This window comes from Doryrhamphus excisus, chromosome 5, assembly GCF_030265055.1.
Source record: "Doryrhamphus excisus isolate RoL2022-K1 chromosome 5, RoL_Dexc_1.0, whole genome shotgun sequence".
Taxonomy (NCBI): domain Eukaryota; kingdom Metazoa; phylum Chordata; class Actinopteri; order Syngnathiformes; family Syngnathidae; genus Doryrhamphus; species Doryrhamphus excisus.
Window position 1 is genome coordinate 1,880,988 of NC_080470.1, and position 144,179 is coordinate 2,025,166.

The 144,179-nt window shown below is 34.8% G+C and overlaps 9 protein-coding genes across 58 annotated transcripts in view; 5 read left to right on the forward strand and 4 right to left on the reverse strand.

The window, feature by feature from the left end:
- The first annotated feature begins 721 nt into the window (after window positions 1-721).
- On the forward strand, window positions 722-8,650 carry ddx49 (DEAD (Asp-Glu-Ala-Asp) box polypeptide 49). The gene is made up of 13 exons (XM_058073440.1): window positions 722-997; window positions 1,088-1,211; window positions 1,486-1,571; window positions 1,654-1,775; window positions 3,309-3,496; window positions 3,578-3,718; window positions 4,991-5,066; window positions 5,144-5,220; window positions 5,295-5,392; window positions 5,504-5,578; window positions 5,685-5,773; window positions 7,361-7,432; window positions 7,681-8,650. Exons 1-13 carry the CDS (start codon window positions 883-885, stop codon window positions 7,855-7,857), a joined length of 1,440 nt encoding a protein of 479 aa, XP_057929423.1. The 5' UTR covers window positions 722-882; the 3' UTR covers window positions 7,858-8,650.
- Window positions 8,651-9,391: 741 nt separating this feature from the next.
- Window positions 9,392-35,549, reverse strand: LOC131129674 (regulator of nonsense transcripts 1-like). The gene is made up of 24 exons (XM_058073438.1): window positions 35,156-35,549; window positions 34,614-34,756; window positions 32,963-33,052; window positions 30,788-30,955; window positions 30,467-30,647; window positions 28,581-28,742; window positions 26,810-26,897; window positions 26,611-26,709; window positions 26,260-26,368; window positions 24,223-24,382; window positions 23,981-24,099; window positions 21,204-21,368; window positions 20,999-21,113; window positions 19,978-20,121; window positions 18,308-18,521; window positions 18,102-18,219; window positions 17,869-18,025; window positions 15,793-15,935; window positions 13,755-13,929; window positions 13,586-13,667; window positions 13,336-13,500; window positions 11,153-11,370; window positions 10,950-11,072; window positions 9,392-10,851 (listed from the first exon to the last, which is right to left on the reverse strand). The coding sequence occupies exons 1-23, from the start codon at window positions 35,324-35,326 to the stop codon at window positions 10,953-10,955; spliced, it is 3,306 nt and encodes a 1,101-aa protein (XP_057929421.1). The 5' UTR covers window positions 35,327-35,549; the 3' UTR covers window positions 9,392-10,851; window positions 10,950-10,952.
- Window positions 35,550-41,028: 5,479 nt separating this feature from the next.
- On the reverse strand, window positions 41,029-52,287 carry LOC131129501 (pyroglutamyl-peptidase 1-like). Its single transcript, XM_058073135.1, has 5 exons — window positions 52,146-52,287; window positions 50,485-50,537; window positions 47,679-47,795; window positions 44,029-44,261; window positions 41,029-42,368 (listed from the first exon to the last, which is right to left on the reverse strand). The coding sequence occupies exons 1-5, from the start codon at window positions 52,177-52,179 to the stop codon at window positions 42,173-42,175; spliced, it is 633 nt and encodes a 210-aa protein (XP_057929118.1). The 5' UTR covers window positions 52,180-52,287; the 3' UTR covers window positions 41,029-42,172.
- A 1,014-nt stretch (window positions 52,288-53,301) lies between these two features.
- lsm4 (LSM4 homolog, U6 small nuclear RNA and mRNA degradation associated) lies at window positions 53,302-68,638 on the forward strand. 2 transcript variants are annotated; one of them, XM_058072643.1, is made up of 6 exons: window positions 53,307-53,447; window positions 53,916-53,957; window positions 54,802-54,900; window positions 55,964-56,144; window positions 57,916-58,030; window positions 68,237-68,638. In XM_058072643.1, exons 1-5 carry the CDS (start codon window positions 53,445-53,447, stop codon window positions 58,017-58,019), a joined length of 429 nt encoding a protein of 142 aa, XP_057928626.1. In that variant the 5' UTR covers window positions 53,307-53,444; the 3' UTR covers window positions 58,020-58,030; window positions 68,237-68,638. The 2 variants fall into 2 exon arrangements, with proteins under 2 accessions (XP_057928625.1, XP_057928626.1); XM_058072642.1 differs by lacking the exon at window positions 68,237-68,638 and having other exon boundaries at window positions 53,302-53,447; window positions 57,916-58,533.
- On the forward strand, window positions 63,062-68,243 carry LOC131129261 (transcription factor JunD-like). The gene has a single exon (XM_058072637.1). It carries the CDS (start codon window positions 63,212-63,214, stop codon window positions 64,013-64,015), a length of 804 nt encoding a protein of 267 aa, XP_057928620.1. The 5' UTR covers window positions 63,062-63,211; the 3' UTR covers window positions 64,016-68,243.
- A 109-nt stretch (window positions 68,639-68,747) lies between the features above and the next one.
- Window positions 68,748-88,199, reverse strand: rab3ab (RAB3A, member RAS oncogene family, b). 5 transcript variants are annotated; one of them, XR_009129808.1, is made up of 6 exons: window positions 88,070-88,199; window positions 79,620-79,844; window positions 75,862-75,980; window positions 74,365-74,489; window positions 72,242-72,891; window positions 68,748-69,398 (listed from the first exon to the last, which is right to left on the reverse strand). XR_009129808.1 is itself a non-coding variant. In XM_058072640.1 (5 exons), exons 2-5 carry the CDS (start codon window positions 79,842-79,844, stop codon window positions 72,701-72,703), a joined length of 660 nt encoding a protein of 219 aa, XP_057928623.1. In that variant the 5' UTR covers window positions 88,070-88,199; the 3' UTR covers window positions 68,748-72,700. The 5 variants fall into 5 exon arrangements, 1 of the variants encoding a protein (XP_057928623.1); XR_009129807.1 differs by having other exon boundaries at window positions 68,748-69,910; XR_009129806.1 differs by having other exon boundaries at window positions 71,775-72,891.
- Window positions 88,200-88,719: 520 nt separating this feature from the next.
- Window positions 88,720-101,291, forward strand: mpv17l2 (MPV17 mitochondrial inner membrane protein like 2). 2 transcript variants are annotated; one of them, XM_058072639.1, is made up of 5 exons: window positions 88,720-89,121; window positions 91,905-92,066; window positions 95,314-95,390; window positions 96,954-97,082; window positions 99,288-101,291. In XM_058072639.1, the coding sequence occupies exons 1-5, from the start codon at window positions 88,932-88,934 to the stop codon at window positions 99,390-99,392; spliced, it is 663 nt and encodes a 220-aa protein (XP_057928622.1). In that variant the 5' UTR covers window positions 88,720-88,931; the 3' UTR covers window positions 99,393-101,291. The 2 variants fall into 2 exon arrangements, with proteins under 2 accessions (XP_057928622.1, XP_057928621.1); XM_058072638.1 differs by having other exon boundaries at window positions 88,728-89,121; window positions 99,285-101,289.
- Window positions 101,292-108,104: 6,813 nt separating this feature from the next.
- Window positions 108,105-144,179, reverse strand: part of LOC131129259 (uncharacterized) — a 90,509-nt gene continuing 54,434 nt past the window's right edge. For 41 of the 43 annotated variants that reach the window (XR_009129798.1, XM_058072606.1, XM_058072621.1 and 38 more), the window contains one exon: window positions 142,491-144,179. This exon is cut by the window's right edge. The gene's annotated coding sequence lies outside the window, so the exon portion shown is untranslated. Of the gene's footprint in view, window positions 108,806-127,921; window positions 133,275-142,490 lie in introns of those variants that run through there. The other 2 variants (XM_058072592.1, XM_058072590.1) reach the window with 2 other exon arrangements.
- LOC131129258 (cAMP-specific 3',5'-cyclic phosphodiesterase 4D-like) overlaps window positions 114,459-144,179 on the forward strand; it is a 116,128-nt gene continuing 86,407 nt past the window's right edge. The window contains exons 1-3 of one of the 2 annotated variants that reach the window (XM_058072584.1): window positions 114,459-114,641; window positions 127,378-127,426; window positions 137,900-138,102. In XM_058072584.1, coding sequence (XP_057928567.1) covers window positions 127,412-127,426; window positions 137,900-138,102 — 218 coding nt within the window. In that variant the 5' untranslated portion in view covers window positions 114,459-114,641; window positions 127,378-127,411. Of the gene's footprint in view, window positions 114,642-127,377; window positions 127,427-137,899; window positions 138,103-141,413; window positions 142,208-144,179 lie in introns of those variants that run through there. The other variant, XM_058072585.1, reaches the window with a different exon arrangement.

The window sequence follows — 144,179 nt, forward strand, 5'->3', positions numbered from 1 at the left end:
CCAAATTGTTCTTTCCACGATCCAAATTGTTCTTTCTATGATCCAAATTGTTCTTTCCATGATCCAAATTGTTCTTTCCACGATCCAAATTGTTCTTTCCATGATCCAAATAGTAAATGTGAAATCATCCATCAGTCAAATGAGTGAATTCCCCTCCCATGTGTGGACCTTGTTTTTCTGCTGGTATCCTGGAAAAGCGGTCAAAATGAGAATCCCCTGAAGCTTCCATGATGAGAAGAGGAGCTGGTTGTCATTGTGTTGGCTAATTGGACACTTATGATTTCAGTTGGGGCTCCAAATATTGCTTTATAGTCATATTATTAAAATTATTAAAACCGAGCCTAACAATACAGTGGTCATAATTTCAACCAGAACATTTTAAAATGTAGTAAAAATTATTTTTTTTTTGGTTTTATTTTGTTGAAATAGAGTTTCCTTGATGCAATAAACAAATGTTATGTGATTCTTATGTGATTCTTTTTATGCATTAAAATGTAAAAACACAAGAGGGTTAAATATATAAATATATATAATAAATATATAATAAATAATATATATAATATATATTATATAACGTACAAATGTATTTTTCTTGACTATTTTATTGTTGCACCAACACCAATGGCTGTAGCTCGTATGCGACTGCGATCTGTAATACTTCAATTTGGCCACTAGAGGAAACAATGAGTCTGCTCAAAATCCGTAGTGCTGTTATTTGACGACGAAGAAGAGCGCCCTCCATATTGTAAAACCAGGAAAAACACACGAGGGTCCTCTAAACCAACAATTCCAAAGGACGGTTCGCTTCTTAAGTGACAATTTAAATTTAATTCCGGGCGCTGTGTACTTATTTAGTAAATCGGGTGAAACGTTAAATTAAAAATGAGTGACTTTGCGTCACTCGGACTGTCAGAGTGGCTTATTAAACAATGTAAACAGTTGGGAATCAACAAACCCACCGCTGTACAGGAAAACTGCATGCCAGCTATCCTAGAAGGTAAGATAGCTAAAATACTAAATAATAACGTAATATATTGGACCATAAACAATACCAATAAAAGGTATTTTGTGCCCTTTTTTAACCCAGGTCGGGATTGTATGGGCTGTGCCAAAACCGGAAGTGGGAAGACGGCAGCGTTTGTGCTTCCTGTGCTGCAGAAACTATCAGAGGACCCTTATGGCATATTTTGTTTGGTCCTTACACCCACCAGGTCAGTACTGCACAACACTTTTGATGTTTTTTTCCCCAAATAAATACACAATTTTTCAAGATGGCTCCTTCTGTTTTCAATGTAAGAGTGCCATGTGTGAGTGACTAGAAGAAAAGCTCAGAGTCAGCTAGGGAGGGCTTGTTTGGGCACTGCCAATACATATTCAGACTTTTTCCTCATATTTTGGGGTTGTTAGTGCAAGCTAGCACATCCGCCATTTTCAGGTAAACAAAACCAAGTCTAAACTAAAACCAGTGTCTGTGATATCACGCAGGGAGTTGGCCTACCAGATCGCCGAGCAGTTTAGAGTCCTGGGGAAGCCGATGGGTCTGCGAGACTGCATCGTCGTCGGCGGAATGGGTGAGTGCCATCAAGTCGTCGTTAGACCGAGGCGCCGAACACGGAAGACGTGCGCGCTGACATCTTGTGTGTGCGCTAACAGACATGGTGAGTCAGGCCCAAGAGCTTTCCAACCAGCCTCACGTGGTCGTAGCTACGCCGGGCCGACTCGCCGATCACATACGGAGCTCCAACACCTTTAGCATGAAGAAGATCCAGTTTCTGGTGAGTCGTATCACAATACAAAATATGTCATGTGTATTAATTTTTTTAACATGCAATTTTACAGCGTGTTATATTCTTAGGCTGTGTTTATTAAGGCTACACAGAAAAAAGGAAAAATATAAAATTGTACCAATTAAAAAAATCATCACACAGCAACTTAACACTCAAAAGGTATGCTTAAGAATATTCTCAGGCTGTATTTATTAAGGCCACATACAAAAAAGGAAAAATATAAAATTGTACCAATTTAAAAAATCATCACACAGCAACTTAACACTCAAAAGGTATGCTTAAGACTATTCTTAGGCTGTGTTTATTAAGGCCACACCGAAAAAAAATATAAAATTGTACCAATAAAAAATCATCACACAGCAACTTAACACTCAAAAGGTATGCTTAAGAATATTCTTGGGCTGCGTTTAAGACCACACAGAAAATCGGAAAAATATAATATAAAATTGTACCAATAAAAAATCATCACACAGCAACTTAACACTCAAAAGGTATGCTTAAGAATATTCTTAGGCTGTGTTTATTAAGGCCACACAGAAAAAAATATAAAATTGTTCCAATAAAAAATCATCACACAGCACCTTAACACTTAAAAGGTATGCTTAAGACTATTCTTAGGCTGTGTTTATTAAGGCCACACCGAAAAAAAATATAAAATTGTACCAATAAAAAATCATCACACAGCAACTTAACACTCAAAAGGTATGCTTAAGAATATTCTTGGGCTGCGTTTAAGACCACACAGAAAATCGGAAAAATATAATATAAAATTGTACCAATAAAAAATCATCACACAGCAACTTAACACTCAAAAGGTATGCTTAAGAATATTCTTAGGCTGTGTTTATTAAGGCCACACAGAAAAAAAATATAAAATTGTACCAATAAAAAATCATCACACAGCAACTTAACACTCAAAAGGTATGCTTAAGAATATTCTTGGGCTGCGTTTAAGACCACACAGAAAATCGGAAAAATATAATATAAAATTGTACCAATAAAAAATCATCACACAGCAACTTAACACTCAAAAGGTATGCTTAAGAATATTCTTAGGCTGTGTTTATTAAGGCCACACAGAAAAAAATATAAAATTGTTCCAATAAAAAATCATCACACAGCACCTTAACACTCAAAAGGTATGCTTAAGACTATTCTTAGGCTGTGTTTATTAAGGCCACACAGAAAAAAGGAAAAATATAAATTTGTACCAATAAAAAAAATCATCACACAGCAACTTAACACTCAAAATGTATGCTTAAGAATATTCTGAGGCTGTGTTTATTAAAGCCATACCGGAAAAATATAATAAAATTGTACTAATAAAAAATCATCACACAGCAACTTAACACTGAAAAGGTATGCTTAAGAATATTCTTAGGCTGTGTTTATTAAAGCCACACAGAAAAAAATAAATAAAATTGTATCAATAAAAAATCATCACACAGCAACTTAACACTCAAAAGGTATGCCTAAGAAATATAAAAAAAATAATATGTATTATATGCTTGTGTGTGTCAGATCTTGGACGAGGCGGACCGCCTGTTGGAACAGGGCTGCACTGACTTCACCAAAGACCTGGAAGTCATCCTCGGGGTGTTACCAGCCAAGCGACAGACTCTGCTGTTCAGCGCCACGCTCACAGACACGCTCCAGGAGCTGAAAAACATCGCCATGAACAGACCCTTCTTCTGGGAGAGCACGTCCGAGTGAGCGACGCGTGGAATGGGTGTTGTTAGTGATACTTAAGCGCTGCTTAAGTGCCGAGTATGTCACTGTGTTGTTATCAGGACGCGTACGGTGGAGGAGTTGGATCAGCGGTACATTCTGACCCCAGAGAAGGTTAAAGATGCTTACCTGGTCCACCTGATCCAGACCTTCACAGACGAGCACGATGACTGGTCCGTCATCATCTTTACCAACACATGCAAGTAAGGCCTGCTACATCACGGTTAATTGGTTCCAGACCAATCTGTTATACATACATTTTTGCAAATATGATTCAATGTTAATACTTTAAATTGAATATATTCATACTCGCAGTAAAAAAGGAAAAATATAAAATTGTACCAATAAAAAAAATCATCACACAGCAACTTAACACTTAAAAGGTATGCTTAAGACTATTCTTAGGCTGTGTTTATTAAGGCCACACAGAAAAAAATGTACCCAAAAAAATTGTACCAATAAAAAAAAATCATCACACAGCAACTTAACACTCAAAAGGTATGCTTATGAATATTCTTAGGCTGTGTTTATTAAGGCCGCACAGAAAAAAGGAAAAATATAAAATTGTACCAATAAAAAAAATCATCACACAGCAACTTAACACTCAAAAGGTATGCTTATGAATATTCTTAGGCTGTGTTTATTAAGGCCACACAGAAATAAGGAAAAATATAAAATTGTACCAATAAAAAAAAAATCATCACACAGCAACTTAACACTCAGAAGGTATGCTTTTGACTATTTTTAGGCTGTGTTTAAGGCCACACAAAAAAAATGTACCAATAAAAAATCATCACACAGCAACTTAACACTCAAAAGGTATGCTTATGAATATTCTTAGGCTGTGTTTATTAAGGCCGCATAGAAAAAAAGGAAAAAATATAAAATTGTACCAATAAAAAAATCATCACACAGCAACTTAACACTCAAAAGGTATGCTTAAGACTATTCTTAGGCTGTGTTTATTAAGGCCACACAGAAATAAGGAAAAATATAAAATTGTACCAATAAAAAATCATCACGCAGCAACTTAACACTCAAAAGGTATGCTTAAGACTATTCTTAGGCTGTGTTTATTAAGGCCACACAGAAATAAGGAAAAATATAAAATTGTACCAATAAAAAAAAATCATCACACAGCAACTTAACACTCAAAAGGTATGCTTATGAATATTCCTAGGCTGTGTTAAGGCCGCACAGAAAAAAGGAAAAATATAAAATTGTACCAATAAAAAAAAATCATCACACAGCAACTTAACACTCAAAAGGTATGCTCAAGACTATTCTTAGGCTGTGTTTATGAAGGCAACACAGAAAAAAGGAAAAATATAAAATTATACCAATAAAAAAATCATCACACAGCAACTTAACACTCAAAAGGTATGCTTATGAATATTCTTAGGCTGTGTTTATTAAGGCCACACAGGAAAATAAATGTAAAATTGTACCAATAAAGTAGTTTTGGTTCGCCACAGGAGTTGCCAAATCCTCACCATGATGCTTCGGCAATTCAACTTTCCCGCCATCTCCCTTCACTCCATGATGAAACAGGTGAGGTGTAAAGCGGTTGCACAACATGCACACAAACGTAAACAATGACACCGACCCCTTCAATTTGGGTTTTCCAGAGACAACGATTTGCAAACCTCTCCAAATTTAAGGCCAGCGTCTATAAAATCCTGATTGCCACAGACGTCGCTGCGAGGTGAGCGTTTCTCGTCTTCGATCATATACGCTGAAATAATTCATCATTCATACCTGTCATTGACTTCCCAACAGGGGCTTGGATATTCCTACTGTTCAGGTCGTCATCAATCATAACACCCCCGGTCTACCCAAAATCTACATACACAGAGTGGGACGGACGGCGAGAGCAGGTACTATTGGATATCAGACACACGCCTGTGGAGAATATGGACCACAAGTGCGTCATTAGTTATTAGTTATATAAAGTGAGAGTCTGACCGTGGGGGATTGTTCCTCTACAGGCAGGAACGGGGTGTCCATCACACTCGTGACGCAGTACGACATCCACCTGGTCCACGCCATCGAAGAGCAGATTCGTAAGCATAAGCACTCCCTAAAACACTCATAACCTCAATTTGGTGTATTAGTTTCATAAAAATTGGACTAAAAAAAACACACTAAAATTCAACTTCTCGCCCTCAGAAACCAAGTTGAAGGAGTTTCCTGTGGAGGAGAAAGAAGTCCTGAAGATTCTAACGCAGGTCAATGTGACCAAACGGGAGTGTGAAATTGTAAGTTCTTCTCATTTCGTTTAGCTTTGCTGATCTTGACACTCAAAATGTATACTTAAGAATATTCTTAGGCTGTGTTTATTAAGGCCACACAGAAAAAAATATAATATAAAATTGTACCAATAAAAAATCATCACACAGCAACTTAACACTCAAAAGGTATGCTTAAGACTATTCTTTGGCTGTGTTTATTAAGGCCACACAGAAAAAAAATATATATAAAATCATCACACAGCAACTTAACACTCATAAGGTATGCTTAAGACTATTCTTAGGCTGTGTTTATTAAGGCCACACAGAAAAAAATATATATATAAATTCATCACACAGCAACTTAACACTCAAAAGGTATGCTTTTGACTATTCTTAGGCTGTGTTTAAGGCCACACAGAAAAAAATATAAAAGTGTACCAATAAAAAATCATCACACAGCAGCTAACACTCAAAAGGTATGGTTAAGACTATTCTTAGGCTGTGTTTAAGGCCACACAGAAAAAAAATAAATAAAATTGTACCAATGAAAAATCACCACACAGCAACTTAACACTCAAAAGGTATGCTTAAGACTATTCTTAGGCTGTGTTTATTAAGGCCACACAGAAAAAAGGAAAAATATAGAATTGTACCAATAAAAATAATCATCACACAGCAACTTAACACTCAAAAGGTATGCTTAAGACTATTCTTAGGCTGTGTTTATTAAGGCCCCACAGAAAAAAATATAAAATTGTACCAATAAAAATCATCACACAGCAACTTAACACTCAAAAGGTATGCTTAAGACTATTCTTAGGCTGTGTTTAAGGCCACACAGAAAAAAATATATATAAAAAATCATCACACAGCAACTTAACACTCAAAAGGTATGCTTAAGACTATTCTTAGGCTGTGTTTAAGGCCACGCAGAAAAAAAAATATATAAAAAATCATCACACAGCAACTTAACACTCAAAAGGTATGCTTAAGACTATTCTTAGGCTGTGTTTAAGGCCACACAAAAAAAATATATATATATAAAATTGTACCAATAAAAAATCATCACACAGCAACTTAACACTCAAGGTATGCTTAAGACTATTCTTAGGCTGTGTTTATTAAGGCCACACAGAAAAAAAATAAAATAAAATCATCACACAGCAACTTAACACTCAAAAGGTATGCTTAATGCTATTCTTAGGCTGTGTTTATTAAGGCCACACAGACAAAAGGAAAAATTGCGCCAATAAAAAATCATCACACAGCAACTTAACGCTCAAAAAGGCATGCTTAAGACTATTCTTAGGCTGTGTTTATTAAGGCCACACAGAAAAAAAATATTAAAAATCACCACACAGCAACTTAACACTCAAAAAGGCATGCTTAAGACTATTCTTAGGCTGTGTTTATTAAGGCCACACCGAAAAAAAAAATATATATCTAATTGTACCAATAAAAAAATCATCACACAGCAACTTAACACTCAAAAGGTATGCTTAAGAAATATACAAACATGTATGTATTATATGCTTGTGTGTGATCTTGTTTGTTCTAAATGAATGCACACTTTTCAATGAAATGTTGTTTTTTTAATCAAACTCTGCATTGTAGAGACTGGAGTCGACAGACTTTGACGAGAAAAAGGAGATCAATAAGAGGAAAGAGCTGATCTTGGAAGGAAAGGTAAGTTAAGAACTTTATGCGGTGCACCATAATCATCGGCGCCGTCATAACCCAGAAATCAGAACGTGTTCATAACAAGAGTAAATACGTGTTAATGTTCGCCATACATTCATTTGTGATGACCTGCCACAAATACATTAAGTACTACCTCTTTGGGTAATATTACTTTTTAACCACGACTCATACATAGCTATAGCATTTATAAATGCTATCTTCAAGCTATTAAGTTAATTTTTGTTGTTGGTCAGGATCCAGACGTGGAAGCAAAGAGGAAAGCGGAGCTGGAGAAGATCAAGACCCAGAAGAAGAAGTTCAAAGAGCGAATACGGGAGAATATCGACAAACAGAAACAAGGACAACTCAAAAGGAAAGTAAAAAGTAAACACGTGAAGACGAAGAAAGGAGGCAACAATGTGACGGCGTAGTATGTTTTCATGTTTTATTAGTCTGCAATATCCAATATGCATTTCGTTTTTTTTTTTTTTTCGTTTTTTTGTGACAAATCTCCAAATCAACATAGATTTTTCTACCATAATAAACTTTGAATTGGAATACTTAAGACTCCATATTTACATCCCATTGAAATAATCCAATCACTAACTTAAGCGTTGCATTTTATTTTTTTTTTACATGTTAGCAAGTCAACGGAAAAAGGTAGCAAAAAAAAAAAAGTTCACCGCACGGAACACAAAACATGTCGGTTCTGATGATCGGGGGCGAAGGAACTCCAGGGGGGGTGGTCTTAAAGCTAGTAGTACGTGTTTAAAAAGGTGAAACGTGTGTCACATCTAAATCACAAAAACGAGAATCACAAGAATTAATCGGAAGCGCAAACGTTCCTGCTGCCAACATGTTGCTAGATACAAAAATTTTTTTTTTCACTTTTAAGTCACGTGCGCTGATTTAGGACCCAAATAAGCTCAGAGAAAGTCGACAAGAAATGCACAACACAGGAAAAAAATATTTTGCACTAATGCAAAAAAAAAATAAAAATAAAAAAAATTCCGTTCATGTCACTTTTCACTCCGCAGAGAAGGAAGGTGGCTTCCAACTTCCATCTCAACTAAATTTGGCCTCATTGGTTCAGTAGAAAAATAAAAAGCTGAGCCCCATTTTGTGTCAAAAGGGCTTATAAATGCTGGTTGGTTTTTTTTTTTGTTGTTTTTTTTTTTAGAACTACATTCATTCTTGTGCTGCAGCCATTTTTTTTCATATATATATAGGCACTGATTTAGGCTCGCTCTAAACCAGGGGTGGGCAAACTATAACAAAATTCCGGGGGGGGGGCAGACTATATATTTTACACGTAACAATCCACCTGGTATTATTGTATCTGTAAAATTGTCATGCAATCTATTATTATTTATTATTTTATATTTAAATATTTAAAAATAATAAAATATTATAATAATTAAAATAAAATTAAAATAATAATTATTATATTATTATTATGTAAAATATGCAAATAATTTACAATAATTACAAATAATAATTAAAATAAAATTAAAATAATAATTATTATATTATTATGTAAAATATGCAAATAATTTACAATAATTACAAATAATAATTAAAATAAAATTATAATAATTATATTATTATGTAAAATATGCAAATATAACATTATATATAATTAATATAATAATTAGCATTAATATAATAAATATAATAATCATAATAATATAATAATTATTGTTTTAATTTTTATTATTATTATGTGCTTGTGTCTCTTTTTTCAGGAGCACTTTGTAAACAACAGACCATGTCAAACAACGAAATTGATACAACCATCAAAAGGTTGGCTCAGGCCATGATGCCAGGTTGTATGTTGACTTTAAATTCAATACTTTGGAAAAAATCGGGCGGGCCGTATTCAAACACTTGGCGGGCCGCATGTGGCCCCCGGGCCGTAGTTTGCCCACCCCTGCTCTAAACCAACCATCGTACACTCGTTGATGGATTTTAAAATGCACTCGAAAAAAAAAAAAAAAAAAAGGTCCCTTACTGATTTTTTTTTTTTAGGATGATTTGAGAATGGCTTTGTTTTGTTTTACAAACCCTGACAAGATTTTGGTCTAAGTTTGTTACGTCTCGGATCTGAACGACTCCAAGACAAGATCCGGTAACCCGTTTTCTTTCTGAGCCACCTTCCTTTTCTCCCGCTCATATATATATATATATATGTGTGTGTATGTATGTGATTACCATAATCTCCGTGCTGGGTCTACGTAGTCCTCCTTCACCTCCAGATGGGGGTTTTTGTGGACTCTTCCAAGTTTTCAACCCCCTCCGCCAGGGTTCGGCAAACAAGTCAAATTTTCCAGACACGACTCCCCATCAGACACTGTTGATATTCATTGCTGGTCGTGTGGAATTAATTAATTAATCACTTTTTTTTTTTTTTTTTTTTGCAATTTTGTGCTCCGGTTGATTAAAAAAAAAAAAAAGGTACTTCAGAGAAGAAAAAGGTCTCGTAAAAATGAGTGCGACACAAGTAGGGGGGTTTGCACGTCATTACAAGTCTGTCATCCCCTCGCCGCTGACATGTCTCCATTTTGAAGACCTTGTAAAAAAAAAAAAAAAAAAAAAACCCAGAGTTTCCCCACGGGAAAGGGAATTTTTTTTTCCCCGATTCAAGGCTCTGGAACGTCAGTCTCAAGCACGGAAACAGTATTTCGTTTCCTCTCACGGAGAGAGAGAGCGAGAGAGTCGACTGCCACTTCCTTCGGAGGCCCGGATGGTTTTATTTAGCGCCTGGTATGGCGGCGGCGGCGGCGGCGGCGGCGGCGGCGGGCGATTGTCGTCCTCCCATCAAATTTAACATCAGTCCAGGACATCACGTGTTTTTTTTTTTTTTTTTGGACGACCAGCTGACAATTGAGGATGATTTCTAGATCTTATCGAAAAGATCTTGTCTCCTTCAGTAATTCTTGCGAAAATCTCAGCTGGGGGGGGGAAAAAAAAGCCTCGGTTGTCATCCGACGGCGTTCCCGGGAGGCTGCAAGGTGAAAGGGTGTTCTCGTTTTGGGGGCGTTTGGGGTTGGGGATGTGAGCCTCATTTGCGTCCCCCCCCCCGTTGGCGTCTCCACTCGTTAACCCCCCCTTGACATCACTTCATCGCCGTCTTTTCTCGACTCCTCGCACATCGGGGGGCACGTCTCTTTGCTCGTTCGCCGGGCCTCTCTCTCGCCTTTCTTCTTCCCTCCGCCTGTGTCTCTTCTTCGCGCTCGCTTCTTCTGCCATCTTTATTTTCGCTCGCTGGTCGTTGCTTTGCTATCCCGTCGCTTTCACTCGGTGGTGCTTCGGTTTGTAGCAGAGGAAAACAGGTATCCATTTTATGATTTTAATATTTCCCAGATTTAAAAAGCCGGTGAACTAAAAGCTCAGCTCAAGCCTAGCTCACTTCCTTCAAAAGCACCCTGGAAAAGACGGAAAAAACGGTGCGTTTAAATACAATCACGTAAAAAAAAAGTCATTGCAGCCTGTTGTGCGCGTGGCGTCCCGTGGCGGAACTTACACTCTAATACTGTGACAGGCCGGTCACCCCACCATGCTGGTAAGCACGTTCACCCTGGTACGTGGAGTCCTGGGACAAAGCCACGTCAATTTGGGACTTGAACTCGTCTCCCAAGTAACTGTCCTGTGGAATCAGTTAAAAAAAAAAAACATGTTAGTTGCTCGGGTTGAGTTCAAATAAACCACAAAAACCGAGACAAGTACCTGGGACAGTTCCGGCTGGGACAAACCAGGTTGGCTCATCTGGGAAGGTTGGCTCATCGAGATGTAGCCTTGAGTCAGGGGCCCCTGCGAGAAGGACTGCGAGGCCCCGTCCTGGCTGGCTTGGCTGTGGGGTCCGTGACCGGCGCCTTGGACCGCTGAGCCGCGGGGCCTCTGTCGCCCGCCGCGACCAAGCTTGCTACCCTTCATGGCTCCACGACCTTTCACCAAAACAGACCACGCACGGTCATGCATTGGAAAGTTGGACAGCAGGGGTCTCAAACACGTGGCCCGCAGGACACTAGTTTGAGGCCCCCGCCTTGATATGAAAGTTTAATGTTAAGTTTGATATGGATGCTGTATGGTATCATGTACCCAGAAAAAATTATTACGTTTGATTCATGTTCATGTTAAAGGTTAAATAACTGTTAATAGTTATCCTCCCTATCCGTGTGGAAGTGGTAAGTTTTTGGCTATTTAAGTTGAAAGGAAATAACTTGGAGGCTACCGTTCAGGTCGCTAGCTCTCTAGTTTGCGAGTTAGCATGTGTCTCGAGACCCCGCAGTTGCGCAATATGTTGTAAATAAAAAGAGTATAAATGTGACTATAGTCGTGTTTTGTCATGTCTATAAAAAAGATTAAAAAAAAAGATTAAAAAAAAAGATAAAGAATTATCTCTTAGAAAATACTTAGCAAAATATGTAAAAATCAGGGGTCTCAAACACGCGGCCCGCGGGCCAAATGTGGCCCGCAGGACACTACTTTGAGGCCCCCGCCTTGATATGAAAGTTTAATGTTAGTGCGGCCCCGCGCAAGTTTGATATGGATGCTGTATGGTATCATGTACCCAGAAAAAATTATTACGTTTGATTCATGTTCATGTTAAAGGTTAAATAACTGTTAATAGTTATCCTCCCTATCTGTGTGGAAGTGGTAAGTTTTTGGCTATTTAAGTTGAAAGGAAATAACTTGGAGGCTACCGTTTAGGTCGCTAGCTCTCTAGTTTGCGAGTTAGCATGTGTCTCGAGACCCCGCAGTTGCGCAATATGTTGTAAATAAAAAGAGTATAAATGTGACTATAGTCGTGTTTTGTCATGTCTATAAAAACAAAAAAAGATAAAAAAAAAGATAAAGAATTATCTCTCAGAAAATACTTAGCAAAATATGTAAAAATCAGGGGTCTCAAACACGCGGCCCGCGGGCCAAATGTGGCCCGCATGACACCAGTTTGAGGCCCCCGCCTTGATATGAAAGTTTAATGTTAGTGCGGCCCGCGCAAGTTTGATATGGATGCTGTATGGTATCATGTACCCAGAAAAAATTATTACGTTTGATTCATGTTCATGTTAAAGGTTAAATAACTGTTAATAGTTATCCTCCCTATCCGTGTGGAAGTGGTAAGTTTTTGGCTATTTAAGTTGAAAGGAAATAACTTGGAGGCTACCGTTTAGGTCGCTAGCTCTCTAGTTTGCGAGTTAGCATGTGTCTCGAGACCCCGCAGTTGCGCAATATGTTGTAAATAAAAAGAGTATAAATGTGACTATAGTCGTGTTTTGTCATGTCTATAAAAAATAGATAAAGAATTATCTCTCAGAAAATACTTAGCAAAATATGTATACATCAGGGGTCTCAAACACGCGGCCCGCGGGCCAAATGTGGTCCGCAGGACACTACTTTGAGGCCCCCGCCTTGATATGAAAGTCTAATGTTAGCGCGGCCCCGCGCAAGTTTGATATGGATGCTGTATGGTATCATGTACCCAGAAAAAATTATTACGTTTGATTCATGTTCATGTTAAAGGTTAAATAACTGTTAATAGTTATCCTCCCTATCCGTGTGGAAGTGGTAATTTTTTTGGCTTTTTTAAGTTTAAAGGAAATAACTTGGAGGCTACCGTTTAGGTCAGGGGTCTCAAACACACGGCCCGTGGGCCAAATGTGGCCCACAGGACACTAGTTTGAGGCCCCCGCCTTGATATGAAAGTTTAATGTTAGTGCGGCCCCGCGCAAGTTTGATATGGATGCTGTATGGTATCATGTACCCAGAAAAAATTATTACGTTTGATTCATGTTCATGTTAAAGGTTAAATAACTGTTAATAGTTATCCTCCCTATCCGTGTGGAAGTGGTAAGTTTTTGGCTGTATCGGCCACAAATATCGGCCATCGGTGAAGTGATGTACGATACCTGCAGCGGGTCCGTTAGTCTGGCCGAGATAGCTGGGCGGCGGCATGGGCGGCATGACCAGGTTGAAAGGTATCGGTAGATTCATTGCGGCCATGTGACCAGGACCGGCGCCGATCATGCCAATCTGGTCGTGGGTTTGGAAGTACATGTTGGATGGACGACCGACTGTGGAAAAAGATTTCAAGGTTCAAGGTCAACGGGTCTCGGAAAGTCACTCATTTGGATTAAAAAAATAAATAAATAAAATCACCGGTACTGCTGCGATCGTAGGCGGAGCCAGGAATGAGAGCTTCACGGGCATCGTACATGGCGGTGCTCATGAAACGACCGCCCTACAAAAAAAAACACACATACAAAAAGTTGAATGTACTAATTAATTTTTTTTTTTTTTCAAGAGTGTCATCATCGCAGCCACTTACGGGATTGATGGTGTTGACGAGTTTGCGTGGTTTGCTGAACTGCATCAGGCTCTCCCTCAGGTTGTTGAGGGGTCCCTCCACAAGGACCTTCTGCTCCTTGTAGTTGTTCAGCAGGTTGTTCCACAGCGGTTGCTTAGATAGAGCCTTGGGGTTCCCCACAATGATCACTCCATATCTAAAAAAAAAAAAACAAAAAAACACAAAAACACTGTGATTATATACAACAGGGGTCTCAAACTCAATTTACCTGGGGGCCACCAGAGCTAGGTTCTGGGTGAAGCCGGGGCCGCATCAGGTTTAAAAAAAAAAAGCCAAAAAATTACCACTTCCACACGGATAGGGAGGATAACTATTAACAGTTATTTAACCTTTAACATGAACATGAATCAAACGTAATAATTTTTTCTGGGTACATGATACCATACAGCATCCATATCAAACTTGCGCGGGGCCGCAGTAACATTAAACTTTCGTATCAAGGCGGGGGCCTCAAACTAGTGTCCTGTGGGCCACATTTGGCCCACGGGCCGCGTGTTTGAGACCCCTGACCTAAACGGTAGCCTCCAAGTTATTTTCTTTCAACTTAAAAAAGCCCAAAAATTACCACTTCCACACGGATAGAGAGGGTAACTATTAACAGTTATTTAACCTTTAACATGAACATTAATGAAATTTAATAATTTTTACGCAATTAGCAAGTTAGCAACAAAACACGACTATAGTCACATTTATACTCTTTTTATTTACAACATATTGCGCAACTGCAGGGTCTTGAGACACATGCTAACTCGCAAACTAGAGAGCTAGCGACCTAAACGGTAGCCTTCAAGTTATTTCCTTTCAACTTAAATAGCCAAAAAATTACCACTTCCACACGGATAGGGAGGATAACTATTAACAGTTATTTAACCTTTAACATGAACATTAATGAAATTTAATAATTTTACCCAATTAGCAAGTTAGCAACAAAAACGACTATAGTCACATTTATACTCTTTCTATTTACAACATATTGCGCAACTGCAGGGTCTCGAGACACATGCTAACTCGCAAACTAGAGAGCTAGCGACCTAAACGGTAGCCTTCAAGTTATTTCCTTTCAACTTAAATAGCCAAAAAATTACCACTTCCACACGGATAGAGAGGATAACTATTAACAGTTATTTAACCTTTAACATGAACATGAATCAAACGTAATAATAATTTTTTCTGGGTACATGATACCATACAGCATCCATATCAAACTTGCGCGGGGTCGCACTAACATTAAACTTTCATATCAAGGCGGGGGCCTCAAACTAGTGTCCTGCGGGCCATATTTGGCCCGCGGGCCGTGTGTTTCCGGTGTGCACACAGCTTTAAGCTGTCATTTCAACATTAAACTTTGGTATCAAGGTGGGGGGGGGCCCTCAAACTAGCGTCTCGCGGGCCACATTTGGCATTTAGTCACATGTATACTCTTTATTTACAACATATTGCGCAACTGCAGGGTCTTGAGACACATGCTAACTCGCAAACTAGAGAGCTAGCAACCTAAACGGTAGCCTCCAAGTTATTTCCTTTCAACTTAAAAAAGCCAAAAAATTACCACTTCCACACGGATAGAGAGGATAACTATTAACAGTTATTTAACCTTTAACATGAACATTAATCAAACGTAATAATATTTTTTTCTGGGTACATGATACCATACAGCATCCATATCAAACTTGCGCGGGCCGCACTAACATTAAACTTTTGTATCAAGGCGGGGGCCTCAAACTAGTGTCCTGTGGGCCACATTTGGCCCGCAGGCCGTGTGTTTGAGACCCCTGACCTAAACGGTAGCCTTCAAGTTATTTCCTTTCAACTTAAAAAAGCCAAAAAATTACCACTTCCACACGGATAGAGAGGATAACTATTAACAGTTATTTAACCTTTAACATGAACATTAATCAAACGTAATCATTTTTTCTGGCCGTGGCTCAAAAAAGGATGAAAAACACTGCCCCAAGTAAGTAAATATGCGGTGTGTAATTATTCAAAAAAATGTCCTTACTTGGCTCTGGTCAAAGCCACATTAAGTCGACGAGGATCGTTTAAGAACCCGATGCCCTGGTGCTCGTTGGCACGGACGCAGGACAGGATGATGAAGTCTTTCTCTCTGCCCTGGAAGGCGTCCACACTGGCGATTTCCACTTGCTGTCGTAGGAAAGGATAATACAATAATTATGCAGTTTTTATGCCAGTTATTCATGTTTCCTCAACATTGTCCGGTGAAAGCGGCGCAGTCAAACCCGTTTAAGTCTGCCCTGACATCCCATAATATGTTATGCGAATTTGACATTCAAGGATGAAGAGTCTTGAACCAGTCATGATGTGCTATATATATCACTATATTGACACTTACTATGGTACCCATTATGGCATTGGATGCTCATATCACCGAGTACTTCGGTACGTGACAAAAAGAAAAAAAAATACTTAATAGTCTAAAAAAGAAAACTTAAATATGAGTCTAAAAAATAATAAAAATACTGAGAAGTTAAAACGACAAAAGTCTAAAAAAAGATAAATTAAAAAAACACAAATTTAGATATAATTCAAAAATCAAAATGACTTAAAAGTCTTATAAATCATAACAAAAATATTCCAAAATAAAAATGAATGAAATTAAAGTCTACAACAATTATATAAATAATGCAAAAAATAATTCAAAAACAAAAATCACTTAAATAAATGTCAAAAAACACAAATAATTCAAAAGCAAAAATGACTTAAATAAAAGTCTAAAAAAAATAATACAAATAATTCCAAAATAAGAAAGACTTAAATAAAAGTCGTAAATAAAATAATACAAATAATTGTAAAATAAAATTAAAAAAAAAAAAAAAACTAGGATGACTTAAATAAAAAATAATAACTATTGGAACATTTTTATCCTATAGTTTGAGACCATTTGTCAATTTGGTTTGGCTTCAATAAAAACAAAAAAAAAATAAAAATGAAGGAATAAATACATACATAGATAAAATATTACTTTAAAAAAAAAAGCAGTTGATGTTTGCTAAATACAAGGATGAAGAGTCTTGAACCAGTCATGATGTGCTATATATATCACTATATTGACACTTACTATGGTACCCATTATGGCATTGGATGCTCATATCACCGAGTACTTTGGTACGGGACAAAAAGAAAAAAAAATACTTAATAGTCTAAAAAAGAAAACTTATAATAAAAAAGATTAAAAAAAAGAAAAAAATACAAATTTAGATATAGTTCAAAAATCAAAATGACTTAAAAGTCTTATAAATCATAACGAAAATATTCCAAAATAAAAATGAATGAAATAAAAGTCTACAACAATTATATAAATAATTCAAAAAATAATTCAAAAACAAAAATCACTTAAATAAATGTCAAAAAACACAAATAATTCAAAAGCAAAAATGACTTAAATAAAAGTCATAAATAAAATAATACAATTAATTGTAAATTAAAATTCTAAAAAAAAAAAAACTAGGATGACTTAAATAAAAAATAATAGCTATTGGAAAATTTTTAAATCCATTTGTCAATTTGGCTTCAATAAAAACAGAAAAAATAAAAATTTTACTTAAAAAAAGCAGTTGATGTTTGCTAAATTCAAGGATGAAGAGTCTTGAACCAGTCATGATGTGCTATATATATCACTATATTGACACTTACTATGGTACCCATTATGGCATTGGATGCTCATATCACCGAGTACTTCGGTACGGGACAAAAAAAATTAAAATAAATTAATAAAAAAAATGTACAAAATTTTATTTAAAAAAATTTTAATTAAAAAATATTTCAAAAAATTAAAAAAATTAAAATATATATATTAGAAAGCAGGAAGTGAACAAATGTAACAGTTACTGATTGTAAAAGTACCAGATGGAGGGGTAGGATTTAATAAGCTTTGCTTCTTCCTACTCCTTTTGGACTCCTTTTGGAACTGTGATCTGATTATGTGATGCATTCAATTGTAATCTGATGCACGTTCAAATGAAATTAAACCATTACCATAAAGTATAAACGTCGACTTAAGCGGGTTTGACCGTATAATTATGAAATAAGTTTGTTTATCCAGAGCTGTGAGATGTACCTGGTACAGTTTGGTGTGCAAGGAGCCACTGAACTGCATGTACTGGACCAGATAGGAACGCTGACCCTCGTAAGGGGTAATGATCCCGATCTGGTCCGGCTTGGCTCCAGCCTTCAGGAGCCTGGTGGTGATTTTCTCCACATTTGCAGCTTCGGTCCTACGAGGAAATGTCACCATGTTGTGTCACATGTATGCAAGGTCAAAGGTTAAAAAGAAGTATTCAGTGACGTTACCTGTTCAGGTAAGATGTTCCAGAGCTGGCAATCTCCTCCTGGCCTTGAGTCACGTAGAAGAACATGGGTTTGTCCGGCTGCGGCCACTGGAAGTCAAAGCCCTTCTTGATGCGATCGGCTATGACGAATGGATAGAGAAGATTCTTTGAAATCTCTAAGATCTTTTTCGCTGAGGTTCCAGGAGAAGAAATCGAATTGTGTCAAACCTGCTGTGACGCCATTCTGCAGGGAGCCCTCGTAGAAAATGTTGGATGGGAAGGCACTGAGAGCCGGGTGCATTCGGTACTGGACCTGCAGGCGAATTGGTCGGATGCCCAGAACCACCAGGCGCTCAAACAGAGACTGTGACAACCCTGCCTTGGCTGCCTTCTTGCATGTCACAACAGGACCCAGCTGGCAGTGGTCACCCACCAGGATGAGCTACAGTTTGGGAAAAAAGGTGGTTATGAAAATACCAGTAGATTTTTTTTAAATACATGAACCACATACTAAATATTATTCTCATTTTAATAATACCTCTTTTCTTTATTTCTAACATTTTTGACAAAACATGTATGCCCAGTTACACTTAAGTGAGTTTGAAAATGTACTGCAAAAAAGGCCAGTAAGGATAATTCATTATGCCGCCGACAGAGAACATTAGCAAATACAAATAGACGGTGTAGACATTAAAAATGTGAAGGAAAATTAATTTATAGGGATCACAATAGATGAAAAAAAAACAAATTTAGATATAATTCAAAAATCAAAATGACTTAAGTCTTATAAATCATAACAAAAATATTCCAAAATAAAAATGAATGAAATAAAAGTCTACAACAATTATATAAATAATTCAAAAACAAAAATCACTTAAATAAATGTCAAAAAACACAAATAATTCAAAAGCAAAAATGACTTAAATAAAAGTCTAAAAAAAAATTATACAAATAATTCCAAAATAAGAAAGACTTAAATAAGTCATAAATAAAATAATACAAATAATTGTAAAATAAAATTCTAAAAAAAAAAAAAAACTAGGATGACTTAAATAAAAAATAATAACTATTGGAACATTTTTATCCTATAGTTTGAGACCATTTGTCAATTTGGTTTGGCTTTAAAAGCAATCTTCACTGGCTAAATGTACTGCAAAAAAGGCCAGTAAGGATAATTCAGAGAACATACTAACTCCTTATTTCTAAAATGACAAATACTTCAACTTGCTGATATAGTTCACCTTCAAACAGCTAAAATAATGCATAAGGCTAAAAATAAGCAATTAGCTAAAAATGTCATCCAATACTTCTCTACAAGAGAGGAGAAATATGATCTCAGGGAAGAAGTACATTTGAAACACTTCTATGCTAGGACTACGTTATGCTAGCCATAGCATTTCAGTATGTGGAATCAAACTATGGAATGGATTGAGTAAGGAAATCAAACAATGCACAACGATGAGCCAATTCAAGAAACAATACAAGCAGTTGATGTTTGCTAAATACAAGGATGAAGAGATATCACCTCGTACTTCGGTACATGACATAAAAAAAATTATAAAAAAAATTGAAAAAAAATGTAATTTATTTTTTTAATGAAATTAAATTTAATGATGTTTTTATTAAAAATATTTCAAAACATTAAAAAAATTTAAATATATATATTAGAAAGCAGGAAGTGAACAAATAACAGTATATTATATCACCTCGTACTTCGATACGGGCCAAAAAAAATTTTTTTAATGTAAAAAATTTAGAAATTTTTAAAAATTTTATAATTAAAAACTAAAATAAATAAATAAATAAATAAAAACTTAAACTAGATTAGGAAAGCAGGAAGTGAACAAATGTAACAGTTACTGATTGTAAAAGTACCAGATGGAGGGGTAGGATAATACCTGCTTTGCTCCAAGCACAACGGGCACCATGCACTCCGGTTCGGTGGCTTGGGTGCTCTCGTCAATCAGGATGGAGCGGAACTGCATCTTGGCCAGGCGAGGGTCCCCCGCGCCGACGCAGGTGCAGCAGATCACATCCGCATTCTGAGCAGCAGAGGAGGACGCATTTATTAAAAACAGAAAAATGAATAAACTTTGCTTTGGTTCCAATTTTCTACAATAAAAGCTCTGATAAAACATTCCACTGTTCTCAAATATCTTAATTTTTATTTTTCTACACAAAATAAGATGAAAAATAAATAAACAAATCAAGAATTAAAAAAATCAGTAATAAATAAATATAATAATAATAATAAAAGGGCAAATAATAAAAACTTAAGAAACCACATATAGTTGGTGGGTAGACAAATTATTTTTTTCAGATTAAAATGAACAAAGCATTATTAGAGCCCTGTAGACATGACAAAACACGACTATAGTCACATTTATACTCTTTTTTTATTTACAACATATTGCGCAACTGCAGGGTCTTGAGACACATGCTAACTCGCAAACTAGAGAGCTAGCGACCTAAACGGTAGCCTTCAAGTTATTTCCTTTCAACTTAAATAGCCAAAAACTTACCACTTCCACACGGATAGGGAGGATAACTATTAACAGTTATTTAACCTTTAACATGAACATGAATCAAACGTAATAATTTTTTCTGGGTACATGATACCATACAGCATCCATATCAAACTTGCGCGGGCCGCACTAACATTAAACTTTCATATCAAGGCGGGGGCCTCAAACTAGTGTCCTGCGGGCCACATTTGGCCCGCGGGCCGCGTGTTTGAGACCCCTGACCATGTTGGCAGGGACGCCATGATAGATGTTTTCCTAGTCAAACCAATCGCTGATTGGTTGATCGCGAACAAGAACGGGTGTGGGTAAAACGCAGACTGTGGACTACGGACCGCGGTCTAAATAAAGGATTCTGATTGGTCCATTTCAAGAGAATCGAAAATTTGCTCCTCACCATGAGCAGCTCCCTCTCAGCCGTGCGTTTCAAGGCTCTGTAGCGCTTCTCGTCGGCAGAGGAAAGTTCGCCAGTCTCATCCTTTAGCTGCTGGAGTTTCTGAAGTTCTTGCATGCTACAATGAAAAAAAAAAACCCAAAAAAACACTGGTCAGGTCTCGAGGAACTCAAGGTCTTTTTCTGGGTCTCAACGGCCGTACACTGACCTGTCCATATTGCTGATCTGGTTATGCAGCGCCAGGAAGGACACTGGAGACTCGATAGCCTCACGGCTCTTGGCACACAGTCTGACCACCTTCAGCCCAGTCTTGTCGATCTTCTCAGTTAACTGGTCCACTGCAATGTTACTGGGAGCGCACACCAGGACCGGCCTACAAAAGGAACACACCGAGAACCCCATCATAAGGACTAGGATAGGATAGACTTTCTTTATTGTCATTGCAAAATATCACAGTAGTGAAATTGCCAATGAAATGTTGTTGCCTGGCTACCGCATATTAATAAATAATAATAATAATAATAATAATGTGGAGAATAAATAGATGACATCAAATATGAACAACAATGTACAGCGTAAACAGTAATTTGTACAAATAATTAAGAATGAGTAATACATACATGATGGATGGCATCAACTACAGCAGGGGTCTCAAACTTGCGGCCCACAAGATGCTAGTTTGAGGCCCCCCACCTTGATACCAAAGTTTAATGTTGAAATGACAGCTTAAAGCTGTGTGCACACCGGACACAATTAACATGATTTTACCCCGCCCATACTGTTACCCCGCCCTGTTTTGCTTTGGATTAGCAATGAAGCTAAAGGCTTATGACGCTGGGTACAAATAAATGCGGGAAATGATTTGGAATAAAACGGAAAATACGCGTCAAGATAAAGCATCTCATCAAACATGTTAGGGCAGGGGTCTCAAACACGCGGCCCGCACAATTTGAGGCCCCCACCTTGATATGAAAGTTTAATGTTAGTGCGGCCCGCGCAAGTTTGATATGGATGCTGTATGGTATCATGTACCCAGAAAAAATTATTACGTTTGATTCATGTTCATGTTAAAGGTTAAATAACTGTTAATAGTTATCCTCCCTATCCGTGTGGAAGTGGTAAGTTTTTGGCTATTTAAGTTGAAAGGAAATAACTTGGAGGCTACCGTTTAGGTCGCTAGCTCTCTAGTTTGCGAGTTAGCATGTGTCTCAAGACGCTGCAGTTGCGCAATATGTTGTAAATAAAAAGAGTATAAATGTGACTATAGTCGTGTTTTGTCATGTCTATAAAAACAAAAAAAGATAAAAAAAGGATAAAAAATTATCTCTCAGAAAATACTTAGCAAAATATGTATAACTCAGGGGTCTCAAACACGCGGCCCGCGGGCCAAATGTGGTCCGCAGGACACTAGTTTGAGGCCCCCGCCTTGATATGAAAGTTTAATGTTAGTGCGGCCCGCGCAAGTTTGATATGGATGCTGTATGGTATCATGTACCCAGAAAAAATTATTACCTTTGATTCATGTTCATGTTAAAGGTTAAATAACTGTTAATAGTTATCCTCCCTATCCGTGTGGAAGTGGTAATTTTTGGCTATTTAAGTTGAAAGGAAATAACTTGGAGGCTACTGTTTAGGTCGCTTAGCTCTCTAGTTTGCGAGTTAGCATGTGTCTCAAGACCCTGCAGTTGCGCAATATGTTGTAAATCAGGGGTCTCAAACATGCAGCCCGCGGGCCAAATGTGGTCCGCAGGACACTAGTTTGAGGCCCCCGCCTTGATATGAAAGTTTAATGTTAGTGCGTCCCGCGCAAGTTTGATATGGATGCTGTATGGTATCATGTACCCAGAAAAAATTATTACGTTTGATTCATGTTCATGTTAAAGGTTAAATAACTGTTAATAGTTATCCTCCCTATCCGTGTGGAAGTGGTACGTTTTTGGCTTTTTAAGTTTAAAGGAAATAACTTGGAGGCTACCGTTTAGGTCGCTAGCTCTCTCGTTTGCGAGTTAGCATTTGTCTCAAGACGCTGCAGTTGCGCAATATGTTGTAAATATAAAGAGTATAAATGTGACTATAGTCGTGTTTTGTCATGTCTATAAAAACAAAAAAAGATAAAAAAAAAAGATAAAGAATTATCTCTCAGAAAATACTTAGCAAAATATGTATAACTCAGGGGTCTCAAACACGCGGCCCGCGGGCCAAATGTGGTCCGCAGGACACTAGTTTGAGGCCCCCGCCTTGATATGAAAGTTTAATGTTAGTGCGGCCCCGCGCAAGTTTGATATGGATGCTGTATGGTATCATGTACCCAGAAAAAATTATTACGTTTGATTCATGTTCATGTTAAAGGTTAAATAACTGTTAATAGTTATCCTCCCTATCCGTGTGGAAGTGGTATGTTTTTGGCTATTTAAGTTTAAAGGAAATAACTTGGAGGCTACCGTTTAGGTGGCTAGCTCTCTAGTTTGCGAATTAGCATGTGTCTCAAGACCCTGCAGTTGCGCAATATGTTGTAAATAAAAAGAGTATAAATGTGACTATAGTCGTGTTTTGTCATGTCTACAGGGCTCTAATAATGCTTTGTTCATTTTAATCTGAAAAAAATCATTTGTCTACCCACCAACTATATGTGGTTTCTTAAGTTTTTATTATTTACCGTTTTATTATTATTATATTTATTTATCACTGATTGATTGATTTTATTTATTCTTGATTTGTTTATTTATTTTTCATCTTATTTTGTGTAGAAAAATAAAAATTAAGATATTTGAGAACAGTGGAATGTTTTATCAGAGCTTTTATTGTAGAAAATTGGAACCAAAGTGAAGTTTTAATAAATTTTTTGTTTTTAATAAATGCGTTTTTGTTTTGTTTTTTTTTGGAAAACCTGATGCGGCCCGGCTTCACCCAGAACCTAGCTCCAGTAACCCCCAGGTAAATTGAGTTTGAGACCCCTGAACTACAGCATACAGCAGAATATTTTACCCGTTGCCCTGACGAGACAGGTGGTAAACAATAGTGGCAGAGGTGACGGTCTTCCCGGTACCAGGAGGACCCTGGATCAGACTTAGAGGTCTCTGCAGCACAGTCTTTACAGCATAGACCTACATACACATGCAAATAAACAGAATTAAAACCCCAAAAGAACACAAAAAATGCTTTAAAAAATGACAATTCCATCCACCCCACCTCAGAGAGGTTTAAAGTGACTAACGGAGAAGTCTGACCTGGGAGTGATTGAGATCGGGAAGGCCCTGAGCAGTGAAGCGTTTCGGCAGCTGACACTTGATGGTCACGTCTTCCACTTCGTGACCCAGCAGCTTGTGGTAAATGTACCCGGACACCGAGGTCTCGTCCACAGCAAAGGTCTTCAGAGCGCTCTGCATCCTGGAGTGGGACATACAAGAGCGGTTACAGTCACTGACGTTATCCATTAGTGGTAATAATGATTAATTAAACACCACAATTAAACAGTAATTTACATAAACATCGGTTGTGACTTGCAAAACCTGTTATGTAAAAAAAATAAATTTAGCAGTGATTGTTTATTCCTGGCTCGGGGGCGTCCAAAGTGTGGTGCGGGGGCCACTTGCAGCTTGTTTTTATTGTCCCGAGGGTCATTGTACAAATTGAATTTATACATTTATTATCAACTCCTATACCCATTATATTAGAAAGAATTACTGTTTACGCTGTACATTGTTCATATTTGATGTCTATTTATTCTCCACATTATTGTTTATTATAATACGGGAGCTAGGTAACGACATTTTGTTGGCAATTTCACTGCTGTGTTATTGTGCAATGACAATAAAATAATCTATCTATAAATCAAATCAGACGGTTTTGGCAACAGAGAAACTTATTACAACTCGTAAATGAAAAGCCGGCACTTTACAGGGGATAGATTTGAAGAAAATAAGCAAGAAGGCTTCGCTACACATCTTAAATCTTATGTCCTAGAACTTAAATAAAACTAAAATCATGCTGTTTGCTAACAGCAGAAAGGACACGCACCAGCAAATACAAATAGACGGGGTAGACATTGAAAATGTGAAGGAAAATTAATTTCTTTGGGATCACAATAGATGAAAATATGAGCTGGAAACCTCATATTAAAAAAATATACAACATAAGGTGGCCAGAAATATTTCAATATTGAATAAAGCAAAAAAATTGTTCTCAATCAGAAATCACTCCACACTCTTTATTGCTCTCTGGTTCTACCATATCTTACTTATTGTGTGGAAATATGGGCAAATAACTATAAAAAAAAATCTTCACTCGCTAAATGTACTGCAAAAAAGGCCAGTAAGGATAATTCATAATGCCGCCTACAGAGAACATACTAAGTCCTTATTTCTAAAATGACAAATACTTCAACTTGCTGATATAGTTCATCTTCAAACAGCTAAAATAATGCATAAGGCTAAAAATAATCCATAAGTGGGTCAGGTTGTTTTCTTGAAATATCTTCTTAATTAAAAATTTTCATCATTTCATATTCCAGGTATTCCTAAAAAAACATGTTTTTAATCTCATGACGTTCACATTTTTAACTTATTTTTTATACATTTTAAGAATTTTGGCTTCAACAAAAAAAATAAAAATGAAGGATTAAATACATATATAGATGAAATATTACTTATATATTACTAAAAAAAGCAGTTGATGTTTGCTAAATACAAGGATGAAGAGTCTTGAACCAGTCATGATGTGCTATATATATCACTATATTGACACTTACTATGGTACCCATTATGGCATTGGATGCTCATATCACCGAGTACTTCAGTATGTGACAAAAAAATTAAATTAAAAAAAATTTAAAATAAAAAAAAAAATTATAAAAAAAATAACAATATTTCAAAAAATTTAAATATATATATTAGAAACCAGGAAGTGTATTTCTAAAATCACAAATACTTCAACTTGTTGATATAGTTCATCTTCAAACAGCTAACATAATGCATAAGAATAAAAATAACCAATAACCAATTACATGGCAGGAAGCACAAAACAAATACAGCAGGAATAGGTACATATTCTGGAAGATCTAGAAGGTTTCCGTGTGTAGCTGCTCTATGGGAGTCCTCAACTCAATATAATGGTACAGTCCCCTATAATCACTACGAGTCTCCCACAGTGTTATTGTACATTGTTGATTACAATTTAAAGCTGTACAACTTGGTATCAGCTATGAAAAGCAATAAAAAAAATAGACTATATGCAAAAAAATTGGGGTAGTAAAAGTGTAAGCCTACCTGTCAAAGGAGGTGGCTTTCCACACAAAGTCAACCTGGAAGTTATGTGGAATTTCCACAGGGGCTCCAACACTGCTCCGCAATTCAATAGCAATTTCATCCCCGTAGTCTTTGAAAGCAAGTTGTTAAGGACCGCAGGGGCTGGTTTGGAAGTCGTTGAAAAAAGACGATAAACAGAAGCAAACATTAAAAAAAATTGAGACTGGTTGGTAACGATGAGCCAGTTAGCTTCCAGAGCAAAACATTATTTCCTTCATGTGTGTTTACTGGATGCTGTTGGGCTTGTAAATTACCCATCAGGAGGGGGGGGGGGGAATGAAGGACAGTTCTGATCGATGAAAAAAAGGATACTGTCCGGGACCTTGATGACATGGCCGATCCCTTTCCAGAGCGGGGCCAGATCGCCTTTGTACCGCAGGCAGATCTCATCACCTTGCATCAAACGCATATCTGAAATCGGAAAGGCAGAAAAAAATGTAAATATTTTTTTAGAAATATTCAGAAATACACATATGGTGATAAACGCAAAGGGGTGAAAGGTGATGGTTACCATCGGAATCCGTCTTGGGCAGAGTGAAATACGCAATCCGCTTCTTATTCAGGCCCAAGTCCCACCTGACTGTTATGTTGTCTTGGGTCTACGAGGAAACACATTACAAAGATAAAGGATTCAAACAGTTATGATAAGACCTTCCAGCAATGGATCCCAAGAGGTATAATAGCATGGTGTACGATAACGATAGTAAATAAGGGGAAATTCAGGAGCTTTCAAGAACCACCTGGGTGAAAACCATTATTTTAGATATATACAAATGAGAAATTTATGTTAGTGCGGCCCGCGCAAGTTTGATATGTTCATGTTAAAGGTTAAATAACTGTTAATAGTTATCCTCCCTATCCGTGTGGAAGTGGTAAGTTTTTGGCTATTTAAGTTTAAAGGAAATAACTTGAAGGCGACCGTTTAGGTCGCTAGCTCTCTCGTTTGCGAGTTAGCATGTGTCTCAAGACCCTGCAATATGTTGTAAATCAGGGGTCTCAAACACGCGTCCCGCGGGCCAAATGTGGCCCGCAGGACACTAGTATGAAAGTTTAATGTTAGTGCGGCCCGCGCAAGTTTGATATGGATACTGTATGGTATCATGTACCCAGAAAAAATTATTACGTTTGATTCATGTTAAAGGTTAAATAACTGTTAATAGTTATCCTCCCTATCCGTGTGGAAGTGGTAAGTTTTTGGGTTATTTAAGTTTAAAGGAAATAACTTGAAGGCTACCGTTTAGGTCGCTAGATCTCTACTTTGCGAGTTAGCATGTGTCTCAAGACCCTGCAGTTGCGGGTCTCAAACACGTGGCCCACACTAGTTTGAGGCCCCCGCCTTGATATGAAAGTTTAATGTCAGTGCGGCCCCGCTCAAGTTTGATATGGATGCTGTATGGTATCATGTACCCAGAAAAAATTATTATGTTTGATTCATGTTCATGTTAAAGGTTAAATAACTGTTAATAGTTATCCTCCCTATCCGTGTGGAAGTGGTAAGTTTTTGGCTATTTAAGTTTAAAGGAAATAAGTTGAAGGCTACCGTTTAGGTCGCTAGCTCTCTCATTTGCGAGTTAGCATGTGTCTCAAGACCCTGCAATATGTTGTAAATCAGGGGTCTCAAACACGCGTCCCGCGGGCCAATTGTGGCCCGCAGGAGACTAGTTTGAGGCCCCCGCCTTGATATGAAAGTTTAATGTTAGTGCGGCCCGCGCAAGTTTGATATGGATGCTGTATGGTATCATGTACCCAGAAAAAATTATTACGTTTGATTAATGTTCATGTTAAAGGTTAAATAACTGTTAATAGTTATCCTCCCTATCCGTGTGGAAGTGGTAAGTTTTTGGCGGTTTAAGTTTAACGGAAATAACTTGAAGGCTACCGTTTAGGTCGCTAGCTCTCTAGTTTGCGAGTTAGCATGTGTCTCAAGACCCTGCAGTTGCGCAATATGTCGTAAATCAGGGGTCTCAAACACGCGGCCCGTGGGCCAAATGTGGCCCGCAGGACACTAGTATGAAAGTTTAATGTTAGTGCGGCCCGCGCAAGTTTGATATGGATGCTGTATGGTATCATGTACCCAGAAAAAATTATTACGTTTGATTCATGTTCATGTTAAAGGTTAAATAACTGTTAATAGTTATCCTCCCTATCCGTGTGGAAGTGGTAAGTTTTTGGGCTTTTTTTAAGAGACCCCTGGTATGAATCAAATAAACTACCAATAAAATCCACTCAATGATAAATAAGCATGAGTTCTTGTGTGATTCCAAACAGGTGCTTAGACGTACCTGAGACTCTTTTAGCTTCTTGTCATAGTCTGCCTCCAGTTTGACCAAAGGACCAAAGATATTTTGATACTGGTAAGCGTCCTCGTAGCGCAGCAGCACATGCTGGGGCTCCTCATCCACGCCGGGTTTCTCCAAGTCCTCCAAGGTAGCACCGGGGTTGTCCTGGAGCAAAGACAAAAACCAGACGGAACAGAAGTGTCAAATTAGCTTTAAAAAAAAGTTGTGCCATATATGGACTAAGGATCGACCGATACGTCGACCGGCCGATATATCGGGCCGATATTTGCGTTCTTTACTTGAATCGGTATCGGCCGATACGGGCGTGAGTTCGCCGATGTATTTTTCCGCCGCATGATTTAAGCGAAAAGTTTGTCCCAGATCATCATGACTTTATTCCATATCATTATGACTTTATTCCCATCATATGATGTTATTCCCATATCGTCATGACTTTATTCCATATCATTATGACTTTATTCACATCATATGTTATTCCTACATCGTCATGACTTTTCCATATCATTATGACTTTATTCCCATCATATGATGTTATTCCCATATTGTCATGACTTTATTCCATATCATTATGACTTTATTCACGTCATATGATGTTATTCCCATATCGTCATGACTTTATTCCATATCATTATGACTTTATTCACGTCATATGATGTTATTCCCATATCGTCATGACTTTATTCCATATCATTATGACTTTATTCCCATCATATGATGTTATTCCCATATTGTCATGACTTTATTCCATATCATTATGACTTTATTCACGTCATATGATGTTATTCCCATATCGTCATGACTTTATTCCATATCATTATGACTTTATTCACGTCATATGATGTTATTCCCATATTGTCATGACTTTATTCCATATCATTATGACTTTATTCACATCATATGATGTTATTCCCATATTGTCATGACTTTATTCCATATCATTATGACTTTATTCACGTCATATGATGTTATTCCCATACCGTCATGACTTTATTCCATATCATTATGACTTTATTCACGTCATATGATGTTATTCCCATATCGTCATGACTTTATTCCATATCATTATGACTTTATTCACATCATATGATGTTATTCCCATATCGTCATGACTTTATTCCATATCATTGTGACTTTATTCACATCATATGATGTTATTCCCACATCGCCATGACTTTATTCCATATCATTATGACTTTATTCCCACCATATGTTATTCCCATATTGTCATTACTTTATTCCATATCGTTATGACTTTATTCACGTCATATGATTTTATTCCCATATCGTCATGACTTTATTCCATATGATTATGACTTTATTCACATCATATGATGTTATTCCCATATCGTCATGACTTTATTCACATCATATGATGTTATTCCCATATTGTCATGACTTTATTCCATATGATTATGACTTTATTCACATCATATGATGTTATTCCCATATCGTCATGACTTTATTCCATATGATTATGACTTTATTCACGTCATATGATGTTATTCCCATATTGTCATGACTTTATTCCATATCATTATGACTTTATTCCCATATCGTCATGACTTTATTCCATATCATTATGACTTGCATTACTACAGCTAATTAACCTAGCATGTTTTTGGAATGTGGGAGGAAACCGGAGTACCCGGAGAAAACCCACGCATGCACGGGGAGAACATGCAAACTCCACACAGAGATGGCCGAGGGTGGAATTGAACTTGGGTTTCCTAGCTGTGAAGCCTGTGTGCTAACCACCCGTCCACTGTGCAGCCCTGGTTCAGTATATTTTTCATCAAAATAGTAGTCATGCCAAAATGTTGTGTTGCTGCTGGATGTTCACCATGCTTTCAGACGCATTCGGTGCCTACCTTCCAGAGTTCCTCCAGTTTGTTGATCTGCTGGGCGGTGATCTGACGGGCACGCAGCTGCTCCTGCTCCGATGGGATCTTCACCAGCCAGGACAGGAAACAGCGGTCTTGGATGAGTGGCTGCCACTGGGAGCTATCCCAGTTGATGTCCTTCAGGCTACTCTGGCTGGCGCACGGCTGTCTGTAAGGAAATTGAGTATTATTATAATAATAATAATAATAATATTCAACATGATAATGTATCAAAAATACACTTTGGAACAAAACTATGGATATTTATGTTTCCAAAGGTGATCTGCTCATTGTGTCTTCGTCACTTACCGACAGAGGAGCACCACGACGGAATCAGCCTTGGCTGGGATGAAACCCAGGAGGAAGACGTTGCGACATCCGCAGTTGTAACACTCCAGCACCGTCTCGCCCAAAGGTCCATCCTTGTGAAGGGTCACCTCTTTGCATTTGGCTCGCACCAAGTGGTTTACGATGTGGCTACAAGGTCAGGGGTGGGTCAAGTACGGTCGGTTACAAACTGGGGGTGTTGTTTGTTTTGGTCTTTGGTGAGACAGTGGAACCCTCAGATTTTGGAGTTGGATGGTCACGTTACGGAAGGCGCGTGTCAAACTCGGGCCAGAGAGAGTGCAGGTTTTCACTAAAAGCAGGTGATTTTCATGATATATACGTATATATATATATATATATATATATATATATATATATATATACACACACACACACACACACACACATATATATGGCTAGTGTAATAAAAAAGTGAGCATTTTTTTATTTTTAATGTTTTATGGTTGCACGTTTCTAAAGCCTGCATGTAAACTATGTATAATAGCCATAAACCATAAAAAGATTACAAATAAAAAATGCTCACTTTTTATTACACTGGCCATATATATATATATATATATATATATATATATATATATATATATATATATATATATATATATATATATATATATATATATATATATATATATATATATATATATATATATACACACACAATAAAACGCGAGCATTTTTTAATATAAAAAGTATAATATAATATAAAAAGTATAATATAAAAAGTAATATATATATAATAAAAAGCGTAAAAAAGTGTAATAAAAAGCAAGCATTTTTTATATAAAAAGTATAATATAATATAAAAAGTATAATATAAAAAGTAATATATATATAATAAAAAAGCGTAAAAAAGTGTAATAAAAAGCCAGCATTTTTTATATAAAAAGTATAATATAATATAAAAAGTAATGTGTATATATATATATTATACACAATAAAAAGCGAGCATTTTTTTATATAAAAAGTATAATATAAAAAGTAGTATATATATATATATAATAAAAAGCGTAAAAAAGTGTAATAAAAAGCAAGCATTTTTATATAAAAAGTATAATATAATATAAAAAGTAATATATATATAATAAAAAGCGTAAAAAAGTGTAATAAAAGCGAGCATTTTTTATATAAAAAGTATAATATATATATATATATATATATATACACAATAAAAAGCGAGCATTTTTTATATAAAAAGTATAATATAAAAAGTAATATATATATAATAAAAAGCGTAAAAAAGTGTAATAAAAAGCGAGCATTTTTTTATATAAAAAGTATAATATAATATAAAAAGTAATATATATATATATATATATATATATATACACAATAAAAAGCGTAAAAAAGTGTAATAAAAAGCGAGCATTTTTTAATACAAAAAGTATAATATAAAAAGTTTTTTTTAATCTGGTTATGGTTGCAAGTTTCTAAAGTCTGCATATAAACTATGTATAAATAAACTATGTATAATCGCCATAAACCATTAAAAAAAATGCTCACTTTTTATTAAACTTATTTTTATTACACTAGCCATATACATCAGTGTAATAAAAAGTGAGCATTTTTTTTTATTTTTAATCTTTTTATGGTTGCAAGTTTCTAAAGTCTGCATATAAACTATGTATAACAAGAGTTCAATAACTGAGTCAATGTGTACGTTTTGCTGATAACGCCACATACTGTAGCCTTACTACTGTGTATTATGTATATAATAGGTATTACAGTAGTGTCATATCCACCTGACAATAATATACAGCACTGACAAGCAGGACACTGAATATTGGCTTTGTGTACAAATTATTATTTGGGAATTATTATTCCCTCTGTTCACCTGCCAAGCGAATAATTCCCCAATTGTGTTTGATTTTTCTTTGGCTTTTTTTTATTTTTATTTTTTTTGCAATGCCACTACAGTAGGGTACTGTTGGCGGCAAAGAGGGGAAAAGTGTGACGATGACCACCGGTTAACTTATTTTTACACTTAAAAAGTGACAAGAATCCAACTTAAAACCATAATAGCTGCGGTTGTTTCAGTTACTCCCTCAAGGAAAAGTTATTTGAAAGTATAAAAATGTAAGGTTCCACTGTACTGTACCGATTGTGCGTATGTACGATACGGATAAGGCGCCTACACACCTGCCAGATGTGTTCCCACGACCGTTACAGAACCACTTCTTGCTGGTATTGCAGTACACCACACAGGCTGGATCATGAATACCACAGTAGCTGAAAAAAGGAGAAGTGTTTTAGAGGATTAGCGTTTCGGTGAACGTCGCTGAAAGCTAAGTGAGACATCCGTGTTCAAGACTAGTTTCCCCTATTATGATGGAACCACTAGTGCAGGGGTCTCAAACTCAATTTACTTGGGGGGCCACTGGAGCTCGGGTCTGGGTGAGACTGGGCCGCATCAGGTTTTCCAAAAAAAAACAAAAAAACGCATTTATTAAAAACAAAAAAAAATTAAAAAACTTTGGTTCCAATTTTCTACAATAAAAGCTCTGATAAAACATTCCACTGTTCTCAAATATCTTATTTTTTATTTTTCTACACAAAATAAGACATATTGCGCAACTGCAGGGTCTTGAGACACATGCTAACTCGCAAACTAGAGAGCTGGCGACCTAAACGGTAGCCTTCAAGTTATTTCCTTTCAACTTAAATAGCCAAAAACGTACCACTTCCACACGGATAGGGAGGATAACTATTAACAGTTATTTAACCTTTAACATGAACATGAATCAAACGTAATAATTTTTTCTGGGTACATGATACCATACAGCATCCATATCAAACTTGCACGGGCCGCACTAACATTAAACTTACCACTTCCACACGGATAGGGAGGATAACTATTAACAGTTATTTAACCTTTAACATGAACATGAATCAAACGTAATAATTTTTTCTGGGTACATGATACCATACAGCATCCATATCAAACTTGCGCGGGGCCGCACTAACATCGAACTTTCATATCAAGGCGGGTCACAGTTGGCACGCGGGCCGCGTGTTTGAGACCCCTGATTTACAACATATTGCGCAACCGCAGGGTCTTGAGACATATGCTAACTCGCAAACTAGAGAGCTGGCGACGTAAACGGTAGCCTTCAAGTTATTTCCTTTCAACTTAAACAGCCAAAAACGTACCACTTCCACACGGATAGGGAGGATAACTATTAACAGTTATTTAACCTTTAACATGAACATTAATCAAACGTAATAATTTTTTCTGGGTACATGATACCATACAGCATCCATATCAAACTTGCGCGGGGCCGCACTAACATTAAACTTTCATATCAAGGCGGGGGCCTCAAACTAGTGTCCTGCGGGCCACAGTTGGCACGCGGGCCGCGTGTTTGAGACCCCTGATTTACAACATATTGCGCAACCGCAGGGTCTTGAGACACATGCTAACTCGCAAACTAGAGAGCTGGCGACGTAAACGGTAGCCTTCAAGTTATTTCCTTTCAACTTAAACAGCCAAAAACTTACCACTTCCACACAGATAGGGAGGATAACTATTAACAGTTATTTAACCTTTAACATGAACATATCAAACTAACATAAATTTCTCATTTGTATATATCTAAAATAATGGTTTTTCGCCCAGGTGGACATTCCAGGCTGCTAGACAGGAAATATTCCAAGGACTAAGACTCATTCTAGTTGGAAGCGAACGTGTCATTTTTGTTGTTGTTTCACATTAATATAAAAAAAAAAACACTGTGGACTGCACTTAAGGGGTGTATTCATTCAGTGCATGCATGCATCTTTGTCCGCGTACCTGCAAGCGTGCACCGGCAGGTCCTTCGTATAGTAGGCGTCTTCTTCGTCTTCCTCAAAATTGAGTTCGGCTAACAGCTGACTGGCTTTGGCCACAGAGTCATCGATACCGCCGTTGTGGAGCCCCTCGTCCGGACCGTTAACCTGCGACACCGTGCAAGCGTTAGCATCAACATGTTATGCTAACGGCGATAAGCTATTATTAGCAGCGAGAAATCACATTACGTTACATGCTAACAAAAGTTTTGAGGTCGTCGCGTTATTTTGTTTTTAAGTCAGTGTACGTGTACATGTACGGATTACTTTCAAGGTGTAGTTTAGAATAAATAAATAAACACACAAATACTTTTTGGGGTTAGTTTGAAGGGTGGCTCGTCGTGAAGCTAACAGCTACAGCTAGCTATAGTTAAGCTAGGTGGCGGTACGTCCAATAATAGCGGGTTAGCTAGCTAGCTAGCTTCAGCAGCTAGCTAACCCACAGCTAACGCAGCTAGCCCGCGCGGTTGTTGATTCTACCCCCCCTGCAAAGTGAGAGCACCAAACCTGACTGTCCAACTGGCTCTGAGTCTGGCCCTGGGTCTGTGTTTGGCTCGGGAGGGTAAAGTCGGTGAAGTCGTATTCGGAGCCCTGGGTGTCCGCTCCGAGCAACTCCGCTTCCTCGGTGTCCAAGAAGGTGAGGGTCTGGGAGCTTGGCCCGTACGCCTCCACACTCATCTCGACTCAACTTTCGTTTGACAGAAATGTTTCCGGCGTGCGTCCAAAATTGATTAAAATCCACACAGTCACTCGCTATCTGGAAACGGGCTCCAAAAGTACGAGCATAAAGCCCAAGGTAGTCAAATTGTACCGAAGGGAACCTCGATGGCTTTCGGGAGGTCCAATAGCGATGGAACGTTCTTGCGCCGCTCGCCGTGTGACGTCCCACTACGTTTACAGTGTGTGGCGTAGAGATAGGCGAAGGCAAAGAAGAGCTCTCACTCAGGGTCTATTTCCGGAGATCCAAAGAGACACGCAAAAGCTTCGGGAGTGAAACATCAAAAGGCTGCAGCGTTGCTGTGGTTACATCACAGCAGGCCGGAACGTACAAGTGCATATAATATTAGTTTTGTTCATTTTTACAGTTCCTTATGTATTTTAGATCTAAAAAATTATACAAGTATAATTATACACATATTAGTATACGGAATACTTTATTATCTGGAATTTCATGTTCATAATAATAAAATGTACATATAACATTTACATAGCAAAAATGTTATTCAAGAATATGGAACTGTATTTGTTAATTGTTTGTAAATTATATATATATATAATATTTTAAATATATAAAAAATATATAAGATATATATAATAATTTATTTTATATAAATATATATAAAAATATATATCAGATTAAAAATAAAAATGCTCATTTTTTATTACACTGGCCATATATCTATAAACTTGCAACCATAAAAAGATTAAAAATAAAAAAATGCTCATTTTTTATTACACTGGCCATATATATATTTTAAAATATTGTTTTATTAATTTGTAATCATTTTATGGTTTAACTATGGTATATATATATATATAGTGAGCATTTTTTATTTTTAATCTGATATAGATTTTTATATATATTTATATAAAATCTATATTATATATATTATATATTTATTATATATATATTTTTAAATCTTGTATATATATATATATAAAATTTACAAACAAACAAAGTTTACAAACAATTTACAAAAAAATTGTTTGTAAATTTTATATATATATATATATATATATATATATATATATATATAATTTACAAACAAACAAAATTTACAAAAAATGCTCATATTTTAAATAAAAAAACTACTCACTTGTGTAATAAAAAGTGAGCATTTTTTATGTTTTATGGTTGCAAGTTTCTAAAGCCTGCATATAAACTATGTATAATAGCCATAAACCATAAAAAAGATGACAAATAAAAAATGCTCACTTTTTATTAGACTTATTTTTATTACACTGGCCATATATATATGCATGTATATATTAATAAAAAATATATAATAATAAAATAAATAATAAAATAAATATACAATAATAAATATAACAATATATAACAATAAATAATAAAATAAATGATACATAATAAAAATATATATAATAAATATATAATTTTTTATATAAATATATATGAAAAATATATAATATTAAAAATAAAAAATGCTCATTTTTTATTACACTGGCCATATATATATATATATATATATATATATATATATATATATATATATATATATATATATATATATATATATATATATATATATATATATATATATATATATATATATATATATATATATATATATATATATATATATATATATATATATAAACTTGCAACCATAAAAAGATTAAAAATAAAAAAATGCTCACTTTTTATTACACTGGCCATATATATATATTTTAAAATATTACTGTTTTATTAATTTGTAATCGTTTTATGGTTTAAATATTGTGTGTGTGTATATATATATATATATGGCCAGTGTAATAAAAAGTGAACATTTTTTATTTTTTGTATTTATTTTTATACATAGTTTATATGCAGACTTTAGAAACTTGCAACCATAAAAACATTCAAAATAAAAAAATGCTCATATTTTAAATAAAAAAACTACTCACTTTATATATATATATATATAATGTGGCCAGTGTAATAAAAAGTGAGCATTTTTTTAAAATTTTTAATCTTTTTATGGTTGCAAGTTTCTAAAGTCTGCATATAAACTATGTATAACAAGAGTTCAATAACTGAGTCAATGTGTACGTTTTGCTGATAACGCCACATACTGTAGCCTTACTACTGTGTATTATGTATATAATAGGTATTACAGTATCATATCCACCTGACAATAATATACAGCACTGACAAGCAGGACACTGAATATTGGCTTTGTGTCCAAATTACTTCCAATTTACTGAGTAAAAAAATAAAGACAAATCAATTTAACATCTGAATTCTTTATTTCTGAATTCTCTTATTTTCAAAGCCTTTCCATTTATAAAGCCAATATCACCTCTTATGGTATAACAGTGCTTTAAAAATGTCAGAAGCAGAGAACACACCTTTTTTTTGAGAGGATGCCCGCTGACCAGGAGGTACAGTACTTACAATAATATCACAGTCATAATGTTAATGTTAAGTCCACATTGAGATTTTTTAAAAAATATTTTTTTTTGAGGTAGCCACACACATATAGTATATCTGCCTGGAATATATCTCCATATATATATCTTTGAACTGACCTGCCACCTAACCATTTAAGGCCTTGATAATTGACACAAATAATAAATAACAGCAAGGCACAGGAAGAGTTAAAGGGGATGGAGGTCACTTGAAAACATCAACTAGCTACATATGACGGGGAGGGGGGACAAGGGGGGGTCACATTTCACATTTGTGAGGAGTAGGTGCGGCGCGACTCGTTCACATCCTCGTAGTCATGCCGCCAGTCCACCCCGCCCGCGCCCCATTCCTAGAAAACATCAGCACCTCAAAAACTCGGAAAATTTGTTTTAAGTGGAACCTTAAAAGCATCCATGAGTGACTAATTTTAAACGTCGGTTCTACCGGTTGCTACTTTTGTAAGAAGATCTGTTTAAAAATCCACTCGGCCGTGTTAAAAATAAAAATTTCAAAAAAAAAAAAAAAAAAAGCCAGGAGACTACGACATTCCGTAAAAACAAAAGCAGTATTCCGAGATAAGACAATCCCGAGCTTCCATCTTTTTTTCCACACAGATGGCGGTTCAGAGGTTGCAAAAATGACAATTTCAAGTCATGCGGGACCGCTAAAAAAAAGTCTGGCCGTCGTTAACACAACAAAATAACACAATAAAAAGCCAAATAAAACATACCTGTCGACATTTGCATTTCAAAATAAAAGACAGAAAAAAAGAGAAAAATTAGCGTATTCCCGGGAAAAAAAGGAGAAAAATATTAGAGTTTACCAGGAAAAATAAGAAGCATCGACAGGTATGAAAAAAAAAAAAAAAAAAAATCACATTCACACAGGTAGCCTGGAAAAACATTGCTACAATTATACATGTATAGCGAATCAACATAGCTTGGAATAAGAGCATAAGTCAAGTATATAGCAAAATAATAAAAATAAAAAAAATACAACATAAATGGAAATTTATAACAATTATTTGTAAAAGTTACATATTAGGAGTCAAAAAAAAAAAAGTGCTACAGAAATAAAACTCCAGGCCCAAATCTGACATAAAAGACAATCACGTGGATTCTTATAGAACTTGAGCAGCCATAAAAAACTTTAAAAAAAAATAAAAAAAAAAGACGGGGTACACAAGAACTTTTTGAAAGATCCATTGAGTAAGTCTAGTTTGACGTTAAATTCATAGCTTTTCCCACCGGATTGCAACCGAAATGTGGATCCCTCTTGCTACATCTTCTTATTCTGCAGAAGACCGGAGATCTGTTAAATCACATTACGCAACCTGGGGGTTCAGATCTTAAATTGACTGGAGTATTATAGTCTTCGTGTCAGAAATGGGCCGACAAATGAAAAGGGGGCGGGGCAAGGCAGGGCGGGGCGGGGCCAGGGGAATGTGAGCTGGAACCAACCCGTTCCCGATTTTAAAATCACCTTTGTAAAAGAAGGCAAACGTACAACTTCTTATAAAGAAAAAAAGACTCCGGAAACAATTGGATATCAAATGTGAAATAGCAAAGAATTGAGAGGAAAAATATGAAAAATATGGAAAATATAGAAAAGAAACAGGCGTTTTATGCTAAAGGATTTCTACATGAATATACTCATTTCATCATGTATAAAATGTCTACACCAGTGATTTTCAACCAAACTAGTGTACCTTGAGAAACTGTCAGGTGTGCCGTGAGGAATTATCCAATTTTTATAATTAACATTTATTAATCGTTATTTGCAAATATTATGTCAATAGCCATGAATATATGGACCCAAATATTCCAATTACATTTGGTATATTTGCTCAAACGGAAAGAATTGAACAAGGATGGAATATTCCTTTCCCCAATCCCGCTCAAACACGCGGCCCGCGGGCCAAATGTGGCCCGCAGGACACTAGTTTGAGGCCCCCCCGCCTTGATATGAAAGTTTAATGTTTGATATGGATGCTGTATGGTATCATGTACCCAGAAAAAATTATTACGTTTGATTCATGTTCATGTTAAAGGTTAAATAACTGTTAATAGTTATCCTCCCTATCCGTGTGGAAGTGGTGAGTTTTTTGGCTATTTAAGTTGAAAGGAAATAACTTGAAGGCTACCGTTTAGGTCGCTAGCGCTCTAGTTTGCGAGTTAGCATGTGTCTCGAGACCCTGCAGCAATATGTTGTAAATCAGGGGTCTCAAACACGCGGCCCGCGGGCCAAATGTGGCCCGCAGGACACTAGTTTGAGGCCCCCCGCCTTGATATGAAAGTTTAATGTTAGTGCGGCCCCGCGCAAGTTTGATATGGATGCTGTATGGTATCATGTACCCAGAAAAAATTATTACGTTTGATTCATGTTCATGTTAAAGGTTAAATAACTGTTAATAGTTATCCTCCCTATCCGTGTGGAAGTGGTAAGTTTTTTGGCTATTTAAGTTGAAAGGAAATAACTTGAAGGCTACCGTTTAGGTCGCTAGCGCTCTAGTTTGCGAGTTAGCATGTGTCTCGAGACCCTGCAGTTGCGCAATATGTTGTAAATCAGGGGTCTCAAACACGCGGCCCGCGGGCCACATCCGGCCCGCCAAGTGTTTCAATATGGCCCGCCTGTTTTTTTCCAAATATTTCATTTGAACTCAACATACAACCTGGCTTCCACTTTTTGATGGTTGAGGTAGCTGCTTTATCAATTTCGTTATTTGATGTGGTTTGTTACAAAATGCTCCTGTAAAAAGGGACACAAGCACATAATAATAATAATAATAATAATAATAATAATAATGTTGTCAATAATGATAATAATACTACTATTATATTAATATTGTTGTTAATAATATTAATATAATAATGGTAGTAATATTACAAAATACTCCTGGAAAAAGGAGCACAAGCACAATAATAGTAATACAAATAATAATAATAATAATAATGTTGTCAATAATGATAATAATACTACTATTATATTAATATTGTTGTTAATAATATTAATATAATAATGGTAGTAATATTATTATTAACAAAATAATAATAACAATATAATATTACTATAACTAATTCATAATTCATGTTTATAAATAAAATAAAAATAATAATATATATAATATAATATAATAATATAATAATAAAATAATAATATAATAATAATAATAATAATATAATAATAATAATAATAATAATACAATAAAAATAACAATGATAACAATAATAATAATAATGTTGTCAATAATGATAATAATACTACTATTATATTAATATTGTTGTTAATAATATTAATATAATAATGGTAGTAATATTACAAAATACTCCTGGAAAAAGGAGCACAAGCACAATAATAGTAATACAAATAATGATAATAATACTACTATTATATTAATATTGTTGTTAATAATATTAATATAATAATGGTAGTAATATTATTATTTTAACAAAATAATAATAATAATAATATAATAACATTACAGATTTCGCCTATTTCGGACAAAATCTCCAGTCCCGTTCCAATGCATTTCCATGAAATTTCCCTGGCATATATCGGATGGCCGCATCGTGGCGCTCCGATTCGCCGAATCGTGACAGGCCGCTATACGACGTCATTTGCAGCGTTGCCTGCGCGTCCAGGTACATTGGAAACATAGTCAAGGAAGTGCCTTTTTATAACGGATAAAATCCCATTTACGCATATACCGGATATAAATCCGATATATGCGTAAAACGGACATTTTCCGGTATACGCATATAACGGATTTTGCTTATATCGGACAAAACCAGTGGGAACAATTGAATCCGATATATGCGATGTTTACTGTAATATTGGTCCGTGTGGCAACACCTGCCTTGTTCCTCAGATAGACTTCGAGGTTGTATGACATAGTGATGTACCACAAGATTTTTCCAATGTAAAAAAAAAAAAAAAAAAACGTGCCGTGGGGGTTGAAAAACACTGGTCTAAACTACCGTTAGTGATGAATTCATCGAGAACTTTGCGGCTTTGGTAACACAATAATACGATAAAAAAAAGCTCGACATGTAAGAATGAAGCATTACAAATTGAACCAATGTCGGGGTTTGCCAAATGTGACTTCTGTAACCATGTCAGTAAACCCTAACGCTATAAGGTGCAATACATTTGGAGTAATGCTGTGTATAAATCGACACTGTACGCAGTAACTGTAACGGGAACTCTCACATCATAACCGAGGGGGGGGGGCACGTCGTGATAACGCCCCTGCACATTTGCAACTTTCATTACATCCAACAGGATGAGAAAAAAGAAAGAACTTGGCTACTTGTTGTCGAGTGCAATTTGTCTTGCGTGGCTGGAGAGGCAGGCTGGCTGGCTGGTTGGTTGGTTGGTTTTCGGGAGGTCACTTAGTGGAAGTGCTGCTGGCAGTGAATCTTTTCCTTGGCGTGATCCAGAAGCTCCAGCATCTCCCGGACAATGGCCTGCAACGCGCGGCCCAGGTCTTCGCCGCTGTACGGCTTCCCGAGAGGAGGCACATGGACGAAGGCAGAGCGACCGTGGCTCATGTAGAGGGATGTGTAATAGGTGAAATCGCATAGATATCTGTGATATGGGACAAATAAAATGGAGTTACAGTATATCCAAAAAAAACATGCTAGGTTAATTAGCGACTCCAAATTTGTCTATATGTGCCCTGTGATTGGCTGGCTGGCCACCAGTCCAGGGTGTACCCCGCCTCTCTCACTCGAAGACAGCTGAGATAGGCTCCAGCACCCCCACGACAGTATCACTCGGATACTGTGAACATCCAGCAGCAACACAACATTTTGGCATGACTACTATTTTGATGAAAAATATACTGAACCAGGGCTGCACAGAGGACGAGTGGTTAGCACACAGGCTTCACAGCTAGGAGACCCGAGTTCAATTCCATCCATAGGTATGAATGTGAGTGTGAATGGTTGTTTGTCTATATGTGCCCTGTGATTGGCTGGTTGGCCACCAGTCCAGGGTGTACACCGTCTCTCACCCGAAGACTGCTGGGATAGGCTCCAGCACCCCCCACGACCCTCGTGAGGATAAGCGGTAGAAAATGAATTAATGAATAATAATATGAGGCTGCACGGTGGTCGAGTAGTTAGCACACAGGCCTCACAGCTAGGAGACCTGAGTTCAATTCCACCAATTACATGTTCTCCCCGTGCATGCGTGGGTTTTCTCCGGGTACTCCGGTTTCCTCCCACATTCCAAAAAAACATGCTAGGTTAATTAGCCACTCCAAATTGTCCATAGGTATGAATGTGAGTGTGAATGGTTGTTTGTCTATATGTGCCCTGTGATTGGCTGGCTGGCCACCAGTCCAGGGTGTACCCCGCCTCTCGGCAAAAGACAGCTGGGATAGGCTCCAGCACCCCTGCAAGGATAAGCGGTAGAAAATGAATGAATAATATTAATATGAGGCTGCACGGTGTACAAGTGGTTAGCACACAGGCCAAACAGCTAGGAGACCCGAGTTCAATTCCACCAATTGCATGTTCTCCCCGTGCATGCGTGGGTTTTCTCCGGGTACTCCGGTTTCCTCCCACATTCCAAAAACATGCTAGGTTAATTAGCGACTCCAAATTATCCATAGGTATGAATGTGAGTGTGAATGGTTGTTTGTCTATATGTGCCCTGTGATTGGCTGGCTGGCCACCAGTCCAGGGTGTACCCCGCCTCTCGGCAAAAGACAGCTGTGATAGGCTCCAGCACCTCCGCGACTCCTTATGAGGATGAGCGGTAGAAAATAAATGAATGAATGTTTGTTTTGTGGGGTTAGCGCGCAGGACTCGCAGCTAGGAGACCCGAGTTCGATTCCACCAGCACCCCTGTGACCCTTTTGAGGAAAAGCGGTAGAAAATCAATGAATATATTTTTTTTGGCTAAGCTGCACCTCCACATTGGGGTTGTAGCACTCGGTTTAGAAACAGTCGCTTTTGTGCCTTCATTCACATTAGCGTTTATGTGCTAACCTGCTGCTAGCGCTTTGTTTATGTGCTCACTAGTACCCCCGCCTCCGTGTATGTTGACAAAGAGGCTGAATGGCTGACAAGCGGGTTCTCTCTCTGGTTATTCCACTATAGAACCAATGCGGACGACACAATCAGAGTGAACCCTCTTGTCATCCAGCATGTGTGGAAAAGATAGACGAGGAAAAAAAAACACGCATACATGCACATGTTAAGTTAATGTTTTTTTTAAAAGACAAACAAACTTTCAATACCTTCCAGCATCTTTGGAGACAGACACGGCGACTCCCAGTCCAGAGGCAGTCACTCTCTTGCAGACTGATTCCATGTCAATAACAGAGTCAATACAGTCTGGGCCTCCCACAATGCAACACTGTGAATCAGGACAGAAGCTGCTGTTGTCCAGGCCCTTGTAGCCATGATTTCTGCCGCACTTCTCTAACGTGACGGTGGTGGCCATGCCTGACACGCCGACATGAACAACCAACTGAAAAACAGAAAATGAAACACAAAAGCACAAGTCAATTACGGGGCGGGTGCAGGGTGGGTTCCCGTGGGAGGGGGGGGCAATGAATCAAGGCATCAAGGCTTTTTGACTTTTGTCAGGAAACTCTATTTCAACAAAATAAAACCAAAAAAAATATTTTTTTTAACTAAATTTTAAAATGGTCTGGTTGAAATTATGACCACTGTATTGTTAGGGTCGGTTTCGACCCGGTTATAATAATAATAATATGACTATAAAGCAATATTTGGAGCCCCAACTGAAATCATAAGTGTCCAATTAGCCAACACAATGACAACCAGCTCCTCTTCTCATCATGGAAGCTTCAGGGGATTCTCATTTTGACCGCTTTTCCAGGATACCAGCAGAAAAACAAGGTCCACACATGGGAGGGGAATTCACTCATTTGACTGATGGATGATTTCACATTTACTATTTGGATCATGGAAAGAACAATTTGGATCATGTAAACAACAATTTGGATCATGTAAACAACAATTTGGATCATGTAAACAACAATTTGGATCATGTCAAGAACAATTTGGATCATGTCAAGAACAATTTGGATCATGGAAAGAACAATTTGGATCATGGAAAGAACAATTTGGATCATGGAAAGAACAATTTGGATCATGGAAAGAACAATTTGGATCATGGAAAGAACAATTTGGATCATGGAAAGAACAATTTGGATCGTGTAAAGAACAATTTGGATCGTGTAAAGAACAATTTGGATCATGTAAAAAACAATTTGGATCATGGAAAGAACAATTTGGATCAGGAAAAGAACAATTTGGATCAGGAAAAGAACAATTTGGATCACGTAAAAAACAATTTGGATCATGGCAAGAACAATTTGGATCATGTCAAGAACAATTTGGATCATGGAAAGAACAATTTGGATCAGGAAAAGAACAATTTGGATCACGTAAAGAACAATTTGGATCACGTAAAGAACAATTTGGATCACGTAAAGAACAATTTGGATCGTGTAAAGAACAATTTGGATCGTGTAAAGAACAATTTGGATCGTGTAAAGAACAATTTGGATCGTGTAAAGAACGATTTGGATCGTGTAAAGAACAATTTGGATCATTTAAAGAACAATTTGGATCACGGAAAGAACAATTTGGATCACGTAAAGAACAATTTGGATCACGTAAAGAACAATTTGGATCACGTAAAGAACAATTTGGATCGCTTAAAGAACCATTTGGATCATGGAAAGAACCATTTGGATCACGGAAAGAACAATTTGGATCACGTAAAGAACAATTTGGATCACGTAAAGAACAATTTGGATCACGTAAAGAACAATTTGGATCGCGTAAAGAACAATTTGGATCGCGTAAAGAACAATTTGGATCGCGTAAAGAACAATTTGGATCGCGTAAAAACAATTTGGATCACGTAAAAAACAAAACAATTTGGATCACGTAAAAAACAATTTGGATCACAGAAAGAACAATTTGGATCACGGAAAGAACAATTTGGATCACGGAAAGAACAATTTGGATCATGGAAAGAACAATTTGGATCACAGAAAGAACAATTTGGATCACGGAAAGAACAATTTGGATCACGGAAAGAACAATTTGGATCACGGAAAGAACGATTTGGATCACGGAAAGAACGATTTGGATCGTGTATAGAACGATTTGGATCGTGTATAGAACGATTTGGATCGTGTAAAGAACAATTTGGATCGTGTAAAGAACAATTTGGATCGTGTAAAGAACAATTTGGATCGTGTAAAGAACAATTTAGATCGTGGAAAGAACAATTTGGATCGTGTAAAGAACAATTTGGATCGTGTAAAGAACAATTTGGATCGTGTAAAGAACAATTTAGATCGTGGAAAGAACAATTTGGATCGTGTAAAGAACAATTTGGATCGTGGAAAGAACAATTTAGATCGTGTAAAGAACAATCTGGATCACAAAAAAAACAATTTGGATCACGGAAAGAACAATTTGGATCACGTAAAAAAAACAAAAAAAACAAAAGCAAAAAAAAAAAAAAGCGCCAATCATACTGTAGTGCAAAAAAAAAAAAATGTCATGAGACTTACAGTTCAACACAAAGCCCTTATACATATACATATACATATAAGTATATGTATACGTATACACCCTGCAGGCTGGTTCACAATGTGCAGACTGGAGGTCTGTAGAGTTCCCATGCAATAAGCGCCGACATGACAGAAATAACATTCTCATTCATTGGCCCCATTTCCGCCCGTTTTTTGTTTCGCAGGATACCAAAAATGACCATCTCGATTGTCATTGGCCGCTCCTTGGTGCCCTTCGCTTGTGGCGTTAACCACAGCGCTATAGCTATAGCATGACAAACGCAAGTGATTCATGTTATTTACATAACATTGTGTCATTTCTGTTAACACGGGTGTGCCTTTACAATTCTCCTCTGGTCGCTGAATCATGGACTGAAGACATTTAGTGACTCGGCAATATTACGAAAAAGGAGACAGCGTTTTAGAGGCGTATTATGTACTTTTATTATTAAAAAGTCTTGAGTTATGGTACATTACTGACCAGAAGCCATCACATTTCAACTGCATTGATGCTATGACAACAATTAATTACATATTCTATGCCTTTCGGGCACGGCGGTCGAGTGGTTGGCGCGCAGACCAGGGTTCAATTCCACCCTCGGCCATCTCCATGTTCCAAAAACATGCTAGGTTAATTATTTTTTTAAATAGTTTTTTTTTAAATAATTATTTTTTAAATTATTTTTTAAAATAGTTTGACTGATCCTGGGGCAGCACGGTGGTCGAGTGGTTAGCGCGCAATTTTAATTTTAATTTTAATTTTAATTTTAATTTTAATTTTAATTTTAATTTTAATTTTAATTTTAATTTTAATTTTAATTTTAATTTTAATCCAAAAACATGCTAGGTTAATTGGCCACTCCAAATTGTCCAAAGGTATGAATGTGAGTGTGAATGGTTGTTTGTCTATATGTGCCCTGTGATTGGCTGGCCACCAGTCCAGGGTGTACCCCGCCTCTCGCCCAAAGACAGCTGGGATAGGCTCCAGCACCCCTGAGACCCTCGTGAGGAAAAGCGGTAGAAAATGAATTTTAATTTTAATTTTTTCATTCCAAAAACATGCTAGGTTAATTAGCGACTCCAAATTGTCCATAGGTATGAATGTGAGTGTGAATGGTTGTTTGTCTATATGTGCCCTGTGATTGGCTGGCCACCAGTCCAGGGTGTACCCCGCCTCTCGCTCAAAGACAGCTGGGATAGGCTCCAGCACCCCCACGACAGTATCACTCGGATACTGTGAACATCCAGCAGCAACACAACATTTTGGCATGACTACTATTTTGATGAAAAATATACTGAACTGTGTTTTATAAACATCTCTCTCTTACCATGGGGTGATACTTCTTCCATAGTGACGGAACTAAACTCTGCACAGTCTGGTACTCCACAGGAACCTCGTAGACATGCAAGTCTACTTCTGTGCCAAGTCCAAGCTTCTTCATCTCCTGAGGACCACAAACAGATTTTCAAGTTCATGCGCTTTGCTATCAATTATCCTTCATGTAAGTAAATATAGGCTAAATATTTCACACATTCATACCGGCACAATCAATATGTAAAAAACAATTTGGATCGCGTAACGAACGATTTGGATCGTGTAACGAACGATTTGGATCGTGTAACGAACGATTTGGATCGTGTAACGAACGATTTGGATCGTGTAACGAACGATTTGGATCGTGTAACGAACGATTTGGATCGTGTAACGAACGATTTGGATCATGTAAAGAACGATTTGGATCGCGTAAAGAACGATTTGGATCGCGTAAAGAACAACTTGGATCGCGTAAAGAACAACTTGGATCGCGTGAAGAACAACTTGGATCGCGTAAAGAACGATTTGGATCGCGTAAAGAACAATTTGGATCGTGTAAAGAACAATTTGGATCGCGTAAAGAACAATTTGGATCGCGTAAAGAACAATTTGGATCGCGTAAAGAACAATTTTGATCGCGTAAAGAACAATTTTGATCGCGTAAAGAACAACTTGGATCGCGTAAAGAACGATTTGGATCGTGTAAAGAACGATTTGGATCGCGGAAAGAACAATTTGGATCGTGGAAAGAACAATTTGGATCGTGTAAAGAACAATTTGGATCATGTAAAGAACAATTTGGATCGTGTAAAGAACAATTTGGATCGTGTAAAGAACAATTTGGATCATGTAAAGAACAATTTGGATCGTGTAAAGAACAATTTGGATCGTGTAAAGAACAATTTGGATCGTGGAAAGAACAATTTGGATCGTGTAAAGAACAATTTGGATCGTGGAAAGAACAATTTGGATCATGGAAAGAACGATTTGGATCATGGAAAGAACTATTTGGATCACAAAAGAACGATTTGGATCACGGAAAGAACGATTTGGATCACGGAAAGAACAATTTGGATCACGGAAAGAACAATTTGGATCACGGAAAGAACAATTTGGATTTGAAAAAAAAAGTGCCAATTATACTGTAGTGCAAAAAAAACAGATTCATACCGGCACAATCAATATGTAAAATAAAACAGCAATTATGCAAAAATAACAAGATAAATGCGTGTCGAATTCACACCCAGAGGGGCCAACTCCTCCCCCCCGTCTACTTGCAGGACAAATAGCCCCGGACACTGACCCCCGCTGTCACTGAAAGGCTCGTTTGACCACGTCTGCGACCCCGCCACAAAGCTTCCTTTTGTTTGCCTTTAATATCCTTATCAAGTTTGTCTAGACACCCTGACAACCAATGTGCGTCCCCCCACCCCACACCCCCCCGCTGGTAGTATCTCCAGCAGGGCCCTGAGACCCCGGTAGTACACTGCTGCATAGTGAGAAGCAGGCATCATGCAAGTACACTAGACAACATTTTGAAAATATTATTAAATATTATAATATTATTTATAATATAATAATAATATTATTAAAATATATTTGTAAAAATATTAATTATTACAAATTAATTTTGTTTTATTTTAATTTTATTTGGACAAATATATGAAACATTACAGTGCATTTCTTACATCAATCAAAATATAACTTTCCATTGTTTACATTTGTATTCAACTATCTGATCACAAGCCGAAAAGGAGTAGGATGAAGCAAAAGCTTATAAACGCCTACCCCTTTTTGCAAGATATAATCATGTTCATGCCACAGTCTTGTTTTCCCCTGTTATTATTATCATTGTAATATTATTATTGTTATTATCATTATTTTTATAATCTTTATCATTATTACCATTATTATTGTTATTATTATCACCATTATTATAATCATCATTAATATTACCATTTTCATCATTATAGTTGTAACAATTTTTGGATTTTTCTATTTTTATTATTTTTTTAATTATTTAATTTTACAGACTTCAGTCTGATTCACTGTGTCATGTTACAAATAAGTCTAAAATCATCACACAGCAACTTAACACTCAAAGGGTATGCCGAATAAACATACAAACGTACCAATACGAGTAAAAAAAAATTTCCATAATGAATTTCGGCATAGGTTATGCACGCCTCGGCGCTGCAATGATTCATTTGTCCATAATGAGTAGCGATTCTAGAACATAGCCATAAAATAAAATTAGCGTCTAATACATCGGAAATTACGGTACACAACATTATGTTTGACACTGACTCTTTCCCTATCATAGTCTGATTCACGGTGTCATGTTACAAATAAGTCTAAAATCATCACACAGCAACTTAACACTCAAAAGGTATGCCGAATAAACATACAAACATGTACCAATACAAGTAAAAAAAATTATTCCATAATGAGTAGCGATTCTAGAACATAGCCATAAAAAAATTGAGTGCCTTATACATCGGAAATTACGGTACACACATTATGTTTGATACTGATGTTTGATTTCCAGACGGTGTGTGATGCAGTCAGTAACAATTTTTGGATTTTTTTATTTAAATTATTTAATTTTACAGACTTCATTACTTCTTGTAGAGTCCTGTATCATTACATATGTTGTTTTCTGAAATACGCAGTATTTGTGCTTTTATTGTCAATTTGTTAGCCCACTTTTTCCCCCCCTAAGTGTAATATTTACATATCATTTTCTGGATTGCATGTGTCTAATCTTGTGCATTAATAAACAAGAAAAAAAAAACTGAAAAAACAGTGATAAAACTCACCTGTACTGCAACCCAGCTGGCATTAACTGTGTGTTCTCCAAACGGCCCAAAACCTAAGAAACATGGCTGTTATTTCAAGTGATTGTACAAATAGAAAATATTACCCCTTTAGATTACGTTTTTACAAATTGTTTCACGTTGCTTTGAGTTCAAGTTGTGTCTTTTGAAGACCGATTTAGCATGGCTGCCTGTTTAGGCGGTTTAAGATGACTCTCTCCTTGAATGAGCAAAAATAAGATCAATCACTACCACCAAACAACCCCTCCCTGCGTCAATCCATATGACCTGTAAAACCGGCAACGGCGGCGTTGGACGACAGCTATTCCCTCACACAGCCTTGTTTATGTTAGGATCTATAGCCGAGCCCCCTCCACCTTCTCCCCGCAAGGGTCAGCGGGTCCCTGGGGGTTGGGCGGAGGGAGGATCAGTCTGTCTGACAGGCTGCTGAATAGAAGCAGAGTGAGGGGTCGCTAGTTGCCAGCCGGCGCGCTATTGTGAGGAAGCCGTTCCCAGGCAGCCTACACATCTATACCATCAGCTGGGACTCAGCGCCCCTGCACGCCTTTGTGTCTGGAAAAAACAACCAAGTACTCACTGACTGTGTATTTTATGTTGTATTACAATTACTAAATACCGAAATTTTCATTCATTTCGCTTTGGGAATGCGGTTATCACACTCAAATTTACATTTTTTTCCTATAAAAAGAGTTGCAAAGAAGTCACACAGGTTCAAAACCCGTAGTTCTGATTATGAACCCCCCCCCCCACCGCCCTAGCCTTTTTGTGCCCCACAGACCAGTTCTGTTCCGGCAAACCTAATCCTATTATAATTTAAGGTCTTCAATGCGGAACATCCTGGATAGTTCCTTTTAACTTTGAACCCGAAAATGACAAAACATGCCAAACAAACACCAGCATGGAAGCCGTTATACTATATTTTGCAAAGCTTGTGAAAACATGAATATTTTCTACTAGTACAGCTCAAATTTGTCACAGTAGAACAAATGTCGTTTTCGATTACTTTTCAAATTTCCCTAATTTGCTAAATGTATATGAGTTATCAATAAATTTGACAGTTGTCTTCATTGTTTCTGAAAGTTTTCTCCATTATTTTTCATAATGGGAACAAATGTAAGCAGACATTTTGCTAGTTAATGGCAATTGTGCTAGTCAGAAGTACTTATTTTTTAAGTATATATATCATTATAAATGTTTTAAGTAGTCCCAGATTAAGCTGCTGTATAAATAATAAGTCAAGTTACTAAAATATTCAAAACAAATGATAGTGAAAATCTGAATCAGACTTTTGAAGGTTGTGGAAAAAAGGTGCATCATGCTAAAAACAAAGTATATTAGCATAAAAGTTTTTTTCGTGTCTTATCAATGATTGTTGGATACCAAATAACCTTCAAAATGGCATTATTATTATTTTTTAACAAATTACAAAAAAGGGTTTTCTGTTTACAAAGTAGCTAAACATAACTACGTCGAACGGCTTCTTTCTGCTAGCTACAAAAGGCCGCAGAGTGGAGCACAAACAGGCTGACGCCATTAGCCTCCGAGCAGCTGTCATCAACCCAACTTTTCCACTACTTCTTACCCAAAGAACTAGCCCGCCGGGAGGCTCCAATGAAAGGCAACTAAGCAAACAAAATACACACCTGTAACGACCACAGTCCGTTTACTGTTGTCCATTTCCCGTCGTGACACGTCGAGTGTTTCGGTGCTTTATCGGGTCTTTGTTGTGTAGCAGGACCATAAAGTCGCCCTGTTGTCCCCCCCTCAGCTGAAGGCGCCCGACTGCCGAGCTCCAGCCAGCGTCCGAACGCCAAAGTCCTCGACGTAATGACGTCACGCGTGACGTAACGACGTGTATGAGGCGAAAACGTGCCATATCGTTACCCAAAACATTTGCTCCATTGGAATGGCATTGTAATATTCTCATGTCCATAAAAGTGTAAATTTGTGTGAAAGTTATTGATCTTTATAAGTTATTCATTGGAACATACCTAATTATATTACATGGTTTGTTGAAAAAAACATATTAAAAATACTGTAGCGACCCTGATGTGTTCATGTTGGCATGTTGCGCTCTTGAGTGTCTGACTGTTCCGAGTGACTGTGAATGCACCAGGTGTGGGGGGTTGTTGGTGAGGAAGCGCTGTTGAATTAAAGATTATAATAAAAATAAAAATAAAAATAAAAATAAAAATAAAAATAAAAATAAAAATAAAAATAAAAATAAAAATAAAAATAAAAATAAAAATAAAAATAAAAATAAAAATAAAAATAAAAATAAAAATAAAAATAAAAATAAAAATAAAAATAAAAATAAAAATAAAAATTAAAAATTAAAAATTTAAAATGCTGGCTGTGGTTTTAGCGGCGACAGTAGTCATTATTTTTGTGCAATAAAAAGCTTGTTATCGACCACAGTCGTGTCATTTCCATAGCGTTGGCAACAACATTACATACATTATATTTATCTGTAAACAGTCTTTTAAAAAAAAAAAAAACAATCGCATTGCCATTGACATTGATTGATCTTTTTTGCATTTTAAATCTTAATCTGTTACTGAGTCGAAACATTTCAACAAAAAATGCATTAATACACTGTGGCGAAACTGGCCGTAAAAAACTTCCTCCTTCTTTAAAAGTAACCACACCAGTAACTTGTATTCTGAGTACAACTTAAATCAGTTATTTTTTTAAATATCACTCGAGTACATTTTTATATCGGTATTATAATGTAATAATTTCACATGAAAATAATTACTTCAGTAGTCTTTTCCACCTCAAATGCAGTGTTGATGTCATACCTGTTATCACCTGTAGATGGCGGCAGCTAACGACGTAGCCACAATTCGTCTTAACATTATCTGAAGAAGAAGTGAAGGACCGAAAGCAGTAATTTCTAGGCACAGAGGATTCTAAATATTTAAAAAAACTTCTCTATCAAAATGGTACGTAGCTTACTGTGGTGTTTAAATACTTGTATATTGTGGCTCGCGTAAAGATAAACCGTTTGTTTGGCATTTGGAGTTGCTAACTGGGATGTGAGCATTAGCAGTAATGAATACCGCTCAGTGGCTAGCTAGCTAGCTAGCTAGCTAGCTAGGTAAGTTAGCTCTAAGCACATAACGTTCTATTAACATTTATAGTTATGTACTTATGATAGCCAGTCACCTGTATGAAAGTGTACATGATACAGCAAACCTTCGTCCTTCTGCACAGCTTATATATTTTATGTATCTCATACGTACAAAAGTTTGGAGACACTTTCTCGTACAATAGCATAGCAAAGTGTCTCCAGACTTTCGACTCGCTGGTGTTAGACTCATGCACCTTCTTGCTGTGTGAAAGCGAAATACTCGAAATACTTTTACATTTTATTTGTCACATAATGTTAAGTCTGTCCGTGTATTTTACAGCTTCCTTTGTCTCTGCTGAAGACCGCCCAGAACCATCCAATGGTGAGACTATATTGAATCTTAATAAGTACAGTGATTCCTAACTACAGTACTGCGGTATACACTGGGAAATGATGCAGTTTCACTGCTCTGGAAGTGATGTATTTACTACAAATAATATATCTTTTGTTTATCTATCTCAACGACGCATTGTGACAGGCAAACAATGAAATGCTCTTTTACAAGATGGCAGAAAGCACATGATGGATCTGGAATGGAATGGCCATTTATTGTCATTATACAAGATGTACAAGAGATTGGAGAGCTTCTCCTTTCTGTGCAGTAGTCAAGTTAAAAAAAAAGTATATAAAAGTAGAGTAAAAAATGCAATTTAACAAGATATATACAAGATATCCAAAATATACACATAGTATTGCACAGGAGCATATGCAGGAGCAGACATATTGCAGATATATTAATTTTAGTGCAATGGTAAATGGGTCATAGTGCAAAATAATGATAATAATCTGCGCATCCATGTTCTCCCATTTATACAAGGGAGCAATCCATGTCAAATATGTGCCTTGGCTCAAGAAAGGTTGGGAAACACGAGAATAATCGGTGTTTGTGCAGCAGTACAATGGCAAGTTTAGGTTTAAAAAGTCAGATATTATATACACGCTAATTAAAATAATGAGTACCACCATTGGGGCTTTTTTTGGAGTTGATGTGGCCTGATTTTCCTAAAAAAATGCAGTGTTATTTAGTGTTTTTGTTGTTATAAAATATCAGGAGAAAGGTACAATTATATGAAATTAGTCAAAGTTTGCTTAAATAACAACATGGTTAAATCCTTTTGTCCATGGTCATGTTTTTTATTGTTGTTTTTTTTTTTTTTTTTTTACAGCTGGTGGAGCTGAAGAATGGAGAAACGTATAACGGTCACCTGGTCAGCTGTGACAACTGGATGAACATCAACTTAAGAGAAGTCATTTGTACCTCGCGGGTACGACTCAGATTACGACTTATTATCTCACTTCATTTCCTTCCTTGATTTAAGATGATGATGATAACATTTCGTTATTATTGTTACATAACAATAATAATAATAATAATTTAAGGGTGTCCAAACTTTTCCCCCCCCAAGGGGGGGCCACATACTGACAAATGAAAATGATATTTTGTAAAGCTAAGAAGTTCTATATGTTTATTTCAAGAACAAAAAAACAGCATCTCAGCTTTGACATATACTGTACGTAGATCATTTTAACTTCCTTCTAAAATAATAATTGGAATTTTTTTTCTTGCGATATATTTTTTTTTACATTATTTTTATATTTTTTATTTCATTATTTTCATAGTAAAGGTTTTTCCCCAACGTAGTTTTCCAAATTAAATTCAATTTAGACTTTGCGGTGGTGCCCCACTTTGGACACCCATGTATTAGAGCAATAAATAAACTAAATTTGAAACACTTCTATGCTAGGATTAGATTAAATTAAATTACATTTAATTAAATTTAATTTAATTTAATTTAATTTAATCTAATCCTAGCATAGAAGTGTTTAATTAAATTTAATTACATTTAATTACATTTAATTAAATTTAATTTAATCTAATCCTAGCATAGAAGTGTTTCAAATTTAGTTTATTTATTGCTTAAATTATTAAATTAAATTAATTTAATTTAAAATTTAATTAAATTTTTAAGATTTAATTTAATTATTAAATTAATTTAATTTAATTAAGAAAGCAGGAAGTGATCAAATGTAACAGTTACTGATTGTAAAAGTACCAGATGGAGGGGTAGGATTTAATAAGTTTTGCTTCTTCCTACTCCTTTTGGACATGTGGAACTGGGAACTGATTATGTGATGCGTTCAATTGTAATCTGATGCATGTTCAAATGAAATAAAACCTTTACCATAAATCACTCCTCACTGCACTTTCTCATAGGATTGAAGATTGTTTTAAAGTAGTGCCTGATCGTTGGTGCCAGGAAGTTCTTTTGAGTCCAGCAATGTGACTCCTCACTTCTCTCTTTTTTTCTCTCTCTCTCTCTCTCACAGGATGGTGACAAGTTCTGGAGAATGCCCGAGTGCTACATCCGAGGAAGCACCATCAAGTATCTGCGAATCCCAGACGAGATCATCGACATGGTGAAGGAGGAGGTAGTGTCGAAGGGTCGAGGACGGGGAGGCGCCCAGCAGAACAAACAGCAGGGCAAAGGGAGAGGAGGAGCAGGCCGAGGTCATGTTTTTTTCTGCTCCCACTTTTCATCCACTAGAACGGACGTTGCATTCTCTTTATTATTTATTTGCTAACTCGCAAACTAGAGAGCTAGCGACCTAAACGGTAGCCTTCAAGTTATTTCCTTTCAACTTAAATAGCCAAAAACTTACCACTTCCACACGGATAGGGAGGATAACTATTAACAGTTATTTAACCTTTAACATGAACATGAATCAAACGTAATAATTTTTTCTGGGTACATGATACCATACAGCATCCATATCAAACTTGCGCGGGGCCGCGCTAACATTAAACTTTCATATCAAGGCGGTGGCCTCAAACTGGTGTCCTGCGGGCCACATTTGGCCGGCGGGTCGCATGTTTGAGGCCCCTTATTTATAAATATTTTGCTAAGTATTTTCTGAGAGATAATTCTTTATCTTTTTTTTATAGACATGACAAAACACGACTATAGTCACATTTATACTCTTTTTATTTACAACATATTGCGCAACTGCAGGGTCTTGAGACACATGCTAACACGCAAACTAGAGAGCTAGCGACCTCAACGGTAGCCTTCAAGTTATTTCCTTTCAACTTAAATAGCCCAAAAACTTACCACTTCCACACGGATAGGGAGGATAACTATTAACAGTTATTTAACCTTTAACATGAACATGAATCAAACGTAATAATTTTTTCTGGGTACATGATACCATACAGCATCCATATCAAACTTGCGCGGGGCCGCACTAACATTAAACTTTCATATTAAGGCGGGGGCCTCAAACTAGTGGCCTGCGGGCCACATGTTTGAGACCCCTGATTTATACATATTTTGCTAAGTATTTTCTGAGAGATAATTATTTATCTTTTTTTATAGACATGACAAAACACGACTATAGTCACATTTATACTCTTTTTATTTACAACATATTGCGCAACCGCAGGGTCTTGAGACACATGCTAACTTGCAAACTAGAGAGCTAGCCACCTAAACGGTAGCCTCCGAGTTATTTCCTTTCAACTTAAATAGCCAAAAACTTACCACTTCCACACGGATAGGGAGGATAACTATTAACAGTTATTTAACCTTTAACATGAACATGAATCAAACGTAATAATTTTTTCTGGGTACATGATACCATACAGCATCCATATCAAACTTGCGCGGGCCGCACTAACATTAAACTTTCATATCAAGGCGGTGGCCTCAAACTAGTGTCCTGCGGGCCACATTTGGGCCGCGTGTTTGAGACCCCTGATTAATACATATTTTGCTAAGTATTTTCTGAGAGATAATTCTTTATCTTTTTTTATTGACATGACAAAACACGACTATAGTCACATTTATACTCTTTTTATTTACAACATATTGCGCAACCGCAGGGTCTTGAGACACATGCTAACTCGCAAACTAGAGAGCTAGCCACCTAAACGGTAGCCTTCGAGTTATTTCCTTTAAACTTAAAAAAGCCAAAAACTTACCACTTCCACACGGATAGGGAGGATAACTATTAACAGTTATTTAACCTTTAACATGAACATGAATCAAACGTAATAATTTTTTCTGGGTACATGATACCATACAGCATCCATATCAAACTTGCACGGGCCGCAATAACATTAAACTTTCATATCAAGGCGGGGGTCTCAAACACGCGGCCCGCGGGCCAAATGTGGCTCGCAGGACGCTAGTTTGAACTAGGACAACCAATGGCTACTTTTCAGCTGAGACGTCACATCGTTGTGTTTCTCCAGCTGACGTTCCTCCTCTCGGTTCCCGTAGGTGTGTTTGGGGGTCGGGGTCGAGGGATGAGCGGCGCCGGACGAGGTCAGCAGCAGCAGGATAAGAAACCAGGCAAACCACAGGGGATGAAGAACCAGCACTAACCTGTTGGGATGTAAGAAAAAAAAAAAACACGCATATACACAACATCTTCCTCAGCACTCACGTACAAAGATGCCTGTTTTTAGCTTCTTCCAGATTAATGGTATTTGTATTTTTTTTTTAATTATTACAATAACCTTATCCCAGTATATTACATCTAGCTGGCAGGCTGTTTATTATTAAAATATATTGTTTAAAAAAGTGTTATTTCTCCAAACACAAGACGTTTTGTCATGTGATACACTGGAATAAGGTTTTTAGTTTCTGTTTGCCGACCGTTCTATTTTGTGGTTAGCAGCCCCTTTAGTGGAGGTACAGCAGTAGTCTTTATGTCATAACACTTTTTTTTTTTTTTTAAGTATTTGTGTGACAAAAGTAAAGGAAATAAGAGCTCTTATTAGCGTGCAAGGCCAACATAATGTGGTTATGATGGTTTGGTTCTGTTTTTTTTATGACTAGAGATGCTGTAATTTATGTACATGAGCACACATGGGAATAAACGAGCTTTTGTTTAAAGTGGAAGTACATCTATCCATACATATTCTATACCAGGGGTCTCAAACTCAATTTACTTGGGGGCAACTGGAGCTCGGGTCTGGGTGAGACTGGGCTGCGTCAGGTTTTCCAAAAAAAAAAAAAAAAAAAAAAAACGCATTTATTAAAAACAGAAAAATATACACACTTTTTCAGTGCGAATTAAAAAAAACTTTGCTTTGGTTCCAATTTTCTACAATAAAAGCTCTGATAAAACATTCCACTGTTCTCAAATATCTTACTTTTTATTTTTCTACACAAAATAAGATGAAAAATAAATAAATCAAGAATAAAGAAAATCAATCAGTAATAAATAAATAAATAAATATAATAATAATAATAAAACGGCAAATAATAAAAACTTAAGAAACCACATATAGTTGGTGGGTAGACAAATATTATTATTATTTTCATATTAAAATGAACAAAGCATTATTAGAGCCCTGTAGACATGACAAAACACGACTATAGTCACATTTATACTCTTTTTATTTACAACATATTGCGCAACTGCAGGGTCTTGAGACACATGCTAACTCGCAAACTAGAGAGCTAGCGACCTAAACGGTAGCCTTCAAGTTATTTCCTTTCAACTTAAATAGCCAAAAACTTACCACTTCCACACGGATAGGGAGGATAACTATTAACAGTTATTTAACCTTTAACATGAACATGAATCAAACGTAATAATTTTTTCTGGGTACATGATACCATACAGCATCCATATCAAACTAACATTAAACTTTCATATCAAGGCGGGAGCCTCAAACTAGTGTCCTGCGGGCCACATTTGGCCCACGGGCCGCATGTTTGAGGCCCCTGATTTATAAATATTTTGCTAAGTATTTTCTGAGGGATAATTCTTTATCTTTTTTTTAATTGACATGACAAAACACGACTATAGTCACATTTATACTCTTTTTACTTACAACATATTGCGCAACTGCAGGGTCTTGAGACACATGCTAACTCGCAAACTAGAGAGCTTAGCGACCTAAACGGTAGCCTTCAAGTTATTTCCTTTCAACTTAAATAGCCAAAAACTTACCACTTCCACACGGATAGGGAGGATAACTATTAACAGTTATTTAACCTTTAACATGAACATGAATCAAACGTAATAATTTTTTCTGGGTACATGATACCATACAGCATCCATATCAAACTTGCGCGGGGCCGCACTAACATTAAACTTTCATGTCAAGGCGGGGGCCTCAAACCAGTGTCCTGCGGGCCACATTTGGCCCGCGGGCCGCGTGTTTGAGACCCCTGATTTACAACATATTGCGCAACTGCAGGGTCTTGAGACACATGCTAACTCGCAAACTAGAGAGCTAGCGACCTAAACGGTAGCCTTCAAGTTATTTCCTTTCAACTTAAATAGCCCAAAACTTACCACTTCCACACGGATAGGGAGGATAACTATTAACAGTTATTTAACCTTTAACATGAACATGAATCAAACGTAATAATTTTTTCTGGGTACATGATACCATACAGCATCCATATCAAACTAACATTAAACTTTCATATCAAGGCGGGGGCCTCAAAGTAGTGTCGGCCGCGTGTTTGAGACCCTAGTTTTACTTAAGTTCAGGGACAATCTCTTATCAAAGCATCTTTTTAGTGTGACCATTTCTATATATAAATATAGAAATTTTTAATTTCTACAACTCGGGTTGTTTATTTTAATATCATTTGAAGAATCTATACCGGTATAGAAAAAAAAAATAGTGCTCGACGCTGGTATACATGGAGCCCCCATAAGATTTCTGACTGCAAGCCTAGAACTGGTCCCGCACCAACCATTACCATATATGTGCATATGCCACAGTGAGAGTCCAAGTCCAAGCATGTCAAAAATGTGCGATACCATGTGAGCGTGTCTGCATAGTCCCCATTTTTCTCCCTTGGCTACCCAAAAATGTCTTCCACACACACAAATGTATGCAGTTGCCAACCAATCACCACCTCCCTAGCCTTCCCCTGCTCTTACCTGCGTCACCCTGCTTGTGTTGCCATGGTAACCCCCGATGCTCCCTCCCATCTTCCCACATACACACACACACACACACACGTTTGTCTCCCATCCTCTACCAGTATGAGCATGAAGGCGACTCGCCGTTGCTGCTGATGCAGGCAGGCTGCACACGTCATCACTTCCTGCGGGGATAAAGGCTAAATTTATAAGGATATTAAGATGCACAAACATATTTATAGAAGTCACTGGAATCTCTTGTCTTCCAGAACGATTCCGATAACTCCGAGGACGGTTTAAGGCTAAAAAAAATATGCATGCACTAAGACTCATAAATGGACACGCTTCATTTTTACCACTGTTAGATTTCACATCTCAAGCACCTCCATGTGATCCACCCACGCTTGGCTTTGCAGTAATCAATGGAGCCCACCTGTGATGGACCAAAGACATAGTGATGATTGACATACGTTCTATATGTTCCACATGCATTTTTTAAACTAATAAGCCGTATGTCATGAAACAATACATATAATACATAATACTTTTTATTAAAAGTCAATGAAAAAATATTTTTAAAAAAAATATGACAGAATATTGCAATATTGATTTCTACCACGTTACAGTCTTCTTGTACCCTGTGTGTGTATGCTACCGGCCCCGCCTCTACCCACAAAGAGACAAAGAGATGGTATGACTGGCAAAAGGGCTCACTCCGTTCATGCCGTTGTTCTATGGAACAAATGTGCCAAGGTGCGGAAACCAATGAACTCTTGTTCTATCTATTGTTCTATCTATCGTTCCATCTATCGTTCCATCGTTCTATTGTTCCATCGTTCTATCGATCCATTGTTCCATTGATATATCTATTGTTCCATCTATCTATCGTTCCATCGTCCTATCGTTCCATCTATCTATCGTTCCATCTATCTATCGTTCCATCGTTCTATCGTTCCATCGTTCTATCGTTCCATCGTTCTATCGTTCCATCGTTCTATCGTTCTATCGTTCCATCTATCTATCGTTCCATCCATCTATCGATTGTTCTATTGTTCCATCTATCTATTGTTCCATCTATCGTTCCATCGATCCATCTATCGATTGTTCTATCGTTCCATCTATCTATTGTTCCATCTATCTATCGTTCCATCGATCCATCGTTCTATCGATCCATCTATCGTTCCATCGTTCTATCGTTCTATCATTCCATCGTTCTATCGTTCCATCTATCGTTCTATCGTTCCATCGATCTATTGTTCCATCGATCTATCGTTCTATCGTTCCATCGATCCATCATCTATCAATCGTTCCATCGATCCATCATCTATCAATCGTTCTATCGTTCCATCCATCTATCGATTGTTCTATTGTTCCATCTATCTATTGTTCCATCTATCTATCGTTCCATCGATCCATCGTTCTATCGATCCATCTATCGTTCCATCTATCATTCTATCATTCCATCTATCTATCGTTCCATCGTTCTATCGATCCATCTATCGTTCTATTGATCCATCTATCGTTCTATCGATCCATCTATGGTTCTATCGATCCATCTATGGTTCTATCGATCCATCTATCGTTCTATCGATCCATCGTTCTATCGTTCCATCTATCGTTCCATCGATCCATCCATCTATCAATCGTTCTATCGTTCTATCGTTCCATCTATCTATTGTTCCATCTATCTATTGTTCCATCTATCTATCGTTCCATCTATCTATCGTTCCATCTATCTATCGTTCCATCTATCTATCGTTCCATCTATCTATCGTTCCATCTATCTATCGTTCCATCTATCTATCGTTCTATCATTCCATCTATCTATCGTTCCATCTATCTATCGTTCCATCTATCTATCGTTCCATCTATCTATCGTTCTATCATTCCATCTATCTATCGTTCCATCTATCTATCGTTCCATCTATCTATCGTTCCATCTATCTATCGTTCCATCTATCTATCGTTCTATCGTTCCATCGTTCCGTCTCTCTCTGTCTCTCTCCGTCTCTATCTCTCTCTGTCTCTCTCTCTCTCTCCGCTGCTCAAGCTCTGCCAACCATTCTGTCCAGTGGACAGTGATCTATTATATAATAATCATTATTATATTATTAATTAGCCTATTATTATTACTATCATCATTATTCTTTTTCTGATTATTACTACTAGTAGTAGGCTAGTATTAGCCTGCTTATTAGCCTGCTTATTAGCCTGCTTATTAGCCTGCTTATTAGCCTGCTTATTAGCCTGCTTATTAGCCTGCTTATGCCCTATAATGTGAAATTTGTCAAAAAAATAAATCAATAAAAAATAAATTATTTCGGGGAACTTCACATTTGTGTACATTGAAATGGTTTTGGAGTAGATTGATTGGCGATTTGCGAAGAAGAGTGAGACATCTTACTTTTAATCCACGTCTCTGTGTCGTCATCAACAATCAAAGAGCATCCGGTCTCATACGCGGTTTGTCGCCAATGCGCATGCGCTGCTGTGACATAACACAAAATCCAGCGCCTTAGAAAGGCTCGAGGCGCTTTTACCAGCGCGTGCATTTGCTTCGAAGCAGCCGCCAATAGCGGAAGCAAACGAAAGGGGACCACAAAGTCAGTTCGCCCCGCGGCTTGTCTGACAGGTTATGGGCAGGGCGCCGCTGTTAAAGTCGCAGCATTAAGAGAAAGAATAATGAAGGACATTAACTTGAGTCTGACGGACTCGACCATGAAGCCGCACCTGCGAGACACAGACGGACTTCTGAGCTCCCCGGATCTGGGTCTGCTGAAACTGTCTTCGCCGGAACTGGAGAGACTGATCATTCAGTCGAACGGGATGGTCACCACCACGCCGGCCAGCACCCACTTCCTGTACCCGAAAACCGCCACGGACGAGCAGGAATTCGCAGAGGGCTTCGTGAAGGCGTTGGAGGATCTCCACAAGCAGAACCAGTCCACAAGCGGGGGTCTGGATCTGGGCGCTAACATCAACGTCGCGACGCAGCTGGACCGACCCGTGTATACGAACCTGAGCAGTTACGATACCGGACCCCTCGGAACCACCGTGAACTACTCAACGGACACGGTCCCATTTCCGCCCCCGCCGCTGTCTAACCATTTCGGGGCTGCGCCGTCCATAGAACCGGATCTTCCCCGCGTCCACCCCCCCAAAGAGGAGCCTCAGACGGTCCCGGACGTGCAGACCTTCGGCGGGGAGAGTCCGCCGCTGTCTCCCGTCGACATGGACTCACAGGAGCGCATCAAAGCCGACCGGAAGAGGCTCAGAAACCGCATCGCGGCTTCCAAGTGTCGGAGACGCAAGCTGGAGCGCATCTCCAGGTTGGAGGACAAAGTGAAGACGCTGAAGAACCAGAACACCGACCTGGCCTCCACGGCCAGCGTCCTCAGGGAGCAAGTGGCCCTGCTGAAGGAGAAAGTCCTCACCCACGTCAACAGTGGATGTCAGCTGCTTCCGCATGAGGTTCCGGTGCACTAGACGGGACACGTGACATGTCTTCATCCATCATCACAAGGCAGCTTCAGCACTGGATTTTGGAGCAATTATTATTTATTTTTGTTTTGTTTTTGTTCTTTCATAAGTGGGTCAAAAATGACCCATACTAGAATGACAATTTTGCTATTTTGGTTCGTAATAATCACTTGTATGATATTTAGTATTATATTTAGGACCACACAAGAATGATTTCATGTTAGAAACATCTTCATTTTTCACTTTTTTTTTACCTCGAATACCTGGAATATGAAATAATGAATTTTTTTCATTATGAAGATATTTCAAGAAAACAACCTGACCGGGTCATTTTTGACCCACTTATGGAAGGTTGGGGTAGTAACACAAAAACTAAAATTTCTTAAAATCTATAAAAATAAGTTAAAAATATGAACTGCATGATATCAAAAACATGTTTTTGAGGAATACCTGGAATATGAAATGATAATTTTTTTTTCATTATGAAACAACCTGACCAGGTAATTTTTGACCCACTTTTGGAAGGTTGGGGTAGTAAAAATTTCTTAAAATGTGTAAAAATAAGTTAAAAATGTGAATGGCACGATATCAAAAACATGTTTTTGAGGAATACCTGGAATATGAAATGATAATTTTTTTTCATTATGACAATATTTTAAAAAAAAAACGTGACTGGGTCATTTTTGACCCACTTTTGGAAGGTTGGAGTAGTAAAAATCTCTTAAAATGTATAAAAATAAGTTAAAAATGTGAATGGCATGATATCAAAAACATGTTTTTTTAGGAATACCTGGAATATGAAATGATAAAATTTTTTCATTATGAAGATATTTCAAGAAAACAACCTGACCGGGTCATTTTTGACCCACTTATGGAAGGTTGGGGTAGTAACACAAAAACTAAAATTTCTTAAAATTTATAAAAATAAGTTAAAAATGTGAATGGCACGATATCAAAAATATGTTTTTTAGGAATACCTGGAATATGAAATGATAAATTTTTTTTTCATTATGAAACAACCTGACCAGGTAATTTTTGACCCACTTTTGGAAGGTTGGGGTAGTAAAAATTTCTTAAAATGTGTAAAAATAAGTTAAAAATGTGAATGGCACGATATCAAAAACATGTTTTTTTAGGAATACCTGGAATATGAAATGATAAAAGTTTTTCATTATGACAATATTTAAAAAAAACAACATGACTGGGTCATTTTTGACCCACTTTTGGAAGGTTGGGGTAGTAAAAATTTCTTAAAATGTATAAAAATAAGTTAAAAATGTGAATGGCATGATATCAAAAACATGTTTTTTGAGGAATACCTGGAATATGAAATTATAAAAATTTTCATTATGAAAATATTTCAAGAAAACAACCTGACCGGGTCATTTTTGACCCACTTATGGAAGGTTGGGGTAGTAACACAAAAACTAAAATTTCTTAAAATGTATAAAAATAAGTTAAAAATGTGAATGGCATGACATCAAAAACATGTTTTTTGAGGAATACCTGGAATATGAAATGATAAAATTTTTTCATTATGACAATATTAAAAAAAAACAACGTGACTGGGTCATTTTTGACCCACTTTTGGAAGGTTGGGGTAGTAAAAATTTCTTAAAATGTATAAAAATAAGTTAAAAATGTGAATGGCATGATATCAAAAACGTATTTTTTGAGGAATACCTGGAATATGAAATGATAAAAAAATTTTATTACAAAGATATTTAAGAAAACAACCTGACCGGGTCATTTTTGACCCACTTATGGAAGGTTGGGGTAGTAACACAAAAACAAAAAATTCTTAAAATGTATAAAAATAAGTTAAAAATGTGAACAGAATGATATCAAAAACATGTTTTTTGAGGAATACCTGGAATATGAAATGATAATTTTTTTTCATTATGACAATATTTTAAAAAAAACAACGTGACTGGGTCATTTTTGACCCACTTTTGGAAGGTTGGGGTAGTAAACATTTCTTAAAATGTATAAAAATAAGTTAAAAATGTGAATGGCATAATATCAAAAACATGTTTTTTTTAGGAATACCTGGAATATGAGATAACAATTTTTCATTACAAAGATATTTCAAGAAAACAACCTGACCGGGTCATTTTTGACCCACTTATGGAAGGTTGGGGTAGTAACACAAAAACTAAAATTTCTTAAAATGTATAAAAAGTCAGTTAAAAATGTGAACGGAATGATATCAAAAACATGTTTTTTGAGGAATACCTGGAATATGAAATGATAAAATTTTTTCATTATGAAGATATTTCAAGAAAACAACCTGACCGGGTCATTTTTGACCCACTTATGGAAGGTTGGGGTAGTAACACAAAAACTAAAATTTCTTAAAATGTATAAAAATAAGTTAAAAATATGAACTGCATGATATCAAAAACATGTTTTTGAGGAATACCTGGAATATGAAATGATAAATTTTTTTTCATTATGAAACAACCTGACCAGGTAATTTTTGACCCACTTTTGGAAGGTTGGGGTAGTAAAAATTTCTTAAAATGTGTAAAAATAAGTTAAAAATGTGAATGGCACGATATCAAAAACATGTTTTTTTAGGAATACCTGAAATATGAAATGATAAAAGTTTTTCATTATGACAATATTTAAAAAAAAAAACGTGACTGGGTCATTTTTGACCCACTTTTGGAAGGTTGGGGTAGTAAAAATTTCTTAAAATGTATAAAAATAAGTTAAAAATGTGAACAGCATAATATCAAAAACATGTTTTTTTTAGGAATACCTGGAATATGAAATGATAAAATTTATTCATTTATGAAGATATTTCAAGAAAACATCCTGACCGGGTCATTTTTGACCCACTTATGGAAGGTTGGGGTAGTAACACAAAAACTAAAATTTCTTAAAATGTATAAAAATAAGTTAAAAATGTGAATGGCATGATATCAAAAACATGTTTTTTGAGGAATACCTGGAATATGAAATGATAAATTTTTTTTCATTATGACAATATTTAAAAAAAACAACGTGACTGGGTCATTTTTGACCCACTTTTGGAAGGTTGGGGTAGTAAAAATTTCTTAAAATGTATAAAAATAAGTTAAAAATGTGAACGGCATAATATCAAAAACATGTTTTTTTTAGGAATACCTGGAATATGAAATGATAAATTTTTTTTCATTATGAAGATATTTCAAGAAAACAACCTGACCGGGTCATTTTTGACCCACTTATGGAAGGTTGGGGTAGTAACACAAAAACAAAAAATTCTTAAAATGTATAAAAATAAGTTAAAAATGTGAATGGCATGATGTCAAAAACATGTTTTTTTAGGAATACCTGGAATATGAAATGATAAATTTTTTTCATTTTGATGATATTTCAAGAAAACAACCTGACCGGGTCATTTTTGACCCACTTATGGAAGGTTGGGGTAGTAACACAAAAACTAAAATTTCTTAAAATGTATAAAAATAAGTTAAAAATGTGAATGGCATGATATTAAAAACATGTTTTTTTTTTTAGGAATACCCGGAATATGAAATGATGAAAAATGTTCATTATGAAGATATTTCAAGAAAACAACCTGACCGGGTCATTTTTGACCCACTTATGGAAGGTTGGGTAGTAACACAAAAACTAAAATGTCTTAAAATGTATAAATATAAATTAAAAATATAAAATGTAATACTGCTAAACTGCAGTTGTACTTCTATGTATTTGACTACTCTGCTGTACCTACTGGTTGTTTGCATGTTGTTTACAAACTGGAATGTAGCCCACAGCGGAGTGAGTGTCTTATGGTGCAATCAGTCAATTACATCACAATGTATTATTTATTGATTTATTTATTCCCGTGTTCCCTTTTCACTGTTGTATTGACATCTATTGTGATCCTCTATTGTATCAATTACAAATGATCAAAATGGCTCTTTCATTTTTTTTCAAAACTTCAGCCACATCCTGATTGAGATTGTGGAATTTTGTTCGACTCTGTGAGGAATTCCCCGGAATAAACCCACACAAAATCCTTACCCAAATAAGAATACACTGTTTGTTAGCAATACTTTTATTGTTTTACAACAAAGTACAGAAAAAAACAAAGACACGGTTATATTATTTCACCTTATTGGCCCAAACTGAAGATGTTTTTTTTTTTTTACGAGGCAGTGACACAAAAAGCATGTTGTTCAATTCCCGTACAAGATCTCAAATCCGAACCCCCCCTTATTTGTGTTCTTGTAGGTACTTATTGCTTTGGAGTTGGAACCGAGTGACGCATTCATTCACAAGCAGACCCCGGCATTGAACATTTTTTTTTTGCAAGCCTGAATCAGTCAACACTAAGGTACGGTTCATATAGAGAGGAAGACATTAACCGAGGGAGCCATTTTAACAGTCATCACCACGCAGGATGCTAAATTAATCCCCAACGGTTCGACTTGATGATTGGCGTAAAAAAAAATCATCGCTGGCGAGTTGACGTGTTTACAACGCCCATGTTAGAACCCCGAAATAGCATGGAAGCGGTTATATATATATATATATTAAAAAAAATTTTTTTTGCATGCTTTGCCCTCATTTAAGTCTGTTCTTGTGGAAATTTAGAGGGAAAAATATAATACTTAAATAAATACAGGTGCATGTCATACTGATTAATTGTTCTCTTAATCTGAATTAATCTCCTGAAATGGTCATGTTCCGTTACTTTGTTTCTATTTTTCATGTTCATGTTTTTTTTTTTCATGTTTTGCTAAAATTTGCGAGGACATGGACACTTAAGTGCGATTAAGTGTTTATTTTAACAAAATAAAAGCCCACACGGAAACGACACAATACACAAAAAGTTGCAAAATAAAGAAGGCGAGAAGGTACGGCAAAATGGGAGGTGGAAACAGGAAACTCGAAATAAAGTGTCAGGTAAAATTTGTAGGTTAAATAAAACGCAAATAAAGTAAAGTAAAGTAAGTTTTTATTTTGAAAAAGTACTTATAATGTTCTGTTTCATTCATTTATTCATTTTCTACCGCTTAGAAGCGGGGTACACTCTGGACTGGCCGGCCAGCCAATCACAGGGCACATATAGACAAACAACCATTCACACTCACATTCATACCTATGGACAATTTGGAGTTGCTAATTAACCTAGCATGTTTTTGGAATGTGGGAGGAAACCGGAATACCCGGAGAAAACCCACGCATGCACGGGGAGAACATGCAAACTCCACACAGAGATGGCCGAGGATGGAATTGAACTCGGGTCTCCTAGCTGTGAAGCCTGTGTGCTAACCACTCGACCCCTGTGCAGCCCTGGTTCAGTATATTTTTCATCAAAATAGTAGTCATGCCAAAATGTTGTGTTGCTGCTGGATGTTCACAGTATCCGAGTGATACTGTCGTGGGGGTGCTGGAGCCTATCCCAGCTGTCTTAGAGTGAGGGAGGCGGGGTAGAACCCTGGACTGGTGGCCAGCCAATCACAGGGCACATATAGACAAACAACCATTCACACTCACATTCATACCTATGGACAAAAAAGTCGCTACATTTTTAAAAATGTTTTTTTTTTTTAATTTTCCAAATATTTCAATTTTCTTCAAAAATTTCTTTTAGTAATATTATGATTTTATTCACATAATATTAGAACTTTTTCCCCAACCTAATTTTCAAAAAATTACAAATCTATTTCATAATTTTACAACTTTGAAGAATATTCTTTAATATTTCCAGTCATTTCTTCGAAAATATTTTTTTTCATAATATTACAAATTTATTCTCATCAAATTGCCAAAAAAAATTTTCTCAATATTTTGACTTTATTTTTGCAAAATTCCAGCTGATTTTCCAGTTCTGTTAACTATTTCAACTTTCTTCTTGGAAGTTTCTATGCCGCTTATCCTCACTAGGATTGTGGGGGTATGCTGGAGCCTATCCCAGCTGTCTTCAGGCAAAAGGCGGGGTTCACCCTGGACTGGTGGCCAGCCAGCCAATCACAGGGCACATATAGACAAACAACCATTCACACTCACATTCATAACTATGGAAAATTTAGAGTCGCTAATGAACCTAGCATGTTTTTGGAACCAAAACAAAACAAAAAAAACAATAACTTTATAAAGAAACAAAGCAAAATTGCATTATATGTAATTTTATTTGACTTTATTTGACTTTTATTTAACCTACAAATGTATGCTCTCCAGTTCCCTCTAACCAAAGTAAAGTAAACCAGCATTCAGTCCAAACAGGAAATAGGCATACCAAAATAAAAGCACCAAACAGGACATCATTGCATAAATATACATAACCCAACCAAACTGTCATACAGAACATGACTGAAATACAACAACTTTTTCACAATATTAATTTTTTTTAGATGCACCTGTATATTATCTCTTAAATTGTAAATATATTAAGTATTTTTTTAAAATAAAAAGTGACCTACAATGTCACAGTTAAATGTTAAATTATGATAATATTTCTGTATAATATTTATCATCCACCAACAGCAACCTTCTATTAATATCAGACCATTTCATAATAATGAATAATTAATAATAATAAATGACAATTCTCGCTTCTTGCACACAAACCAAATATCCAAACAAATCTCACAAAGACATAATCAATATATATATATAAATATAATATATATATATATCCTCATATGCACACCTGCATAATAAATATATTATCATGTATTGCACAATATTCATATATACATAATCAATTCAATGAAATGATATTTTTTTCCACCCCCGTGCTCCATGCAGAACGCAAATAAAAGCAATATCAGAATACAAAAAAAAATATATTAAAAAATATTAATATACTAATATCTGGAACTGAAAATAAGTTATCCTCCTATCATGTGTGGAAGTGGTACATTTGTGTCTTCTTTCTTTGTCTTATTTGAGGCTGGGGGCGGCACGGTGCACGAGTGGTTAGCGCACAGCTAGGGTTCGCACAGGGTTCGATTCCATGTGTGGAGTTTGCATGGGTTTTCTCCGGGTACTCTCACATTCCAAAAACATGCTAGGTTAATTGGCGACTCCAAATTTGTCCATAGGTATGAATGTGAGTGTGAATGGTTGTTTGTCTATATCTATATATTGTCTTCAATTGGGCGAAGACAGCTGGGATAGGCTCCAGCCCCACGGCGGTAGAAAATGAATGAATGAATGAATGAATATTTGAGGCTAACTGGTTAGCTCAACGACCAGTCCAGGGTGTACCCCGTCTCTCGCCCAAATACAGCTGGGATAGGCTCCAGCATACCTGGAGCGGCATAGAAAAGGGATATATATATATGTATATATATATATATATGTATATATATATATATATGTATATATATAAGGAATAATAATGAATAACTGTAGTGTAATGATAACTATAGGGGTGTTAGTTCATGTCCACGGGGCTCTAATAATGTTAAAAAATTGTATTTAGAAAGTCCTAATCAGTTTTTCTATGCGCTAACTCATGCGCTAGCTCACCGACCAGTCCGGGGTGTACCCCGTCTCTCGCCTAAAGACAGCTGGGATGGGCTCCAGCACCCACGTGACCCTCGTGAGGAAAAGCGGTAGAAAATGAATGAATGAATGTTGTGTAACGATAACTATAGGGGTGTTAGTTCATGTCCACAGGGCTCTAATAATTGCAAAAAATGTATTTAGAAAGTCCTAATCAGTTTTTCTATGCGCTAACTCATGCGCTAGCTCACCGACCAGTCCAGGGTGTACCCCGTCACTCGCCCAAAGACAGCTGGGATAGGCTCCAGCATACCTGGAGCGGCATAGAAAAGAGATATATACATATATATATGTATATATAAGGAATAATAATGAATAACTGTAGTGTAATGATAACTATAGGGGTGTTAGTTCATGTCCACAGGGCTCTAATAATGGCAAAAATTGTATTTAGAAAGTCCTAATCAGGTTTTTTATGCGCTAACTCATGCGCTAGCTCACCAACCAGTCCAGGGTGTACCCCGTCTCTCGCCCAAAGACAGCTGGGATAGGCTCCAGCATACCTGGAGCGGCATTAAGGAATAATAATGAATAATTGTAGTGTAACGATAACTATAGGGGTGTTAGTTCATGTCCACAGGGCTCTAATAATGTTAAAAAAATGTATTTAGAAAGTCCTAATCAGGTTTTTTATGCGCTAACTCATGCGCTAGCTCACCGACCAGTCCAGGGTGTACCCCGTCTCTCGCCTAAACACAGCTGGGATAGGCTCCAGCATACCTGGAGCGGCATAGAAAAGGGATATATACATATATATATGTATATATAAGGAATAATAATGAATAATAGTGTAACGATAACTATAGGGGTGTTAGTTCATGTCCACGGGGCTCTAATAATGTTAAAAATTGTTGGCCAGATCCAAACCAAATTAAAAAAAGAAGCTACTGTAAACATTAGAAGGACTCAAAATGGCCGTCCAATCCTTCTTTTAAGTACATACAGAAGAAGAATAAAATACAGGACGGAAACCAAAGAACGAGTACACGTCAAGAACTGGTCTTAGCGAACCTCCTACCCTTTTACAGGCTGGTTCTCGGAAAAATGGGAAGCTGGACTGTGAATGAAGGAGGTGACTTGTGGAGAATGACCCCCCCCGCCCCCCCCACTACTCCCCACACACACTCGGAGGGCGTAGGAGGAGAAGGAAGGAGGTGAGCTTTGAGGAACAGTCATCTTTTAACATGCGCAGTCCTGGTGTGGGGGGGCGGGCTGCTCTGTCAGCTGGGGCCCCTGCTTGGCCCCCGTGACGGCGGGGTCGCCGGCATCCAGGCTCTCGGACATCTTTTCGCATATAATATCGACCAGACGCTCAAAGGTCTGCTTCACGTTGATGTTGTCCTTGGCGCTGGCCTCGAAGAACTCGAAACCTGGAGGGAGGAGAGCATAACTGGTGGTGGTTCACCCTTTAGGTTGCTGTTGGCGCTTCGGAAAGGAACACAGGAAGTTAAGTCACCGATTATACAGTAGTGAATAAATGATGCACGGTGGTCGAGTGGTTAGCGTGGAGACCTCGCAGCTAGGAGACCAGCGTTCGATTCCGCCCTCGGCCATCTCTGTGTGGAGTTTGCATGTTCTCACCGTGCATGCATGGGTTTTCTCCGGGTACTCCGGTTTCCTCCCAAAACTTCCAAAAAAACATGCTAGGTTAATTAGCAACTCCATGAATGTGAGTGTGAATGGTTGTTTGTCTATATGTGCCCTGTGATTAGCTGGCTGGCGACCAGTCCAGGGTGTACCCCGCCCGAAAACAGCTGGGATAGGCTCCAGCACCCCCCACGACAGTATCACTCGGATACTGTGAACATCCAGCAGCAACACAACATTTTGGCATGACTACTATTTTGATTAAAAATATACTGAACCAGGGCTGCACAGAGGCCGGGTGGTTAGCACACAGGCTTCACAGCTAGGAGACCCGAGTTCAATTCCATCCTCAAATTGTCCATAGGTATGAATGTGAGTGTGAATGGTTGTTTGTCTATATGTGCCCTGTGATTGGCTGGCCACCAGTCTAGGGTGTACCCCTCCTCTCTCACCCGAAAACAGCTGGGATAGGCTCCAGCACCCTCCACGACCCTCGTGAGGATAAGCGGTAGAAAATGAATGAATAATACTAATATCATGCTGCACGGTGGACAAGTGGTTAGCACGCAGGGCTCGCAGCTAGGACACCCAAGTTCAATTCCACCAATTGCATGTTCTCCCCGTGCATGCGTGGGTTTTCTCCGGGTACTCCGGTTTCCTCCCACATTCCAAAAACATGCTAGGTTAATTAGCGACTCCAAATTGTCCATAGGTATGAATGTGAGTGTGAATGGTTGTTTGTCTATATGTGCCCTGGGATTGGCTGGCCACCAGTCCAGGGTGTACCCCGCCTCTCCAGCACCCTCCACGACCCTCATGAGGATAAGCGGTAGAAAATGAATGAATAATATTAATATGAGGCTGCACGGTGGACGAGTGGTTAGTAAGCATGCCTCGCAGCTAGGACACCCAAGTTCAATTCCACCAATTGCATGTTCTCCCCGTGCAAGCGTGGGTTTTCTCCGGGTACTCCGGTTTCCTCCCACATTCCAAAAAAACATGCTAGGTTAATTAGCGACTCCAAATTGTCCATAGGTATGAATGTGAGTGTGAATGGTTGTTTGTCTATATGTGCCCTGTGATTGGCTCTCGCCTCTTGCCCCAAGACAGCTGGGATAGGCTCCAGCACCCCCCGCGAACCTTGTGAGGAAAAGCGGTAGAAAATACTACTTCCTGCTAATTCCCATGCTTCATGTTTTTACACTTACCACCGCACAATAAGGAATCGCACATGCAAAGCGTTGTCGTATACTCACCGAGGTGTTCAGAAAGCTGGCGTCCTCGGTCTCCACTCACCGTGCGCTCATCGTCCATGTCACACTTATTGCCTACCAGCAGGACCTGGGCATTGTCCCATGAGTAGGTCTTAATCTGCGTGGACCTGATAACAAATATTATGGAATATTAAGGAATATACAACATAGAAGGGGTTTGTATTAAAACCAGTTCATCAATAAAGGCTATATTTTGCATACAAAAAACATCATCATGTATCATATTATCATATTGATGAGTCTGCATCACAAAACCAACTCCTGCAGAATTCCTGCAACCACTAGGTGTCGACAAAAACAACAAAGTCCCACCTGACTTGTAATCACAGGATCAGTCATTCAATTAAAATTAAAATTAAAATTAAAATTAAAATTAAAATTAAAATTAAAATTAAAATTAAAATTAAAATTAAAATTAAAATTAAAATTAAAATTAAAATTAAAATTAAAATTAAAATTGTCTTTGGGCGAGAGGCGGGGTACACCCTGGACTGGTGGCCAGCCAATCACAGGGCACATATAGACAAACAACCATTCACACTCACATTCATACCTATGGACAATTTGGAGTTGCCAATTAACCTAGCATGTTTTTGGATAAATAAAAATAAAAATAAAAATAAAAATAAAAATAAAAATAAAAATAAAAATAAAAATAAAAATAAAAATAAAAATAAAAATAAAAATAAAAATAAAAATAAAAATAAAAATAAAAATAAAAATAAAAATAAAAATAAAAAAATGCCAAAATGTTGTGTTGCTGCTGGATGTTCACAGTATCCGAGTGATACTGTTGTGGGGGTGCTGGAGCCTATCCCAGCTGTTTTCGGGCGAGAGGCGGGGTACACCCTGGACTGGTGGCCAGCCAGCCAATCACAGGGCACATATAGACAAACAACCATTCACACTCACATTCATACCTATGGACAATTTGGAGTCACTAATTAACCTAGCATGTTTTTGGAATGAAATTAAAATTAAAATTAAAATTAAAATTAAAATTAAAATTAAAATTAAAATTAAAATTAAAATTAAAATTAAAATTAAAATTAAAATTAAAATTAAAATTAAAATTAAAATTAAAATTAAAATTCATTTTCTACCGCTTTTCCTCACGAGGGTCTCAGGGGTGCTGGAGCCTATCCCAGCTGTCTTTGGGCGAGAGGCGGGGTACACTCTGGACTGGTGGCCAGCCAATCACAGGGCACATATAGACAAACAACCATTCACACTCACATTCATACCTATGGACAATTTGGAGTGGCCAATTAACCTAGCATGTTTTAAAATTAAAATTAAAATTAAAATTAAAATTAAAATTAAAATTAAAATTAAAATTAAAATTAAAATTAAAATTAAAATTAAAATTAAAATTAAAATTAAAATTAAAATTAAAATTAAAATTAAAATTAAAATTTACTCCCCTTGTTTTTAATTGGCTCAAGTTTGCCTCTAAACCAACAGTTCCTTGTTACATACCAGTCCTGGACGGCATTGAAGGAATCCTCGTTGGTGATGTCATACATGAGTATGAAGCCCATGGCTCCTCGGTAGTACGCTGTAGTGATGGTGCGATAGCGCTCCTGCCCCGCCGTGTCCTTGAAAACAACAACACAGGAAATATACACATGAAAAAGTCCAAAATAACCGATGAGGAAATTTGGCATAGCCAAATGCTAACAAATAAACTCAGCATGGGAGGTGGAAACGAGGAGAACGGAGACGAAGGGAAACGGAAAAAACACCTAAATGCAAGATCTAACTCGCAAACTAGAGAGCTAGCAACCTAAACGGTAGCCTTCAAGTTATTTCCTTTCAACTTAAATAGCCAAAAACTTACCACTTCCACACGGATAGGGAGGATAACTATTAACAGTTATTTAACCTTTAACATGAACATGAATCAAACGTAATAATTTTTTCTGGGTACATGATACCATACAGCATCCATATCAAACTTGCGCGGGCCGCACTAACATTAAACTTTCATATCAAGGCGGGGGCCTCAATATAGTGTCTGCGGGCCACATTTGGCCCGCGGGCCGCATGTTTGAGACCCCTGATTTATACATATTTTGCTTAGTATTTTCTGAGAGATAATTCTTTATCTTTTTTTAAATCTTTTTTTATAGGCATGACAAAACACGACTATAGTCACATTTATACTCTTTTTATTTACAACATATTGCGCAACTGCAGGGTCTTGACACACATGCTAACTTGCAAACTAGAGAGCTAGCGACATAAACGGTAGCCTTCAAGTTATTTCCTTTCAACTTAAATAGCCAAAAACGTACCACTTCCACACGGATAGGGAGGATAACTATTAACAGTTATTTAACCTTTAACATGAACATGAATCAAACGTAATAATTTTTTCTGGGTACATGATACCATACAGCATCCATATCAAACTTGCGCGGGGCCGCACTAACATTAAACTTTCATATCAAGGCGGGGGCCTCAAACTGGTGCCCTGCGGGCCACATTTGGGCCGCGTGTTTGAGACCCCTGCTTTAAAGCATCTTTTTAAGATAACGATAAACGAATGAAGCCACTATGACGCTGTGTATGATATTCCTGAGGGAATCTGACAGTTGCTTTTGTGTCAAATATGCAGTTACTTTACACCAGGGGTCTCAAACACGCGGCCCGCGGGCCAAATGTGGCCCGCAGGACACTAGTTTGAGGCCCCCGCCTTGATATGAAAGTTTAATGTTAGTGTGGCCCGCGCAAGTTTGATATGGATGCTGTATGGTATCATGTACCCAGAAAAAATTATTACGTTTGATTCATGTTCATGTTAAAGGTTAAATAACTGTTAATAGTTATCCTCCCTATCCGTGTGGAAGTGGTAAGTTTTTGGCTATTTAAGTTGAAAGGAAATAACTTGAAGGCTACCGTTTAGGTCAGGGGTCTCAAACATGCGGCCCGTGGGCCAAATGTGGCCCACAGGACACTAGTTTGAGGCCCCCGCCTTGATATGAAAGTTTAATGCTAGTGCTAGTGCTAATGCTAAGTTTGATATGGATGCTGTATGGTATCATGTACCCAGAAAAAATTATTACGTTTGATTCATGTTCATGTTAAAGGTTAAATAACTGTTAATAGTTATCCTCCCTATCCGTGTGGAAGTGGTAAGTTTTTAATGTTAGCTCCAGTGCCCCCCCCCCCAAGTAAATTGAGTTTGAGACCCCTGCTTTACACATTTCCACTACACTGCTGTTTCATGGTAATATACCGGTTTGATATTTTGCTAAAAAAGATTAAAAATGTATATATTTTCACTAAAAATGTGTTTTGAAAAACAGGAGTTGTATCATATTCAGGGTTTTCTGATATTATGGGATGTATTATGAAGTAAATAAAGTGAAATTCTGAAAGAAATGACATGTTAGTCACTAAGCAGAACATAAATGCCTCCAGCTGGTGTGTCAGAAGGATCCTGGCTTTGCTTCTGTTGGCTGGAAATGTCGCTTCAAAAATCAGCCAATCAAAAAAGAGAGAGCTGGATGACCGATGCTGCTCTCCCCTTCCCCCATTACTAGACATCTCCAAGAAAATAGCCTCACTCGTGCAAAATCCCCACCCCCCCATCATTTCATCACCACGATCTTACTGAAAATGTTTAGAGCTCAAGTGCATCATTTTTTCCACGTGTCATACATTTGCATATATTATAATTATAATTATCTACACAATGCATCTCCATGCGTCTTACATAACAACACCTACACTGATATTTCAGTAGTACAAATAGAGTGGATGTAAAGTCCTTCAGCGCTGCAGCTCGCTATAAATAGATGTTTTAATATTCTGTTTTATTCGCACGTATGAATTGTTTTGATCGTGTTAACTCTGTCGTGTTTCGCTATGATTTGGTGTCGCCTCACCCAAAGGATGCACGGACATGGTGGCAGGTTGACACAACGCACAAAAAGTCAAATTATTAAATCATTAAGAAGACAAGGCAAACATAAAAGTCACTATGAGAGGCAGAAACAGGGAAATCTAATAAAATCTTTTTTTAATTTAATATAATTTAATTTTTTATTATTATATTTTATTTTTATTATTTTATTTTCATTATTTTTAATAATGTTTTTATTTTTTTTATTTTATTTTTCATTATTTGTATTATTTTTTTATTATTTTTATTATTTGTATTATTTTTATTATTTGTATTATTTTTTTAAGAAATCTAATAAAATGTTTTTATTTCATTTTATATTTTCTATTTTTTATTATTATATTTTTTAAATTATTTTTTATTTTTTATTATTTTCATTATTTTTATTATTTTTTTAAGAAATGTAATAAAATGTTTTTATTTCACTTTATATTTTCTATTTTTTATTATTATATTTTTTAATTATTTTTTATTTTTTATTATTTTCATTATTTTATTATTTGTATTATTTGTATTATTTTTTTTAAAGAAATCTAATAAAGTTTTTTTATTTCATTTTATATTTCTATTTTTTATTATTATATTTTTTAAATTATTTTTATTTTATTATTCTATTATTTTCATTAATTTTATTAATTTTATTAATTTCATTAATTTTATTATTTTTATTATTTTTATTATTTTTATTATTTTTTATTATTTTTATTATTTTTTTAAAAGAAATCTAATAAAATCCTCAACTAATAATCCTACAACGAGCAATAAGCCCTAGAACTAAACTAAATAGAATTCATTCATTTTCTACGGGTCGCGGGGGTGCTGGAGCCTATCCCAGCTGTCTTCAGGCGAGAGAGGCGGGGTACACCCTGGACTGGTGGCCAGCCAATCACAGGGCACATATAGACAAACAACCATTCACACTCACATTCATACTTATGGACAATTTGGAGTCGCTAATTAACCTAGCATGTTTTTGGAATGTGGGAGGAAACCGGAGTACCCGGAGAAAACCCACGCATGCACGGGGAGAACATGCAAACTCCACACAGAGATGGGTGGAATCGAACTCGGGTCTCCTAGCTGTGAGGCCTGCGTGCTAACCACTCGGATGTAGTGGCTATTAAACTAAAAAAAGAGTGTGCATATTTTAGTTGCGATGGTAAAAAAGCTTATTTTGCACTGAACAGGAAGTCACTGTGTGCATGTTTTAGTTGCTATCGTACAAAAGCTTATTTTACACTGAACAGGAAGTCACTGTGTGCATGTACTAATGCTGCGTAACTAGACAGTAGTTACAATAGTAGTTATTCCCCTTTGTAAGCCTTACCCAGATCTGTAGTTTGATCCGTTTATCGTTCCTGTAAATGGTCTTCACCTTGAAGTCGATGCCCACCGTACTGACGAAGGCGGGTGTGAAGGAGTCGTCGGCGTAACGAAACAAGAAGGACGTTTTACCCACGCTGCTGTTGCCAATGATGAGGATCTTAAACATGTAGTCAAAGTTCTGGTCCGAGGACTCCTTCTGTCCGTAGGTTGCTGTTGCTGAGGCCATCTGTGGACAGAAATGGGAAAAAAAAAATATTTTTATTATAGGTATTATAGGTATTAACTTAACACTTAATACTATCATGCTAGGTGTTAGCATGGTAATGTTAGCATTGCATGTTAACATAAGCGTAGTAGCATTTTTTGCTAAGTAGACACTATTATGCTAGGTGTTAGTATGTTAATGTTAGCATGTTAGCATTACATGAGCCTACTAGCATTTTATGCGATTTTCATAGATATTAACTTAACACTTAATACTACCATGCTAGGTGTTAGCATGTTAATGTTAGCATTGCATGTTAACATAAGCGTAGTAGCATTTCTTGCTAAGTAGACACTATTATGCTAAGTGTTAGCATGTTAATGTTAGCATGTTAGCATTATATGAGCCTACTAGCATTTTATGCGATGTTCATAGATATTAACTTAATACTTAATACTATCATGCTAGGTGTTAGCATGCTTATGTTAGAATTGCGTGTTAACATGAGCATAGTAGCATTTTTTGTCTCAGTAGACACTATTATGCTAGGTGTTAGCATGTTAATGTTAGCATGTTAACATTACATGAGCCTACTAGCATTTTATGCTAATGTTAGCATTGCATGTTAACATGAGCATAGTAGCATTTTTTGCTAAGTAGACACTATTATGCTAGGTGTTAACATGTTAATGTTAGCATGTTAGCATTACATGAGCCTACTAGCATTTTATGCGATTTTCATTGATATTAACTTAACACTTAATACTACCATGCTAGGTGTTAGCATGGTGATGTTAGCATTGCATGTTAACATGAGCATAGTAGCATTTTTGCTAAGTAGACACTATTATGCTAGGTGTTAGCATGTTAATGTTAGCATGTTAGCATTACATGAGCCTACTAGCATTTTATGCGATTTTCATAGATATTAACACTTAATGCTATCATGCTAGGTGTTAGCATACTAATGTTAGCATAGCATGTTAACATGAGCACAGTAGCATTTTTTGCTAAGTAGACACTATTATGCTAGGTGTTAGCATGTTAATGTTAGCATGTTAGCATTACATTAGCCTACTAGCATTTTATGCGATTTTCATAGATATTAACTTAATACTATCATGCTAGGTGTTAGCATGCTAATGTTAGCATTGCATGTTAACATGTTGACTTCAGCCTGAGATTCAGACTCCCGTCGGCGTTCCTTCCAGAGGCCTGCTCTATACTTAGAATGTTATCTTAACATGCTGCAGCGGAACACTAGAATGTCGAGAGACAAAAGCACAAAGCAAAACAACTGCACCCTCCTATCAGTTTACATGAAGAAACACAGAGGTGCTGCATAAATCATGAAGAAGCTCAACCCCAAAAGGGAAAGAACGAAGGTTCGAGTCCGCTACTCTTTTGTTGTGGTTACTTTGACCTAAGACTTCATTTACACTGCAGGTCTTATTCAGGGCTAGGTTTATTTTCTTGTTCTTACTATAGGCATCTTGCTATTACGTTAATTTTTACCACAACTGATTGGTCCCACAATGCAACACCAAAAAGTTAAAATAATTTCCATAAAATCAATTATTTGGAATTTGTGCATACATCTCCACAAAAGAAAAGCATCAGAGCACACAGCCTTCCCAGTACATTGTTTGGTGTTAGCATGCTGACATTGCTAGCACGCTAATGTTGGGACTACAATTTTTTTTGCTATTTTCATGGGTAGACCCATCTCAAAAACCCTTACTACTATCATGCTAGCTGTTAGCATGTTAGCAATCATAGCGCGCTAATATTAGCATAGCATTTGTTGTTTTCATGGGTAGACACACATAGCACTATCTCTCATATAAGTGTTAGCATGCTAATGTTAGCATTGCATGTTAACATAAGCATAGTAGCATTTTTATGCTATTTTCATAAGTAGACACTATTATGCTAGGTGTTAGCATGCTAATGTTAGCATTACATGAGCCTACTAGCATTGTATGCGATTTTCATTGATATTAACCTAACACTTAATACTATCATGCTCGGTGTTAGCATGCTAATGTTAGCATTGCATGTTAACATGAGCATAGTAGCATTTTTTGCTAAGTAGACACTATTATGCCAGGTGTTAGCATGTTAGCATTACATGAGCCTACTAGCATGTTATGCAATTTTCATAGATATTAACTTAACACTTAATACTATCATGCTAGGTGTTAGCATGCTAATGTTAGCATTGCATGTTAACATGAGCATAGTAGCATTTTTTGCTAAGTAGACACTATTATGCTAGGTGTTAGCATGTTAATGTTTGCATGTTAGCATTACATGAGCCTACTAGTGTTTTATGCAATTTTCCTAGATATTAACTTAACACTTAATACTATCATGCTAGGTGTTAGCATGCTAATATTAGCATTGCATGTTAACATGAGTGTAGAAGCATTTTTTTGCTAAGTAGACACTATTATGCTAGGTGTTAGCATGTTAATGTTAGCATGTTAGCATTACATGAGCCTACTAGCATTTTATACGATTTTCCTAGATATTAACTTAACACTTAATACTATCATGCTAGGTGTTAGCATGCTAATGTCAGCATTGCATGTTAACATGAGCATAGTAGCATTTTCTTTGCTAAGTAGACACTATTATGCTTGGTGTTAGCATGTTAATGTTTGCATGTTAGCATTACATGAGCCTACTAGTGTTTTATGCAATTTTCCTAGATATTAACTTAACACTTAATACTATCATGCTAGGTGTTAGCATGCTAATGTTAGCATTGCATGTTAACATGAGTATAGAAGCATTTTTTTGCTAAGTAGACACTATTATGCTAGGTGTTAGCATGTTAATGTTAGCATGTTAGCATTACATGAGCCTACTAGCATTTTATACGATTTTCCTAGATATTAACTTAACACTTAATACTATCATGCTAGGTGTTAGCATGCTAATGTCAGCATTGCATGTTAACATGAGCATAGTAGCATTTTCTTTGCTAAGTAGACACTATTATGGTTGGTGTTAGCATGTTAATGTTTGCATGTTAGCATTACATGAGCCTACTACGTAGTGTTTTATGCAATTTTCCTAGATATTAACTTAACACTTAATACTATCATGCTAGGTGTTAGCATGCTAATGTTAGCATTGCATGTTAACATGAGTATAGAAGCATTTTTTTGCTAAGTAGACACTATTATGCTAGGTGTTAGCATGTTAATGTTTGCATGTTAGCATTACATGAGCCTACTAGTGTTTTATGCAATTTTCCTAGATATTAACTTAACACTTAATACTATCATGCTAGGTGTTAGCATGCTAATGTTAGCATTGCATGTTAACATGAGTATAGAAGCATTTTTTGCTAAGTAGACACTATTATGCTAGGTGTTAGCATGTTAATGTTAGCATGTTAGCATTACATGAGCCTACTAGCATTTTATACAATTTTCATAGATATTAACTTAACACTTATCATGCTAGGTGTTAGCATGCTAATGTTAGCATATTAGCATTCTTTAAGTCATTCAAACCCTTCCATGGTATGCTTTCATGGTCAAGGAATCAAAATATGTACATAAAATAAATGACAGAATCACACTCCTGTCATTTTAGCAAAAAGGCTAAAACTGGTGGACAAAAATAACATTGAAAATCCAAATTGCAGCCTTTAGTATACTATAGACCATAGTTTCAATGACACAGCAGGAATTCGGGTCACACTTGAACACAGCCAAAGTTGAGTGAGGCCAGGCTTATTAAATATGTATCTGCTCATGTTACTGTTGCACAAACTGCTGACTCGGCTCAAGAGGGACCGAAACTCGTGCTTGGAATCCTTGACCCTTTTCCACACAGTGGCCAAGTGGTTAGCATGTCAACTTCTCGGGTAGGACACGGACGGGGGTTGAATCTCTGAGCTTGCTTGCGCCTATTATCCTTTGTTTACATCCACATTGCTCAACTGTAATGACAGCCATGGCTTTCACCATTAACAAGCTAGCAAGCTAACTTGTTAACCTCCATTTTTTTTATTCTAAATTTAAAAATGGGTGCAAATCGGAGTGGGGAAGATGGACAACAAAGCCAGAAATGTACCACTTCCACACTGAATGGGAGGATAACGTCGTCATTTAACGTTATGTCTCAATAATAAAACATTACTGACACCTGGTGGCCAACATACAACATATATTTTTGTCTTTCAATATGTTTTGACTAATATAGCAAGTTAGCAACACAAAAGCGACCAAAATCCTGGATATTTTTTTTGTCATAGTCATGCTTTTCAAACCAGTCATGAATACAGTGTCTGTTCTGGATGATGACATCATAAGGAACGCCTTTAAAGCTGTCACCTCAAGAAGATTGACGAGAGTCGGACTGGATCGATTTGGACCTAAGTGCTGCTGCCAGGGAATCGAGCTCGTTTCATTAATCAGTGATGGCTGCCTTTCTGCAGGGTGACGGTTCAACGTCACTGCCCTGCCTGAGAAAAACCTGCTGAGGACCCCTGACAACGTCCTTTATTTCCTAAAGAATTAACTCTTTTGTTATGGCAGCTTCAGGGGTTTGATGGCGTTAGACACTTAACACTTAATACTATCCATGCTCGGTGTTAGCATGTTAATGTTAGCATTGCATGTTAACGTGAGCATAGTAGCATTTTTTTGCTAAGTAGACACTATTATGCTAGGTGTTAGCATGTTAGCATTACACGAGCATTACATTTTATGCGATTTTCCTAGATATTAACTTAACACTTAATGCTATCATGCTAGGTGATAGCATGCTAATGTTAGCATTGCATGTTAACATGAGCATGGTCGCATTTTTTTGCTAAGTAGACACTATTGTGCTAGGTGTTAGCATGTTAATGTTTGCATGTTAGCATTACATGAGCCTACTAGCATTTTATGCGATTTTCATAGATATTAACTTAATACTATCATGCTCGGTGTTAGCATGCTAATGTTAGCATTGCATGTTAACATGAGCATAGTAGCATGTTTTTGCTAAGTAGACACTGTTATGCTAGGTGTTAGCATACTAATGTTAGCATGCTAAAATTACATGAGCCTACTAGCATTTTATGCGATGTTCATAGATATTAACTTAACACTTAATACTATCATGCTAGGTGTTAGAATTGCATGTTAACATGATCATAGTAGCATTTTTTGCTAAGTAGACACTATTATGCTACGTGTTAGCATGTTAATGTTAGCATGTTAGCATTACATGAGCCTACTAGCATTTTATGCGATTTTCATAGCTATTAACTTTACACTTAACTAACTTTACACTTTACACTTACTATCATGCTAGGTGTTAGCATGCTAATGTTAGCATTGCATGTTAACATGAGCAAAATAGCATTTTTTGCGAAGTAGACACTATTATGCTCGGTGTTAGCATGCTAATGTTAGGATTGCATGTTAACATGAGCATAGTAGCATTTTTGCTAAGTAGACACTATTATGCTAGGTGCTAGCATGTTAATGTTAGCATTACATGAGCCTACTAGCATTTTATGCGATTTTCATAGATATTAACTTAATACTATCATGCTCGGTGTTAGCATGCTAATGTTAGCATTACATGTTAACATGAGCAAAATAGCATTTTTTTGCAGAGTAGACACTATTATGCTAGGTGTTAGCATGTTACTGTTAGCATGTTAGCATTAGTTTGCATGTTCTCCCCGTGCATGCGTGGGTTTTTTCGGGTACTCCGGTTTCCTCCCACATTCCCACTAGGCTAGTAGGCATACTGTAATGGGTAATAAGAGTGTAAATGTGACTATAGGGGTGTTATGTCCTGTCTAGAGGGCTCTAATAATGTTAAAAAATATATATTTAGAAGGTGGAAAACAGTTATTCTATGCTCTAACGACAGAAATATTCAACTTTCACTGATGATGGTCGGGCCTGGAACCAATTAACAGTGATAAACGAAGAATTAGTTTGTTTTATTCAGCATTCGCCAATAGCAGAACCGACTGACCTAATTCAGACATTGTCTCATGAGTAATCGTAATCGTATCACTGCAGCAATTTGAAGTTAGAACGGAATATCACATGTCAAAGGTCACCCAGAGTGAAGCCAAGTACTGTATCTCGGACCCGTGTCTCGTGCGACTACGAAAAATGCAACACAAAATCACATCAGCGCTTCTAATGCAGATGCTGTCCTCTCAGGTTGTCTGAGATGGCGCCCCCCCCCCCCCCCCCCCCCCATTCCCCCTTTTCCTCCAATCACGTGCCTCCTTTTCTAGGAAGCGTGTGGATGCAGATGAGAGGAGGGGAAGCTAAAAATAGACCGGCTTCATCTTTTTCTCTCTTTTCTGCACGGCAAACAGAAAAGCAGAGCGATTCTGTGGGGAGCAGTGTTTTCTTTATGAGTGCTGCAGGTTGTACAAAAAAAAAATCATGGCCCAACGTGCACCTGAATAGCTGAATAACTGCACAGTATTCACATATTCATTTGTCAAAGTACTCAAACACGTCATCTTCATTCAACTTTTTATGTTTTTTATTCTATTATACGTGATAAATACACACGTTTGATACTGACTCATCATAATGCTGATGTTGACGGCAGGTTTTTGCATTTTGATATTTGATTTTGAAAAAATTGTTCTGTTTTGAAGACATGGATGTACTACATATATATGTTGCTCATACTTGCTCAGTCTTTTTTTTTATTTTATTTGGGCAAATATATGAAACATTACAGTGCATTTCTTACATCAATCAAAATATATTTTTTTTATATTATATTATATTATATTATTAATAATTTTTATTATTATTATTATTATTTATATTTGTATTCAACTATCTGATCACGAGGAGTAGGATGAAGCAAAAGCTTATAAATGCCTACCCCTTTTTGCAAGATATAAGACATAAGACATATAAGATATAAGATATAAGTTATAAGATATAAGATATAAGATATAAGATATAAAATATAAGATATAATCATGTTCATGCCACAGTCTTGTTTTCCCCTGTTATTATTATCATTGTAATATTATTATTGTTATTATCATTATTATCATTATTGTTATAATCTTTCTCATTATTACCATTATTATTGTTATTATTATCACCATTATTATAATCATTAATGTTACCATTTTCATCATTATAGTTGTAACAATTTTTGGATTTAATTTTAATTTTAATTATTTTTATTTTTATTTTTATTTTTATTTTTATTTTTATTTTTATTTTTATTTTTATTTTTATTTTTATTTTTATTTTTATTTTTATTTTTAATTTTACAGACTTCATTGCTTCTTGTAGAGTGCTGTATCATTCGGTGTCATGTTACAAATAAGTCTAAAATCATCACACAGCAACTTAACACTCAAAAAGGTATGCCGAATAAACATACAAACATGTACCAATACGAGTAAAAAAAAAAATTATTCCATAATGAATTTCGGCATAGGTTATGCACGCCTCGGCGCTGCAATGATTAATTTGTCCACCAGAGGGAGGCTGACATCCTCACTGACTCCCAATCAGCAATTACGATAATTACGATACACACATTATGTTTAATACTGACTCTTTCCAGACGGTGTGTTATAATTCGTTGACGGCAGGTCTTTCCTTCCTGTAGCTGCCCGACTCCATAATATAAACTGTTGTGAATATCCTGTACAATAATCATGCAATAAACTGTGCAATAATCATGCAATTAACCCTTGCCTTGATCAACATGTACACAGCAGTAAACACATAAACACAATAAACACTCACACATATATATATATATATATGTCAATCTTGTTTCCTATACATGAAAGTGAACAATAAAGACCTAATTGCGCCCCTACCAATAAAAAAATTAATATCGATACTGTCGAGTAATATTTTCTTTTGTTCATGCTACAGATCAATTAGGACCCATTATCCCGATTAGTATCATTTCATCAGATAGTGGAACGCCTTTTTTCTCCACTGCATCACCCCCCAGACCTTTAAAACCAGCAGCACTTGCCTTCACAATCCAGTCAATAAATACATAAGCTTATATTAATATGCATTCATATTTTTTTTTGCTAGCAAGACAGCTGTTCTAAAGCCAACATCTTATGTGCATGGTATGAATTGTTTGCTGTCTATATATTGATAAACGATTTATGATACGATAAATTAGATTTATTAAAATATATCAATTAATATAGTAGTTGATTTTATGTAGAGGAATAATGATATTAAAAGTCGTAATCCCACCTTTGTAGATTTCTATCCGGCTGCTGCCCACCGCGTCCTGCATCCGCAGACACCACTAATATCAAGACAGAGAGAATACAGTCAACTACATCCGGTACAGACTTTCAAAATAGTATACTATAAATTTTATTAAAAAATAATGTGACGTTTAGACACTGTTGTTGTTATGTTGCATATCTCAAATATCCCTTTGGATTATTTCGAACACAAAACGTATAAGAGTGATGTATTTCTACAAATGAATTACAGTTATGGTATCCGGAACTTTTACTTTGAATGGTAGGCCAGTTTCCGTCACTTCTTCTTCAGCTGTACTAACAAGTGGAACGTCACGGTTGGCGCAAAGACGGACAGTTCATCTGACCAATCAAAAGCTGCAACTGGAAATACCCACGTGACATATTTTATTGATGAAGAGCTAGCTTACTTGTAGGGACTGAATTACTGATGACGAGGTCAGTAACCACAGCTGCAGAATATTATTATTATTTTATATATAAATATTGCAAACGTATCAAGGCCACGAGGTTTGGTTAGAACATCACGAAATTGCACTTTAGACAACCCTGGTATAATGAGAAGTAATTTTATTAATGTAGCTGAGTGTACCTTTAGTGTATTGTGAGAACTGTATTCTTCCACACCAGCAGGGGGCGCAGCAATATTTAGCTGCTCCCTTTTAACAGTGCTACATTCTCTTTGCTTGCTTTCCTCTGTTTGTTACGACCTACTTAGCAACATAACGTCATATGTCACGTCACGTCCTGTCATTGAAAACGTTCCGTTTCGACATCTCTTGTTTAAATTCGCCCTTAAAAAAACTTTCATTGATGACATTTTGGCTTTCTACGACCCAGACGATATGCTTCCCCGGGCGGGAAAAGAGTTTGTGGTCCGTATCCGGTTCTCGTGGCGGCAGCTCTTCCAGGGCCGTTACCTGCTCCTCACTAACACTGTGAGCGGCGGAGGCATGCTAGCCATGGGGGACTTTCTTCAACAGAGCTGGGAAACTCACAAAGATCCGGCCAGAGTCCGTGACTGGAAAAGAACAGGTGAGAGAACAAAATGGGCGACACTGACAAGTCTATTACAATGCCCCAATGCCTTAGTCTTTGTAGGTACATGTTAGCATGTTTTTGTACTCGTAACTTCGATTGTGTTACTCCCTACGGCATTATTTTTTTCCTAATATGTTTTTTTTCTATTAAAAATCATACAATTCCTTAAGTCAACAAGACGCGTAAGCCAAATTTCCCACCCTTGCGGGTCCCCTAAATGCATCATTGTCAACAATTGACTGTAAAACCTCATCAATGCGTCATTCATTGCTATGATATGATCAAAGATACCCAATAATAAATCATTCACAGGCTTCATTGCTGCATATAAAGAGTGCTGCTCACTGCTATAAGAAATATTTTTATGGTATTGCACCTTTTTACCACCTCTAGGGCACAGGAATTTGTAATACATACAAACCTGGAGATGTGGGTGTGTTTAAATGAGTCCAAAATATACTGGGATAGTGTGCCGCCATGTCCTAAGTCACTGCTGGGTGCCTTGTCAACAAATAAATAAATATAAAAATAATAAATAAATGAAAAAAATAATGAATAATAAATAAATACAAACAATGAATAATAATTAAATAAAAGAAATATAAAAATAAAATTTTGAATCATGACAATTTGAGAAACAAACAAAACCAAAAATAAAGTTGTAATTTTTTGGGAAAATTAGGTTGCAGAAAAAGGAGGAGAAAATTTCCAAGAAAGTTGAAATACTAAAAAAAAAAAAAAAAAAAAGAGCAGTAATAGACAAAACAGCTGCCGTTTTATAATAATAAAAATAAACTTCATAAGTCATAGTGGACAAAGAGAAAGAAAATAAAAGAAAAAACAAAAAAAATAATGAATAATAAATAAAGAAATATTAAAGAATTTTTTTTGAGTCATGACAATTTGAGAAACAAACAAAACCAAAAATAAAGTTGTAATTTTTGGAGAATTAGGTTGCAGAAAAAGGTCTAATGTTACAACAATAAAGATGATGTGATGATAATAAGTCAGAATAAGGAGGAGAAAATTTCCAAGAAGAAAGTTGAAATACTAAAAAAAAAAAAAAAAAAGAGCAGAAATAGACAAAACAGCTGCCGTTTTATAATAATAAAAATAAACTTATAAAATAAGTCAGAGTGGACAAAGAGAAAGAAAAGAAAAAAGAATAAAAAAAATAATGAATAATAAATAAAGAAATATTAAATATTTTTTTTTGAGTCATGACAATTTGAGAAACAAACAAAACCAAAAATAAAGTTGTAATTTTTGGAGAATTAGGTTGCAGAAAAAGGTCTAATGTTACAACAATAAAGATGATGTGATGATAATAAGTCAGAATTAGGAGGAGACAATTTCCAAGAAGAAAGTTGAAATACTAAAAAAAAGAAAAAAAAAAAAAGCAGAAATTGACAAAACAGCTGCCGTTTTATAATAATAAAAATAAACTTTTAAAATAAGTCATAGTGGACAAAGAGAAAAAAAGAAAATAAAAAAATAATAAATAATAATAATAATAAAGAAATATGAAATAATTTTTTTTGAGTCATGACAATTTGAGAAACAAACAAAACCAAAAATAAAGTTGTAATTTTTGGAAAATTAGGTTACAGAAAAAGGTCTAATGTTACAACAATAAAGATAATGTGATGATAATAAGTCAGAATTAGGAGGAGAAAATTTCCAAGAAGAAAGTTGAAATACTAAAAAAAAAAAAAAAAAAAAAAGCAGAAATAGACAAAACAGCTGCTATTTTATAATAATAAAATAAACTAAACTAATAATAATAAAAATGAACTAAAATAAGTCACAGTGGACAAAGAGAAAGAAAAGAAAATAATAGAAAAAAGAATAAAAAAATGAATAATAAATAAAGAAATATAAAAAAAAATGAATAATAAATAAAGAAATATTAAATAATTTTCTTTGAGTCAGGACAATTTGAGAAACAAACAAAACCAAAAATAAAATTGTAATTTTTGGAAAATTAGGTTGCAGAAAAAGGTCTAATGTTACAACAATAAAGACGATGTGATGATAATAAGTCAGAATTAGGAGGAGACAATTTCTCAAAAAAAGAGCAAAAATAGACAAAACAGCTGCCGTTTTATAATAATGAAAATAAACGTTTAAAATAAGTCATAGTGGACAAATAGAAAGAAAACAAAAGAAAGAAGAAAAAGAAAAAAAAGAATAAATAAGAGCCGCACATCAAATAAAAAAACAACACATTCTTATCATCATGCACTGCTCCATTCATACAGGACTGTAATGTATCTGTGGCAGTGGGTGGGTTGTGTCGAGATCGATGTGGAAGAGACAAAGAGTGAGCATAAAACATGAAAAATATGTTTAGTAATGTTGCACGGTGGTCTAGTGGTTAGCGAACATGCCTCACAGCTAGGAGACCCGAGTTCAATTCCACCCTCGGCTATCTCTGTGTGGAGTTTACATGTTCTCCCCGTGCATGTGTGGGTTTTCTCCAGGTACTCCGGTTTCCTCCCACATTCCAAAAAAAAACATGCTAGGTTAATTAGCCACTCCAAATTGTCCATAGGTATGAATGTGAGTGTGAATGGTTGTTTGTCTATATGTGCCCTGTGATTGGCTGGCTGGCCACCAGTCCAGGGTGTACCCGGCCTGAATGATGTTATGACTAGTTATTAATATATTGTACATTGTTACTACATACTATACATGTATACATTAGTTATTCGACATAGTGGCGCGGTCCACACGGGAACATGGGAAATATATATTTTTTTCCTTGTTCTTCATAGGTCGTATGTGTGTGGTGGGCTGCTCCATGGGACCAGTACTGCACTTTTGGTACACTTGGCTAGACAGAAGGTTTGTGGGCTACGCTCTGAACACAGTGGTGAAGAAAGTTGTGATGGACCAGATGATTGCATCACCAACACTCGGCATGTGGTACTTTTTAGGTAAGAAAATATCTTCATTTTTCTTGGTTCTTGTTGCTCTTAGGGCCACATTGATAAAAAAGAAAAAAATAAGAGATTTCCAGGATAAAGTTTACGGGAATTTTTTAAAAATAATTAATAATTATAATTATAATTATAATTTATAATGATTAAAATGTATAATTATTACAAGAATAAACTTGTCAATTTTCTAATATTATTTAAAAATATTATTATAATATTATATATAAATAATATACTAATATATAATATCTAATGCTAATATACAATAATATTTATATATTAAAAATTTAATTATATAAAATATTATAAAAAATACTAAAAATATTGTGAGAAGAAAGTTGTACATTTATGAGAAAAAACACTTTGTTCTCGTGAGTTTACAAAAATAAATTCGTAGATTTACAATTTAAAAAAAAGTTGTCATATTAGAGGAATAAAGTTGTAAATTTGTGAGGAAAAAAAGAGGTGTAAATTTTATGAGAATAAATTTGTACATTTACAATTTTAAAATATTACAAGAAAAGTCATACATTTACAAGAACAAACTTGTAAATTTATGAAGAAATTGTTTTTTTTCCCTCATAAATGCACGACTATGAAGTTGTACATTTACAATAAAAAGTTGTAATATTTTTCAATTTGGGAGAAAAGTCGTAATATTATGAGAAAAAATGGTAAATTTCAGAGAAAAAAATGGCATACATTTACAAGAATAAAGTTGTAAATTTTACAATAAAAAGTCATAATATTACAGTTGTACATTTTGTTGAAAAGTTGTACATTTACATGACACAAATGGCAAATTTACAAGAATAAAGTTGTACATTTGTAAGTTGTACATTTAAAGGGGAAAATATGTTGTTATTGTAATTTTATGAGAATAAAGTTGTTCATTTACAACTTTTTTCTTGTACAATTATAAGAAAAATACTTTATGAGAATAAAGTTGTACATTTACCAGAAAAAAGGAATACATTTACGAGAATCGAGTTGTACATTTACGAGAATAAAGTAATACATTTACAATAAAAAATAAAGAAAAATGTAGTAAATTTACATTAAAAAAGTTGTACATTTACAAGAATAAAGTTGTAAATTTAGCAGGAAAAACATATTACAAGAACAAGGTCGTGAATTTGCGTCAAAAGTCTTAATATTCTGAGAAGAAAGTTGTAAATTTATGAGAAAAAAATACTTTATTATCGGAAATTTGAATTGTAATATTCTGAGAATAAAGTTATAAATGTATGAGAATTAGGTTGTTAATTTACAATAAATAAGTAGTAATATCACAAGAAAAAAATGTTGTAAATTTACTTGAAAAACGTCTTAAATTTGTGAGAAAATTCATAATATTATGAGAATAAAGTCGTAAATTTATAAGTAGTAATACTACAAGAAAAATTGTTGGAAATTTACTTGAAAAACCTCTTAAATTTGTGAGAAAATTGATAATATTATGAGAATAAAGTTGTAAATTTATGAGAAAAAAATACTTTATTATCGGAAATTTGAGTTGTAATATTCTGAGAATAAAGTTGTAAATTTATGAGAATGAAGTTGTTAATTTACAATAAATAAGTAGTAATATTACAAGAAAAAATAGTTGTAAATTCACTTGAAAAACGTCTTAAATTTGTGAGAAAATTCATAATATTATGAGAATAAAGTCGTAAATTTATGAGAAAAAATACTTTATTATCGGAAATTTGAGTTGTAATATTCTGAGAATAAAGTCGTAAATTCATGAGAATGAAGTTGTTTCTTTACAATAAATAAGTAGTAATATTACAAGAAAAAATTGTTGTAAATTCACTTGAAAAACGTCTTAAATTTGTGAGAAATTTCATAATATTATGAGAATAAAGTTGTAAATTTATGAGGAAAAAAATACTTTATTATCGGAAATTTGAGTTGTAATATTCTGAGAATAAAGTTGTAAATTTATGAGAATGAAGTTGTTAATTTACAATAAATGAGTAGTAATACTACAAGACAAAATTGTTGTAAATTTACTTGAAAAACGTCTTAAATTTGTGAGAAAATACATAATATTATGAGAATAAAGTCGTAAATTTATGAGAAAAAAATACTTTATTATCGGAAATTTGAGTTGTAATATTCTGAGAATAAAGTCGTAAATTCATGAGAATGAAGTTGTTAATTCACAATAAATAAGTAGTAATATTACAAGAAAAAATGGTTGTAAATTTACTTGAAAAACGTCTTAAATTTGTCAGAAAATTCATAATATTATGAGAATAAAGTCGTAAATTTATGAGAAAAAAATACTTTATTATCGTAAATTTTAGTTGTAATATTCTGAGACTAATGTTGTAAATTTATGACAATTAAGTTCTTAATTTACAATAAATAAGTAGTAATATTACAAGAAAAAATTGTTGTAAATTTACTTGAAAAACATCTTAAATTTGTGAGAAAATTCATAATATTATGAGAATAAAGTCGTAAATTTATGAGAAAAAAATACTTTATTATCGGAAAATTGAGTTGTAATATTCTGAGAATAAATTTGTAAATTTATGAGAATGAAGTTGCTAATTCACAATAAATAAGTAGTAATATTACAAGAAAAAATGGTTGTAAATTTACTTGAAAAACGTCTTAAATTTGTGAGAAAATTCATAATATTATGAGAATAAAGTCGTAAATTTATGAGAAAAAAATACTTTATTATCGTAAATTTTTGTTGTAATATTCTGAGACTAATGTTGTAAATTTATGAAAATTAAGTTGTTAATTTACAATAAATAAGTAGTAATATTACAAGAAAAAATAGTTGTAAATTCACTTGAAAAACGTCTTAAATTTGTCAGAAAATTCATAATATTATGAGAATAAAGTTGTACATTTATGAGAAAAAAGACTTAATTCTCATAAATTTACAAGTTGTAAAATTATGACAATAAAGTTGTAAATTGACAATAATAAAGATGTAAATTTTCAATAAATAAGTCATAATATTCCTAGAAAAAAAGTTGTAAATTAAAATGAAAAAATCTTACATTTGCAAGAAAAGTGGTAAATATGAACTATAGTGATATAGTTATAGGCGAGGTAAAACAAAAGATGGCGTGCGCTCCTATCAGGAGGAGTTCAGAGGTCATGTGTGATAATTTTGCCGGATGCTTTGTTTGTGGCCGCCGGTCACCTCCAAGCGTGGAACTTATCTCAAGTACGTCTTGGTGACGCACGGCTGACTGACACCCGGGTTGCGTTGCAGGGATGGGTGTCGCAGAGGGACGCTCGTTATCTGACGGATGGGAGGAGTTTCGGGACAAATTCTGGGAATTTTACAAGGTAAGTACATGTGGACCGACGCAGGGATAACGGAATGAACGAGGTCCTCGTCCCTAAAATACCCGTTCAGTCCATTCAGTTGCAAATGATTTGTTTTGATTGGCGGGAGAGTCACTTCAACGTTCCTTTTGTAGGGCGGGAGTTATATTATTATATAGTAATTATAGCTCATATTTCTTTTTCATTTAGGGTGCATTCTTAACTATTTTTTAAAATATTATATATATTTGCATTGCATTGCATTGTACACACCTTTCAATCCCAACCCTGGGAGACTGTGCTAGACTGTTCTAGATTTTTTACAAAAAATGGAAGGTTTTTATTGGTTTTTACTACCTTGAGGTGCATTAAAAACAATAATAAAAAGTACAAAATGTCAACAGACAGTGCAAATGTGTATTAAACATACAAAAAATACTAAAATAAACAATATAAATATTATTAAATGTTATATATAATATATATAATATTTAATAATATTTATATTATATTTATATATTTTATATAATATTATATTATATATATTTAATAATATTTATATATATATACTAAAATAAACAATAAAAATATTATTCAATATTGTATATATATTATATAATATTTAATAATATTTATATTGTTTATTTTTTTATTTTTTGTATGTTTAATACGCATTTGCTTGTCTTTTCACATTTTGTACTTTCTACAAAAAATACTAAAATAAACAATCTAAATATTATTAAATATTACATATATTTATATATATTATATAATATATATTTATATACAATATTATATATAATAATATTTATATGTATACTAGAATAAGCAATATAAATATAAAATATATATATATTATATTATGGATACATAATATTTAATATTTGTTTATTTTAGTATTTTTGTATGTTTAATACGCATTAATACGCAATCTGTTGACATGTTGTACTTTCTACAAAAATACTAAAATAAACAATATAAATATTATTAAATATTATATATATAATATTTAATATCTATATTATATATTTTATATAATATATATAATTAATAATATTTATACATATATACTAAAATAAACAATATAAATATTATTTATAGTTTATAGTTATATATATTATATATAATATTTAATAATTTATTCAATAATTTATTTAATAATATATATTGTATATAATATTTAATAATATTTATATAGTTTATTTTAGTATTTTTTGTATGTTTAATATGCACTGTCTGTTGACATTTTGTACTTTTTTAAAAAAAAATTTTTAATGCACCTGGCGGTAGTAAAAACCATGAAAAACCTTATATATTTTGTTATTCCTACTATAAATTTATATTTAAAACCAGCTTTTAGTGAAAAGATCAATTTCAAGCATGACTGTCACTTGGACACAAACGTCCGATTCCCCAATTTAGTGAAAAGAAAGATACATATTTGTGCCAGAGCAACGTTTGTGTACATTATGCGTCTTTGCGTACCAATATTTGGCTTGTGATGCGATGCTTCAACAATGTTTGCGCTGCTTAATCCTGTCAGGTTTGCCCGAGCTAATCCCCCCCCCCCCGTTGCTATGACAGGCTGACTGGTGCGTTTGGCCGGCGGCTCAGATGATCAACTTTTATTTCCTCTCGCCCAAATTCCGTGTTGTGTACGTCAACACCATCACCTTGGGATGGGACACCTACCTCTCCTATCTCAAACACAGAGTAAGTCCGCCGTTTGCTTTATTCTTCTACGTTTAGGAGAAATAAATTATAATAACTATTCTGGACAATAAAGTCGTAAATTTATGAGAAAAAAATACTTCATTATCGGAAATTTGAGTTGTAATATTCTGAGAATAAAGTCGTAAATTTATGAGAGGAAAATAATTTATTAGCGGAAATTTGAGTTGTAATATTCTTAGAATAAAATCGTAAATTTATGAGGAAAAAAATACTTTATTTTTGGAAATTTGAGTTGTAATATTCTGAGAATAAAGTTGTACATTTATGAGAAAAAAATACTTTATTATCAGAAATTTGAGTTGTAATATTCTGAGAATTAAGTTGTTAATTTACAATAAATAAGTGGTAATATTACAAGAAAAAAATGTTGTAAATTTGCTTGAAAATGTCTTAAATTTGTGAGAAAATTCAATATTATGAGAATAAAGTCGTACATTTATGAGGAAAAAAATACTATATTATCGGAAATTTGAGTTGTAATATTCTGAGAATAAAGTCATAAATTAATGAGAATTAAGTTGTTAATTTACAATTAATAAGTAGTAATATTACAAGAATTTTTTTTGTAAATTTACTTGAAAATGTCTTAAATTTGTGAGAAAATTCATAATATTATGAGAATAAAGTTGTAAATTTATGAGAAAAAAAAGATTTTATTATCGGAAATTTGAGTTGTAATATTCTGAGAATAAAGTCGTAAATTTATTAGAATGAAGTCGTTAATTGACAATAAATAAGTAGTAATATTACAAGAAAAAAATGTTGTAAATTTACTTGAAAATGTCTTAAATTTGTGAGAAAATTCATAATATTATGAGAATAAAGTCGTAAATTAACGAGAAAAAAATACTTTATTATCAGAAAATTGAGTTGTAATATTCTGAGAATAAAGTCGTAAATTTCCAAGAAAAAAACACTTCATTATCGGAAATTTGAGTTGGAATCTGAAAATAAAGTCGTAAATTTATGAGAAAAAAATACTTTATTGTCGGAAATTTGAGTTGTAATATTCAGAGAATAAAGTCGCAAATTTATGAGAATGAAGTCGTTAATTTACAATAAATAAGTAGCAATATTACAAGAAAAAAATTGTTGTTAATTTACTTGAAAACGTCTTAAATTTGTGAGAAAATTCATAATATCATGAGAATAAAGTCGTACATTTATCAGAAAAAAATACTTTATTATCAGAAATTTGAGTTGTAATATTCTGAGAATAAAGTTGTAAATTTATGAGAATGAACTCTTTTGTGAGAAAAAAAATTGTGAGAAAATTCATAATATTATGAGAATAAAGTTGTAAATTTATGAGAAAAAAATAATTTATTATCGGAAATTTGAGTTGTAATATTCTGAGAATAAAGTCGTAAATTTATGAGAATTAAGTCGTTTGTGAGGAAAAAAAATTGTGAGAAAATTCATAATATTATGAGAATAAAGTTGTAAATTAATGAGAAAAAAATACTTTATTATCGGAAATTTGAGTTGTAATATTCTGAGAATAAAGTCGCAAATTTATGAAAACGAAGTCGTTAATTGACAATAAATAAGTGGTAATATTACAAGAAAAAAATGGTGTAAATTTACTTGAAAATGTCTTAAATTTGTGAGAAAATTCATAATATTATGAGAATAAAGTCGTAAATTAACGAGAAAAAAATACTTTATTATCAGAAATTTGAGTTGTAATATTCTGAGAATAAAGTCATAAATTTACGAGAAAAAAATACTTTATTATCAGAAATTTGAGTTGTAATATTCTCAGAATAAAGTTGCAAATTTATGAGAATGAAGTCGTTAATTGACAATAAATAAGTAATAATATTCCAAGAAAAAATTGTTGTAAATTTACTTGAATCTTAAATTTGTGAGAAAATTCATAATATTATGAGAATAAAGATGTACATTTATGAGAAAAAATACTTTATTCTCATAATTTTTTTTAATTATTACAATATAAAAAATTATATATATATATAAAATAGTATATATATATAATATATATTTTACTATATAAAAACACCTACCTCTCCTATCTGAAACACAGACTAAGTCGGCCATTTTACAGGCCGGGTTGCTACAATAGATCTCTACAGTAAATCATAACATAGCGGCCATGTTGACGGTTCGATATCGGAAATGCTAATCTCTCGCCACCCCGCTGCCATCTGCTTATGTTAGCAGGATGACATCCAGCCCTCCGAGCCGCTATCAGACAGCAACATGTCCGCCGCGCAGCAGACATCTCCGCCGCCATCCAAACCTCTGGAGGAGAAAAGCCGCTGGTGAAAGACAAAACTGTCCTTCCCAGGAGATAAAACTCTCGGCGCTTTGAGACTTGAAGGTTGCAGCCTTTAATCGTTACGGCGGTCGTGTCGTTATGTCTGTCGATTCAGACGGCGTGATGCGTTTGTGCAGGCGTTCGGGGTTGTTCTCCAACAGGAACGCAACCACCGCTTGAAGGTTTAAATCCTAAACTTATCACTGTGATTAATATTTAAACTAGACTGGCATTTCACTTGAGTTCATATTTTATTTAATCATCATGCTTATGTAACATTTTTTTTATCTTATATCAAGCATTGTTTTGAAGGTACACACTTTTCAATCCCAACTCTGGCAGCCTGAAGAGAATTTTCTAGATTTTTAAAAAAATATATTTTTATTTAATAATCAGTGCAAAACTGATGTTATATTTTAAACAGAAGGTAGAAATGTACACAATCTACCATCAGTTAAAAATGTCATCTTGTTCCAAATAATACACAAAATTTATCCATTCATTCATTTTCTACCGCTTTTCCCTCACGAGGGGGTGCTGGAGCCTATCCCAGCTCCTAACTATCCTAACTCCACACAGAGATGGCCGAGAATGGAATTGAACTTGGGTCTCCTAGCTGTGCAGCCCTGGTTCAGTATATTTTCCATCAAAATAGTAGTCATGCCAAAATGTTGTGTTGCTGCTGGATGTTCACAGTATCCGAGTGATACTGTCGTGGGGGTGCTGGAGCCTATCCCAGCTGTTTTCAGGCAAGTTTACACCCTGGTCGCCAGCCAGCCAATCACAGGGCACATATAGACAAACAACCATTCACACTCACATTCATACCTATGGACAATTTGGAGTCGCTAATTAACCTAGCATGTTTTTTTTTTTGGAATGTGGGAGGAAACCGGAGTACCCGGAGAAAACGGGGAGAACATGCAAACTCCACACAGAGATGGCCGAGGATGGAATTGAACTCGGGTCTCCTAGCTGTGAAGCCTGTGTGCTAACCACCCGGCCGCTGTGCAGCCCTGGTTCAGTATATTTTTCATCAAAATAGTAGTCATGCCAAAATGTTGTGTTGCTGCTGGATGTTCACAGTATCCGAGTGATACTGTCGTGGGGGTACTGGAGCCTATCCCAGCTGTCTTCAGGCGAGAGAGGTCGGGAACACCCTGGACTGGTGGCCAGCCAATCACAGGGCACATATAGACAAACAACCATTCACACTCACATTCATACCTATGGACAATTTGGAGTCGCTAATTAACCTAGCATGTTTTTGGAATGTGGGAGGAAACCGGAGTACCCGGAGAAAACCCACGCATGCACGGGGAGAACATGTAAACTCCACACAGAGATGGCCGAGCGTGGAATTGAACTCGGGTCTCCTAGCTGTGAAGCCTGTGTGCTAACCACCCGGCCGCTGTGCTGTGTTTATTTTTATGAGTTGCCAGATCGTTGCTATTTCATGATGCCAAAATGTGAATGTATTTGACTGACTGTTTTCACAATGCAGTAATAATATAACTGCAGAGGTTGTAAAGTATCATGTTGACGTGTGACATAAAGTGCTAAATATAATAAATGTTTGTTTGCCAAAATCGAAAATGACTCTTCTTTTTTAGAAAGGTTGTGATTGTGCAATTTATTTATCATTTGACATGCCATGTAAAATACAAGAACATATTAAAAGATTATATAAGAATTATACAGTTGTGTGTTTTGGTATTCTTGTCGAATACAGTACAGGTGTCAGATCATTTTTTTTCAAATTTCAAATTTTTTTAAGTGCAATTTTGCTTTTTTTAATTTATTTATTTTTACAATGGTCTGAATTTTTTTTTTCAACTTTGGTTGATTTTTTTTAAGTGCAATTTTGCGTTTTTTTAATTAATTTATTTTTTTAAATGGTCAGATTTTTTTTTCAACTTTGGTTGATTTTTTTTAAGTGCAATTTTGCGGGTTTTTTATACATATATTTTTACAATAATCTGAATTTTTTTTCAACTTTGGTTGATTTTTTTAAAGTGCAATTTTGCATTTTTTTGTATTTATTTTTTTGACAATGGTTTGATTTTTTTTCAACTTTGGTTGATTTTTTTGTGCAATTTTGCATTTTATTTTTATTTTTTTACAATGGTTTGATTTTTTTCAACTTTAGTTGATTTTTTTTAAGTGCAATTTTGCATTTTATTTATTTTTTTTACAATGGTTTGAATTTTTTTCAACTTTGGTTGATATTTTTTAAGTGCAATTTTGCATTTTATTTATTTATTTTTTTACAATGGTTTGATTTTTTTTCAACTTTGGTTGATTTTTTAAGTGCAATTTTGCGTTTTTAAATTTATTTATTTTATAATGGTCAGAATTTTTTTTTCAACTTTGGTTGATTTTTTTGAAGTGCAATTTTGGTTTATTTTTACAATGGTCTGAAGTTTTTTTTCAACTTTGGTTGATTTTTTTTAAGTGCAATTTTGCCTTTTTTATTTTTTATTTTTACAATGATTTGAATATTTTTTTTCTACTTTGGTTGATTTTTTTTAAGTGCACTTTTGGTTTATTTTTACAATGGTCAGAAGTTTTTTTTCAACTTTGGTTGATTTTTTTAAGTGCAATTTTACGTTTTTTAAAATTTATTTATTTTATAATGGTCAGAATTTTTTTTTTCAACTTTGGGTTGATTTTTCTTAAGTGCAATTTTGCGTTTTTTTTTATTTTTTATTTTTACAATGATTTGAATATTTTTTTCAACTTTGGTTGATTTTTTTTAAGTGCAATTCTGGTTTATTTTTATAATGGTCTGAATTTTTTTGCAATTTTGCATTTTTTTATTTTGATTTTTTTTTACTAGTTGAAATACAGTGTTCCCTTGCTACATCGCAGTTCACCTTTGGTTGATTTTTTTTAAGTGCAAATTTTGTATTTTTTATTTTTCTACATTGTGTTCTGCGTCCTTGTGGTCTATTAGAGCGATTTCTCATTGCTTTGTTGTATGAGTGTGTTATTGCATTTACTTCTGCTCCCAGTAGAGGGTGTTGTTTTTCGTGTGGAGTTGAAGTTGTGTGCCTCTCCACTAAAGACATCATCCCGCCACCTCGTCTTAGAATGTGTTTATGTTTAGCGCTACAATACCCGGCTAAATATAGCGTTAGCGTGAACCTGCCCATTGTGTTCTGACTTCTGATTGGCTACATGTCATTGTAGCCGCTAGCAATGTCATGTTTGCATGTTTTCTCCCACAACATCCATGAAAGGTAAAAAGTTGGACACGGATGAAATTTGAACTCTGGGAATGTTTAACCCGTGAAATGGGATTTTCCCGCCTTAAGCATACATAATAATTGATAAATGAGGGAACGCCGTATAAGGAACGCTGTTTTCACGTGCGTGAGGGCGTGACCTGAGAGCTGTCTCGGCTAAAATAAAAATACCACCATGTTGTCTCACCATTACACTTTTTTTTCCCTCCACACGTTTGCACATTCAGCACAACCTGCATTACTTTCACACCTGCATAAAAGTGAGTTTGAAACCCGAATATGTGTTCAACCCTCCTCTTGTGTTAGGGTTCGACACCGACCCGTTTTACATTTTAATGCATAAAAAGAATCACATAACATTTGTTTATTGCATCAAGGCTTTTTGACTTTGTCAGGAAACTCTATTTCAACAAAATAAAAACAAAAAAAATAATTTTTACTACATTTTAAAATGGTCTGGTTGAAATTATGACCACTGTATTGTTAGGGTCGCTTTCAACCCGGTTATAATAATAATAATATGACTATAAAGTCATATGGAAAGAAAAATTTGGATCATGGAAAGAACGATTTGGATCACGGAAAGAACAATTTGGATCACGGAAAGAACAATTTGGATCACGGAAAGAAGAATCTGGATCATGGAAATTTGGATCGTGTAAAAAACAATTTGGATCACAAAGAGAAAAATTTGGATCACGTAGAGAACAATTTGGATCACGGACAGAACAATTTGGATCATGTAAAGACCGATTTGGACCATGTAAAGAACAATTTGGATCACAGAAAGAACAATTTGGATCACGTAAAGAACAATTTGGATCATGGAAAGAACAATTTGGATCATGTAAAGAACAATTTGGATCATGTAAAGACCGATTTGGATCACGGAAAGAAGAATTTGGATCATGGAAAGACCAATTTGGATCATGGAAAGACCAATTTGGATCATGTAAAGAACAATTTGGATCACGGAAAGAACAATGTGGATCATGTAAAGAACAATTTGGATCACGGAAAGAACAATTTGGATCACGTAAAGAACAATTTGGATCACGTAAAAGAACAATTTGGATCACGTAAAGAAGAATCTGGATCATGGAAATCTGGATCATGGAAAGAACAATTTGGATCATGGAAATTTGGATCATGGAAAGACCAATTTTGATCATGGAAAGAACAATCCGGATCATGAAAAGAACAATTTGGATCATGTAAAGAACAATTTGGATCATGGAAAGAACAATTTGGATCATGGAAAGAACTATTTGGATCATGGAAAGACCAATTTGGATCATGTAAAGAACAATTTGGATCACGTAAAGAACAATTTGGATCACGTAAAGAACAATTTGGATCACGTAAAGAACAATTTGGATCACGTAAAAAAACAATTTGGATCATGAAAAGAACAATTTGGATCGTGTAAAGAACAATTTGGATCATGTAAAGAACAATTTGGATCACGTAAACAACAATTTGGATCACGTAAACAACAATTTGGATCATGTAAAGAACAATTTGGATCATGTAAAGAACAAGTTGGATCACGTAAAGAACAATTTGGATCACGTAAAGAACAATTTGGATCACGGAAAGAAGAATCTGGATCATGGAAATTTGGATCGTGTAAAAAACAATTTGGATCACAAAGAGAAAAATTTGGATCACGTAGAGAACAATTTGGATCACGGACAGAACAATTTGGATCATGTAAAGACCGATTTGGACCATGTAAAGAACAATTTGGATCACAGAAAGAACAATTTGGATCACGTAAAGAACAATTTGGATCGTGGAAAGAACAATTTGAATCACGGAAAGAAGAATTTGGATCATGGAAAGACCAATTTGGATCATGGAAAGACCAATTTGGATCATGTAAAGAACAATTTGGATCACGGAAAGAACAATGTGGATCATGTAAAGAACAATTTGGATCACGTAAAGAACAATTTGGATCACGTAAAGAACAATTTGGATCACGTAAAAGAACAATTTGGATCACGTAAAGAAGAATCTGGATCATGGAAATCTGGATCATGGAAAGAACAATTTGGATCATGGAAATTTGGATCATGGAAAGACCAATTTTGATCATGGAAAGAACAATCCGGATCATGAAAAGAACAATTTGGATCGTGTAAAGAACAATTTGGATCATGGAAAGAACAATTTGGATCATGGAAAGAACGATTTGGATCATGGAAAGACCAATTTGGATCATGTAAAGAACAATTTGGATCACGTAAAGAACAATTTGGATCATGTAAAGAACAATTTGGATCACGTAAAGAACAATTTGGATCACGTAAAAAAACAATTTGGATCATGAAAAGAACAATTTGGATCGTGTAAAGAACAATTTGGATCACGTAAACAACAATTTGGATCACGTAAACAACAATTTGGATCATGTAAAGAACAATTTGGATCATGTAAAGAACAATTTGGATCACGTAAAGAACGATTTGGATCACGTAAAGAACAATTTGGATCACGTAAACAACAATTTGGATCATGTAAAGAACAATTTGGATCACGTAAAGAACAATTTGGATCATGTAAAGAATGTCAAGAAGTAGAGTGAACCAAGATGTGGACCTGTTCTGCTTTTTGATTCCACTTTATACTAAAGTTGTGTTGGTGAAAACAATAAGTTTTTCTACCTTTTCTTGACATGAATATATATGGGTCAAAATTGACCCCAACACCATAGATGTTTCTTTAGTGATTCATACTAAAATGAGAACATAAATCTAACTCATTGATTTAAGAGATATGTTCTATATCCCTCAGTAATAGCCAGGTAACAAAAGAACCTTCAATTTATTAATTTCATAATATTCTTTTGAGGTTCATTTGACCATTTTTGTAAATTAAAATGGAGGGGTATAGTGACAAAAAAAGTATAAAATTTTTATTTAATTTTTTTTTATTTTTTTTAAAATGTACTTTATTAAGTATTAAGTATTAAAAGCAACATTTTCATGGATGAGGAAGCCTAAGAAGGTAACCAAGACATGAGAAGCAAATGTATTATTTTTAGTGTATTTTATATGTGATTTAATACATGGGTGAAAACAAACAACAGAGATGCTATCATAAAGCTAACAGAGGAGGAAGGCTAATTCCTTATGATGTGATGTTTGAGATGCTAATCAAACATTAGCCATCCATCTTAAAAGGAGATTACCTGAATAGGTTGAATGTTGACATCAGGCAGTCAAGCATCCTGCTCTTAAGGATGTACCATGTCAATGTGTGCCGGGGGTGGGGAGGGGTAGGGTAGGGTAGGGTAGGGTGGGGTTGCCAGTCTTGTACCTTCTCATGATGGCACCAGCAGTGATGTACCTGATCGTACTCGTATCCATGTTGGCTGTGACCATCAGTCAGGGTAAGTCGCACTTTTTGCATTTTTATATATTTGTATACAAACAACAGCATTAGGGTATACGTCTTACATATATATAATATATATATATATATATATATATATATATATATATATATATATATATATATATATATATATATATATATATATATATATATATATATATATATATATATATATATAAGGACCCAGAAGGACCCTTTTAGCACTTATTCATATTTGTTGTAATGTTGTGAAGTTATATGAATAATGTCGTAAAGTTACGACAATAATGTCAAAGTTCTGAAAATAATGTCGTAAAGGTACGACAATAACGTAAAAAGTTACAATAATCAAGTCGTAAAGTTACGAGAATAATGTCATAAAGTTCTGAAAATAATGTTGTAAAGGTACGACAATAACGTGTAAAGTTACAATAATAATGTCGTAAAGTTACGAGAATAATGTAGTAAGGTTACGAGAATAATGTTGGCAAGGTACGACAATAATGTGTAAAGGTATGATAATAATGTAGTAAGGTTACGAGAATAATGTCATAAGGTTATGACAATAATGTGTAAAGTTATGATAATAATGTCGTAAAGTTACGAGAATAATGTCATAAGGTTATGACAATAATGTGTAAAGTTATGATAATAATGTCGTAAAGTTACGAGAATAATGTCATAAGGTTATGACAATAATGTGTAAAGGTATGATAATAATGTCGTAAAGTTACTAGAATAATGTCATAAGGTTACGAGAATAATGTTGGAAAGTTATGAACATAATGTCATAAAGTTACGAGAATAATGTCATAAGGTTACGACAATAATGTGTAAAGTTATGATAATAATGTCGTAAAGTTACAAGAATAATGTTGGAAAGTTACGAGAATAATGTCGTAAAGTAACGATAATGATGTCATAAAGTTATGATAATAATGTCGTAAGGTTACGAGAATACTGTTGGAAAGTTACGAGAATAATGTTGTAAAGGTATGAGAATAATGTTGGAAAGTTCCGATAATAATGTTGTAACGTAACGATAATAATGTCGTAAAGTTATGAGAATAATGTCGTATGGTAATGAGAATAATGTCGTAAGGTTACGAGAATAATGTTGGAAAGTTACGAGAATAATGTTGTAAAGGTACGACAATGATGTGTAAAGTTACGATAATAATGTCGTAAAGTTACGAGAATAATGTTACGATAATAATGTCGTAAAGTTATGAGAATAATGTTGTAAAGGTAGGACAATAATGTGTAAAGTTATGATAATAATGTCGTAAACTTACGAGAATAATGTTACGATAATAATGTCGTAAAGTTATGAGAATAATGTCGTAAGGTTACGAGAATAATGTTGTAAAGGTACGACAATAATGTTGTAAAGGTACGACAATAATGTGTAAAGGTACGATAATAATGTCATAAAGTTACGAGAATAATGTCATGAAATGTCGTAAAGTTACAAAAATAATGTTACGAGAATAATGTTGTAAAGTTACGATAATAATGTTGTAAAGTTAGGAGAATAATGTTGTAAAGGTAGGACAATAATGTGTAAAGTTACGAGAATAATGTTACGATAATAATGTCATAAAGTTATGAGAATAATGTTACAATAATAATGTCGTAAAGTTATGAGAATAATGTCGTAAGGTTACGAGAATAATGTTGTAAAGGTACGATATTAATGTCATAAAGTTACGAGAATAATGTCAGAAGATTACAAGAATAATGTTGTAAAGTTATGAAAATAATGTTGTAAAGTTACGAGAATAATGTGTAAAGTTACGATAATAATGTTGTAAAGTTACGATAATAATGTTGTAAAGTTACGATAATAATGTTGTAAAGTTACGAGAATAATGTCGTAAAGTTACGAGAATAATGTTGTAAGGTTACGATAATAATGTTGTAAAGTTACGATAATAATGTCGTAAAGTTACGAGAATAATGTCGTATGGTGACGAGAATATTGTCGTAAATTTTGAAGAAAAAAAAGTAGTAATATTAAGGAAATAAGTCGTAAATGTACAACTTTTTATCAAGCTGTACATTTACAACTTAATTCTCGTAAATTTATGACTTAATTCTCGTAAATTAACATTTTTTTCTAATAAATAAATAAAACTTTATTCCCCTCATATTACATTATTTTTTTTCTTGTAAATTGACATCATTATTCTCATGAATTTATCAAAATGTTCGACTGTAAATAAATAAATACATTTAGCAGTGAAATCGTTTTTTTTCCATGTGTTTGTTGAATTCCAGACACCGCCTTCCCTTCCACCGCCAAACAGACGCCATGGATGACGCTCACCTCTTGGTCGACCCCCCCAAACGGGGGGGGTTGGACCAGTGACCCCACACAGCAGCGAGCCACGTCACAAGACTCACCCTCGCCTTCACGAACCACCGACAGGAAGCGAGAGAGCGGGACTCCGGTTACCGGGTCGGCGTCCGACGATACCGCGCCTCTTCTTCTTTCGACATTCTCAGCGACTGTTACCGACGTCACGACTCACCACGACACGGACAGCCAAGGTCAGCCCAGCAATATCAATACACTTCCTGTTTAAAGTCACGACAATTTTAATTAATTTTAATTAATTTTTAATTAATCTGTCTCGCTCTCAGCTCCTCCACACGTCTTTGATAAGGACGACTTGAGGGCCAACCCTGGACTGGTAGCCATCATCTCCATCTTCTGCATCATCCTGACCCTTGTGTTGATCGTTGCCATGGTGAAATGTTTACATTCGCCGAGACCCGACTTTGAGAGGCTGGAAGATGTTCCCATGGTGAGTTTGCTTAATGCATAAATATTAATTAAAAATATTATTAATAAATATTAATATTAATACCTAAAAAAATTTTAAATGTTTTTTTTAAATTTTCCAAATATTTCAACTTTCTTCAAAATGTTCTTTTAGTAATATTATGATTTTATTCACATAATATTAGAAGTTTTTTCCCAACCTAATTTTCAAAAAATTACAAATCAATTTCATAATTTTACAACTTTGAAGAATATTCTTTAATATTTCCAGTCATTGGTTCTAAAATATATATAAAAATATATAAAAAATAATTTTCATAATATTGTGAGTTTATTCTTGTCAAAATTTTTTCTCAATATTTTGACTTTATTCTCGCAAAATTACAGCTGATTTTCCAGTTCTGTTAACTATTTCAACTTTCTTCTTGTAAGTTTCTATGCCGCTTATCCTCACTAGGATTGTGGGGGTGCTGGAGCCTATCCCAGCTGTCTTCGGGCGAGAGAGGCGGGGTACACCCTGGACTGGTGGCCAGCCAATCAATTTTTCAAAATATATATTTTTTTAATTTTCCAAATATTTCAACTTTCTTCAAAATGTTCTTTTAGTAATATTATGATTTTATTCACATAATATTAGAACTTTTTCCCCAACCTAATTTTCAAAAAATTACAAATCAATTTCATAATTTTACAACTTTGAAGAATATTCTTTAATATTTCCAGTCATTGCTTCTAAAATATATATAAAAATATATAAAAAAATAATTTTCATAATATTGTGAGTTTATTCTCGTTCAAATTTTTTTCTCAATATTTTGACTTTATTCTTGCAAAATTACAGCTGATTTTCCAATGTAAGTTTCTATGCCGCTTATCCTCACTAGGATTGTGGGGGTATGCTGGAGCCTATCCCAGCTGACTTCATGGCGAAAGGCGGGGTACACCCTGGACTGGTGGCCAGCCAATCAATTTTTCAAAATATATATTTTTTTAATTTTCCAAATATTTCAACTTTCTTCAAAATGTTCTTTTAGTAATATTATGATTTTATTCACATAATATTAGAACTTTTTCCCAACCTAATTTTCAAAAAATTACAAATCTATTTCATAATTTTACAACTTTGAAGAATATTCTTTAATATTTCCAGTCATTGCTTCTAAAATGACATTATTTTTTTTCATAATATTACAAGTTTATTCTCCTCAAATTGCCAATTTTTTTCTCAATATTTTGACTTTATTCTTGCAAAATTACAGCTGATTTTCCAGTTCTGTTAACTATTTCAACTTTCTTCTTGTAAGTTTCTATGCCGCTTATCCTCACTTGGATTGTGGGGGTATGCTGGAGCCTATCCCAGCTGACTTCAGGCGAGAGAGGCGGGGTTCAACCTGGACTGGTGGCCAGCCAATCACAGGGCACATATAGACAAACAACCATTCACACTCACATTCATACCTATGGACAATTTGGAGTCGCTAATTAACCTAGCATGTTTTTGGAATGTGGGAGGAAACCGGAGTACCCGGAGAAAACCCACGCATGCACGGGGAGAACATGCAAACTCCACACAGAGCTAACCGAGGGTGGAATTGAACTCGGGTCTCCTAGCTGTGAAGCCTGTGTGCTAACCACTTTACCTCTGTGCAGCCCTGGTTCAGTATATTTTTCATCAAAATAGTAGTCATGCCAAAATGTTGTGTTGCTGCTGGATGTTCACAGTATCCGAGTGATACTGTCGTGGGGGTGCTGGAGCCTATCCCAGCTGTCTTCGGGCGAGAGAGGCGGGGTACACCCTGGACTGGTGGCCAGCCAATCACAGGGCACATATAGACAAACAACCATTCACACTCACATTCATACCTATGGACAATTTGGAGTCGCTAATTAACCTAGCATGTTTTTTTTTTTTGGAATGTGGGAGAAAAAACACGCATACACGGGGAGAACATGCAAACTCCACACAGAAATAACCGAGGGTGGAATTGAACTCGGGTCTCCTCGCTGTGAGGCATGCGTGCTAACCACTTGTCCACTGTGCAGCCCGCAAACTGTACACAAGATTAATCAGAGGCGCTAGTCTCTCATCCGGGCTGCAAACACTGATTAGGTGATGATTGGCAGATAAGAGGCGGGTTTAATAAATGACAGCAAAAGTGACGTCGGAAAAGGAAAGAGGAGGGAAGTTAGCACGCGGCCGGTTGAGCAGCCTCGTTAGCGTTTAGTGGAAGTCTAAAGTGCTGATTCATTTGAATTTCCTGTTCGTTTGTTGTGTTGTTGCAACACCACTAAAATATGGAAGGAGGTCAGAAAGAAGGAAAAGTTTATTTTTTATTATCGGCGTTTAGTGAAATGGTACAATCACATGACATGAAAAAATAAAGCACTGTTAATATTATACCATGATAATGCAATATTTTTGTTAATATGTCAACTTTCATTCTGTAAAGTCGAGGAAATTCCGTTTTTTTTTTTTACAGGAAATTTTTCCTGTCTGTCAAACATTAGCAGCATTTCTTTAAATGCTGTATTAAAGAGCAGCATTTCTTTTGCAATGACGCACACCATTTGTTTTTACTTTACCGAGCTCTCCATCTCACTGTGTATTTTTTTCCCCAGATGGGAATACTGGGGGGGGGGGCTGCTAGCTAACTAGCAATTAGCATGTAGGTAGCATGTTAGCATGGAGAAAACATTACGCATGCACGGGGAGAACATGCAAACTCCACACAGAGATGGCCGAGGGTGGAATTGAACTCAGGTCTCCTAGCTGAGGCCTGCTGAGGCCTGTGCGCTAACCACTTGACCGCCGTGCAACCTGTCCTTTACATTACTAAACATATTTTTTTTATTTTCATAATATATTTTTTTAATGAATTAAATTAAATAAATTATATTAATTTTAATAAAATAATTTTCTTTTTTTCCATTTTTTTGTTTTATGCTTTCATAATATATTTTTTAAATAAATTAAATAAAATAAATTACATTAATTTTAATAAAATAATTTTCTTTTTTTTCCATTTTTTTGTTTTATGCTCTCCTAGCTGTGGCCTGCTGAGGCCTGTGCGCTAACCACTTGACCGCCGTGCAACTTGTCCTTTACATTACTAAACTTATTTTTTATTTTCATAATAATTAAAAAAAAATAATTTAAATAAATTATATATTGATAAAAAATAAATAAATTAAAAAAATTTTAATAAAATAATTTTCATTATTTTTTTTATATTTTTGTTTTATGCTCACTCTTTGTCTCTTCCACATCTACCGCTACTTCTACCGCTTATCCTCATGAGGGTCGCGGTGCGCTAACCACTAGACCGCCGTGCAACCTGTCCTTTACATTACTAAACATATTTTTTTATTTTCATAATATTTTTTAAATAAATTAAATAAAATAAATTATATATTAATAAAAATAAATAAATTATATAAATTTTAATAAAATACTTTTCATTATTTTGTTTCATATTTTTGTTTTATGCTCAAATCTACCGCTTATCCTCGCGAGGGTCGCAGTGCGCTAACCACTAGACTCCCGTGCAACCTGTCCTTTACATTACTAAACATATTTTTTTATTTTCATCATATATTTTTTTAATAAATTAAATTAAATTAATTATACATTAATAAATAAATAAATTAAATAAATTTTAATAAAATAATTTTCATTATTTTTTTACATTTTTGTTTTATGCTCACTCTTTGTCTCTTCCACATCTACCGCTACTTCTACCGCTTATCCTCATGAGGGTCGCGGTGCGCTAACCACTAGACCGCCGTGCAACCTGTCCTTTACATTACTAAACATATTTTTTTTTCATAATAAATTTTAAATAAATTAAATTAATTATATATTAATAAAAAATTTAAATAAATAAATACATTTTAATAAAATAATTTTCATAATTTTTTTTCTTCATATTTTTGTTTTATGCTCACTCTTTGTCTCTTCCACATCGATCTCGACCCCACCCACCCATTGCCACAGATACATTACAGTCCTGTATGAATGGAGCATTGCATTATGACAAGAATGTGTTTTTTTTTTTTATCTTTCCAGGACAAAATGAATGAAGGATCTCCGTTTGCTCGCTACTCCAAATAATACGTCAAGAGACAACAACAAAGCATCATCAGCGGCTCAAGTCTCCCTGCACGGCACTTTCTTATCAGCGAATACTTATCATGTTCAATAATAATATATAATGTTATCAAAATGACAGAATGGAACAATTTGAAAAATATATCTATATATGTGTTGATGTTTTTATTCCCTTGAACATAAAAAAACAACAATATTTTAACAGCACATGTTAAAACAGCGGCGTACGTCCGATGAATGAACATCCACATACGTCAAATATGGCTTCCTATTTTGCAATTGCTGACTCATGCTTATGTTATGCCCCCTATTGTTGTCGTCCCCTCACACGTCGAGTTTCCTGTGCAACATGACTCAGAGCGGTGATACGCACACACAGTTGTACGCACGTTTGGATGCTCGGTGGCAAAAAGGTCAGCCTGGCGACACGACAAGACACGACACGACACAACACGACCCACATGATTTTAATGACATTTCCTATCTAACGTAACCTTAAAAACCAAGAGTCACATGACACGAGGGCAACACAATAACAGGCTATGCTGTCAGTGGAAATATTTTGAATGACATCTTTTTTAAAACCTGTTTTTTTTCTCATTTTAAAACTTTACATTAAGGTCAACTCAAATTATCTACTTTTAAAAACACAATAATTAGAAAAATTAATAAAAAAAAATTTTTGTGATGATAAAAATGCTGGTCAGTGTGACAGCCATTTTGGAATGTGCTAGCAGATTTTCTCCTTGTTTTTTTTCAATTTCTTCCTCCCACATCAACCATCTTTATCATTTTATATATGACTATATAGTCATTGTAGTAGTTTATTGACGGGAACCGTTTCTTAAGAGTCACTCGCTGAATTGAAACGGGTATCCAATTCATCACTTGAAAACACGTGAAAATTTGTGAATCGGTTACTGATTCACTTGAGTTACCGCCACTTAGCGCATGCGCATAAACTCGCTAGCCCTCTCCCATTACGTTAAGTCAACGGGTAAATGGAGGCAAGGTACCCGTGAGTCTTGTTCAGCTAAAAAAAAAAAAAAAGTGTCGAACGACTCGTTCGTGACTCGTTCACATTTGTCGTGGTAGTTCTACTAGTCGTGAAGTGCACCACGGACGACAAGATTAATCTTTTATTTCCTCTAACAAACCCCATCAAAGGAGTGGAAACCCCAAGATATCTATTCTTTGTTTTGTATTTGAAAAAAACCTGTAAAATACTCGTCCCTTATAAAGAACAAGCTGCCATGACTATAGCTAATGGGTAAGTCTAATTCATATTACATTTCGATAATAAAATTATACAACTAAATTGCTTTTCAATTAAGCGCCCATAAATTTAGACCTCTATTAATCCGTCAAATATATATATCATGTGTAAAATATGCATTTTATTGTCAATAAAGAAGTAATTCCGAGTTTAGTTAGCTAGCTAGCTAGCTAGCTAGCTGGTGAGTCCTCGTGCTCCTTGTAGTAAAGTTGTTTATCCTGTCATGTGATCTCTCGGCGACGTCACAGTGACGTCACGCCACTCGGAGCAGCAAGCAGCCAGCAGCCAGCAGCATGTAAGAGTTTGAAGTCTAACAATCCAACTAACCTGCAGCAATAAAAATGGAAGCGGCGATAAATAAGTGTGGTCGGGTGGACTCGTTGAAGGCAAAGAGGAGGTTTCGCTCCCCGCGTCGGTGAAGAGACGCCATCGACGGACGGCTCCCAAGTCTCTCCGGTGAGTTAAAAGTTAGTTAAAAGTCGGAATACTTCACGTTGTTGTAGAGCCATAACCTTATTAATGTCAATAATAATGTGCGTTTCATTTACTGTGATTCCAATTGTATTTTACAGTACAGTACAATACAGTACAGTTTAATACAGCCTAACACGTAATGATAATATTGTTTTGTAATTGTGTTGTAATATAAGCAGCAACATGTGGTATGTATGTCCTTAAACTATTTATGATTTCCCTCCTGCTGTCTTTTTTATTTTTTTATCTCCTTCCTTCCACCATTTATCTGCTTCCTTTATTCTGCTGCCTCACTAAGACAGACAGACAGGGCTTGATGTTGGATTATTTCTTCTTTCCTGTATCCTGTATTTCCTGAGGGAATTTAGAACCTCCTAAGCTCGATTTTAGGGGGGGCTAAATTGCTTTTTTTTTTTTTTTGGAGAGAATAGAAATAATCAGTTCCAGCATCAAACTGCTGCCAGAATAAATCCTTAAGCAACATTGTCAACTCTGGTACAAGTGTAAAAATAAGCAAGTTAATATTTAGACACAGAAACAATAAAACACTCCAGTGTTAACTTTAATGATAAATATATAACGTGCAAGGTTTCTGTGTTTAAGTGTAAAAAGAAGTAAAAAAAAAAACTCTCAGTAAGTGATGAAAACGAGAGTTCATCCTTTGAAGTGGGCTTTGGTGGTGAAACATCACCTTCAGCGGCGTGACATCACGCGTGACATGGAGGTTTGAACTCCAAAGTTTTGTGCGTCATGAAAGGCAGGATTTTGTCACAATTTTATAACTTCACCGACCTTGAGGGCAACGTTTTTTTTTTTTTGTGCTGTAGTTCCTGTTCCTAACTTACCCTTCACCCAATTAAAATTAATATTTTGTTAGATAATACACTCATTTGCTGATGATGGTGTGATGTTTTGTTGATACGGATTAAGAGATATTGAACTGCATTCAGGCGAGGTTTTATATACATTTGCTACGCATTTTTTTTTTTTGGCATTGACTTTAATCTCTGACATAATGTGGTACCCAATTTACACGGTTAACAAATTGCAACAATCACAACATAAAAATCTTATAAATAAATGAAGAAATAATAGTAAAAAAAATAGTAAATAGAAATCAATAGTAAAAAAAATAGTAGTAAAAATAATAGAAAAAATTGTACAAAAAAATACTAAAAATTGTTTTGTAAACACAAATTTTTTTTTGTTATTAACCAGCAATTAATCGATTAATTGCTGCAGCTCCAGTTGGGTTTACAAGTTTTTGTAAACACAAAAAAATGTTGTTTACAAAACTATTTTTTTTGTACTATGTTTTAAGTATTTTTTACTATTATTTTTACGATAAATTTTTTTACCATTTTTTTCTATTTATTTATTTATTTATAAGATTTTTATGTTGTGATTGTTGCAATTTGTTAACCGTGTAAATTGGGTGCCACATTATGTCAGAGATTAAAGTCAATGCCAAAAAAAAAAGCCATTTAGTTCGATTTCTTTTGGATGCGTAGCAAGTGTGCCATTAATTGCTTACCAAAAATAGCTGCCGATTAATTGGGTAATCGATTAAACAGCAATTAATCGTTTATTGAAAAAATTTTTTTGGCGTTGACTTTAATCACTGACATAATGTGGCACCCAATTTACACTGTTAACAAATTGCAACAATCACAACATAATAAATAATGATAATAATTTATAAATAAATGAAGAAATAATAGTAAAAAAAATAGTAAAAAAATTAATAGTAAAAATAATAGTAAAAAAATAGTTTTGTAAACACAATTTGTTTTGTTATTAATCGGCAATTAATCGATTAATTGCTGTTTAATCGATCACCCAATTACTCGACAGCTATTTTGGTAAGCAATTAATGGCACACTTGCTACAACATAAAAATCTTATAAATGAAGAAATAATAGTAAAAAATAGTCAAAAAAATTAATAGTAAAAATAGTCAAAAAAATAGTACAAAAAAATAGTAAAAATAGTTTTGTAAACACAATTTTTTGTTATTAATTGGCAATTAATCAATTAATTGCTGTTTAATCGATTACCCAATTAATCGACAGCTATTTTGGTAAGCAATTAATGGCATCCAAAAGAAATCAAACTAAATGACTTTAATCTCTTTAATAATGTGGCACCCAATTTACATGTTTAACAAATTGCAAAAACCACAACATAAAAATCTTATAAATAAATGAATAAATAATAGTCAAAAAAATAGTAAATAGAAAAAAATAGTAAAAAAATTAATAGTAAAAATAATAGTAAAATAGTAAAAAAATAGTAAAAACAGTTTTGTAAACACCATTTTTTTTGTGTTTACAAAAACTTGTAAACCCAACTGGAGCTGCAGCAATTAATTGATTAATTGCTGTTTAATCGATTACCCAATTAATTGACAGCTATTTTGGTAAGCAATTAATGGCACACTTGCTAGCATCCAAAAGAAATCGAACTAAATGGCTTTTTTTTTTTTTGCCGTTGACTTTAATCTCTGACATAATGTGGCACCCAATTTACACGGTTAACAAATTGCAACAATCACAACATAAAAATCTTATCAATAAATGAAGAAATAATACCAAATAGTAAAAAAAAAATAATAGTAAAAATAGTAAAAAAAAAAGTAAAAATTGTTTTGTAAACACAAAAGATTTTTGTGTTTACAAAAAAAAACTTACAAAAAACCCAACTGGAGCTGCAGCAATTAATCGATTAATTGCTGTTTAATCGAATACCCAATTAATCGACAGCTATTTTGGTAAACAATTTAATCTTTTTTAAAATTGAAATATGCAAATATCCACATATTTGTCCATCCAACCATCCATTTTTTATACCGCTTATCTTCACTAGGATTGCGAGGGTATGCTGGAGCCTATCCCAGCTGACCTTGAGCGAGTGGCGGGGTACAGCCCGGACTATTATGTCTGTGTTGTAGCCAAAACACAAAGATATTCACACAGATCAGCTTTGACTGTGGAAAACAGTAAACAATTCCTTTCTGTTATGTCGCCAACCCAACCACTAACAAAAGGTTTGCTTCATACTTTCCATTTGACAAGATATTTTTTTACGATTTAACTTTATTTTAACAGAATATCGAAGCGGCAACCTGGTGTTTGTGCACTTATTTGCTCTGTCAGTTCAAATCTTCTATTTCTGAATAAATATGCAGGCAATCAATGAATTATTGACTAATTGTTGCCCTGGTAATAAGTATTTTTAATATACTGTATATAGGATACATTTTTTGCCAGTTTTGGCGCCCCCTGGAGGGCACGTCGCTCTTAGCATCTGTTTTATATTGCCGAATGGAACAACTGCTTCTGCCTGCATTGGGTTGCTTTTAGCATCATTAATAGCATCCTTAAATTAAAATCTCTTTATGTGATACTTGGTAGAAGAAGTTGAACCCCCCCCCCCCCCCCCCCCCCCACGACTGACACAAAGTAATAAGACTGAATACAAAAGCCGTGTCAACAACAGGACTATTACTATGGCTGTGGTTTACAGTGGTGTACAGTTGCACCACATGATACTCGGAGCTGCTTCTAATGTTTCTTTACCATGGGGGTGTCCAAAGTGTGGCCAGGGGACACTTTGCGGTACACAGCTGTTTTTTTTTATTGGCGCTCAGCACATTCGAAATATATAATAAAACAAGAAAAGTAATGAAAAAAACAGAAAAAAAATAGAATTTTAAAAATGCAAATAAAGTCAAAATATTAGTCATAATTTAGAGGATTAATTATAGAGCCTACTCTGGTTTCCTCCCACATTCCAAAAACATGCTAGGTTAATTGGCGACTGCAAATTGTCCATAGGTATGAATGTGAGTGTGAATGGTTGTTTGTCTATATGTGCCCTGTGATTGGCTGGCTGGCCACCAGTCCAGGGTGAACCCCGCCTTTCGCCCTGAAGTCAGCTGGGATAGGCTCCAGCATACCCCCACAATCCTAGTGAGGATAAGCGGCATAGAAACTTCCAAGAAGAAAGTTGAAATAGTTAACAGAACTGGAAAATCAGCTGTAATTTTGCAAGAATAAAGTCAAAATATTGAGAAAAAAATGGCAATTTGACGAGAATAAACTTGTAATATTATGAACGGAATGAACGCAACGAACGGAAATTAAATTACATTTAAAGAATATTCTTCAAAGTTGTAAAATTATGAAATAGATTTGTATTTTTTTGAAAATTAGGTTGGGGAAAAAGTTCTAATATTATGTGAATAAAATTCAGTCCAGGGTGTACCACGATTCTTGCCCAAAGACTTTTATATTTTTATTTTTATTTTTATTTTTATTTTTATTTTTATTTTTATTTTTATTTTTATTTTTATTTTTATTTTTATTTTTATTTTTATTTTTATTTTTATTTTTATTTTTATTTTTATTTTTATTTTTATTTTTATTTTTATTTTTATTGTAAGCGTTAGAAAATGAATGAATGAATTTTCGAGTCATAAAGTCATACTTTTAGTCACATTTTTAAGTCTCATTTGGGAGGAAGAAAATGTAATTTTAGAAGCATAAACTTGAAATATTAAAGAAATGAAGTTATTTCTTGAAAATTAGTTTGGGGTACTGTAAAATCTAAAATAATACGATAATAAAGTCATATTACGAAACAAAAAAATGACGAGTAGAATGTTAAAATATGCAAAATAAAGTTGTTAATAAACCAAATATTATATTAGTAAATAATACAAGTTAGTCATTAAAGAAACAGTAACAAAATTGGGAAAAAAGCAGTCAATATGATAGCTTTTTTTTTTACCACATTTATTACTACAGGAGCATTGGATATAGTTTTTAAATGTACTAAAATTGGAGTTAAAATGGATGAGACCATAAGTTTGAATTGAGGTATAAGCAGGTTAAGTCAAGCATGCAGTGAATGCACCACGGCCCTTAGGCTTCTTAGGCGTCATCACTTCTTTCTATCCATTAGGTGGCACTCTGTTCCTGCAGTATTCGCCATCCTCAACATGCATATCTGAAAAATTGAAATGGGAAATGACTATAGGTTTATTTTTCTTAGAAGAAACACCTCATGGGGTTAAATGTGAAATAGTGGTCACGGTGACAGGTGACGGTGGTAAATGTCAGCTGCTCTCTTTCCTCCTCTGCTGTCTGTCTTATGACATCCATTGCAGAAAAAATATCACTTGTCATAGTTCTTTAGAGAATTCCCTTCGACTGCTTTCCGATTCTACGTCTGACAAGATAACGACACGTTGACATTTTTGCCTTCTGATACCGCTGATATCGGTTCCTACAGCTTATGTCATCTTTTTGGGACTTTTATCTAGTTTTTCAATGCTTAATACATAGTTTTTATTGAGGTCTTCCTACATTTTTTTAAATGTTTTTTTAATTTTCCAAATATTTCAACTTTCTTTAAAATTTTCTTTTAGTAATATTATGATTTTAATTAATTTAATTTTCAAAAAATTACAAATCTATTTCATAATTTTACAACTTTGAAGAATATTCTTTAATATTTCCAGTCATTGCTTCTAAAATGAAAAAAAATATATATGATGAAAAAAAGTTCATTTTCATAATATTGGAGATTATTCTCGTCAAATTGCCAATTTTTTTCTCAGTCATTGCCGGAGAAAACCCAAAATGTTAAAATTTCCAAATATTTAAACTTTCTTCAAAATTTTCTTTTAGTACTTTTTCCCCAACCTAATTTTCAAAAAATTACAAATCTATTTCATAATTTTACAACTTTATTCTTTAATATTTCCAGTCATTGCTTTTAAAATGAAAAAAAAATATTATGAAATTTTTTTTTCATAATATTGCGAGTTTATTCTCGTCAAATTGCCATTTTTTTTCTCAATATTTTGACTTTATTCTTGCAAAATTACAGCTGATTTTCCAGTTCTGTTAACTATTTCAACTTTCTTCTTGGAAGTTTCTATGCCGCTTATCCTCACTAGGATTGTGGGGGTATGCTGGAGCCTATCCCAGCTGTCTTTGGGCGAGAGAGGCGGGGTACACCCTGGACTGGTGGCCAGCCAATCATAGGGCACATATAGACAAACAACCATACACACTCACATTCATACCTATGGACAATTTGGAGTCGCCAGTTAGCATGTTTAGCATGTTAGCAAACTAGCATGTTTTTGGAATGTGGGAGGAAACCAGAGTACCCGGGGAAAACCCATGCTTAATACATAGCTTATATTGAGGTCTTCCTACATACATTTTTTCCCCCAAATATTTCAACTTTCTTCAAAATTTTTTGTAATTTTTTAAAATAATATTATGATTTTATTCACATAATATTTGAACTTTTTCCCCAATCTACTTTTCCAAAAAATTACAAATCCATTTCATAATTTTACAACTTTGAAGAATATTCTTTAATATTTCCAGTCATTGCTTCTAAAATGAAAAAAATATATATTATGAAAAAAAAGTAAATTTTCATAATATTGGCGATTATTCTCGTCAAATTCCCGATTTTTCTCTCAATATTTTGACTTTATTCTTGCAAAATTACAGCTGATTTTCCGCTTATCCTCACTAGGATCGTGGGGGTATGCTGGAGCCTATCCCACCTGATAGGACCCAGGACTGGTGGCCAGCCAATCACAGGGCACATATAGACAAACAACCATTCACACTCACATTCATACCTATGGACAATTTGGAGTCGCTAATTAACCTAGCATGTTTTTGGAATGTGGGAGGAAACCGGAGTACCCGGAGAAAACCCAAAATGTTTAATGTTCAAAATATTTCAACTTTCTTCAAAATTTTCTTTTAGTAATATTATGATTTTATTCACATCATATTAGAACTTTTTCCCCAACCTCATTTTCAAAAAATGACAATTCAATTTCATAATTTTACAGCTTTGAAGAATATTCTTTAATATTTCCAGTCATTGCTCCTAAAATGAAAAAAAAAATATTACGAAAAAAAGTTAATTTTCATAATATTGGAGATTATTCACTGCAAATTCCCAAATTTTTTCTTAATATTTTGACTTTACTCTTGCAAAATTACAGCTGATTTTCCGCTTATCCTCACTAGGATCGTGGGGGTATGCTGGAGCCTATCCCACCTGATAGGACCCTGGACTGGTGGCCAGCCAATCACAGGGCACATATAGACAAACAACCATTCACACTCACATTCATACCTATGGACAATTTGGAGTCGCTAATTAACCTAGCATGTTTTTGGAATGTGGGAGGAAACCGGAGTACCCGGAGAAAACCCACGCATGCACGGGGAGAACATGCAGACTTCACACAGAGATAGCTGAGGGTGGAATTGAACTCTGGTCTCCTAGCTGTGAGGTCTGCACGCTAACCACTCGACCACCGTGCCCCCCCAAATATTTCAACTTTCTTCAAAATTTTTAGTAATTTCTTTTAATAATATTATGATTTTATTCACATAATATTTGAACTTTTTCCCCAATCTACTTTTCCAAAAAATTACAAATCCATTTCATAATTTTACAACTTTGAAGAATGTTCTTTAATATTTCCAGTCATTGCTTCTAAAATGAATATGAATATATTATGAAAAAAGTAAATTTTCATAATATTGGCGATTATTCTCGTCAAATTCCCGATTTTTCTCTCAATATTTTGACTTTATTCTTGCAAAATTACAGCTGATTTTCCAGTTCTGTTAACTATTTCAACTTTCTTCTTGTAAGTTTCTATGCCGCTTATCCTCACTAGGATTGTGGGGGTATGCTGGAACCTATCCCAGCTGATAGGACCCTGGACTGGTGGCCGGCCAATCACAGGGCACATATAGACAAACAACCATTCACACTCAACATTCATACCTATGGACAATTTGGAGTCGCCGATTGAGTGGGATTGAACTCATGTCTCCTAGCTGTGAGACCTACGTGCTAACCACTCATCCACCGTGCAGCCTCTTTTCTTTTCATTTACTCGGTTGTCTTAAAAACAAGCAACAACTGTGTTTAGCCAAGTGGCCAAGCATGTCTCCAGACGTGAACCCAATTCAGCACCAGGAGCACAAGGTGGCAACCGTCACCAGCTTTTCCAAGCTGTACACAGACTACTCCAAATGAACTGTATTTACAATCATGAATGTTTAGCATTGTGTGACAATCACGTTTTCCCCCCCCTCAGCGGATTTACAGTTTGATGACTAAACTCTTGAACGTTGCTCAGACTCTTTGAGGCCTTATCAGCTTTTGTTATAACCCGTCATATCTAGTTTGCGTCACTGCGGCGATACCATCACAGGACGTTTTGTTTTCACTTCATGATGGCTGACTTATTTTTTATTTTTTATTATTTTAATTTTAATTTTAATTTTAATTTTAATTTTTCTGGAGTGATTTGTATTAGAATTTTCATTTATTTATTTTAATGTACAACCAATCCAGGGTGTACCGTGCCTCTTGTCCAAAGACAATTTTAATTTTAATTAAAAAATTAATTTTAATTTTAATTTTAATTTTAATTTGTCTGGAGTGATTTGTATTAGAATTTGTATTTATTTATTTTAATTTTATTTTAATGTACAACCAATCCAGGGTGTACTGTGCCTCTTGGCCAATTTTAATTTTAATTTTAATTTTAATTTTAATTTTAATTTTAATTTTAATTTTAATTTTAATTTTAATTTTAATTTTAATTTTAATTTTAATTTTAATTTTAATTTTAATTTTAATTTTAATATCCGCAGACTTTTTCTTGTTTGGAAATCATCGGAGAGCTGATTTCCGAATATCATTTGAATCACTTCAAAGCTTTTTTATTGACTTAAAAATCTAAAAGGTAGCCAGCCATTCATTTTCTATGCCGCTTATCCTCACGAGGGTCGCAGATATGCTGGAGTGATTTGTATTAGAATTTTCATTTATTTACTTTAATGTACAACCAATCCAGGGTGTACCGTGCCTCTTGCCCAAAGACTATTTTAATTTTAATTTTAATTTTAATTTTAATTTTAATTTTAATTTTAATTTTAATTTTAATTTTAATTTTAATTTTAATATCCGCAGACTTTTTCTTGTTTGGAAATCATCGGAGACCTGATTTCCGAATATCATTTGAATCACTTCTAAGCATTTTTATTGACTTTAAAATCTAAAAGGTTTGCACAGGAAGTACCTCAGGAAAACACTGTGCTGTTTATTTAAATGGAATGGAGATTTTTTTTTGTAGCAGCGGGAGAAAGCTGTATGCTTGCTGCATGTCTGCAATACTAATGAGCACCATATTAGGTTTTTGCATGATGGCCGTCATAAAAGGTTGTTGACCTTCCTCAAGCAGTTAGAGTCCTTAGTGGGCTACTAATAAGATGACTCATTAGGATTGAAGAGCTGGTTAATTTGAGCGTTCATTTGAACATTTGTGGTTGTTTTCACATTGTGTGAGGGATACAGCTGATGGATGATTTAGATACACTATTTCATCTTCCAGGAAAATGACACCAACGGGGATTTATACTGATTTGACTTCCCTCGGCTCCAGCTCCCATTGTTGTTTCTCAGTCAGTAGTCCTTTAAGTAGTTATGAAGTTATCAAGTAATTATGAAGTGATTTGTAGCCAGCCATTCATTTTCTATGCCGCTTATCCTCACGAGGGTCGCAGATATGCTGGAGTGATTTGTATTAGAATTTTCATTTATTTATTTTAATGTACAACCAATCCAGGGTGTACCGTGCCTCTTGCCCAAAGACAATTTTAATTTTAATTTTAATTTTAATTTTAATTTTAATTTTAATTTTAATTTTAATTTTAATTTTAATTTTAATTTTAATTTTAATTTTAATTTTAATTTTAATTTTTCTGGAGTGATTTGTATTAGAATTTTTATTTATTTATTTAAATTTTATTTTAATGTACAACCAATCCAGGGTGTACCGTGCCTCTTGGCCAATTTTAATTTTAATTTTAATTTTAATTTTAATTTTAATTTTAATTTTAATTTTAATTTTAATTTTAATTTTAATTTTAATTTTAATTTTAATTTTAATTTTAATTTTAATTTTAATTTTAATTTGTCTGGAGTGATTTGTATTAGAATTTTCATTTATTTATTTATATTAATTTTATTTTAATGTACAACCAATCCAGGGTGTACCGTGCCTCTTGGCCAATTTTAATTTTAATTTTAATTTTAATTTTAATTTTAATTTTAATTTTAATTTTAATTTTAATTTTAATTTTAATTTTAATTTTAATTTTAATTTTAATTTTAATTTTAATTTCTCAGTCAGTAGTCCCTTAATTCAAGTAATTATGAAGTGATTTGTATCCAGCCATTCATTTTCTATGCCGCTTATCCTCACGAGGGTCGCAGATATGCTGGAGTGATTTGTATTAGAAGTTTCATTTATTTATTTTAATGTACAACCAATCCAGGGTGTACCGTGCCTCTTGCCCAAAGACAATTTTAATTTTAATTTTAATTTTAATTTTAATTTTAATTTTAATTTTAATTTTAATTTTAATTTTAATTTTAATTTTAATTTTAATTTTAATTTTAATTTTAATTTTAATTTGTCTGGAGTGATTTGTATTAGAATTTTTATTTATTTATTTAAATTTTATTTTAATGTACAACCAATCCAGGGTGTACCGTGCCTCTTGGCCAATTTTAATTTTAATTTTAATTTTAATTTTAATTTTAATTTTAATTTTAATTTTAATTTTAATTTTAATTTTAATTTTAATTTTAATTTTAATTTTAATTTTAATTTTAATTTTAATTTTAATTTTAATTTTTGGTTTCTCAGTCAGTAGTCCCTTAATTCAAGTAATTATGAAGTGATTTGTATCCAGCCATTCATTTTCTATGCCGCTTATCCTCACAAGGGTCGCAGATATGCTGGAGTGATTTGTATTAGAATTTTTATTCATTTATTTGAATTTTATTTTAATGTTTATTTTTATGACAATTGGCTGGCGACGAGTCCAGGGTTTACCGCGCCTTTTGCCTGAAGATAATTTTTAATTTTTAATTTTTAATTTTTAATTTTTAATTTTTAATTTTTAATTTTTAATTTTTAATTTTTAATTTTTAATTTTTAATTTTTAATTTTTAATTTTTTGAAACTTCATTTCTTTAATAGTTAAAGTTTATGCTTCTAAAATTATTTTTCTTCCTCCCGAATGAGACTTAAAAATCAACAAATTCAATCAAAGGCCTGCACATTCTTGTCATTTTTCAACTGTTTTTAAGATTGTGCTCAGAAGGGTAAAATAGGTCATTCCCAGTTCTGCCCATTAATTGGCCATTCTTTCGCATAGGTCATTGGGCAAAGGGCAATAGGGCAATATATCATAAATGCTGTCATGATAGCGAGGCTTTCAGAGGTTGGTGGTTCTTTCCAGTTAATTGGAAGCAGGCGGTTGTGATTTCCCAAATGTCAAAACTAACATGACAAGAGGTCCTTGGTCCTCGGTATGAGTTCCTTTCCTGCGACGGCGAAGTCAGTTGAGTTTTAGTTAAAGTCACTCACACTGTACACAGAACACATGAAGGATATATGAAATACAGTAATTAAAAGACGAAGTATATGAAACGAAATACATGTGTTTCAGGAAAGACATATGACCATGCTTAGTTATCACTGTCCATTTCTGTCTGCCCCTTTTTACTGTAGTGCATTATTAATAATTTATGGGGGTGCGTCGTAACCACAAAATGTCCTAACTACAGGTGTCAAATTAGTGATGAATTAATTAGAATAATATTATTTAGTGCTTTTTTATTTTAAAAAAAATTCCTTGATGCACTGCCATTAGACAAGTCTACCTCTTTTTACTTTAGTGAATTATTAAAAATTTATGGGGGTGCGTCGTAACCACAAAATGTCCTAACTACGGGTGTCAAATTAGTGATTAATTAATTAAAATAATATTATTTAGTGCTTTTTTTATGTAAAAAAATTCCTTGATGCACTGCCATCAGACAAGTCTGCCTCTTTTTACAGTAGTGCATTATTAATAATTTATGGGGGTGCGTCGTAACCACAAAATGTCCTAACTACGGGTGTCAAATTAGTGATTAATTAATTAAAATAATATTATTTAGTGCTTTTTTATAAAAAAAAAATCCTTGATGTAGTGCCATCAGACAAGTCTGCATCTTTTTACTGTAGTGCATTATTAATAATTTATGGGGGTGCGTCATAACCACAAAATGTCCTAACTACGGGTGTCAAAGTAGTGATTAATTAATTAAAATAATATTATTTAGTGCTTTTTTTATGTAAAAAAATTCCTTGATGCACTGCCATCAGACAAGTCTGCCTCTTTTTACTGTAGTGCATTATTAAAAATTATTTTAAAAAATGTCCTATGTGTGTCAAATTAGTGATTAATTAATTAGATTAATATTATTTAGTGTTTTTTTTATTTTTTTAAATTTCCTTGATTCACTGCCATCAGACAAATCTGCCTCTTTTTACTGTAGTGCATTATTAAAAATTATTAAAAAAAATATCCTCACTACGGGTGTCAAACTAGTGATTAATTAATTTGATTAATATTATTTAGTGTTTTGTATTTTTTAAAAAATTCCTTGATGCACTGCCATCAGACAAATCTGCCTCTTTTTACTGTAGTGCATTATTAAAAATTATAAAAAAAAATGTCCTAACTAATTAGTTGTGATTAATTAATTAGAATAATATTATTTCAATGACAGGACGTTTTTTCTTTTGTTTCAGCTGCTGTCTTGCTGCAACAACTTGACTGGCGTCAATGTCTTGGCTTGAGGTAAACACACACACACACACACACACACACACACACACACAGTGGGTAACAAAAAGTAATATATGGTCATATTTATCCTAACAATAAACCGCTAAGCTGCCATGACAAGATGAATTACTGCCTAATTGTGTTCCCTTTGAGGTACATAGGAAATATAATTACTCAGTCATGGTAGCTTATAACCCTTAAGAGAATATTTTTGTTAATTTATGTGACTATTAGACATGACACGGAATGAATGCATGTGAGTTATGAATATGATTAATCAGGTTTTGTCCTAACATCAAATCTCTCCAGTTATGTTCTATTACTACATGGTAATTTACGTTGTACATGCGGTACCTGTAGGTTACAGTACTACGTAAGGTATGCAGAGACAGGTTCTATTCCGGGAATGATGTTAATCACAGCCTTTGCACCCGCGCGTGTCATTATGTATTCAGTATGGGTGAAAGTTTTCTAGCTTTGCTTGCCCCCCCCCCCCCCCCTCCCCCCCCTGCTGTGATACATGTTCATAAATCAGACTCACAGTGGGACGGTCATCATGCTGCCGTTTTCCCACCATTGCCAGCGATTATTATTGTTATTATTATTCACTTTCTCAATTAGGGAAATAGCAGCAGTGTTTGATTGCTCCCATGCATATTTACAATATCAGCACGTCGTAATGAAATGCTCTCATCTCTGATTACATCATGCTGGTACACACTGTGCCTGTGTGTGTGTGTGTGTGTGTGTGAGTTATTTTCAAGGCATAGTGCCATGTTGTTAAATTCCTACTCAATAAATTAATCTAATCTCACCATCTTTGTATTGGTGAATATTTGTACAAAAGTATTGGAACGCTATAAATAAAGCTATAACAGATTTCACTTTTCGGGGAAGTGTTTTTACAAAAGGGCTGCACGGTGAATTGAGTGGTTAGCGCGCATACCTCACAGCTAGGAGACCCGAGTTCAATTCCACCCTCTGTGTGGAGTTTGCACGTTCTCCCCCGTGCATGCGTGGGTTTTCTGTCAGCTGTAATTTTGCAAGAATAAAGTCAAAATATTGAGGGAAAAAAATTGGCAATTTGACGATAATAAACTATATGAATATAATATTATAAAAAATAATTTAATTTTTTAATGAAAAAAATGTCATTTTAGAAGCAATGACTGGAAATATTAAAGAATATTCTTCAAAGTTGTAAAATTATGAAATAGATTTGTAATTTTTTGAAAATTTGGTGGGAGAAAAAGTTCAAATATGTGAATAAAATCATAATATTACTAAAAGACATTTTTGAAGAAAGTTGAAATATTTGGAAAATTAAAAAAAAAACATTTTTAAAAATGTAGGAAGACCTCAATAAAAGCCATTAAATATATAAAGCTATTAAACGTGGGTTTTCTCCGGGTACTCCGGTTTCCTCCCACATTCCAAAAACATGCTAGGTTAATTAGCGACTCCAAATTGTCCATAGGTATGAATGTGAGTGTGAATGGTTGTTTGTCTATATGTGCCCTGTGATTGGTTGGCTGGCCACCAGTCCAGGGTGAACCCCGCCTCTCTCGCCCGAAGACAGCTGGGATAGGCTCCAGCACCCCCACCACAGTATCACTTGGATACTGTGAACATCCAGCAGCAACACAACATTTTGGCATGACTACTATTTTGATGAAAAATATACTGAACCAGGGCTGCACAGAGGCCGGGTGGTTAGCACACAGGTCACACAGCTCGGAGACCCGAGTTCAATTCCATTCTCAGCCATCTCTGTGTGGAGTTTGCATGTTCTCCCCGTGCATGCGTGGGTTTTCTCCGGGTACTCCGGTTTCCTCCCACATTCCAAAAACATGCTAGGTTAATTAGCGACTCCAAATTGTCCATAGGTATGAATGTGAGTGTTTGGCCCCATGGTGGGTTATTTAAGACTCTGAAAAAAAAAAATAAAACAAAAAATAAGGCAAAAAAGACATGGAATCTGACCGGGCCGATATTCAAAATGAAGTGCGAGCAGACGGACCAGTTTGACCGTACGAAAACCGAGATATTCAAAAACTGCGTTACAATTTTGGTCAAAATCGTCATTGAAAACTACGTCAAATACGAAAACCAAACCGTATCAGACATGATTTATGTTTTGCATTCTGCATCTACAGTACATCATGGCGCTGCAGTATTATTCAAGCGAATACGCGCATGCTGTGCTAAGCAGATAAAGCTAACACCGTGTGATATCTCTGAAAGACACTTCACACGCACGGACAGCGTGAAGATCAGGTGTTACTGTTTCTGGCAGGTTCAAACCTGCCACTGACTATCACTAACTTTATTTCATTTTTTTTTTTTTTTTTTTTTCCTAAAATGCCTGAATCCAGGGCTCGACAATAACGATGTACCGATGGCCCGGGGCAAGTTAAAACAAAATTGGGGCAAGTAAATCCAATCATTAATATTCCCGTCGGGCAAGTGCACTTTAGCATGCCGTACTGCCAAGAGTTTTTTTTTTTTTAAGCGGTTCTTGTTGGGTGTTGGTAAAAAACTCGGACTGCGTAATTCCGATGGTAATTTGCAAACCAATCCTTGCAAATCTTGAAATGGACCAATCAGAATCGTTTATTTAGACCGCGGTCCGTAATCCACAATCCGCGTTTTACCCACACCCGTTCTTGTTCGCGATCAACCAATCAGCGATGGTTTTACTAGGAAAACATCTGTCATGGCGACTGCCAACATCGTCTAATTCTTCAACAACTTCTGAAGGAAAACACCAAAAAGTGATGAAGCAGTGCCTCCTAAACAAGTATTTTATTAGCGGTTAGCAAATCAAATGATGGCACAGGTGAGTGAATCACATTGCTGTGACAATTTGAAGCGGTCACAATGAAACACCACCCATTAGATCCAATACCAAGTGCTGATTTTGCACAAGCTACAAAATCTAGCGGTTCAATTTCTCTGTGTATTTTTCTCACCTTTGCGTCAAAAAATTATTGTTTGACCATTGAGCATTTTTTTTCTGGATTAAAAACACTTTACTAGTACACAAATGTGTCAAATGTTTCATTGTGGTGCACAACTTATAAATATCACTGCTTACTACGATACGACTACGATGTGTAAGGTAGCATGGCTTGCCATGTTAACATACATCTCCACAAATTTTCAGACATTCCTCCAAATACAGTGCATCAGTACTATTTGATTAATTATCAGCATATATTGATATATGATATCATTATGGCAGTCTTTTCATTTTACATGGGGCAAGTTCGGGCAAGTAGTTCTCACCTTAAGGATTCCCCATGGGCAAGTCATTTTTGTTTTTAACGTAGAGCCCTGCCTGAATCAAAACTTGTTATCTTTGTTTATAACAGACAATAAACAAGGTAAAAAATGTCAAGCCACTGTGCTCATTCGATGAGACGAAACAACCCAGCGGCACCTTTTGATTTGTTTACCAAACCAGAGCACAAAAGGCTGTGATATAAAAGGCAATTTATGAAAGAAAATGATGCAGATTGGCGGCTGTCGTCGAGAGAGCCACATTTTAAGGATCTCTCTAGTGGCACGAGTGGCACTGCGGTTGAGTGCGTGTCGCATTTAAACGGCTTGAATCATTGACTTGTGAAAAGAACAGACGGTGAGCATATTTCCTGCATAATTGACTTTACCTTTCTTAATCTTCTGGATTCGGCTACAGTCGTCGGAGATATTTATTTGGAAACTTTGGAAACCGTGCATGCAATGATTTAAGTCGCAACCGCATTGGTAACTGCCGAGGAGTGGAAAATACGTTATGGATGCAACTTAATTACTTTTGTGGTCGACGGTCAGAAAAAATCAATACCCATTTCTGGGTTTTTGCATTGAAACCAAAATTGAAACGCCAACCTCGCAACGCTAGAACTGATTTAATTTTTAAAACATAATGAAACAGAATTACATTATATGTACTTTTCCTAAATAAAAACACTTTTTTGTTACTTTACTTTATTTGCCTTTTATTTAACCTACAAATGTGTCAGATCATTTTGTCTGACCCTGTATTTTTTGCTCTACTTTTATTTCAGTATTTTTATTGTAATTATTATTATTTTTTTTAAATATTTTTCTGTAATCTGTACTTTTATTTCTGTATTTTTTTGTAATTATTTTATATTTTTCTGTAATTTTTGCTCGGTGATTAAGGGTGCAGACAGGTGTGATAATGCACCTGTTTTGTAATTATTAGTATTATTTTTCATTTATATATTTTTGTAATCTGTACTTTTATTTCTGTATTTTTTTGTAATTAATTTTACATTTTTCTGTAATTTTTGCTCGGTGATTAAGGGTGCAGAAAGTGCGATAATGTACCTGTTTTTTAATTGTTAATATTATTTTTTATTTAGATTTTTTTGTAATTTGTAATCTATACTTTTATTTCTGTATTTTTTTGTAATTAATTTTATATTTTTCTGTAATTTTTGCTCGGTGATTAAGGGTGCAGACAAGTGCGATAATGTACCTGTTTTGTAATTATTATTATTTTTATTTTTTTAATTTTTCTGTAATTTGTAATCTATACTTTTATTTCTGAAATTTTTTTAATTATTTTATATTTTTCTGTAATTTTTGCTCGGTGATTAAGGGTGCAGACAAGTGCGATAATGTACCTGTTTTGTAATTATTATTATTATTTTTATATTTTTCTGTAATTTGTAATCTGTACTTTTATTTCTGCATTTTTTTTGCAATTTTATATTTTTCTGTAATTTTTGCTCGGTGATTAAGGGTGCAGACAAGTGCGATAATGTACCTGTTTTGTAATTATTACTATTATTTTTTATTTATATTTTTCTGTAATTTGTAATCTGTACTTTTATTTCTGTATTTTTTTGTAATTATTTTATATTTTTCTGCAATTTTGCTCGGTGATTAAGGGTGCAGACAAGTGCGATAATGTACCTCTTTTGTAATTATTATTATTATTATTATTATTTATTTATATTTTTCTGTAATTTGTAATCTGTACTTTTATATCTGTATTTTTTTGTAATTATTTTATATTTTTCTGTAATTTTTGCTCGGTGATTAAGGGTGCAGACAAGTGCGATAATGTACCTGTTTTGTAATTATTATTATTTTTATTTTTTTTTATTTTTCTGTAATTTGTAATCTATACTTTTATTTCTTAATTTTCTTGTAGTTATTTTATATTTTTCTGTAATTTTTGCTTGGTGATTAAGGGTGCAGACAAGTGCGATAATGTACCTGTTTTGTAATTATTATTATTATTTTTTATTTATATTTTTCTCTAATTTGTAATCTGTACTTTTATTTCTGTAATTTTTTTGTAATTATTTTATATTTTTCTGTAATTTTTGCTCGGTGATTAAGGGCAAGTGCGATAATCTACCTTTTTTTGGTCTGACAAATTTAAGTAGCTTTGATCAAATGCAAACAGCTGTCCCTACTAGCCATTTTTGCTTAGTAGGAACAGTCGATGACGGAAAAACCACTTGGTGTTCGACTCCAGGATCAACTTTTTCAGTTTATTTTCAGTTTATATTTTAGTTTTTATGTTACTACCGACCTTTTGCATCGTAGTACTGAAAAATCACTTTGGTACTTGTGAGTCAGCCACGTCGACACGGCAACAGCCCCTTGATAAAATACACAAGCGTGTCGAACAAAAGCGTAATCATTTCATTGGTTTTTCAGAGGCGGAGGCCTGCTGAGCATCTTATGGTCCCATCTGATCACACACTGGCCTTCCTGCTTCCATCTCATTCACACTTCTTGGTAGTCGCGTGTGGCGGGACATCAGCCGGGTGGTCACGCTGCCGGCTGCTTGGCTGGAAGAGAACGTGCCACTCGGCTAACAAAAACAACATGTTGAAGACACTTCTGATAACGTGCGTACATTACGTTGGGTCAAAGAGGTCTTACGTCTGAAAACGACCCATTTCTTGGGTCGTGAGCTGATTTTTTTAAATGTTATTTTCATTCCAGACGAGCATTATTTAATGGCGGGGGGACACTTGGCTGAAGTGGGTATTGATTTTTTTGTGTCGTGTGTTTTTTGCTTGGCTGCCTTGGTCTCATCTAACACGTTTAAAATAGTACTTAGGTTCCCCCTTTCACACAAGCGGGCAGAATGGATTCATCACAGTCTCATTTGTCAAGTCTGTTTTCTGTAATTTTTGCTGGATGATTAAGGGTGCAGAAAGTGCGATAATGTACCTGTTTTTTAATTGTTAATATTATTTTTTATTTAGATTTTTTTGTAATTTGTAATCTATACTTTTATTTCTGTATTTTTTTTAAATTATTTTATATTTTTCTGTAATTTTTGCTTGGTGATTAAGGGTGCAGACAAGTGCGATAATGTACCTGTTTTGTAATTATTATTATTTTTATTTTTTTAATTTTTCTGTAATTTTTAATCTATACTTTTATTTCTGTATTTTTTATTATTATTTTATATTTTTCTGTAATTTTTGCTCAGTGATTAAGGGTGCAGACAAGTGCGATAATGCACCTGTTTTGTAATTATTATTATTTTTTTTATTTATATTTTTCTGTAATTTGTAATCTGTACTTTTATTTCTGTAATTTTTTTGTAATTATTTTATATTTTTCTGTAATTTTTGCTCAGTGATTAAGGGTGCAGACAAGTGCGATAATGTACCTGTTTTGTAATTATTATTATTATTATTTTTAAATATTTTTCTGTAATTTCTAATCTGTATTTTTATTTCTGTATTTTTTTTGTAATTATTTTATATTTTTCTGTAATTTTTGCTCGGTCATTAAGGGTGCAGACCTTAATGACCCCCCCCCCCCCCCCCCCCGTCATCTTTGAACTCTTGTTACACCGGATACATCAACAGCTATTCAGTGAGGAGAATTTAAAAAGAAGAGTTGCTAGTTCAATGACTGCTAACGTGTGTAAAAGACGTGTTGGACGTCTGCAATATGATAATATGGTTGGATGCCAGCTTGCTGCAAGAGTGCATTTTGCATGTAGTATTCTCATGTGCTGTTTTAATACCATTAATCACAGTTTTCAAATGAATTAGTCATGATTAATCACCATTTGAACTACAGTAATCCCTTGATATCCCGTGATATTTGAATTTGCTGCAAGAGTGCATTTTGCATGTAGTATTCTCATGTGCTGTTTTAATCCCATTAATCGCAGTTTTCAAATGAATTAGTCATGATTAATCACCATTTGAAATACTGTAATCCCTTGATATCCCGTGATATTTGAATTGGCTGCAAGAGTGCATTTTGCATGTCGTATTCTCATGTCATTTATAATAAGTAGTGCTGTTTTAGTCCCATTAATCATAGTTTTTAGTCATGATTAATCACCATTTGAAATACAGTAATGCCTTGATATCCCGTGATATTTGAATTTGCTTCAGGAGTGCATTTTGCATGTCGTATTCTCATGTCATTTATAATAAGCAGTGCTGTTTTAATGCCATTAATCACAGTGTTCAAATGAATTAGTCATGATTAATCACCATTTGAAATACAGTAATCCCTTGATATTTGAATTTGCTGCAAGAGTGCATTTTGCATGTCGTATTCTCATGTCATTTATAATAAGCAGTGCTGTTTTAATCCCATTAATCACAGTGTTCAAATGAATTAGTCATGATTAATCACCATTTGAAATACAGTAATCCCTTGATATCCCTTGAATTTGCTGCAAGAGTGCATTTTGCACGTCGTATTCTCATGTCATTTATAATAAGTAGTGCTGTTTTAATCCAATTAATCACAGTTTTTGAATTAATTAGTAATGATTAATCAACATTTGAAATACAGTAATCCCTTGCTTATCACAGTTAATTGGTTCTACAGCCGACCGTGATATTTGAATTTGCTTCAAGAGTGCATTTTGCATGTAGTATTCTCATGTCATCTATAAGTAGTGCTGTTTTAATCCAATTAATCATAGTTTTCAAATTAATTAGTCATGATTAATGGATGTTTGGTGATAAAAATACACAAAGAACACAATTTGGTTCACACAGTGTATTAATAACACGATAAGACACGTACTAACTGGAACATGTACGCAAAACGAGGCAAAGTACACTAACCAGGAAGTACGCTAACCAAGGTTACACTGTGTTTTATTAACAGTAAAATAAAATATATTAATTAAATTTGTTAATAAATTTATGGCAGCGTGTATGTAACCCTAGGACCACCTGTATTTATGTATTTTTAATAAGATATGAATAATAATAATATTGTTTATCAAATAATTGTCATTTTAAAGAGACGCTTAATAATATTGTTTATCAAATAATTGTCATTTTAAGGAGACACTTGAGTAGTGTCATGTTTTGTCAGTGGCCATCACCTTTTATATCTCTTGAACACTATCCTTATTTACAAGAGTGTTGCACACACACACAGGAAATGGGACCCGAGAGGCGCGTGCTGCTTAGCATAATAGTGAATATGGATGTGCAGAGGATGGGATAAGAGGTTGGACCACGTGCACACAAGACCAGATGGACTGTGATTTATGAGGGCCCTGGGTGTCAGCTGGGTCGCGTTTATGAATTTGATTTTGTTTTTATGCACATCATGTTTGTCCTTTACTAATATGACAACCATTGATACAGCCTCCGTGTCCACACCCCTCCCGTGGAACTACAAGAGATGGATGGATGGATTTTTGTTGTTGTTTTTGTTAACAATATTATAAACATTCATTCGTTTTCTACCGCGGGGGTGCTGGAGCCTATCCTAGCTGTCATTGGGCGAGAGGCGGGGTACACCCTGGACTGGTGGCCAGCCAATCACAGGGCACATATAGACAAACAACCATTCACACTCACATTCATACCTATGGACAATTATTATGTCATCTTTTTGGGACTTTTGCTAGTTTTTCAATGCTTAATAAATATTTTTTTTCCTAAATTATTATTATTATTTTTTTTAATTTTCCAAATATTTGAACAAAATTTTCTTTTGGTAATATTATGATTTTTATTCACATAATTTTAGAACTTTTTCCCCAACCAAATTTTCAAAAAATTACAAATCTATTTCATAATTTCACAACTAATATATTACTAGAATATTCTTTAATATTTCCAATCATTGCTTCTAAAATGACATTATTTATTCTTGTCAAATTGCCAATTTTTTCCTCAATATTTTGACTTTATTCTTGCAAAATTACAGCTGATTTTCAAGTTCTGTTAACTATTTCAACTTTCTTGTAAGTTTCTATGCCGCTTATCCTCGGCATTATGTCATCTTTTTGGGATTTTTTCCCAGTTTTTCAGTGCTTAATGTTTTTCTTCCTAAATTAATTTTTTTTTTTAATTTTCCAAATATTTCAACTTTCTTTGAAATTTTCTTTTGGTAATATTATGATTTTATTCACATATTATAACTTTTTTCCCAACCTAATTTTCAAAAAATTACAAATCTATTTCATAATTTTACAACTTTGAAGAATATTCTTTAATATTTCCAGTCATTGCTTCTAAAATGACATTATTTTTTTCATAATATTACGACTTTATTCTTGTCAAATTGCCAATTTTTTTCTTAATATTTTGACTTTATTCTTGCAAAATTACAGCTGATTTTCCAGTTCTGTTAACTATTTCAACTTTCTTCTTGGAAGTTTCTATGCCGCTTATCCTTACTAGGATTGTGGGGGTATGCTGGAGCTTATCCCAGCTGACTTCAGGCGAAAGGCGGGGTACACCCTGGACTGGTGGCCAGCCAACCAATCACAGGGCACATATAGACAAACAACCATTCACACTCATATTCTTATACTTTTTCACAGTTTTTCAATACTTAATACATAGTTTTTCTTCCTAAATTTTAAAAAATGTTTTTTTTTAATTTTCAAAATATTTCAACTTTTTTCAAAATTTTCTTTTGGTAATATTATGATTTTATTCACATAATATTATATTTTTTTTCCCCATCCAAATTTTCAAAAAAATACAACTAAATTAATAAAAATCTAATAAAAAATTTCAAAATATATAAACTTTCTTTAAAATTTTCTTTTGGTAATATTATGATTTTATTCACATAATATTATAACTTTTTTCCCCATCCAAGTTTTCAAAAAATTACAAATAAATTAATAAAAATCTAATAAAAAAATTCCAAATATTTAAACTTTCTTTAAAATGTTCTTTTGGTAATATTATGATTTTATTCACATAATATTGGAACTTTGGACAATTATTATGTCATCTTTTTGGGACTTTTCCCGGTTTTTCCATGCTTAATACATATTTTTTCTTCCTAAATTTTAAAAAAAGTTTTTTTTTTCAAATATTTCAACTTTCTTCAAAATGTTCTTTTAGTAATATTATGATTTTATTCACATCATATTAGAACTTTTTACCCAACAAAATTTACAAATGTAATAAAAATCTACTGACGATCTTTCCATCCTACAATCTAGACTCATTTCCTCCTGCCGCTCGACAGGTTCGTAGGGAGTCTCTCCCCGTGGTCCACCAGGTGGTGAGACGACGCTACTCTGGGCAGTTGCATCTTCCCCCGCTGCGGAGGAGACACTCGTGTCAGGAGCACCCGTCCGACAGCCGGAGGTTTTCTGCAACATATGGCCTACCCCTGCACCGCCTGGAGGCTCTGTACCGTCGAGCGGTGGCCAGTCATGATGAACACCGGTCTGTTTTTCTTCATTTTCCACTAACACTCAGTAAAGCAGCCATGTATAATGCATAAATATGCTAAGAAAATATCCTTTTTCCCATTGCCTGAATTGTTGATATAGTGCAGGATGGGTACAAACTCTTCTGATTCTACTTCTGTCACAAGATTGGGTCTATTTTTAACGTTTAATTTAAAAGTACAATGCATAAATCTACTAATTTTACTTGCCCCCAGACACACAGACAAATAGACTGTATGACTGACAAAAGGGCTCACTTTGTTCATGCTGTTGTTCTATGCAACAAGGTGCTGCAAGCCATGCACAGAGTGAACATAGATGGATACACTTCCTTTATTGTCATTGCACAATGACACAGCAGTGAAATTGCTAACCAAATGTTGTTGCCTGGCTCCCGTGTAATAATAAATAATAATAATGTGGAGAATACATAGATGACATCAAATATGAACAACAATGTACAGCGTAAAACAGTAATTTGTACAAATAATTCAAATAATTTTAAATAATAACATAGCAATATATTCAGGCTGGCAAAATTAGGAATTTTAATTTTTTATCTTTTCTTTTTAATTTTAATTTTTGTTTTTAATTTTAATTTTATCTTTTATTAGTATTTTAATTTTATTTTTTATCTTTTAATTTTAAATTTAATTGTTGTTTTTGTTTTTGTTTTATTTTTTATTTGTATTTTTTAATTTTAATTTTAATTTTAATTTTTGTTTTTAATTTTATCTTTTATTAGTATTTTAATTTTATTTTTTATCTTTTAATTTTAAATTTAATTGTTGTTTTTGTTTTTGTTTTATTTTTTATTTGTATTTTTTAATTTTAATTTTAATTTTAATTTTAATTTTAATTTTAATTTTAATTTTAATTTTAATTTTAATTTTATTAGTATTTTAATTTTAATTTTGTTTTTGTTTTATTTTTTATTTGTATTTTTTAATTTTAATTTTAATTTTAATTTTAATTTTAATTTTAATTTTAATTTTAATTTTAATTTTAATTTTAATTTTAATTTTAATTTTAATTTTAATTATTTATCTTTTAAATTTATCTTTTATTAGTATTTTAATTTTAATTTTGATTGTTTCTTATTTGTATTTTTTAATTTTAATTTTAATTTTAATTTTAATTTTTTATCTTTTAATTTTTACCTTTTATTAGTATTTTAATTTTGATTGTTGTTTTTAATTTGTATTTTTATTTTTATTTATTTTTTTTTAATTTTAATTTTAATTTTAATTTTCAGACCAGATCTTGTGACACCCCTACCTAATTCAACCCCCCAGTGTTAGAATTCACCTCAGGTAGTATCTTCAAATTGTCCTATTTTGGTTTACAGCCATGCAAACTGGAGCCTGGGTTTCCTGAGTACTTATTACTACTGTCATCTTAGTATTATGCATTAAGTATTATGTGTTTTTTCTGCATGTCTCAATTGACACATCATTTTTCAAGTAACATTTCAGTCAGCTCAATCCAGTGTGGTTATTCTTCTCTCAGGTTTGTGATGTGTGGTCAGTCATGGTTTTTGTGGATGCAGTTAATTTTTTCGGGAAAATTAATTCCAACATATACTGTGACATTTAACAATGATTACATTTTTTTTTAATCAAAAATATGTCAGAAACGTCAATACTTCATTGAACTCAATGGAGCAGTACCTGGAAATTGCCTGTTTTGGGATGTAGCGTAGTGAAAGGTCAGATAGGCAGGACTTTACTTGTTCCCATCGTACATTCATAGTACATTACATGGTAATGGTAATGGTAATGGTAATGGTTTTATTTCATTTGAACATGCATTAGATTACAATTGAATGCATCACATAATCAGTTCCCAGTTCCACATGTCCAAAAGGAGTAGGAAGAAGCAAAGCTTATTAAATCCTACCCCTCCATCTGGTACTTTTACAATCAGTAACTGTTACATTTGTTCACTTCCTGCTTTCCATAATACAGTTTAAGGTTTTTTTTGTCTATATGTGCCCTGTGATTGGCTGGCCACCAGTACAGGGTGTACCCCGACTCTCGCCCGAAGACAGCTGGGATAGGCTCCAGCACCCCTTGTGAGGATAAGCGGTAGAAAATGAATGAATGAATGAATGATTAATTAGAAAACTGTGATTAATGGGATTAAAACCACACTACTTTTTATAAATGACATGAGTGTGAATGGTTGTTTGTCTATATGTGCCCTGTGATTGGCTGGCCACCAGTCCAGAGTGTACCCCGACTCTTGCCCGAAGACAGCTGGGATAGGCTCCAGCACCCCTTGTGAAGATAAGCGGTACAAAATCAATGAAATGAATGAATGATTAATTTGAAAACTGTGATTAATGGGATTAAAACTGTACTACTTATTATAAATGACATGAGATTGACATGAGTGTGAATGGTTGTTTGTCTACATGTGCCCTGTGATTGGCTGGCCACCAGTCCAGGGTGTACCCCGCCTCTTGCCTCAAGACAGCTGGGATAGGCTCCAGCACCCCCACGACAGTATCACTTGGATACTGTGAACATCCAGCAGCAACACAACATTTTGGCATGACTACTATTTTGATGAAAAATATACTGAACCAGGGCTGCACAGCGCCCGAGTGGTTCGCACGGAGGCCATACAGCAAGGAGACCCGAGTTCAATTCCACCCTCGGCCATCTCTGTGTGGAGTTTGCATGTTCTCCCCGTGCATGCGTGGGTTTTCTCCGGGTACTCCGGTTTCCTCCCACATTCCAAAAACATGCTAGGTTAATTAGCGACTCCAAATTGTCCATAGGTATGAATGTGAGTGTGAATGGTTGTTTGTCTATATGTGCCCTGTGATTGGCTGGCCACCAGTCCAGGGTGTACCCGGCCTTTCGCTTGAAGACAGCTGGGATAGGCTCCAGCACCCCCCACCCGCGACCCTCATGAGGACAAGCGGTAGAAAATGAACAAAATGAATGAATGATTAATTTGAAAACTGTGATTAATGGGATTAAAACAGCACTACTTATTATAGATGACATGAGAATACTACATGCACTCTTGAAGCAAATTCAAGTATCACGGTCCGGTGTAGAACCAATTAACTGTGATAAACAAGGGATTACTGTATTTCAAAGGTTGATTAATCATGACTAATTATGTTGAAAACTATGATTAATGGGATTAAAACAGCACTACTTTTTTTTAGATGACATGAAATTGACATGAGTGTGAATGGTTGTTTGTCTATATGTGCCCTGTGATTGGCTGGCCACCAGTCCAGGGTGTACCCCGCCTCTCTCGCCTGAAGACAGCTGGGGTAGGCTCCAGCACCCCCGCGACCCTGATGGTAGAAAATTAATGAAATGAATGAATGATTAATTAATTAATTAATAATGAATGTATATATGATGTATATAGTGTATGTTTGGTAATATTTTTGATTGGATTTATGGTATTTTTAATAATTTTTATACATTTCAGTCTCGGTCAAACACTTTGTAAGCGACTATAGATGTGTTAGTTCGATTCCATGGAAAGCACATACATGTAGTATTTCCCTCTCACATGTCCATTAAACGCTTAGAAAATGCGCACTTAATGTTGACACGAATGATGGACAGATGGTGGGCAGCTCGATTCCAGGAGGGCGGAGAGAGAGAGAGTGAGAGAGAGAGAGAGAGAGAGAGGAAGAGGACTTAGCAAAGCAGAGAGTTGCAGGAAGCCTCGTAGCGTCTTCAGCACCGTAGAACGTGGACAGCAGCGCGCCATGTCCTGCCGCGAAAACCTCCTTTAGTGTCCTCGTTTCGTGTCACAACGTCCGTGTTTTTTTTTTTTTAATTTTTATTTTTTAGGGTTCTTTTTGTCTCCGTTTCCGGTATATAATCGCCCACTAATCAAAAACAAAGTATAAAAAAAAAAATGGAGTGCGCAGCGCTGAGCAGAGAGGGAGCGGGTCTCGCCAAGCCGCCCAAACACTTGTGGCGGCAGCCGAGGACCAACATACGGATCAAACAGCGCTTCAACTCGGACACCGAGCGCTACCTGTGCCGTAACCGGACCCTGGAGAAGCTTCGCCCGGTACTGAAGAAGCCGCGCTTGTCCTGGCCGTCCTCGCTCAAACGGTAAACAATGTTAAACTTATAAATATACCACTGACAAACAAAGTAGCACAGCGGTAGTACAATATCATATTACATATAAATATACATATAAAATATATATTAAATATACAAGCAGTGTTATGAATCCAAATAATCCTGCTTTGACTGTGTTATTAACATATTTATCCCACTTGAGTGAGCTGCCAGTACATCCATTGCAGATCTGTACTACAACATATTAAAACAAGGGTGTCAAAAGTGTGGCGCAGGGGCCGTTTATGGCACATGGCTTTTTTTTGTGTGGAACTAAACTAAATTAAAAACAACACTGAAAAATGGTTAATAGAACAAAAAGGTATAATGTCATGATAAAAAAAAGTGGTATTTAATGATTAATAATGTCAAGGGCGGTCTTGGTAGCGTTGTGATGCGAATGTTTTTTTTTTTTTTTTTTTAATATTTCAACTTTCTTCAAAAATTTCTTTTGGTAATATTCTGATTTTATTCACATATAACTTTTTCCCCAACCAATTTTTTTTCTCAATATTTTGACTTTATTCTTGCAAAATTACAGCTGGTTTTCGTTAGAAGAAAACACCTGATTTTGACCAAAAATGAGAGAAAATTTGATTTTTCTGCAAAAAAAAATCCAATTTAGACTCTCTTGTTTCATCAGAAACAGTTTGTTTTTAGCCTTTTTGTATCTTTATAAATGGGCGTTAGAAGAAAACACCTGATTTTGACCAAAAATTAGAGAAAATTAGCTTTTTCTGCAAATAATCAAATTTAGACTTTCTTCTTTCATCAGAAAAAAGTTTGTTTTTATCCTTTTTGTATCTTTATAAATGGGCGTTAGAAGAAAACACCTGATTTTGACCAAAAATTAGAGAGATTTTTTTTCTGCAAATAATCCAATTTCGACTCTCTTCTTTCATCAGAAAAAGTTTGTTTTTAGCCTTTTTGTATCTTTATAAATCGGCATTAGAAAAAAACACCTGATTTTGACCAAAAATGAGAGAAAATTAGCTTTTTCTGCAAATAATGCAATTGAGACTCTCTTCTTTCATCTGAAAAAAAGTTTGTTTTTATCCTTTTTGTATCTTTATAAATCAGCGTTAGAAGAAAACACCTGATTTTGACCAAAAATTAGAGAAAATTAGCTTTTTCTGCAAATAATAACATTCACAATCAAAGAAAAACCCACGCATGAACGGGGAGAACATGCAAACTCCACACAGAGAATTGGGGTGGAATTGAACCCGTGTCTCCTAGCTGTGAGGCCTGCATGCTAGCCACTCGACCACCGTGCAGCATATTATAAACATTTTGACCGTAATTATGCGAACTGGCATGTAAACATAACAGAAAATATGATTACAGCAGAGCTTGAATTAGACAAATTGCCCCCCCCCCGTGTAGAAGCCATTGACTGTAGGAGAAATGCATTGTGTTGAAGCACTTAAACCAACCCAGACAAGAGAAGCCTGTTTATAATGGATATCCTGGTTAGGATGTTGTCCTACTCAGTCTTTCTTCAAAGCAGCTGATGATGCAACTCCTCTTTCGGAGCCTTAAAATTGAAGTTAAATATCCCCGGGAAGATGGTTTTTCCCAAGATTGATGTACCTGCAAAACTGTGCGGAAACAACAGCTATTGATTTTCTATCAAGTCTTTTCACATCTCAACTCGGGTCTATTTATGCTCCACGTAGTACACCAGGGGTCTCAAACTCAATTTACTTGGGGGGGGCACTGGAGCTAGGGTCTGGGTGAGACTGGGCCGCATCAGGTTTTCCAAAAAAAAAAAAACGCATTTATTGAAAAAAAATAAATAAATAAAACTGCTTTGGTTCCAATTTTCTACAATAAAAGCTCTGATAAAACATTCCACTGTTCTCAAATATCTTAATTTTTATTTTTCTACACAAAATAAGATGAAAAATAAATAAATTAAGAATAAAAAAAATCAATCAATCAGTAATAAATAAATATA

What these genes read in the sequence shown, in the direction of transcription:
- ddx49 (XM_058073440.1), top strand. Translation starts at nt 883, where the DNA reads ATGAGTGACTTTGCGTCACTCGGACTGTCAGAGTGGCTTATTAAACAA. An exon ending in GCCACAGACGTCGCTGCGAG is followed by an intron (nt 5,221 to 5,294) that starts GTGAGCGTTTCT and finishes ACTTCCCAACAG; the next exon opens with GGGCTTGGATATTCCTACTG. An exon ending in CGCCATCGAAGAGCAGATTC is followed by an intron (nt 5,579 to 5,684) that starts GTAAGCATAAGC and finishes TCTCGCCCTCAG; the next exon opens with AAACCAAGTTGAAGGAGTTT.
- LOC131129674 (XM_058073438.1), bottom strand. Translation starts at nt 35,326, where the DNA reads ATGAGTGTGGAGGCGTACGGGCCAAGCTCCCAGACCCTCACCTTCTTG. An exon ending in GCCCAAGACGGATTCCGATG is followed by an intron (nt 26,710 to 26,809) that starts GTAACCATCACC and finishes TTCCGATTTCAG; the next exon opens with ATATGCGTTTGATGCAAGGT. An exon ending in CAGATCAGCAATATGGACAG is followed by an intron (nt 21,114 to 21,203) that starts GTCAGTGTACGG and finishes TTTTCATTGTAG; the next exon opens with CATGCAAGAACTTCAGAAAC.
- LOC131129501 (XM_058073135.1), bottom strand. Translation starts at nt 52,179, where the DNA reads ATGGACAACAGTAAACGGACTGTGGTCGTTACAG. An exon ending in CCAGCTGGGTTGCAGTACAG is followed by an intron (nt 47,796 to 50,484) that starts GTGAGTTTTATC and finishes TGTGGTCCTCAG; the next exon opens with GAGATGAAGAAGCTTGGACT. An exon ending in GTCTCCAAAGATGCTGGAAG is followed by an intron (nt 42,369 to 44,028) that starts GTATTGAAAGTT and finishes CCCATATCACAG; the next exon opens with ATATCTATGCGATTTCACCT.
- lsm4 (XM_058072642.1), top strand. An exon ending in CCGCCCAGAACCATCCAATG is followed by an intron (nt 53,958 to 54,801) that starts GTGAGACTATAT and finishes TTTTTTTTACAG; the next exon opens with CTGGTGGAGCTGAAGAATGG. An exon ending in AAGTCATTTGTACCTCGCGG is followed by an intron (nt 54,901 to 55,963) that starts GTACGACTCAGA and finishes TCTCTCTCACAG; the next exon opens with GATGGTGACAAGTTCTGGAG.
- LOC131129261 (XM_058072637.1), top strand. Translation starts at nt 63,212, where the DNA reads ATGAAGGACATTAACTTGAGTCTGACGGACTCGACCATGAAGCCGCAC.
- rab3ab (XM_058072640.1), bottom strand. Translation starts at nt 79,844, where the DNA reads ATGGCCTCAGCAACAGCAACCTACGGACAGAAGGAGTCCTCGGACCAG. An exon ending in GGATCAAACTACAGATCTGG is followed by an intron (nt 75,981 to 79,619) that starts GTAAGGCTTACA and finishes GTTGTTTTCAAG; the next exon opens with GACACGGCGGGGCAGGAGCG. An exon ending in CCAGCTTTCTGAACACCTCG is followed by an intron (nt 72,892 to 74,364) that starts GTGAGTATACGA and finishes TCCTCCCTCCAG; the next exon opens with GTTTCGAGTTCTTCGAGGCC.
- mpv17l2 (XM_058072638.1), top strand. Translation starts at nt 88,932, where the DNA reads ATGCTTCCCCGGGCGGGAAAAGAGTTTGTGGTCCGTATCCGGTTCTCG. An exon ending in CGGCATGTGGTACTTTTTAG is followed by an intron (nt 92,067 to 95,313) that starts GTAAGAAAATAT and finishes GTTGCGTTGCAG; the next exon opens with GGATGGGTGTCGCAGAGGGA. An exon ending in TCTCCTATCTCAAACACAGA is followed by an intron (nt 97,083 to 99,284) that starts GTAAGTCCGCCG and finishes TGCTTATGTTAG; the next exon opens with CAGGATGACATCCAGCCCTC.